The sequence below is a fragment of the Muscardinus avellanarius genome, assembly GCF_963383645.1.
Source record: "Muscardinus avellanarius genome assembly, chromosome: 1".
In the NCBI taxonomy this organism is placed as follows: domain Eukaryota; kingdom Metazoa; phylum Chordata; class Mammalia; order Rodentia; family Gliridae; genus Muscardinus; species Muscardinus avellanarius.
In genome coordinates, this window is record NC_137786.1 from 224,777,363 (window position 1) to 224,921,541 (window position 144,179).

At 37.1% G+C, this 144,179-nt stretch overlaps 5 protein-coding genes and 1 pseudogene across 6 annotated transcripts; 2 read left to right on the forward strand and 4 right to left on the reverse strand.

Annotated features, from left to right (window-relative positions):
• Nucleotides 1-25,127: 25,127 nt before the first annotated feature.
• On the forward strand, nucleotides 25,128-26,072 carry LOC308260216 (olfactory receptor 10Q1-like; the record flags this gene model as incomplete). Its single annotated transcript, XM_080691526.1, has 1 exon — nucleotides 25,128-26,072. One exon carries the CDS (start codon nucleotides 25,128-25,130, stop codon nucleotides 26,070-26,072), a length of 945 nt encoding a protein of 314 aa, XP_080547652.1.
• A 9,156-nt stretch (nucleotides 26,073-35,228) lies between these two features.
• Nucleotides 35,229-36,231, reverse strand: LOC308279699 (S-adenosylmethionine decarboxylase proenzyme-like; annotated as a pseudogene). The gene is made up of 2 exons: nucleotides 36,109-36,231; nucleotides 35,229-35,749 (listed from the first exon to the last, which is right to left on the reverse strand). The product of its transcript is annotated as an S-adenosylmethionine decarboxylase proenzyme-like (transcript).
• Nucleotides 36,232-40,076: 3,845 nt separating this feature from the next.
• On the reverse strand, nucleotides 40,077-49,151 carry LOC308260227 (olfactory receptor 5B12-like; the record flags this gene model as incomplete). Its single annotated transcript, XM_080691537.1, has 2 exons — nucleotides 40,077-40,651; nucleotides 48,782-49,151. 2 exons carry the CDS (start codon nucleotides 49,149-49,151, stop codon nucleotides 40,077-40,079), a joined length of 945 nt encoding a protein of 314 aa, XP_080547663.1.
• Nucleotides 49,152-63,326: 14,175 nt separating this feature from the next.
• Nucleotides 63,327-95,733, reverse strand: LOC308260238 (uncharacterized protein; the record flags this gene model as incomplete). Its single annotated transcript, XM_080691548.1, has 4 exons — nucleotides 63,327-64,303; nucleotides 76,693-76,757; nucleotides 77,421-77,512; nucleotides 94,828-95,733. 4 exons carry the CDS (start codon nucleotides 95,731-95,733, stop codon nucleotides 63,327-63,329), a joined length of 2,040 nt encoding a protein of 679 aa, XP_080547674.1.
• On the forward strand, nucleotides 76,646-77,581 carry LOC308279685 (olfactory receptor 5B2-like; the record flags this gene model as incomplete). The annotated part of the gene is made up of 1 exon (XM_080719803.1): nucleotides 76,646-77,581. One exon carries the CDS (start codon nucleotides 76,646-76,648, stop codon nucleotides 77,579-77,581), a length of 936 nt encoding a protein of 311 aa, XP_080575929.1.
• A 39,486-nt stretch (nucleotides 95,734-135,219) lies between the features above and the next one.
• Nucleotides 135,220-136,143, reverse strand: LOC308279690 (olfactory receptor 5B3-like; the record flags this gene model as incomplete). The annotated part of the gene is made up of 1 exon (XM_080719808.1): nucleotides 135,220-136,143. One exon carries the CDS (start codon nucleotides 136,141-136,143, stop codon nucleotides 135,220-135,222), a length of 924 nt encoding a protein of 307 aa, XP_080575934.1.
• Between the last annotated feature and the right edge of the window lie 8,036 nt (nucleotides 136,144-144,179).

A 144,179-nucleotide genomic window follows, 5' to 3' on the forward strand; every position in this document is an offset into this window, starting at 1 on the left:
TAGTTAAATAATGCTGCATATGTATATAAGATTATCAATACCAATTTCAGTGACATGTAAAGGGAAGGGAGGAAGGGTGGTAGAATCTGGAGAGGGAGTCACCAAGGGTTTTGTACATGTGTAGTCCTATCACTGTATACCTGAGTATAATGTAAAATTACATCAATAAAAGAATTTAAAAGAAAAAAGAAGTAGATATTTCCTAACTTGTGAGTCAAGACTGGAGATGAAAGCGAAACAAGGGACCATGGTCACAGTGGGAATCTAAGGAAATATTACCACAAGGTCCTGACCAGCACCTACCTAATGACCTGGGGGTCCACCCACCAGATCCTGAGTCATGCAGGCACAGAGACAACTGAATCTAGGTCTGTTTAGGTTAGTGGCACTGGGAGTCTGCAGAGAAGAGAATGGCTCTTCCTCCCATTGAACCTGGCAGACCCCAAAACCAGCTGTTCTGAGTTAGAAAACTAGATAGATGTGTTTCAATCAGGATTCTCACTGCTGTGACAAAAAAAAAAAAAAAAAAGAAAAGAAAAAAGCTGGCAACAACTTAGAGGAAAGAAGATGTATTAGCTCACAATTCTGGAGATTTCAGTTCAGTCTATGTTAAGTCAGGTAAAGTCTGTGAAGCTCAGAGAATGGTGTAAGGAGAAGAGATAGAGCACAAAGACTGTTCTCACATCACAGAGGCTGGAAGCAAATAGACAGCTTGTAAAGTGGATCATGGGCATATCTGTTGTCCCCAAGGGCACACCCCAGTAACCCCGCCTCATCAACCATGCCCCATCTCTAACATGGCTGCCTTGTTTATGTAAGGTCTGGATAGATATCTGAATCCAAGCCACAACAGGGTAGGTGTATTTACAGTCAAGAGCATCTTGGAAGGACCACTTCCAAGAACAGTAGATGGAGCGGGGACCTGCAGTGACCGTTCCACCAAGGGTACTTGGTTTCCCCACACTGCAAGTGGAATTCAGAGAAGGCCCTGGAGCCCCAGAAGCCAGAGAGGGTGTTCTAATAACCTCTCCAGAGTATATATCATTCTACAAAGTTTCAAATTTATAATCAAATCTAGACCCCAGTATTGGAACTTCTCTTTCAGAATCCTGTCCTAGCCCTGGCCTAAGTACATCAATATGCTGCTAGCTTCTCCAGGAGAAACTACCTCCCATCCCATCCTACCCTGAACAGGGAAATTGAGAACCATTGCATCTAGTTTTTACTGCAAGTCTTCAACTAGACGCTGTGCAAGAAACACAAAGGGAGGAAGGTTTTAATATCCCCCAGTCCTCACATTCTTTGTGGGGGCCGCAACACAAAGAGAAATATAAAGGACAGATTGACCTGTGGCAGGACCATCCACCCTTACCCACATAGTTGTGCAGCTCCATGGAGATAATTATTTCATTTCTCATTAAATAATTTATTTTATTTTTATTTTCCTTCTCTTGTACATGCGTATTGTCTCTTGTATATACATGTGTATATACACACACATACTGGTTTCTTTATTTCTTTTTTATCATTGATATTTTCTTTTTATTATTCTCTTGTTAGCTGGGATTGTGTTTGGTTTTTGGTCTGTTGGTTTTTGTAACTTGTCTTTGTTCTTGTGTCCCTTGTTACTATTTTTGAAATCTGTTTTTTTCTTTAATAGCCAAATTCTCTTAGATTTGTTTTCTCACACACTATTTTGTTGTGTTTACCTATTTTTTCCATCTTCCTTATGAACTACACTTGCTACCTATCTTCTGCTTTCTTTCTTTTCTTCCCTTGAATATTATAAACTTTATTCCCTCCCTATCCTAGTTCCTTCTTTAATAAATCATATTGTTGCCATCCTTCAGAACAACTGAGTTTATTCAATTTCTTCTCTACCATCAATTTTGTTTTTTGTGGCAGTTAGTACCATGAACATCCTTAAGGACACCTGGTGTTCAACACTATATGTTTACAGACATCTGCTATCACTGTTGTTAGTTGATGACAGCATCACCCTGCTTAGGGGGTTATTAGTATAGTAGAAGGTATAACAGGCACCTAGTATATATTTTAATTCTGTACATTGTTTCTTGTTATAGCTGTTGTTATTTAGTTTCCCTCTTTCTGTGACACACTGGAATCTAAGGTGACAATGCAATTTCATGGGGCAAACTTTAATGCTGAGCTACATGCTAAGTGAGATTATTCAGTCACAGAGAGTTAAGGGTCTCATGTTTTCACTCATATGTTGTCAAAATGGCCATACTACCCTAAGTGACCTGCAAATTCAATGCAATACCTGTCAAAATACAAATGACATTCTTCACATAGCTAGAAAATAATGGTCCTAAAATTCATACAGAATAATAAAAGATCCAGAATGGCCAAAGTAATTCTGAGCAATAAGATTCATCCATACTGAAGGTCTTACAATACCTGACTTCAAGTTATACTACAGAGTTATAGCAATAAAAAACAGCATATTACTGGCACAAAAACAGACACATAGGTGAATAGAATAGAAGACACAGAGACAAATCCTCATACTTATTATGGTTGGATGATATTTTACAATGGAGCCCCAAAAATACACTGAAAAAAGATAACCTTTTCAACAAATAAGGGAAAACTAGATATTCATATGTAGAAGAATAATACTAGACTTCTGTCTCTCACTATACACAAAATTCAACTCAGAATAGATCAAAATCCTAGAAATCATACCAGAAGATTTTTAATTACTAACAGAAAACATGGGTCCAACTCTTCAACCAAAAGCAGAGGCTTTCTCGATAAGAATCCCAAAGTTCAAAAAATAAAATAGTGAATCAATAAATGGGATTAAATAAAATCCAAAAGCTTCTGTGTAGCAATGGGCACTATTTATAGTATAAATCTAAAGCTATATAAATCTAAAGTATCTAATCTTTTAGTATAAATCTTTATAGTGCAGATCTTTAGATTCTAAAGGGAGAGCATACAGAATGGGAGAAAATCTTTACCAGCTACATCTCTAATAGAGGATTGATATGTAGAATATGTTTAAAAAATCAATAAAAATGGAAAATTGAACAGAATAAACACTTCTCAAAAGTAGAATAAAATGCCTAATAAATGTATAAAAATTTTCAACATCATTAGCAATTAGGAAAATGTAAATCAAAACTATACTGAGGTTCCATTTAACTAGATAGAATGGCAATCACCAAAATACAAATAATAACAAATGCTGGCAATGAGGTAGAGAAAGAGGAACTCGGATACACTCTTGGTAGGACTGTAAATTAGTACAACCACTATGGTGTTCAATATGAAGACTCCTCAATAAACTAGAAGTGGAGCCACCATATAACTTAGCTATACCACTCTTCAGTATTTTCCCAAAGGGATTAAAGTTAGAATTCTATAGGGTTACATGCATATCTATGTTTATAGCAGCACAATCTACAATAGTCAAATTATGGAGTCAGCCCAGGTGTCTGTCAACAGATGACTAGATAAAGAAAAGGTGGTATATACACACATTGGAATTTTACTTTAAAGCTAAACAAAATGATCATTTTCAAGAACTAGGGAATATTATGCTAAATAGGATGAACCAATCTTAGAAAGTTAAGGGTTGTATGTTTTATTTCATAAGTGTGAACTAGATAGAAAATAGGAAACCTAAGGGATTTTTAAATAATGTGGAAAGAGACCAGGTAAATAGAGAAAGTGGATTGGATGAGAAATTTGAGGAGAGGAAACATGAAGATTGAGGAAGGAAATTGTTCTAACAATACTATAACAATATGTGAAAGTGTTACTACCAACTTCACTAACATATACAAGGAGAGTGGAAGAGGAATCAGGTTGGGATAAGAGTTATATATGTATATACTGTATCACACTGAAACTTGCTATGATGTATTTTAATGCACTAATTGAAGTATTTTTTAAAAAATAATTTAAGAGGCAAGGAAGACTCATAAGTTATTTAAATATTTAATGCAAATGACACACACCTCTAAAACACAGGTATTGTTCCATATTCAACAAATGTAGTAATAAAATAATATTCCAGATACCAAAAATAAAATAGCAATAAAATATCAGGACTACTATATAATATGAAGAAAGACAAGATAAGAGGAATCGGGAGTGACAGGAGTGTTATTTTTTTTAGAGAGTCACATGGGGAAGCCCTCTTTGATGAGGCAGTATTGATCAGAGACTTGAAAGTATTTCTATAGCAAGATATGTAGACATGTGTCAGAGGAGGATCTCAGGTAGAGTTAAAAGCATGTGCAGATTTTTAAATGTGAGAGTGTCCTTATTAAATTCAATGAGAAGGAAAAGAAGGAGATGAGGAGGTGGAGGAGAAGGAAGAGTCAATAGGAGAAAAAAGATGATGGTGTGGTATCAGATAATGATAATGATTAAGTTCATTGATGATTATGTTTATGATGAGAATTGTGATGATGGTGGCAACATAATGGTGGTCATAACAATAGAGGTGTCGGGAAATGATGGTAATTGTAGCAACGATGATCATGAAGATAATGATGATAGTTAGCACCTCTTGATTGCTCACATGGTTTAATTTATTTTTATCCTTCCCCAAACTTTAGGCATACATACCTTTGTTATCCCGCAATTACAGATAAGGAGACTGATGCACACAGAGATTAGAGAATTATCTCATGAAACAAAATTAGTAAGAGGTATAGCTAGGGATCAAGCCCAGGCAATGTGGTACCTGAGTTCATAAACTGAATTACAAACACTGATCTCTGTTATTCTTCACAGAACAATAAGAAATCTGTGTTGCTTGATGCACCAAAGACAGGTAAAATAGCAGAAGGTAGATGTAAAGATAAAGTCAGAAGGTACACAAAGTCGAGGTCATAGAGGGATTTATAGGACATACTAATGACTTTGATTCTATTCTAAGTATCAAGATGTGAAGCCACTTAAGAGATTTGAGCAGAGGAATTGCATTATTAGCCTTGCATTTTTAATGAATCACTCACTGTGCAGAGTAAAAAAATTATATATATATATATATATATATATACATATAAAAAAAATTATATATATATATATATACAATTCAGAAGAAAAGGGAATTCAGGGAGTTTTAGATATCCATTGTATCAATCTAGGCAAATAATCATATTTATGTATTTTAAAAGTAAAGATAGCAGAATTTTCTATGTACTACAAAAGTAATGAGATACAATTTTCTAAAATGGGAAGTCATGTAAGAAAATCAAATGTAGTAGAGAAAATTAAGAATTCTATTTTTATGTATTGCATTTAAAATATATTTTTGAATATCCAGATCAGAAATTCAGAAGAAATATTATGATTGCAGACATAAAACTAGAAATCACCAGCATATATCTGGCATTTAAACTTCCCTTTCGTATATTTAGTAAACTTGTACTGTATTTGAGATTCTTGCTAAGTGAGTAGATTTTAACTACTCTTGCCAAAATGGGGGAAGGGGAGTAAATATGTGAGATGAGGTAGTATGTTAATTTGCTTTGCTATAGTAGCAATTTCACTGTATATATGTAGTCATCATGTTATATTTTTCACCTCCCTTTCCTCTCTCTCTCTCTCTCTCTCTCTCTCTCTCTCTCATTTTCATCCTGATATTCAAATGTTAATGTGCCTGCCCCAGGGATCTTTGGGCCTTTTCTTCTTCTTTTCTTTACTGACACAGTAAGTAAAGTGATCCCATTTGGGGTCGTGGTTTTTTATGTATTTAAGTTGGTCAAAAGTGCCTGGCATAGATTAATCAGTTGAAAAACATTAGCAATGTTATTTGCCATTATCCTTGCCTGCAATCACTGACCACAGCAGGGCTCATGCTATTAAGCTGGGAACAATCCGCCTTTGCAATTACCATGGCACATGCTTGATTGTTTATTTTGAACTTGCCATGAATAATTTTACTGAACTCATGAAACTGGTGTTTAATCGGAAATCCAGATAAAAGGAAATTAAGTCTGAATATAGTCTCCATATGTACTAAACTACCCTTCGGTACTGTGTGTACTCAGAACCAGCATAGACTCTGGACTGACCATCTCTGTGAATATCAAGGACAAGCTGTATTCACTCACATTGATTTTTGGATATTTGGGGTCTTTATTACGGACACATTGGAATGCTTACTTTGGCTTCAGTAAAGACCTTTTCACATGCATTCTCTCTGCCTTAGAATAGTTCCCTCCCTCTTTGTTTTGGCTGGATTGTCATCTGGCAGGTCTCAGTCTACTGTTCCCTAGAGAGACCTTCCCTGAACACCTTGCTAAAGTAGCTTTCTATATCTGTCCTAGCTGTTATGTCACTCTTGCTATCACCCTTCCTTAATCCCTGTACCCTCTCTCCCTATTTTTCTTAGATCTCACCCCTTGCAGCACACTATTAAATATTCTTGTTCTTCTTTATGGTTTATAATCTGTCTTCATCCCTGAAGAATGTAATCTCTATGACAGAAAAAATCTCTATACACTGTTGTATTTCAAACATTCAGAATAGGACTTGGCTTATACTAAGAATTCAAGAAATATTCTGAACATGGCTGAAAATCATCAACAACAATGGGGAGAAAGAACATCATTTTAACTAATGAGGGATAGAGCAAGGTAGAAATACAGAAATAAAGAAAATTTAGTTAGGCCAATAATTGTGTTATAGCCATCATTATCAGAAGAGAAAATGTTTTAAGAATAATATTTGCAAAGGAAAACTTGATCAAGAAATAAGTGGCTCTGAGAAACCTGGAGACCCATATGTAAAAGAATAATGTTAGATCCCTGTCTATAACCCTGTGTAAAAGTCAACTCAACATGGGTCAATGGCCTAGAAATTAGACCAGAAACTTTACAACTTTTAAAAGAATGCATGACCAACTCTTCAACACATAGGCACAAGCAGAATCCCTCAGTTAGATCTCTAAAGCTCCAGAATTAATAAATGAAATGGCACTGAGTTAAAAAAAATTTGGGCACGGGAAAGCAAACAATCAAGAACTTGTAAGAAAGAGTCTTCAGAATGGAAGAAAATCTTTGCCAGCTACTCCTCTGATAGAGGACTCATATCCAGAATATATGAAGCACAATCAATAGATGAGCAATTGGACTAAATAAACATCTCTCAAAATAAATAAAAATGCCCCCAAAATAAATGAAAAAGTTCCAACATGCTTAGTAATCAGGGAAATGTTAATTGAAACATGCTGAGATTTCATCTTACTCCAGTTAAAATGGTAATCATTAAGAATACAAATAATAGATGCTGGTGAGGCTTTGGGGTGGGGGTAAAGGAACACTGAGATACTGTTGGTGGTACTGTATATTAGTATGATCACTATGGAGATCTGTCTGGATGTTCCTCAAAGACTAGGAGTGCACAAGGCATGTTGACACAAGTCTGTAATCCCAGCAACTTGGGAAGCTGAGGCAGGAGGCCAGCCTCAGCAATTTAGTGAGACCCTATCTCAAAATAAAAAATAAAAAAGGCTGAGGATTTAGCTCAACAGTAAAGGTCCCTGGGCTGGATCCTCAGTACTTTCAAAAAAAGAAAGAAAGAAAGAAATGCATCCACTATATGATCCAGATAGACCATTCCTTGGTATTTTCTCAAAAGAATAAAAGTCAAAATACTTGCAGCAGTACATGTAAACCCATGTTTATAGAAACATAGTTCATAATTGTCAAGTTAGGGAACCAGTCTAAGCATCTGTGAACAAATGACTAGTTAAAGGAAATATAGTATAGATACACTCACACTCAAAGAAGTTTTATTCAGCCATAAAAAAGTATAAAATGATATCATTTTCAGGACAATGGATGGATCTGGACAGGATTATGTTAAGAGAAATAAGCCAGACTCAGAAAGTGAAGGGCAATATGTTTTCTCCAATATGTGAAAGCTGAGGGAAATCAATAGAGCAGAATAAAGGGACCAGGAGAAGGGAAGAGCAGAGGGGAAGGGAAATGGACCAAATTGTTATATGCAAATACAACTATGTCACAATTAGTCTTACTATTTTTTACAACTATAATGCACCAGTAATTTAAAAAAATAGATCTTTTGTTTCCCTCCTCATCCCCCTTTATCTATCTCCTTCCCTATTCTACTGATCAGTCTCCTCCCTCAGTCATCTAGATCCCTTTTCCCCCCTATTTTCTAAGAGTGCTTTCACATATGAGTGAAAAAATTTCACCGTTGACTTTCTGAGCCCGGTTAATCTCACTTAGCATAATATTCTCTAGTTCTATCCATTTCCTGCAAATGACACAAAAATGGAAGAACTGATGAAAGAAACAATTCAAATTATGAATTTGAATTGCCCATGAATGAAGGTATCACTACTACTCTCAGAAAAGGTGGGTAGATAGTTGGGACCTGAAGAAAAACACACCAAGACCTGTGTGCGTTTGTATGACTTTGAACATCACCAAGGTATATAATTATAAACCAATAAGCCAGGCATGATGGCTCACACTTGTAATCCCAGCATTTGAGAGGCTGAGACAGGAGGATTGTGGGTCACAGATAGCCTCAGCTATTAGTGAGGCCCTTTGCAACTCAGTGAGACCCTGTTTCAAAATAAAAAATAAAAAATAGAGCTGGTGTGTAGCTCAGAGGTAGAATGCCCCTGGGTTTCATCCCTAGTACCATCATTAATACTAATACTAATATTAATACTACTACTACTAATAATAATAATAATAGTAATAATAATGTACCAATAAAAATATATAGAAAAACAGAAATAAGTAGTATAAGGAAAAAATAAAGCCAAAGATTAGAAAAAATAATTGTGAGAAAATCATTCATAAATTTTCTGCCTGTCTAGAAAAAGTCATGGCTCATAGCATTTTAGAGCTAGAAGGAACCATAGAGTCCATGTAGTTCAACACCTCCTATCACAGATGAGAAAGCCTGTATAAACGTGTCCCCACTAGCCTGAAGCCAGCAGTTACCACATCTCCAGATGCTTGGGCTTGTGTTGAGTTATGCGCCACATGTGTTGCATGAGCTCACAATGGAATAGACGTCAGCCCTGGGCACCTCCAATTGGGTGTTCTGTGGAATATGACATTTGTGAGTCCCTGTGGGCTGGAAGAAAGGAAAGAGGGTACATGCCTACAATCTCCAGGCAACTACTGTCAACAGTGACCATACAAAAGGGTCGCCTCTTAGCCTTTGCCTTAGTCAATAGGCTCTAGAATTTTTTTTTCAAATATTTCTCTATTTGGGTTCATATTAAGAGAAACCCCTGGGGAAATTCCTCCCCTTTAGGGACCCATTAATTTTAAAAAAGATTTTATAAAGGACAGTAAATAATCTAACTGGATCAGACAAGACTGGACTCTGAGTAAATGTATCAGAATATTTTCTGTTGTTAAGGAGGACACATGTCTTGTCTGTCAGGAGTGAAATCTGGATTGTTTTTGACAGTTTCACTTTTCCTAAAGATGTTCTCACCCTACTTCACCCTGATCACAAATTCCTAAGTATCTCTTCTTCTGAGTATCAACGTACAAAAGACACCCTGCACTGTCATCCTGGATATCATGAAGGTATCTTATACTACCTACTTCTCTTTTCCAGGAGATGCTATTAGCCCAAAGCTCATGAGCTTTTATCACACTTTTCCCTGTAAGAAGATCTGTAAGATCTTTCAGGGGGAGCTCCTCCATCATCTATGGCAGAAAAACTTAACCTCTCAGCAGAAATTTGCACATCAGTGAATTTCCTTAGGTGGCTAATAGAATCAAGCATAAGAAACTTAATTTATTTGACTTATTTTTATTTTCTTTACAAGAATAATAAAAAACAAATTTCTATAATGCTTTATAATTAGAGGAAAATAGTTATAAATATTAATATTGAGTTTTGGATAAAAATGAGTGATTAAAAAAGGTGTTACTCTCCACTTTTAATAGATAAAAAACAAGAAGCTTTGGTAAACAGCTGAATTGTCCAGTATCACATATTGAATACTTGTATAAAGCCTGGACAAAATTCATGTTTCCTGCCTTTTCTTTCAATATTCTTTTTATGGGACCATCCTAAAGAATATGGCATAAAACTCACTTTTCTCAAGTATCAATTGTATGTAATTTAATGGTTCATATGGAAATGATACACTCCATTGTGAAAATAAGTAATTTTAATTACATTTATTGGTACATTATAATTATATACCATATTGAGCTTAATGTGGTTGAAATACCTGTACACAGCAGGGTGTTTGCTTTAGAATCCAACTTCTCTCCCTCTCTCTCGCTGATCATAATATTGAAATTGGTATTGGTAGCTTCACATATGTACATAGAATTGTTTAACATTTGACCTTCATCCAGCTTCCCTTTTCTCCTCCCAGTGGTGCTTTATATAAGGACCTCACAAAATATTATTGCACTAAATGCATTGTGAACTCTGAGGGGGAAAAAGTGTGAATGTTTTCCGATTTGCCACAAACTCATTTTTGTCGCATGATGAAGACTTTCTATTCAAAAAATTGTTTAAAAATTAATTCTCAGGAGATGTTTAAATTCTTTACCTATGTTTCATTCTTGTATGAAGCTGAAATTGGTAGCCGTGCTTTTTAATTCTCTTAAGTCTATCTACATAGCTGAATCCAAGACATGAGCTAGCAGCAGATATTCATTAATCTTTGCTTCATTTATTTATTGAGTTAGAGCTGAGATGAGGAAGGGGTTTTTCTGGAGGTTCATAGAAGGAGCACCCATCACTAGAGTTGAGGAAAGATGAGGATCAAGGTGGATGACACCTGAAATGAGCACTGCAGGAGGAGCAGGATGCGGCTGGGGAGTACAGAGGAGCAAGGTCCCGTAGAGCTGGGCAGACGCAGCAATAAGGAGAATGAGAAAAGACCTACTGTCCCAACGCACCTTACTGGAGTTCTTCACAATAACTCTGAAAGGTAACCCCACTGCACCCTCTGTAGATAAAAATCTGAGATTGGAAGACAGTCATAATTCTTCATGGTTCTAAAAACAGTAAGAAGCATATCCAGAACCCACACTCTTGTTGAGATCAAATGGCTCTTAAAGGTGTCATCACCTGGGGCATGGCACAGGGATCATTGCCACTGAGAAATAATTGGGGCAGACAATGTTTTGAAGAGCTCTCAAATGATTCAGCAAAGGATGCTGTCTCCCTGTGTGCGTAGCATCCTGCTGAGCTTGGGCATTTGTTTCAACCTTACTAATTCATCCTTTCTTGCCTGATTTCTTACACTCTCTTACTAAGTTGTATATCCTTCAATGTAAATACAAAAGAGACTATATTGAAGGCAGTTATTTGTCCTCACTCTTAGTTAGCTAATTTAATTTAATTAGAATGTGGATGGATCCTGGACTCAAGACTTCCATATGTCTTTGGATATGGCTTAGTCCCTGGGGACCTCATTTTTTTTTGCATGTAGGTTATGAAAAGTTAGAGTTAGATGTCTTATATCCCTTTATAGTTCCTAGATGCAGGAACTGGATATATAACTGGAGATATATATATATATATATATATATATATATATATATATATACACACACATACATACACACACATACATACATATACATATATATACAACTGGATACATATATATGTATGTATATATGTATATAATATATATATATATATATATATGTATGTAATATATATGTATATATATATATATATATATATATATTTGACCTATGACTGGACTTTTCCAGTCACCACTCCATGGCTCCCTCACATTTCTAAGAGTACTTTGGTTTTTGCATAGTGTGTTTGTATTCTCAGTATGCATACATTACACATTGCACAGCTCCCCATCAGCCACTGAGGGATAACTGCTACATAGGTGAGTTTTTCAGCATTATCAAACTTACTAGTTCAGCAAATACTTTCATGATTTAATCACTGTGTTTCTCACTGTCCTTTGATCTGCTCAATTCATCTCAACCTGTATTCTCCTTTATTGAATGTGGCAAAGGCATATTAAACAACCTTTAGACAGAGAAAATTCCCAATCTCTGTGGGGCTAATGTGATTATAGCATAACTGGGCTGCAGAAGGAGCCTCTGAACATTGGCTTTGAAAGGAAGCTTAAAGGATGTGAGTTTAACTACAAATTAATTCAAGTTTGTGCAAATCAAATCAATTATTGTGGGGAATGGGAGTAGACAAGACAGACATATTGGCCTTGTGGAGCTTACATAAAATTTGATTGAAATGTTTACCAAACTGGTATTTGCCAGGAGTTAAGTGTTTTAAGATTTATCTCCCCAAGGAAGCTACATGCACACCCAGAAATCAAGTGTATTCTGTGTGTAGTGAGAATGGCAGGGTTGGGAAGATCTCTGAGAACAGATTTTGGGAGAGTAGAATGTTGAGGATGATAAAAAACAGCCTGTAGATGTACATGGACTAACGGTAATAAAAAAGTGAAATTCCAAATGCCTCCCATCTGAGAACACAGCATGGTGTAGATCCAGAGTAGAAAATGTATCTGAGCTGGGTGTGGTATAATCCCAGGGCTTGGGGGCCTGAGACATAAAGATTGTAGGTCCAAGGCCACCCTCTGCAATTTACTGAAGCCCCTAAATACCTAGTGAGACCCTGCTTTAAAATAAAAAGTAAAATATGGCTAAGGGTTTATCTTAGAGATAGAATACCTCTGAGGAGAGGAGAAGAGAGGAGAGAAGAGAATGGACTGGCACCTGGTTCTTATTGACATGAAATAGTTGCTTTGGAACCTATTTCTATGATGAACTTCTAGAGACAATCAGCCTTTTACCTATTGGCCAGATAAAAATATTGAAGAAGTCAGAGAATCCATCTGTGTCAATGGACAGAAGACTTCAAGGCAAGTGGTCAAAAGAGTTGAATTTGAATGGGAATTAATGAATTCCAGTTGAGAACCTCAACAAACGCTTAAGTTTCACAAACGTGGTACCACGCATTCAGGTACATCTGATAAGCCTAATAGCAATGTTATTTTCTACATTTCATAAAAGACTGGAAGGGTGTGTTCTTCCTACACAATAATATTAACCTCATCAATTGCCATGTTGGCCAAATCCTATGGTAGCAAACCTAGCCATCCATTTTGTTCACTGCATTTCATCTCACTGTGGCTCAAATGTGTCTATAAGAAAAAAGGGTAATATGTCATCCTAGTGTGGATAAATGTCACAACTGATCAAATAGATCATGAGAACATAATTCTTAAAGGAGCTTCTGTGATAGTTAATAAACCTTTCAAAGTGACGACTGGAAAGAAAATCACTAATTTATGAATGTAAAGTGTGTTTTTTGTAGATTTTTTTTAAGGCGAGGGCCCGACCTTGATAGCATGTGTTGTTTTTCCTCGCTATCACCCTTTCCTGACTTGTCTTACAGATATGGCGCTCCCCATGCCTGGATCTAGCTTGATCACATGTTAGGTATATTTTGCACCCATTTTGATTGTTTTCAGATAGTGCAATTTGCCCACTTGATGTCATTGTCTTACTAAAATCATTTTTTATGTTTTTCTGCAGTAAGTTCTACCTCATTTGTTCTTGATGCTATGTAATTACAATTGTTTTACTGAAAGTTCTCTTTTGTTTTGTTTTATCTTTCTTCCTTGTCTCCTTTCTCTTTTTCTGATTATTCAAGATTCAACAGAGGAACACCAAGACCTGAGAGTATGCAGCGCTTGAGAAACCTCACTGTCCACTCTAGGAAAGATAAGGATTAAAGAGTAAGTAGCCAAGTGAATGTATCACCAGGACAGAAGAGGAAGAAGGGCAGGTGCGTTCAGTAAACCTCTATGTGTCTCAGAAGCATTATCCATTTGAAGCATTCAAGTTTCATAAATTCCTCATAAAGCTCCATATCCATGTCCCCATTCATACGTTAGAGAATTAAATAATGTTAAGTATGTAAAGAACTAAATTTGCACTTGAGGGGACTGACTAGGCTTCATTCTCAGATCTACCTGACTACAAGATCCTTGTCATCAACACTTCACTATCCTTCCTTCCCACACATTGTTGAAATACCAACAGTAGAGGAATATTTTTAAGTGCCTATGCAACTGCAAGATTATATATGCTCACTGTAAATCTTGTAAGTACAGAAAAGCATAAGCCATAAACAGAGATATTCACAGTCCCACCAAACAAGTAGCACCCATTGTTAATATCTTGAGGCAGGCTCTCACTTTTTATGAACAGAGATCATTCGTTATTAATAGAATCATTATATAATACCATTTTCCTATCTGACTTTTAGTAAGCCATCCCAATCTTATTAAATCTAGCTCTGCAGTGTCATTTTTAAATGACTTCACCGTGTTTCATGATATTGATAGGCCACATTTAATAAGCATTGCTCCATTGTTGGTATTTAGGTTGATTACAGTCTGCACAGTTACACTGAGGACCGTGATAAACATTCCTGTCAAGATTCTATGCACATAGTTTGTTTATAAAAATAAATTCCTGAAAGCAATACTGAAGAATCAAAGCATGTGTATTTCTTCATTTTTTTCATTACATATTATCAAACTGTACTCCATCAATTTTTATATCCATTTATATTCTCTCTAGGATATTTGGACTCTGTCTATCCCTTCAACTTAAACACTAAGAGTTATCTTTTTTCCATTACTGTCAGTTTGTAAACAAAAAGTAGAATCCTATGTTGCTTAATTTATTTGAATACTAAGAGATGTGGATTTTTTGTTCCTTTCCTTTTACAAATTTATCCTTTTGAATTTTCATTTTTCTTTGGTTATTATGAGAGTCTTATTTTTGCTGAATTGTAAAAGTTTTGTTTTTTGTCTATTCAGTTTGTTTATGTGTTTGTGACCCACAGAACTTTTAGATTTTTATTCTGCCAAAATACCAATATTTTTATGGAATCTGCCTGTTGATCATTTTATTGTGTTTATCCATCTCAAAATTTAAAAACTGGTTGTCCTATCTTTTAGTTTTTCCATTTTTAAAATGTTTGAATATTAAGTCTACCAGAAATAAATTTTGAGGTATGTATATTAGGAAATGTAACTTCAAAGATGATTAGTGTGTCAGACTTGGTGACATATGCCTGTAATCCTAATACTTGGGAGGCTGAGACGGAAGAATGCAGGCTTAAGTTTAGCCTCTGCAACTTAATGAGACCCTTCCCAATTCCTTGAGATCCTATTTCAAAATAAAAAATAAAAAGGGCTGGGAGTGTAGCTAGGGTGTAGAATGTCCTTGAGCTAAATGGAAGGAAGGAAGGAAGGAAGCAAGGAAGGAAGGGAGGGAGGGAGGAAGGAAGGAAGAAAGGGTGGGTAGGTTGCATTGTCCCAACACAGTATTAGGAAATGGATCCTTTCTAGCCGATTTGAATGAGTAATGATAGTTAATGTACATTGAGTGTGTACTCTGTCAGGACTGTTCTAAACACTTTCACAAATAGCTCATTCAAGTCTCATGACCACATGAAGAAAGAGATACCTGTATTTTCAGTTATATTTTACAGGTAATGAAATTGGTGTGCATATAGATAGAGAAGATGTAATTAAGTGATTAAGGCAAGAGAGTCAGAGCTAGTTGGCCTCCACTATCCCATTCCATCCCCTACCAGCTCTGTGACCTTGGGCAAGTTACTGAGCCTCTGTGGGCTTCAGTTTCCTCATCTGTGCACAGATGGAAGAGCCTCTCTGTAGAGTACTGTGAAATGAGTCGATAAATGCACAGTGCATAGAATGTCTGACATTTCCTCTTGTGCAGAATCTCTGGGCCTCTACAAATCCTACTTTGATTTATAATTCAACATATTTTATAACTTGTATAATTATCCGTGACATATTTTTATCTCTTATGTTACGGGGTTTGCTCTACTGTAGCTCTCTTTTCTTTTTTACCTTTTTTTCATTTATTTTCCTAGATATTTTGATAGGAATTGCATGGAATCCATGCATCATTTCAGAGTCGATTAACATTAAAACATTGAATTTCCCACCCAGGCACAAATGTGCAAAGCTTGGAAATTTTCTCCAAATAACTCTACTTATTATTTTATTTTTGTCTTATTTTTACTGACATATAATAATTGTATTTCTTATGGTGTACAGTATGATGTTTCAATATGTGTATGATTATTATTAAGTTTATTCACTAATGTGTTACTCGTTTATTCATTCATCTTGGTTGCTTTGGGAAAGGAAAACATGTGACTTTTCAAAGCATATCGTTTTAAATTACAACTTTCCCAATCTTAAATTATGTTTTCTGATTAACCACTCAGGGTTTTGGTTGCAAGGCAGTTGTATTATGTTTGGAATGATATATTTCTTAAGATTTTGTGAATCTGAGAAAGTCTTTCTGTTGCTTTTGGACACAGAATTCTTTCATACCAATATGTTTTTCTGAAAACTTTGTACATACTCTTCTATTATTCTTGGATTTTTTTTTGTTAAAAATAGAGTTATAGGCCGGGCCCGGTAGTACACGCTTGTAATCCCCGCTCTTGGGAGGTGGAGAGAGGAGGATCGCGCAGGTACGAAGACAGCCGCGCTGGCTTAAGAGACCCTGTTTCCATATGAAAAAAAAGGTATAAAAATAGGTCTGGGAGTGTAGCCCGGATATAGAAGGGTTTCCAGGAACCCCAGTACCACCAAAAAAAAAAAAAAATTAGAGAAATAGAGTTATAGACCATTCTGAAAGTGCTTAGTATATAGGTTTTTATATTAAATATACTTAAAAGCTCTTCCTCTCCTAGTTGTTCTAATATGTAATTCAATCCTTGGATTGCACTTTTAGTTTCCTTATTGTCTTGTCTTATCCCAGAGAGTTCCACTTTTATTTTAACTTATCCACTTCCTTTTCTTTTGAATCTGCCCATGTTAAAAAGTTTTAGTTTCTGTTTGGTAATTTTGAGACACTTTCCAAATAAGAGAAAAAATATAAAGAGAATATATCAGAAAAGGTCAGAATAAAGGGTATTTGCCTAGTTTTATATGGAGTCAAGATAACTGGATTAAACTGAACAAGTCATGAATAACCCACAGTGCGGCTGTGCAGGGTTGTGCTGCAGAGAAACGGGGAAAGCGGAGTATGGCTGCACAAAAAAGCAAAAGTAGCTCTTGCAGACATGATGCTAAACCCAATTCATCAGAGTGCAGACCTAACCATTGCACAGGGCGCTGACGCATCCACTCACTCCCAATTCATTCCCTAGTACTGTCGTTAAGCTAACCTACAGTGATCAAAGTCAGGAACCTAGTCACTTCAGTAAGGTTACTGAAAATAGTGTTTCTTAACCTTGGTAGTGGGTTATACTGGTGTATTTACTTGTGCAAAAGTTAAATAAGTCAAGCCGTCTACTTGGGATCTGTGAACTTCTCAGTACGTATATTTCAATGAGAATGCTTACCAAAAATGAAAATGTGAATAATGCATAGACTTATCTAACTATAAAAAATCTAAAATTATAAAACTCTTTAGTTTAATTAAATACAAGCAAAGTATTAGCTCTTATCAATCAGATTTAAAGTACTAGAATTCCATCCGGGACTAAAAACGGACTTAGGACCGCATCTTAAGCAGCGAGCAGCACCCACGTCAGAATTCTGTGTGCCCACCAGCGACCAGATCACAACTGCATAGAGACTCCCACGGACTCCTGCACCAAGTCAGGTACCTGAGGGTGCCCTGGTAAGTTGGGGTCCTAGCATGTGCGCAGCCTCAACCCCCCAGCATGGGCACAAGCCTCAGAACCGAGCACTCTCCTCGTGCACCTTGCTTGCGCCACGGTCCCCTGCTAGTAGTCAGTGCCGGTACCACTGCCACCCCTAAATTGGAGCCTGCTTGTGTGTCTAGCCCCTGACACCTTGCCAGAGCCTGCCTTCCAGGCTGCGAAAGCCCTGTGTGACCCGGAAATCTCCTTGGGGCACCCCCAGCTTCTACGTCCCACGGGAGGCAGAGACAATTGCTGGACACCGCGCACTGGACCCTTGAGCACCTACCCTGCACCCCTGGCCCACCGCTGGGTGTTCCCACCCTCCTGGTAGCCAGATGCTTAGTTCTAAGCGAGAACACAGCTCAATACACCTTGGAAGAGCATACCAGCAGCAATAGACAGCTGCATCCACTCTCACTTGGGTCCAGTATTAGCAGCGCATCCAGCCTGCACTCTCGGAATAAGCAGAGCTCAGGCAGTAAGTGTGGGCATCCAGGAACCTGATATCCATTTGCCCAGGGTACATCTTGGGACCACACCGGCTAGCCCAGCTGGAATTTCCAGAGACACAAGAAAATCCATCGGGCCACAATATCTGCACAGGACCTCAGGGGGAGGTTCCAATTATACTTTGGTCATTCTCCACCCCTGTTGTAGGGAAGCACAGGCTGGAGGCTAGGGTGGTGAGTGCAGAGGTGCTGACCACAGGTTAGAATTTCGCAGAACCTGTGAATTATACAGAATCAAATAACAGTGAAACCAGACATCTGGACACATAAACCTAAAGCAGCTAAAGGAGAGAAAGTTGTCCAAACACCCAGAGTGACCTAAGAAGATAAAAATAGAGTACAAAGAAAACTAAGAGACATTGGAAGGTATTCTGAAAGCTACCAAAGCAATCAGATACGCACATATTATATGGACCTGACCCCATATGCATAAATAAGGAGGACTGTTTGTTTTACTTTTAATGTGGATGTTTCTTTTTATTTTGCTGTTACAGTGCTTTTGTTTTGGTATGGTTATTGCTGTTTTATTATTTTTTTTCTTTTAACCCACACTTTTTTTACTCTAACTTGTTGGTTATATATATATTGGATAGTTTGCCTTATTTTTTATTTCACACAGCTGCTAGTTCCTTTTATTTTATTCTTGTTCTTTTTTCCTCTTTCTTCCTCTTTCCTTCCTTTTTATTTCATTCTCCTCCTTTGATTGGTTTTCCTTCCTTTTTCTTGGATTACATAATAGTCTTGGTATCTTGTGTGGATTCTTTTTTTTTTTTTTTATGTCTGTCTGCTCTTTCCATCATCCATATTTACAAACCTTCCCACACTAACCTACATACTTTTCTCCCCCAAAACTTTTCCCCATAATATACCTCCTGGTTTAATACTCAAAGTATTTCTTATATCCATAATTACTCTACTAACGACAAGAGTCCTAGTAGTTAACTCTCTCTCATTCCTAGCAAGTTATTAGCTTACCATACTTAAAGTCTTTCGCAGCCTAACATATCCTCTACCTAATCTGACTCCTTTACCAATCACCCCAGCTCCTCACACATCACCCGCCCTCAACACTGGAAAGGCTCTGCTGACTAGCCAATACCCCTAAACTCCTAATATTAAGATTTGACTAAGCACATTACTCACAAACGATGGGTAGAAATCAGAAAAACAGGACAAAGAATGCTATAAATATGAGAACCAGGAATTATGAAGAGACAGCAGAAATCACGAATACTGACCTACTAGAAATGCAAGAAGGGGAGTTCAGAATCTTGTTGTTCAATATGATGAAAGGATTTAAAACAAGCATAGAGGAGGTTAAAGGTGAACTAGAAACACTTAAAAAGAATCAGAAAGAGGTCTGGAATGAAATGAAAGAGGCAATAAGTGAATTAAAGACAGCAATAGAAAGAAATTCTGGAAGATTAGATGAAATGGAAAACAGAATATCAATATTAGAAGACAGTACATCCCAAACCGAAAACACAGTCAGCGATATACAGAAATCTTTACAGCAACAAAACCTAAACATCCAGCAATTATGGGATAATATGAAGCACCCTAATTTATGGATAATGGGCATTGAGGAAGGGATAGAGGTACAGACCAAGGGCATCTGTAATATCTTCAAGGAAATAATATCAGAGAATTTTCCAAATATGGAAAGAGACTTGAATCTTCAAGTCCAGGAGGCATACAGAACTCCACTGAGACAGGACCAAAGAAAAACCACTCCACGCCACATAATAACCAAATTAACCAGCATAGAGGCCAAGGAAGGAATCTTAAAAGCAGTGAGAACAAAAGGATGGGTGACATATAGAGGCAAAAGAATAATAATCACCCCAGACTATACAACCCAGGTCAGGAATGCTAGGAGAGACTGGTACGACGTGATTCAGACCCTGGAAGAAAATAACTTCCAACCAAGGCTCATCTATCCAGCAAAACTACTATTCAAGATCAATGGGGAATTCAAAGTCTTTCAAGATAAACAGAATCTCAAAAAATTCATGAATTCAAAGCCAACACTAGAGAAAATTCTTAAAGAAATAAACCATAAGGAAGAAAAAAGAAGCAGACTCCAGAATCAGAGAAGAGAGGAAGTTAATAAATGGGCCATTTAAGTAAAGAAGAAAGATCACACCACACAAGAGTAGACAGAACACAAAATGGCAGAAAACAAAAATCATATTTCAATAATATCTCTTAATGTCAAAGGACTTAACTCACCAATCAAAAGACATAGACTGGCAATGTGGATTAGGAAACATAATCCAAATATATGCTGTCTGCAAGAAACTCACCTCACAGCCAAAGACATTCACTGGCTTAACGTGAAAGAATGGAAAAAGATATACCATGCTATCAGTGACCAAAAAAGAGCAGGGGTAGCAACCCTGATATCCAACAAAACAGACTTTAAACTAAAACACATCAAAAGAGACAAATCAGGGCACTTCCTTTTATTAAAAGGAACAATACACCAAGAAGATATAATGATAGTAAATATTTATGCCCCAAATATGGGTGCAACCACATTTGTAAAACAAACCCTTCTGGAAATAAGATCCCAAGTAGACCCAAATACAATAATTCTGGGAGACTTTAATACGCCTCTCACACCAGTGGATCGATCTTCAAGGCAAAAGATGAGTAAAGACGCTTTAGAACTAAAAGAAACCATAAACCAAATGGACCTAATAGACATTTTCAGAGTATTTCAACCAGGAACTACAGAATACACTTTCTTCTCAGCAGCCCATGGAACCTTCTCCAAAATAGATCACATCCTGGGACACAAAGAAAATACCAGTAAATTCAAAAAATGCAATATAATTCCATGCATCTTTTCAGACCACAATGGAATAAAAGTAGAAATCAACAACAGGAAACTCGAAAGAAAGTATTCAAATTCATGGAGAATGAATGATACACTATTGAATGACGAATGGGTAAGAGCAGAAATTAGGGAAGAAATAAAGAAATTTATGGAAACAAACGAAAACAGAGACACAACCTACCAAAACCTATGGGACACCATGAAGGCAGTACTAAGAGGAAAGTTTATTGCATTGAGTGCCCACATAAAAAGGACGGAGAACCACCAAGTAAAGAACCTAATGACACAACTCAAGGATCTAGAAATTCTGCAACAGTCTATTCCCAAAGCCAGCAGAAGACAAGAAATCATCAAAATTAGAGCAGAAATAAATGAAATAGAGAATAAAAAAACAATTCAAAGAATCAATAAAACAAAAAGTTGGTTCTTTGAAAAGATTAATAGAATTGATAAACCCCTGGCCAACCTAAAGAAAAGAAAAAGAGAATCAACTCAAATTATCAAAATTAGAAATGAAAAAGGAGATATCACCACAGATAGGGAAGAAATTCAAAATATTATCAGAAACTACTTTAAAAATTTATACTCCAATAGATTTGAAAACCTGGATGAAATTGACAGATTTCTAAGCACAGTTAACCTTCCTACACTCAACCAAGAGGACATAGCAAGCCTAAACCAACCAATAACAACCAAAGAAATAGAAATGGCAATAAAAATTCTTCCACCAAAGAAAACCCCAGGCCCAGATGGGTTCCCAGCTGAATTCTACAAAACCTTCAGTGAACAACTAATATCAATACTTCATAACATGTTCCAGGAAATTGAAAGAGATGGAACTCTTCCAAACTCCTTCTATGAGGCCAGTATCACATTAATCCCCAAACCAAATAAAGATACCCCAAGAAAGGAAAACTACAGACCAATATCCTTAATGAACATAGATGCAAAAATTCTAAACAAAATACTAGCTATACGCATTCAAAACTATATCAAGAGAATAATACACCATGACCAAGTCGGTTTCATCCCAGAAAAACAAGGCTGGTTCAACATACGCAAATCAATACATGTTATTCACCACATAAATAGAACCAAGAACAAAAACCACATCATCATAGCAATAGATGCTGAAAAAGCATTTGACAAAATCCAACACCCATTTATGTTAAAAACACTGAAAAAAATTGGGATAGAAGGAAAGTACTTCAACATCATCAAGGCAATATACTGCAAACCCAAAGCCAACATTATAATGAATGGGGAAAAACTGCAAGAATTTCCGCTACAGTCAGGAACAAGATAAGGATGCCCATTATCACCACTCCTTTTCAATATAGTCCTTGAGACTCTTGCTGCAGCAATCAGACAAGAGAAGAAAATCAAAGGAATCCACATAGGAAGAGAGGAAGTAAAATTATCCTTATTCGCAGATGACATGATCCTTTATCTGGAAGACCCAAAGAACTCAACCAAAAGACTTCTGGAGCTGATTGACAAATTCAGCAAAGTTGCAGGTTACAAAATCAACCTAAAGAAATCAGTGGCCTTTCTTTACACCAACAATGAATCCACAATGAAAGAAACAAAGAAAACAATTCCATTCACTATAACCTCAAAACCAATAAAATACCTAGCAATAAACCTAACCAAAGATGTAAAAGACCTCTACAACAAAAACTATAAAACATTAAAGAAAGAAATAAAAGAAGACCTTGGAAGATGGAAAGATCTCCCCTGCTCATGGATAGGCAGAATAAATATCATCAAAATGGCCATTCTGCCAAAACTGATCTATAGGTTCAATGTAATTCCCATTAAAATACCAGTGACATTCTTCAGAGACCTAGAAAAATCAATCATGAACTTCATATGGAGAATGAAAAGACCTAGAATAGCCAAAGCAATTCTCAACAATAAGAAACATGCAGGAGGCTTACAATCTCAGACTTCAAACTATACTATAGAGCAATAGTAGTAAAAAGAGCATGATACTGGCACAAAAGCAGATATACTGACCAGTGGATTAGAATAGAAGATACAGAAACAAACCCACACATCTTTAGTCAATTAATCTTTGGCAAAGGGGCCAAACACATACGCTGGAGAAAAGACAGCCTTTTCAACAAGTGGTGCTGGGAGAACTGGCTAACCATTTGTAAAAAGATGAATCTAAACCCCTATATCTCACCTAACACAGGAATCAATTCAAGATGGATCAAAGACATAGAAATTAGACCTGAGACTGCAAAGTTAGTAGAGGAGAACATAGGTTCAACACTACAACATATTGGCACAGGCAGTAACTTTCTCAACAAAACCTCCAAAGCTCAGGAAATTAAAGCAAGAATAAACAAGTGGGATAATATCAAACTAAAAAGTTTCTTCTCATCAAAGGAAACTATCAATAACATAAAGAGGAAGCTTACAGAATGGGAAAGGATCTTTACCAGCCACCATTCTGATAGGGGGCTAATATCCAGAGTATACAAAGAGCTCAAAAGGCTCTACACTAGCAAAAAAAAAAAAAAACAATCAAGAAATGGGCAAATGAACTAAATAGACACTTCACAAAAGAAGAGATACAAAGGGCCAATAGATACATGAAAAGATGTTCTTCATCACTGGCCATCAGGGAGATGCAAATCAAAACTACACTGAGATTCCATCTAACCCCAGTCAGAGTAGCAAGCATAAAGAAATCAAACAACAACAAATGCTGGCGAGGATGTGGGGAAAGAGGAACTCTTTTACACTGTTGGTGGGAGTGCAAACTAGTTCAGCCACTATGGAGATCTGTGTGGAGATTCCTAAGAAAGGTGGGAATCTTTCCAAAGGGGTTGAATTCAGAGAAATACAGCAACATATGCATACCTACGTTCATAGCAGCACAATTTGTAATAGTCAAAATATGGAACCAACCCAGATCACCATCAACAGATGAATGGATAGCAAAACTGTGGGAAATACACACAATGGAATTCTATTCAGCCATAAAGAAGAACAAAATTATATCATTTGCAAGAAGATGGAAAGCCCTGGAGAGCATCATGTTAAGTGAGATCAGCCAAGCACAGAAGGAGAAGATACACATGTTTCCTCTAATATGCCCAAACTAGAAAACACAAAGGATACCAGTGGGACTTCAGATATTAGGAGGGAAATACTAGCTAAGTTTTAATGGAAAGATAGGAGAGGAGAAAGGCCGATCTTGATTAATGAGGGTCTATACCTGAACATGTATAAAATTATGAATAAGACATGGTTAACCTGGACAACCATTGGTGGGAGGGGGGAAGAGAAAACGGGGGGGGGAGGGCACCAAATATAGTATAAACGTATACTATCTATGTTCAATTAAAAAATTGTTAAAAAAATAAAGTACTAGAATTCTTTCTTTCTTTCTTTCTTTCTTTCTTTCTTTCTTTCTTTCTTTCTTTCTTTCTTTCTCTCTTTTTTTTGGTGGTACTGGGGTTCCTTGAAACCCTTCTACCTCTGGGCTACATTCCCAGACACCTATTTTTTTATATTTTTATTTGGAAACAGGGTCTCTTAAGCCAGAATAAGTACTAGAATTTTAAAAAGAAACATTTCACACATTTTCTCACCAGGATCTTCTACAGATGAGTATCTACCCCATTCATGAATCTCTCCAGGGAAAAATATTCCAGACTCCTTATGGTAAATTCATTCCCTGGTGTTGTGGTTGGAAATGAGATACCAAATAAGTAATTCCAAATCAAAACTCAAAATTTAACACCACCTTTTTATTGATTTTATTTCATTTTGGGGAGTGATCCTGGGAATTGAACCCAGAGGGTACATCTGAGATACACATCCAGCCCTGTTTTACTTTTTTATTTTGAAAACTGAGTCTCACTATAATGCTGAGGCTGGCTTCACACCTGCAATCCTCCTGTCTCGGCCTTTTAAATAATGGGATTACAGCTGTGTGCCTCCACTCCTGGCTTGAAATCCGCACTTTTTACACAGGCCATAAGCACCTCCCGCCAGTGAAGGCTCGCCACTTCCCATTCCTCTATTTTTCAGAAGACACGATGGCCTGGAACCCTGCGCTCAACCAATCGGGCCCCACCGCGTTTGTCTTCCGCGCCTTCACCGCGGTGCCCGGGCTCCAGGCACTCCTCTTCCTCCTCTTCCTCCTGCTCTACCTGGTCATCCTCTGCGGCAACTCGGCCATCATCTGGGTGGTGTGCACGCACAGCTCCCTCCGCACCCCCATGTATTTCTTCCTGTGCAATCTGTCCTTCCTGGAAATCTGCTACACGTCTGCCGTGGTGCCCCTGATACTGGCCAACCTTTTGGGGGGCCAGAAGCCCATCGCGCTGGCCGGCTGCGGGGCCCAGATGTTCTTCTTCGTCACTCTGGGCAGCACCGACTGCTTCCTCCTGGCCGTCATGGCCTACGACCGCTACGTGGCCATCTGCCAGCCGCTGCGCTACGCGCTGCTCATGCCCCCGAGGCTGTGCGTCCAGCTGGTGGCGGGCTCGCTGGGCCTGGCCCTCGGGCTGTCGCTGCAGCTCACCGCCCTCATCTTCACGCTGCCCTTCTGCGGGCGCCGCCGCGAGATCAACCACTTTCTGTGCGACGTGCCTCCGGTCCTGCGCCTGGCCTGCGCGGACACCCGCGTGCACCAGGCCGTGCTCTACGCGGTGGGCGTCCTGGTGCTCACCGTGCCCTTCCTGCTCATCTGCGTGTCCTACGCCTTCATTGCCTCCGCCATCCTGCGCATCCGCTCGGCCGAGGGCCGCCGCCGCGCCTTCTCCACCTGCTCGTCCCACCTCACGGTGGTCCTGCTGCAGTACGGATGCTGCAGCCTGGTCTACCTGCGGCCGCGCTCCAGCACCTCGGAGGACCAGGACCGCCAGATCGCCCTGGTCTACACCTTTGTCACGCCCTTGCTCAACCCGCTCATCTACACCCTGAGGAACCAGGATGTGAAGGGCGCTCTGCGCAGGGCCATCGCCGCCCAAGGGGGCTGAGGGCGGGGCGCGGTGGGTCACCTTTAGAGGACAGACGGGATTGCAAGGCTTCCACAAACTATTTATTTATTTATTTATTTATTTATTTATTTATTTATGCCAGGAGGAAACTTTTAGTAGTGACAATGGCAGCAAAGAATATCTGGGCAGCACAAGCATTGTAGGAGATGATCGTGTCTCCTGTGAGAAACTCCACCATGTCCTTGGGCGTGACAGCCGAGGCATAAACACAGTCTACCATGGAGAGGTGACTGAGAAGAAGTACATGGGAGTATGGAGTCTGGCATCCAACAGAATCAACAGCACCATCCCCAGGTTGCCACCCAGAGCGATCAAGTAAATGATAGTAAAGGTGATAAATAAGGGTATCTGCAGATCCAGGGCATCTGTTAATCCCACAAGAACAAATTCAGTCACCTCTGAAACATTCTCCATCAGAATCATTTGGGAATTATCATGAGGCGCACCTGTGGCAAGATGAGAAAATTATGTTACTCATACATCAACATGAGATTGAGATATAGCCAAGTTCTATTGCGTATGTGGGAGCTGCCTGTCCATTGCAGGATTCTGTGTAAAAGAATCTTGACTGAATGCTGGGTAGGGAGGGAGGAGCAAGGATGTTCATCTAGAAGTGGACATATGTGACCTGGAATGCCTTTGTTGACCACAGCTGCTACAGTAGTCCACAATATGACCTTGGGCTCATTCAAATTTGCATAGTATTTTACTTTCTCTTAAAAACATACTGGTGCATTGTAATTACACATCATAATGAAATTCAAGGTTATTAAACATACATGCAGAGAACTTTGTATATTTCCCTCTATATCCCACTGGTCCCTATCTCTCTCCCTGAACATATTAGTGAGATTTTTAGTAATACCTTGAAATATGGACATAGTATTATTTAAAATTCTTAATGTCATTAGATATGGTATTCTTTAATGCACAGAACAACATAGAATAATTCTTAAGTACCTGAAATATCTTTCAAGTGAACAGAAAGTTTAATTATAAGAAATCCTTATACAGGAACATGTGGTCATCTTTTGGCATATGCTACTGATTAAACCTCTCAAATGCATGTTCCATTTCTAAAAGATATCTCTCCAACATGTTCTTGGTTGCTGAAGATGTGCAGTGATGAGGATGTGCCCTGATCTAGGACACTCACACTCTCATTTCTGAGGAGTTTAATTAGGGGATACCCTTTAAACACTGACCCTATAAAATTTTATAATATGCGTATGTGGTACTGAGGATTGAACTCAGGGTCCTTTTACCTCTGAGATACACCCCAGGTGTCATTTGTTAGGTGATAGCTTACTGTGCTGACTGGTTTAGAGTGTGTGAGTTTTCTCAACCTGAGACACTTCTGACTCTGGGCTTCTGAGTCACAATCATCTTCTCTCTATAACCAAGGCAGATGTGCCGCAGCCCTTGTTTTCAGGAGAGCCAAGGTGAGCATCGCTTCCCTTCTCCCTCATAGGCTTATTTCATAATGGAAAAGAACTTTGAGAATCATAAATAATACTAACAATTTCAAGCAAGGCCATCAGAGATATTGCTTCCACAGCCTACATTGGTTTTTCTTGACTACTGCAGAATATCCAGCCCACAATATTCAATTTTCAAACATTGAATTTCCTAAAGAAAGTAGTCTAATTATTGAGATGAACAAATAGATGTTGGAAGTTTCACAAACCCTAACATTTATAAACATAGCTATAATCTTCCTACTGATATGCCAATAGCATATTCTAAATACAAGAAAATTAGCATCTCCCTTCTGAGCATAGCCATCATGCCAGGCATGTCTGTTTGGCACGGCACTGAGCATGGAGGGCTGGATGCAATACTACAGGACAGTCAGGTGAAATAAACTGGAAATATAAAGTGAAATTATAATTAGATTCTTCGTGTCTGAGTGTATCTGCTTAGCATTTTTGGCCTTTAATTTTTTATGCTTTTATTGGTGCGTTATTGCCTTACATCATAATGTACTTCACAGTGGTGGTGGCATTCATGCATGCAACACTTGGTGGTTAGATACTCTTTCTCTCTTATTCTAACTATTACTGAATGTTCCTATAATACTTACTTTTTTCCTAGGTACAGAAAAATGGGGGCTTGTGGAAGCAGTATGAAAAAACCTTCATGTCCAGACCTTTGTCCCAGAGTTCGTCATGGGTAAAGCATTGTGCTGGAGCTCAGTGTGGTTCAAAAGAAGCTTGGCTGTGGCATCACAGATATGAAGGCAGAAGTTGCAACCTTTCTCCACCAGTCTCAGGGGAGAAGATGCCAAGCGAGTAGTTGTCCCTGGAGCCTGCTGATCCCCCACTGGCCCTCCTCATTTGACCCTGTATGGAGACAACAAAGGATAATGCTTGCATTTTGGCTAAGTGTACTTATGAGGATTCTGAGGAATAAAAACATAGAGGGAAGAGCCTCCAGCCATCAAATAAACTCTGCCTCAGCTCATTCAGGCAACAGAAATAAAAACTTCTCTGAGATTCTGGCTTAGGTGAAGTTAGGATCTTATACAAGCTTTTCCATACCTAGTTTTGTCTTGAAAGTATAATGATCTTCCCATGAGAGTTTTTTTTTATCCATTTATCTTATTTTTTTAAAAAAATGTCCATTTGTATTACAGCTGCAGACCTTATTTGGGGATATTTGTTTCTCTTAAATACCATTAGTGTTTTATCTTTACATAATTATTATAATCATGTCTAGGGTATAATATGCTTCTTCATCTGTATGTATGGTAAAATGATCATTGAATAAATCAGGGTAATTGGCTTATTCTTCACATTAAACGTTTATCTTTTTTCATTGTGTGAACATCAAAATAATTTCTGTTATTTAATTTGTACAGTATATTATCATCAGTTATAGTATACCTACTATGCATAAGAGTTGCAATTAGCTATGAAGATCAAGTTCTTTTTAAAATTAAAGAAATGGATCCATTTTTCTCTGTCTTCACTTTTTATCTCAAATTATTTTTTTTATCACTGCCATCAAGTACATTATATTTTAAAAAATAACAGGAAAATTCAGCCATCAGCTTCAGTGGAATCATGTGGAAAAGTGGCTTGTTGCTCAAGTGGGTGGCTTGTGTGTAGAAGACAGAGTGGTCAAAATCCCAGATTCACTGTAGAACCTAAGACTATGGGTGAGCAATGGCGGGGCAATTGCGGTGGCACAATGAGCAAAAAGGCAGTTGCGCAAGCCAAGGTAGGTCACACCGCTGCAGAGAAAAATGAAGATGACTTAGAATTGCCACCCTCACTGGGAGGCTCCAGCTACTACCAAGATTAGGTAGATGATTTTCATGAGTCAGATCCCCAGCAGACCTGGTTAAGGCCTGGAGTGAAGCCAAGAGTGGGGATGAGGAGGATGAGGATAATGATGAGGAGGTGTTAGCCTTAGATATTGATCATAAAAATGATGATGATGGAGAGGAAGTGGAGGATGAACTGAAAGATATTAATTTCAAAGAAGAATTAATAAATGAATGCCATAACTGGAGAAACAATGATTTTCATTAAACAACTAACACAACTTAGGAAAGAAGATAAAACACTACCTCAAATAAAAGTTACAACTCAAAATGTTAGAAAATAAAAATTAAAAAGAATTAAAAAATCACACTGAATGTCAGTTGCTTAACTCCATAGTAAAAAGATATAAGGTGGAGAAACGGATTAAAAATAATAAGTCATCTACAAATTAGTCTTCAAGCCTAAATTTATCAGAAGAGAAAAAGCAGGTTATTTGTCCTAGTAAAAAAAAACAATCCTGCATAAAGATAGATTCAATGTTTATGCTCCAAACATAGGTACAACCACTTTTGTAAAACAAACTCTTTGAGACATTAAGCCACACATATATCCCAATACAATAATAAAGAGGACTTCAACACTCCTCTCACACTACCAGGTTGATCTTCTAGACAAAAGGTCAGTAAAGATGTCTCAGACCTAAAAAACAATATGAACCAAATGGACTTATTAGACACATACAGAATATTCCACCCAACTACAGCTAAATTTATATATTTTTATTTGTTCATGAAACCTTTTTCATTTGTCCTTGTGGCCCACTTTGTGGTCCAAAATAGACCACAAAGTGAGTGCTAGCAAATTAAAAAAGTGACATAATCTCCTGTGTCTTTTCACACCACAATAAAATGAAACAAGAAATCAACTATAAGAAAACTGAGAGAAACCACATAAACACATGGAAACTGAACATGACACTGCTGAATGAAGCATAGGTCATAGAAGAGATAGGAGAGACATTAAGAAATTCCTAGAAAAAAATGAAAACAGAGACATAACATATCAGAAGTAGAGATAAACATAATATGATCATTTCAATAGATGCTGAAAAAGCATTCAACAAAATCCACCACCTATTTATTCTAAAAGCACTGCAAAGAACTGGACTAGAAGGAACATACATCAACATCCAAAAGGCAATATACAATAGGCCCACAGCCAACATAATATTAAATAGGGAAAAACTACGAGAATTCCCCCTAAAAATAGAAACAAGACAAGAATGTCAACTATCACCACTCCTTTTCAATAGAGTACTTGAGACTCTAGTCAGAGCAATAAAGCAAAAGAAGAAAATAAAAGGAGTACAAATAGAAAAAGAACAACAAAAATGATCTCTATTTACAGAATACATATTATACATAGAAGGCTCAACAAACTCAACCAAAAAGACTCATAGAACTGATGAGCAAATTCAGCAAATTGTCTGGATCCAAAATCAATCTTTAAAAAATCAGTAGCATTCCTGCATGCTAACCATAAATCTAATGAAAAAGAAATCCAGAAAATACTTCCAAACATAATATCGCCACCAAAATAAAATACTTAGAAATAAACCTAACCAAGGAGGTAAAAGGCATCTACAAGAAAAATTATAAAACATTGAAAAAGAATCAAAGAAGACCTTAGAAGATGGAAAGACCTTCCATGCTTTTGGTTTGGAAGAATAAATATAATAAAAATGGTATGCTTCCAAATGTGATCTACAGATTCAATGTAATGCCATTAAATTGAGTGTCCAAAGTAGTTCTCAGCAACAAGAACCATGCAGGAGGCATCACAATACCTGACTTGAAACTATACTACAAAGCCACAGTAATAAAAACAGCATGGTATTTGTACAAAAACAGACACAGACCAATGGAGCAGAATAGAAGACTCAGAAACAAATATGCACACTGACAGCCAATTGATTTTTGACAAAGGGGCCAAAAACATACACTGGGAAAAATATAGCCTCTTCAACAAATGGTGGTGGCAAAACTGGTTAACCATATGTAGAAAAATGGAAACAAACCCCACACTCTGACCCTGTACAAGAGTTAGTTCAGGATGGATCAAAGACATGAAAGTCAGACCACAGAGTTTGCAGCTCCTTGAAGAGGGCATAGGTCTAACACTTCAACACTTAGGTAGAGGTAAAAACTTTCCCAATTAGCCGGGCATGGTGGCACACACTTGTAATTCTCGCTCTTGGGATGCTGAGACAGGAGGATCGTGCAGGTCGAAGCCAGTCGCACTGGCTTAAGAGACCCTGTTTCCAAATTTAAAAAATATATTTATAAAATAGGTCTGGGAGTGTAGGCTGGAGGTAGAAGGGCTTCCAGGAACCCCAGTACCAAAAATAAAATAAAATAAAATAAAAAATAAAAAAGCCTTTCTCAATAAGACTCCAAAGGTACATGAATTTAAAAGGCGGATCAATACATGGGATTGCATGAAACTGAAGAGCTTCTGTACAGCAAAGGAAACTATCAAGAACCTCAACAGAGAGCCAACAGAAGGGGAGATTTTTGCAAGTTACTCCTCCAATAAGGACCTTATACCTAAAATATGCAGAGAACTCCAGAAACTCAGCACTAAGAAAACAAATAACTCAATCAAAAATGGGTAAATGAACTAAATAGGCACTTCAAAAAAGAAGAAATTTAAATGGCCAATAAATGTATGAAAAAATGTTCAACATCATTAGCAATCAGAGAGATGCCAATCAAAATTATCCTAGGATCTCACCTAACTCCAATTAGAATAGCAATCATTAAAAACACAAACAACAGCAAATGCTGTCAAGGGTGTGGAGAAGTGGGAACTCTAGTACATTGTTGGTGGGATTGCAAATTAATGCAACCACTTTGGAAAACAGTATGGAGAATCCTCAGAAGAATGGGAATGAACTTACCATATGATCCAGCAATACCACTTCTGGGTATCTACCCAAAAGAATGAAAACCAAACTACCAAATGAATGCTCATATGTTTATGTTCATAGTCACAAAATTCACAATTGCCAAACTACGAAACCAGCCAAGATATCCATCAACAGACGAATGGATTACAAAACTATGAAATATTACACAGTGGAATTTTACTCAACCATGAGGAACAGAATTAAGTCATTTGCGGGGAAATAGATGGAACTGGAGAACATTATGCTAAGTGAGATTAGTCAGTCACAAAAAGTAAAAAAAAAAAAAAATGGATGCTCTTCCTAATATGTGGATGCTAAGGAAAAAAAGGGTCAAAGGAGGAACTCTAGACAAGGAAGGAGAAACCACAGATGAACAATAAGGTGACCTAATTTAGGGAAATGGGATGTGGGAAGAGGGAAATCCCCTAATGTACTGATGTATGTTCGTAAACATATCAAAGTCAATCACTAATCCAAACATGAGAAGGAAAGATGGGGGAAGAAATGGGGAAGGGCTAAATGTGAGATGTATACATGTATGTTTCTACCATCTTGTACTCCATTATGTTACATAACTACAATGCAGCAGTAAAAAAGTATTGTGTATTGCACTGTGAATTACTTTCTAATTATATGCAATATTGATCTCTTCTTAGTTTGATTTATTGTTTACTGCATTTCTTTGTTCTTTTTCATGGGTAAAAGTCTCCTATATTTAACAATGAAATCTCAATTCAAGGTCTATTTTGTTTTGTCTTTACTGAATAAGCACTATTATTTTTAATTAGGCAAACTTTTATTGAAGCTTTTTAAATTGTGGTACAGAAATACATTTCAACTGATTTAAATCCAACACCAAAGAGAGAAATATGGCACCAAAATATTCCCTCTTCTAGCACACTAGGATAGATTATTATTCAATCTAGTTTTCATTTTTTTCTAGGCTGTGTTCCACGCAAATTTGTGCCAAGTTGGAAACACGAGAATTCGTAAGTCTATTAGGGAGGAGAGGAAAAAACCTCAAGCCAAATTACTGGGATACTGCTTCGAAACAAAATCCATCTTGAATTACAATGCACCAATAAAAATAAATAAAAAAACAAAACAAAAAAACCCAAAATCCATCTTGAGTATAGTCCTTGCAGTCAAGCAAGTCAAAGCATTAGGTGCTCCACTCCTACTCCTTAAGGGTCAAACCAGTCAAGTTGATTGAAAGCTTCCTCAAAGAAGTTGTCTATCAACAGCTTGCTTGAAATAAAAGTTGTGTTCCAACCACCTGATTTCAAACGAAGTAGATCTTGTATTCAGAAACACTAAAAAAGCGTGCTTTCATTTAAAAACATGGGGAAAAAAAGAAGCATCACTGCATCAATCCAAAAACTAGCAAGACAATATTGTGGACAAGACATAGAAAAACTTAATTGCTGTTCTCAGTTGCTTACATCCCACGGTATTAGAAATATAGCTAAAAGACAACCAGTTCTTCAGTCTATATTTCCAGTAGTTTCTCATCAAACGCTTTTTTGAATTTTGTAATGTTATGCTTTATTTATCCATCCACACATTATGCTATATCTGAATGAGCAGTTATTCATTTGGTCCGGTGAATGGCATGGAGAAAGGAAGCTGATATAGGAACAGAGATAATGTCAGAACACTTACATACACCACATAAACACAGAATTTAGGTCTCAAGAAGAAAAAGCCACTGATTCCTCTCTGAACCAAAGTTTACATATACTATTAGTGGAAATTAGTGGCAATGGCTGTGAAAAGTAAAAGTAGGTAGATGATCCAAGCTGAATGAACTTACTGAATCCAGGATAGCCTTTATGCTAAGTCTAATTACCTACCTAGTGATAAAAATCCTCATACCACTATGTAGCAAAAGTTGGTAAAGGCATGGTATTCTATTATATAAGCGAATCTTATTTATTAAAGAGCACAGTATAATATAAGGCTTCCATAGGTTAGCCAGCATATCCTAATCCCAATCTATAATTCACTATGGGTCTTTCATGCTAATAAACATTATTGACATTTAATTTTCTTATTTAGTTTTTGTTACCTATCTTACAAGAGCCCCTGCCAATAAAAAGGAGACCAAATATCCATGTCCTTAAAAGAAAATTAAGCCCAGGCACCCTCACGCCCAACCCATTTGGGTATAAGATTTGTATATAAACCCACAATATAACAGTGTATTGCTTTATTCTGAAGGTTGAAGGGAACACCAAGTTGAGGAAAGAAATCAATTAAAGGACTACATACAAATGCAGAAATAATTATTAAAATAGTAATACACCACAAATGAGTAATCAGAATCATTTTTCTTGAGGACTCAAGTTGTGAAAGAAAAACTTTAATTGCTGTTGCAAAAATCATCCGTATGAAGTAGAAATTGCTTTCAGTAACATTAGTAGAGAATATGTTCTAGAAAGTGGAGGTAACTGGATGTAAAATTCTGGCAGTAATTTAATAAAACAGTCCCAGATGGTTAGGCTGAGGCCACACCTAAGGAGGACGAAAGCCTTGTCTGTGGGGAATTTTAGATGATGCCTGAAGAAATATTACACTGTGCATAAACCAAATTGAATTGTTTTCACAAGTGTTGTGAAGTTTCATATAGTAAAAAGTTTTTTCTACATGCATTTCAATTTCACAACAAGAGTGGCATAGAATACCTAAACACAGAAGAGAGCATTCGTGCAAGATATCTAACTCCTTGATATAATAATGCATACACTTCAAAATGATTACACTATCATTACATCTAGGGCTTTCTGCAACTACATGGTGGTGGTCATGGAAAGCACGGTCCCCAGTATCAACATCTAGAAATCAGCCACCACCATCTATTTGTGTTCTCTTTTTGTGTTTTTTCTTTATTTTTCTTAATCAACTCTGCTGTTGTTGCTGCTTCTTAGCAAAACTGGTAAACACAAAATTGTAATCGTTGAACGTAGCACTCTGGCAATCAAGACGTTTAAAACCTTCAATCTTCTGGGGTGAAGAAAGCACTGTGCGACATTTAGAACTCTGATTAACAAATAAGGTGGTCACAAATTTTCCTGGCTTGAAGACTTCCACAACTTTCCTGATCAGGTCATCATACGAGGTCTGACTTAAGTTTGTTTCAAAGCTAACATAAGAAAATTCTGGTTCTGGAGTGATGTGAATAGTCCAATAAGTTCCATCGGATTTCATCCCATTCCTTGAATACCCACAGGGATTGAACAGTGTGGATCAATGACAGAACCTGGTATCAGGTCACGAATTCCACTCTCACGAGTGACATCCTTTGCAGTGACACCATCTGTCATGTAGAACTGGTCCATAACTACTGGGTCAAGCTCACTCATCAAAATTCCCAGGGTTTGATCTGGCTGACTGATTACCCGACTCTCTGGAAAATCCAGAGTATTACAAATACCAACAGTCAGAATTCATACGTCCCATACAATACGCTGCTCCATTTGGGAAAATTGCATTCAGAAACTCTATTTCTTCCTGGAAATTTCGGTGTGGATACCCTTGGTGAGAAGGCTTCATGAAATTTTACGAGAATATAAGAAGCTTTGAACTGAGTCAAACCCACTGTAATCCCAAGCAAGCTTCAACAGAGGAACCAGTGCTTTCAGCAAGAGGGTGGTACCACATGTCTTCAAAATGAAACGTCTCTTGGAGACAAACATGCTACTCTCACTGAGTACATAAACTTCCTGATTGTCAGTTTTGGTCACACTATGATTGAACATTGCACATCCTTCAAAAGTACATCCCATTCGGATCTTTGGATAGTGCGAAGATCCCCGGATCCTTGGTTTGCGTCGGGTTGCTGCCGGGAGAACCAAACCTCCAGCAGCTTCTCAGTCCCTTCAAAAAAATGTGCAGCTTCCATCACCGTGAGACTAGCGAACAACCACCCCACAGAAAATCAACTGAATTAAATCTCTTCTCCCGCCCCTGTGTTACTAGCCGCTGTGTTCCAGCTGTATTACTAAAGTTCAGGTTCCTTTTTTTTTTGCTAATAATTTTATATTAATTTTTTAAAAATAAAGATTAATAAAATTTTCCCGGCTAGTTTTTTTTTTTTTTTTTTGTGAGCGAAAGTTGAACGTGAGTCTGTTGGAAATAGAGGCAGATACAGTTCAGTCTCTTGTAGTCCGCTGCTTTCCCGTTAGAGAGAGTAGAGCGAGCGCTAGCTAATGTCGCCGGCCATACTGTGTGAGCCAATTAAGCACTATTTATCTATTTGTTTTACAATTTTCATGGCCCAAATTTTTTACTTTCATGGATTTCATACTAAGAAACCAGAAGTTTAGAGGTGGAAGATTGGTCCTACAATTTTGTGAAAAGAATTGCTGTTTTTCTCCTTCACTACAGTCATGATGATGAGTTATGGAAAAAAAAAAAAGAAGGCATGCAAGGTTTTAATTTTGTCTCCAGGCATGGAAAGAAACCACGTGTAGATTTTCTACTATGTTTTAGTGACTCTGTCTCTGATGTTCACTGACCATGGTCACTTTCTATCTTTTCAGGGTTATTACTATAGATTTCCCAACAGTTTGCTGTAGTCTCAGACATCAGTAGGTGACAGGTTAGTCTCTTATCTGATTTGCAGACCATAAGTATTTGTAAATAATTTTTAATCCTGAGTATGCATTTTTATTACCGGGTACAAAATTTCTATATACTTAATTCAATAGAAGACTTTTCTCATGACTCTATTTTAGATACTTGATAGGCATCTTACTGATGAAGATTAATTTACATTATAAGATATTGAAATATCACATAGCAGATTGTTTTGAAGGTATCCTAAGTGCTTCACTCACCATTTTTCAAGGTTCAGAAATGTTTGCCTGTATAATGTAGATAAAAGAAGAAAAATATTACTAATCTTATTTTTTGAATTGGGTTGGTAGGTGTGTGTGTGTGTGTGTGTGCATGCTAAGATTGAACCCAGTGATGTTATACCTCTGAGCTACACCTCCAGTCCATTTGAATTTTTATTTTGAAACAGGATCTTGCTAAGTTGCTGAGACAGGTTTCAAACTTGTGATCCTACTGTCGTAGCCTCCCGGATATACCAGTATTTACCTCCATGCCCACCTTAAAGGTTTATTATTGTTTTTATTTTTGTATTTTAGTAATGATAATGAGAAGGACATGAAAGCCTTTTGTTCTCTTTAGTAAACTAAGAATTATGAAGAATTTATATGCCATATTTCATTAAATGTTACCCAGCCCTATAAATTAGTACTATTATTTTCACAGTTTATGTATTTATGTGGTGTTGGGCATTGAACCCAGAGGCATTCTACCTTTAAGCTATACCCCAACTCTTTTATTTATTTTGTTTTCAAACAGAGTCTTGCTGAGAGTATTGCTGGGTTGCTGAGGCTGTTCTTGAACCTGTTATCCTCAAGTCTCAGACTACCAAGTACTGGAATTATAGGCATTCACCATCACGCCCTTCTATTAGGCACATTTTACAAATGGAGAAATAGAGACACAAGAAATTAATCGAAATCATACATATCCTATCATTTTGGGTATATGGATTTTAATTATTGGATTAGCACAATTTAAAGAGACTGTTTCAAAGAGAAGAATTTATGAGACATTGTTCTTAGGGTTGCAAATCAGATAGTTATTTCTTTTCTAGATATTTGTCTTTATAGTGAGAATTCCTGTGGGAAAAGAAGGTTTATTCTGATGATCTCTTCTGTGCAAGGACTGCCAGCACCATTTTGTGAGATATCTTTGAGGAATAAATATTTCTGTTGTCAGAACATTTACCACACAGTGAGTGCCTTTGATGGAAACTAATTCCAATGCCCTCAATTTACTGTTCTGGACAATTGCCCAATGGAAATTAAAGAATGAAAGTTATTTTTTTCTACTCCATTTTTACCATTATAGGTTTTTCTTTATGGACAGGGCATTCAATCTTTATTAGTCTTGATTAATTTGAATCAAATTGTAAGTTTTCATTTCTTAAAATTGTGATTGTCCAAAAGTCTGTGGAAGTCCAGGTAGACTATATTCATCCTCATATATGAGTTTTGTGTTTAGTTACTGAAAAAAAAAACTAGGTATTCAGTAGGAAAACTATCAGGGGAATGTGCAGGGTAATCTTAGAGATGACCTCAATAGGCACATGAATTTTGAAGCTAATAAATGCTATGATCAGCCACTGGGAATCCAATAGGATGGTGACTTTTATTCAGACTCAGTTCCCTTGCAGTCTTAGTCTCTTTACTCACTCATGTAATTGTCCACTTACACATTTTCTCATTATTAGGTTATTTAATTATTTCAACTTATTTACTTGCACAAGTATTTAATAACTCCCACCAGCAGTTAGAAGTCCAGGGAGCTGATGTGTGACTGGGTGCCTGCCTACAGGAGTGTGTAATTCCCAGCAGATGCCATTTTCCAATATCACTTAAAGCTTATAGAAAACTCCATCTTGGCTGTGTTTTTTATTAACCTGATTGAACCCTTATAACTGACTTACAATGTTATTTAATTCCTTATTTTCCAGTAGAAAGGGCCCTCTCTATTGATCTTGATTTCAGTGTGTTGTTACAAATCAAAGTTATAGTAAGTGTTCTGGGGGATGGATTGAGCTCTTTTTACTCCTAATTCCATTCTCAAAAATATTGCAGATATAAGCTTCCAGTTTTGTAAATTCTTTGATCATTTTTATTAAAAAAGTTATAGAAGCATAAGAATTACAGAAGCTGTTCAAGTTCTTAAGACAGGGTTAAACTATTGTTTAGAAATAGGTAATAAATAGGTACAAACATATTTTGGATAAATTCTTATTCTTTGAACTATTTTTTTGGTCTCTGAAATTCAGAAACTGAATAAACTAGATTTAGGTTATATAGTATCTTTTCATCATTGAAAGTATGAATTCAAATTCTTTCTATATTTAAGATCAATATCTATGCAGATGTTGATAATAAGGAATCATAATATTTATTTCATATTTCACCATAAATACATGAAATTTTATTAGCTTGGGTAAGCTTCTGGAACTCTGCATTTGGACGATCTCTCAAGGTAACTTCTAGGAAGGATAAATGTCTGAGAGCCATGGCTCTATGCAGCATACAACAATCATGGAGTTATTTTGCATTCAAAAAACTGAAAATAGGGCTGGGCATGGTTGTCCATGCTTGTAATCCCAGCATTTGGGAAGCTGAGACCAGAGGATTGTAGTTTGCGGAGAGCCTCAGGTACTTAGCGAGCTCAGTGAGACCTTGTTTCAAAAATAAAAAGACTAAAAAATATGACTGGAGGTGTAGCTCAGAGCAATGCCCCTGGGTTCCATCCCCAGTATCAAAAAAAATTGAAAATATAAGTCTGAATATATATATATACACACACACACACACACACACACACACACACACACACACACACACATATATATATATATATATATATATATATATATATATATATATATATATATATATATATATGAAGTTTACCTATATCACTGGTGTGGTACAATGGGGAATCTTATATTATCTAAGACTTTCATCTTGATCTTTGAAAGGAAGTAATATCCTATTTACAATCCCAAAAGAGGAAGAAAAAAGTTTCATGTGTGAAATAAGTACACAGAGACATTAAAGAACAGACATAATTCTAACTAAAAATATTGTTAGGCACTAGAGGCACTAGAGGTCAATGAACATTTCACATGATTTGCAAGCATCATGATTAGCAAAAAAAACGCAATGAAGGCTTCGTATTTCCAGCCACCTTCTTGAATGCACTCTTGACCTCCTTGTTCCTCAGGCTGTAGACCAGAGGGTTCAGCATGGGGATGACCATGGTGTAGAACACAGATGCCATTTTATCAGTGTCCATGGAGTGACTGGAGCTGGGCTGTAAATACATGAAGATTATTGTTCCATAGAAGATGGACACAGTGGTGAGGTGTGAGGCACAGGTGGAGAAGGCCTTCTTCTTTCCTTCAGCTGAGTGCATCCTCAGGATGGCAATGAAAATGAACACGTAAGAGTTCAAGATAACCAGGAGACTGAAAAATGTATCAAATGCTACCAGTGTGAAGAGCACAATCTCATTGGTGTAGATGTCAGAGCAAGAAAGAGCCAGAAGTGGGGGAATGTCACAGAAAAAGTGATTGATCACATTGGATTGACAGAAGGAGAGACGAAAAGTGATGGCAACAAAAACACAAGACTGCAAAAGCCCGCAGACGTAGGAGGCAGCAGCGAGAAGGATACAGGTGGTGCTTGTCATGGTGGTGGTGTAATGCAAGGGTTTACACACTGCTGCGTGCCGGTCAAAGGCCACTGAGGTCAGGAGGAAACTTTCAGTAGTGGCAAAGGATGCAAAGAACATCTGGGCAGCACAAGCATTGTAGGAGATGATCTTGTCTCCTGTGAGAAACTCCACCATGACCTTGGGAGTGACAGCCGAGGCATAAACACAGTCTACCAGTGAGAGATGACTGAGGAAGAAGTACATGGGAGTGTGGAGTCTGGCATCCAACAGAATCAACAGGACCATCCCCAGGTTGCCACCCAGAGCGATCAAGTAAATGACAGTAAAGATGATAAATAAGGGTATCTGCAGCTCCAGGGCATCTGTTAATCCCACAAGAATAAATTCAGTCACCTCTGAAACATTCTCCATGGGAATTATCATGAGAATAACCTGAGGCAAGATAATATCATCTTAGTCATACGTCAACCTGAGATTGAAGTCTCACCATTTTCTTGCACATGTGGGAGCTCCCAGTCTATTACAGCAATCTGTGTGAAAGAAGATGGACTGAATGCTGGGCATGGGGACAGTCAGGATGTTCATCTGGAGGTGGACAGATTTGACCAGGAATGCTTTTGTTGCCCACAGCTCCCACAAGTAGTGTACATTATGGCTCTGGGGTTCAAAATTTGGGGTGGTCTTCTTTTTCTTTTAAAAAAAAACCTTTTATTGCTGTATTGTAATTACACATCATAGTGAGATTTAAAGTGATCAAACATACATACACACAGAACTTGTTATATTTACCTCTGTATCTTACTAGTCCTTGTCTCTTTATTCTTACACGTTAGTGAGTTAGTGATACCTTAATATATGGACATAGTTATTTGTATTACTTAATATGGTACATCATCAAATAATGCTATTTTAAATACACTGAATCACATAGGACAACTCTTCACTATGTGAAATAATCTCCCAGAGGAACTTGTCTAAAATACATAAAGTTTAATCATCAGAAATTCGGATACAGGAAAATGTGGTCATACTTTAGCATATTCTGCTGATTAAATCTTTCAAATCCATGTTCTATTTCTGATAGATTTCTCACCAGTGTGTTCTTAGTAGCTAAAGATGTTCAGTCATGAGGATATATCCTCTCTTATTTATTAGGAGTTTAATTAGGGGATGTCCTTTAAACACTGACCATATGTGTGCATAGTCCTGGGAATTAAACTCATGGTCATTCTGCCTCTGAGATACACTCCCAGGTGTGACCCCTCCAATGATGGCTTACTCTGCTGACTGAGTTAGAGTGTGCAAAGTACTCTCAACCTGATACATTTTAGACTCTGGGCTTTTATGTCATACTAATCTCCTCTCTATGGTCAAGGCAGCGATGTTGCAACCCTTGTTCTCAGGAGAGCCAAGGAGAGCATCATTTCTCCTCTCCCTCATAGGCATTTATATCACGTGAACTTTGTTTGAGAATCATAAATAACACTAATATTTTTAAGTGAGGCAATCAGAGACATTGCTTTCATAACCTGTCTCAGTTTTTCGTGACTACTATAGAATATTCAACCCACAATATTCAATTTTCAAACTGAATTTCCTAAGGAAAGTAGTCTAATTATTGAAATAGTCAAATAGATGTTGGAGGTTGCACAAAACCTGAAATTTAGAAAAATAGCTATAACCTTTACACTGATAGGTGACTGCATGTTCTGAATACAAGACAATTAGGACCATGGTCTCCCTTCTGAGCATAGCCATCATGCCAGGTGTGCGTGGTTGGCACATACTGAGCATGGACACGGTCAGATGTAGAATGAGCTGTGGATCAGAATTTAAATAACTAGAAGCAGCATGGCTGGGTGTAGCTCTTTAACATTTTTGGGCTTTCATATATTTTTTTTGTTTTTAAAATACTTTTATTTTTATTGTTCACATCATAATGTTATTCACAGTGGTAGTGACATTCATGCACACAACATTTGGTGGTTAGACACTCTTTTACTCTACAATTCTAGCTATTACGGAATGCTTCCACAATACTTACTTTTCCCCTAGAAACAGGCAAAAGAGGGTTCGTGGAGGAAGGATGGAAAATCTTTATGTCCAGATCTTTGCTCCAGAATCCATTGTGGGTAAAGCATCATACTTGAGCTCAAAGTTGTACAAAAGAAGCTGGGCTGTGGTCTCACAAATATGAAGGCAGAGGGTGCAGTCTTTCCAAACCAGTCTCAGGGGAGAAGATGTCAGGCAAGTGGTTGTCTCTGGAGCCTCTTTACTTGACCCTGTTTGGAGACATAAAATGATAATTTTTGCATTTTGGACTGAGAGTGCTTATGAGAACCTTGGGGAATAAAAACACAAACAGAAGAGCCCGCAGCCACAAATCAGCTGTGCCCCAGCTCAATCAGAACAGAAAAAAAAACTCTTTAAGATATCTGGTTTAGATGATGTCAGATCTTATATAAACCCCTCTATACCTAGTTTTTTTTTCTTAAAATTATAGTGATCTTCCCAGGATAGTTTTTTTTTATGTCTTCTTCTTCTTCTTTTTTTTTTTTTAATAATCATTTGACTTACTATTGCAGAATTTAGTTGGGGATATTTGTTTCTCTTAAATCTCCTTAGTGTTTTATCCATGGATAATAATTTTAATCATTTATGGGCTACTGTGTGTTATTTCTTAATATATAAATACAGTAGGATGACCAGTGTATAAATCAGGGCAATTCATTTATCCCTCACCTTAAACATTTGTCTTTTTGTCGTATGAACATTCAAAATCTTTTCTTCTTGTTATTTAATTTGTACAATATATTACCTTGAGCTATAGTATTCCTACTTTGCAAAAGAGTTGCAGTTAGATGTGAAGACCAAGTTCTTCTTTTTAAAATTAAAGAAATGGATCAATTTTTTTTTGCTGTTTTCACCTTTGACCTCAAATTATTATTTTTATCAATGCCATCAAGTATGTAGTATTTAAAAAATTAACAAATTCTTAGATACTGGTCCCTTTATCATTCATGTGTTTTTATGTAACAGCCTTATTGAACTATGACTAATATCTCACAAAATATACCAATTTAAAATATGTATTTAGATTTGTGCAATCAGCACATGACCAGTGCAACAAAATTTATAACAACCGAAGAGCAACTCAAGCTGCTGAGCGGTGATTCTTATTTTCTTCCATTCTTACATATGTCTCCGAATCCCCTCTTATAATCTTTTTTTTGCAGACTATACTATATGGTCATTTCTCAGTGGCTGTATGCAGTTCTCAAAGTTTATCTTTTGTGCTGCATGTATTTTTTAATTTATTTTAGGTTTCCAGTTTAATTGATCTTGCCATTGATTTATTAATTATGGTACTAAAAACACAAAAAACAATAATAGAAACAGGCAAGTGGGACCACTCTATGTAAAACCCAAGAGCTTTTTCACAACAGAAAAACAGTAAACACACAGTTGACAAAGTGGGAGAAAATTTATTAATGGCATATATCTATTGAGGGGTTAATATCTATATTATGCAAGAAACCCCTGTAACTCAATAACAATAATAGGACAGAAACAACAACAACGACAACAAATAAAATTACTCATTTAAAATGTGCAGAGGACTTGAACAGAAATTTCTCCAAAGAAGGCATAAAGTGGCTAACAAATATATGAGAGATAGTATCATTATTAATCATCAGGGAAATACAAATTAAATGTGTACATTCGTGTTTATATCACTTTGAACACCACTGTGATGTACAACTACAAGGCACCAACAACAGTATAAATGTAAATAAATACAAATATAGTTAAATAAATCCCCCACAAAGGAGATACTACCTCACAGCATGGCTATTATGAAAAACAGCAACAAAAGCAAAAAATAACAAGTGTTGACATGAATGTGTAAAAACTGTTTTTTTGTTCCATGTTAGTAAGAATGTAAGTTGTTACAGTCAGGATGGAAACAAGATAAATATTCTTATACTGACAGGAAACTATGTGGTCCGGCATTCCCTCTTTTGGATATATATCCCAAAGAAACATCTCAAGTATCTCAAAGAAATATCTGTATCCTCATGAACATTGCTGGACTATTTAGAAAGCTTAAGTTATGGGAATAGTATCACCATCCATCGACAGATGAGTGGTCAAATATGTTGTCTATACATACAATGGAGTATTGTTCAGTATCATATATGTGACAACATGAATGAGCAGAGAAGATATTGTGTATAGTGAACAAATCCAGGGATCCAGCTATACCACTCCCCGGTATCTTTCCAAAGGGGTTGAAATCAGAGAACTACGGTAATATATGCCTACCCATGTTCATAGCAGCAAAATTAGTAATAGCCAAAATATGGAACCAACCTAGGACTCTATCAACAGATGCATGGATTGCAAAATCATGGGAAATACAATTGAATTCTATTCAGCTATAAAGAAAAACAAAATCATGTAATTCGTAAGAAAATGGAATGATCTGGAGAACATTATGTTAAGTGAGATCAGCCAAGCGCAGAAAGAGAAGGGACATATCTTTTCTCTAATATGCCCAAACTAGGGAGCATTAGGGGTACCAGAGGGACTCCAGATAATAGAGGGGAAAATCTCAGCAAAGCTAGAATGGAAGGATAGGAGAGAAAGAAGGCTGAGGTTGATTAATGGAGGAGCTATATCCGAATATGTGTAAAAGTATGAATTTAGCATGGTTAATCTGGACACTCATTTTGGGAGGGGGGAAGGGTAAGGAGGGGGGAGAGGACACTAAGCACAGTTTAAATATATGCCATTTTCAATATGTTCCATATAAAAATTAAATAGTGACAAAAATAATTACTGGTTCATGGTAGTCATATGTCTTGATAATTTTTAGGGTAGTAGAGGCATCATACATGGACACATTTCATATTTAACCCTTCTTCAATTCCCACCCCATTTTCTCTCTTTTTGTGACTTTGGTAAGTTTGTGAATGTACATCCTGTGTATTAGGGTGTTTCCTTCTCCCTCATTCCATCTCCCTCAGTTAGGTAAATCTTCTATATTCATCTAAAGTTTCTCCTTCTTTTTCTGGATTATCTCCTATGTCCTATTTTCTCCCTACCTTTTGCATGTTAAGGAGAACATCCAAATTTTCACTTTTTTTGATACTGGGGGTGGAATCCAGGGGCTTTTCTACCTCCAGGCTATACTCCAGACCTATTTTATACTTTATTTGAAAACAGGGTCTCACTAAGTTGCCGAGAGCCTCACTAAGTAGCTGAGGCTGGCTTCAAACCTGTGTGATCCTCCTGTCTCAGCCTCCCAAGCGCTGGGATTACAAGCGTGCACCACCACACCCAGCTCCAACTTTTCACTTTTTGCGAATTACTAATCTCACTTCTCATAATGTTCTTCAGCTCCATCCATTTCCCCACAAATGACATAGTTTTGTTTTTCTATATGGTTGAGTAAAATTCCATTGTGTACATATCCCATAGTTTTGTAATCTATTCATCTGTTGATGAACATCTTGGTTGGTTTCATAGTATGAAACCAATGAAGCAGAATAGAAGACTCAGAAATAAATCTGCACATGTATAAACAATTGATTTTTGACAAAGGGGTCAAAACATACAATAGACAAAAGATCACCTCTTCTACAAATGGTGATGGCAAAACTGGTTTGCTATATGCAGAAAAATGGAAATAATCCCCGTTTGCTCACTCTGCACAAGAGTCAATTCAAGATGGATCAAAGACTTTAAAATGAGATCAAAGACCTTGTAGATACTTGAAGAAAGGATAAGTCCAACATTTTAACACATAGCTCCAGGTAAAAACTTTCTCAACAAGACCACAAAGGCACAATAAATTATAAGAAGGATCAATATGTGAGATTGCATTAAACTGAAGAGCTTCTGTGTATCAAAAAAATATCAAGAACCTCAACCAAAAGCCAACAGAATGGGAGATTTTTGCCAGTTTTATTCTTATGATCTGTCCTGTGCAAGGACTTACAGCCCCATTTGTGAAATTTATTTGAGGAAGAAACCCACACAATGTATGCCTTTCATGAAAGTTAGTTCCAATATTCTCAAATTACTTTTCTGAACAAGTCCCCAATGAAGATATAAGAATGGAATCTACTTTTATTCTACTCCATTTTCATTAATATAGTTTTCCTGTATGGATTGGGCATTTGATCTTTATTGTCTTGATGGATTTAATTCAAAGTGTTTTTTTCCATTTTCTGAATTTTGTGATGGTCCAGAAGTCTATGGAGTGTCAGGTGGACTATATTTATCCTCATATATAAATTTTGTGTTAGTTCCCGAAAAGATACATCGTATTTACTTCAAAAAAACAAGGGAAGAGGAACTGTGTAGTGTGATCTCAGTAGAGATAATCTCAACAGGCTTAAATAGGAACAGATGAATCCTGTGACCAGCTACTGGGAATTCATTTTGGGAGATGATTCCTGTTCAAACTCAGTTCCCTTGTTCTTACTCATTTCCTTATTCTCTTACTAATCCATGTAATTGTCCACTCACAATTTTTTCATTATCAAGTTATTTAATATTTTAACTTATTTCATTGAGTAGGCATTTAATAACTTTCATCAACAGGGATAAGACCTGGGGTATGATGTGTGACTGGGTGCCTGCCTGCAGAAGTGTAATTTCCAGTTGATGCCATTTTCAGAGATTATTTAAGGTTTATAGAAACTTCATGTTGGTTGTGTTTTTTATTAAATTGATTGAACTCTCTAATTGACCTTCAATATTATTTAATTTCTCTTTTGCCCAGCAGAAATGACCCTCTCTATTGATCTTGATTTAAGTGTGCTGTTAGAAGTCAAAGTTATAGTTAATGCCTTGAGTTAAGAACTTGAGCTTTTTCCCCCCTTTTTAAAATTATATACCCCAAAATATTGCTTGCATAAGCTTCCACTTTTATAAATCCTTTGGCCCTTTGTATTAGTTATATAATCATATTAGTTACAGAAGCTGTACAAGTTTTCTAGATCAGACTAAACTGTTGTCTAGAAATAGGTAAGACATAGGAATATATTCTGGAAAATTCTTCTCTGAACTCTGTATTTGGTCTCTGAAATTCAGGGACTGAATAGACTAGATTTGGCTATGTGGTATCTTTCATTTCTGGAACTTTGAGTTTGAATTCTTGTTATGTTTAATCTCAGGATCTATGTAAATGTGGATAACAAGGGATCATAATATGTATTTCATATTTTACCATAAATAAATGAAATTTGATTAGCTTGGATGAGCTCCTGGGACTCCACATTTTGACAATCTCTCAAGGTAATTTCTAGAAAACATACATTTCTGAGAACCATCACTCTATCCTCTGGCACAATGTGGGATCCTATATTATTGATGGTTTTATTCTTGACTTTTAAATGGAAATGGTCTCCTACTCCAGGTAATAGACATCCACAATTTCCTCTGACCTATGCTTATTCTCAAACCATGAAGAGAAGAGGTCTCACGTGTGAAAGAAACGCACAAACATTAAAAACAATAAGTAATTATAATTAAAATATTGTTAGACACTAGAAGATCAATTAACATTTCATCTGGTTTACAGCATTATGATTAGCAAAGTAAACCCAAGGAAGTCTTTACTTTTCCGGCCACCTTCTTGAATGCACTCTTGACCTCCTTGTTTCTCAGGCTGTAGACCAGAGGGTTCAGCATGGGGATGACCATGGTGTAGAACACAGATGCCATTTTATCAGTGTCCATGGAGTGACTGGAGCTGGGCTATAAATACATGAAGGCAATCGTTCCAAAGAATATGGAAACAGTGGTGAGGTGGGAGGCACAGGTGGAGAATACTTTCTTCTTTCCCTCCGTTGAGTGCATCCTCAAGATGGCAATGAAAATGAACACGTAAGAGTTCAAGATAACCAGGAGAGTGAAAGAAACATTGAATGCTGCCAATGCAAAGAGCACAATCTCATTGATGTAGATGTCAGAGCAAGAGAGAGCCAGAAGTGGAGGAATGTCACAGAAAAAGTGATTGACCACATTGGAATGACAGAAGGAGAGACGAAAAGTGAAGGCAACAAAAATACAAGACTGCAAAAGCCCGCAGACGTAGGAGGCAGCAGCCAGCAGGACACAGGTGGTGCTTGTCATGGTGGTGGTGTAATGCAGGGGTTTACACACTGCTGCGTGCCGGTCGAAGGCCATTGAGGCCAGGAGGAAACTTTCAATAGTGACGAAGGCAGCAAAGAACATCTGGGCAGCACAAGCATTGTAGGAGATGATCTTGTCTCCTGTGAGAAACCCCACTATGACCTTGGGAGTGACAGCTGAGGCATAAATACAGTCCACCAGTGAGAGGTGACTGAGGAAGAAGTACATGGGAGTGTGGAGTCTGGCATCCAAGACAATCAACAGGACCATCCCCAGGTTGCCACCCAGAGCGATCAAGTAAATGACAGTGAAGATGATAAATAAGGGTATCTGCAGCTCCAGGGCATCTGTTAATCCCACAAGAACAAATTCAGTCACCTCTGAAACATTCTCCATCACAATCACATGGGAATTATCACGAGAAGCACCTATGGCAAGGTGAGTAAATTTTGTTAGGAGCACATCAGCATGAGATTGAAGTCTCATCAAAGTATTTTCCACATGTGTCAGTTTACTCTCAGGAAGTTTTTGTGAAAGAATCAGTACTAAATGATGGACAGAAATGGGAAGATCATGGTTGTGAATCTGGAAGTGGATGGATGTGAACTGTAATGCTTTTGTTGACAATGGCTACAAGTAGTGCACGCCATATCATATATAGGGCTCATTTAAGTTTGCCTGGTATATGATACTCATTCCAAAATATATGGTGCATTGTAATTATAAATAATAGTAAGGTTCAAATGGATACAAATATACATGCACAGAATACTTGTTATATTTCTGTCTGTATCTCTTTTGTTCCCCATCTCTCCCTGTACATGTTAGTAAGAGTGATAGTGATATCTTCATCTATAGTTATAGTATTATTTAAACTGTTTAAAATGGGAAGATATCAAATATGATATTCTTTAATACACTGAACCACATAGGACAACTTTTCACTACTTGAAATATCTTCCAAGTAGACTTGTCTAAAATACTTAGGGAACACATACATAGCTGATACAGCTTTGGTCATGCTTTGTATGCTGATTAAACCTGTGAAATGTATGTTCCACCTCTGATAGATTCTTCAGCAATGTGTTCTTAGTAGCTGAAGATATACAGTGATGAGAATATGCCCTGATCTAGGGATACTTACACTTTCTTTGTTTAGTTAGAGGTACACTTTAAACATTGACCTTATAGAAACTTCATAATATATGTGTGTGTGGTACTGGGAATTGAACTCTGGGGCATTCTACCTCTAAGATAAACCCACCAACCTTTAAAAAAATGTTGGGTCTTGTAACAGTTTTATAGTGTTTAATTAGGTTTCTGAGAATGTCGCTGAGGCTGTCCTTGAAACTGTGATCCTCCTGGGTCAACCTTTCAAGTATTGGGGTTATAGGCATGGGCCACCACTCCAGACTGGAAACATCATAATATATGAAGCACATACTTACTGACATTTCATGTTTCAGGAGCCTTAAAAAACTAAACAGTTTTTCAAAAGGCTGAAGCAGAATTTTAGTCACTCTCTTCTTTATTTTCCAACAGGCTGTTTTCCATTTGCCACTAGCATCTGTGTCTCATAACTGTTTTTGAGGAGGAAGAATATGGAAAGATAGAAGAGTTATTTCATTCTCCCATAAGGACACATTCATTTACCAAGCCACATTTTATAGTGTATCTGGTAGCATCCCCTGAGCAATGTGACAGGGGACAACTCACTGTGCTGCCCTGGATAGAGTGTCTCTCAGCACAAGACACTTCTGACTCTGGGCTTTAGAGTCATACTCATCTCTCCTACACAGCCCTTGTTATCAGGAAACTCAAGGCAAAAATAATTTCTCCTCTCCCTCATAGGCTCTTATGTCATAATGGACATGAAATTTGTTTGAGAATCACATAATAGTAATGGTTTTAAATGAGGCAATCAGAGATAATACTTCCATAGCCTATCTCAGGTTTTTTTTTTTTGGCTACTACAGAATATTCAGCCCACAATACTGAATGTTCAAACTTTAAAGTTTCTAAGGAAAATAGCCTAATCATTGAGATGGTCAAATGTATGTTGAATGTGCCACAGACTCTGAAATTCAGAAAGACAGCTGTACTATTTGCACTGATATACCAATATCACATCCTGGATACAAGAAAATGAGGAGCATGGTATCTCTTCTTAGCATAGCCATCATGCCAGGTGTGTGTGCACAGCACAGTAGTGACCTTGGATGGATGTGGTGCAAGATCACAGTCCATGGAATGAATTGTGGACAATAAGTGAAAACATGACTAGAAGAAGCATATCTGGGTGTAACTGTTTAACATTTTGGGTTTTGTTGTCCCCTTTTCTGACTCTCATTTGTAAAATCACAATGGTTCATCATTTTTTCTGCCTTACAATTCTATCTATTACTGTACATTTCCACAGTACTTACTTTTTCTTAGAAACAGACAAACGAGGATTCATGGAGGGAATGTGGAAAAGCTTCATGTCCAAACCTTTGCCCCAGAGTCCACCTTGAGTAAAGCATCATGCAGGAGCTCTGTGTTGTAGAACAGAAGCAGGGCTGTGGTCTCACAAATATGAAGGCAGAGACCTTTCCACACCAGTCTCAGGGGAGAAGATGCCAAGTGAATAGTTTTCCCAGGAGCCTGCTGATCCTCCCCCCAACTCCCGGCCCTCCTAACTTGACCCTGTTTGTGGACAACAAAGAATAATGTTTGAATTTTGGCTGAGAGTCCTTATGAAGACACAAGGGAATAGAAATATAGATGAAAGAATCAACAATCATCATATCAGCTGTGCCTCACCCCATTCAGAAAACAGAAATAAGAAATTCTGTAAGATCTCTAGATTAGCTGAGGGCAGAATCTCATACAAGCTTCTGTATACCTATCTTTATCTTGAAGGTCTTGTTATATCTCCAGGACAGTTTTTTTAAATTTTCATTTCTCCTATTTTTGAGTAAAATACTCATTTATGTTTACACTGCAGAGGTGATTGAGTAAAATTTGTTTTTCACAAGCATTTTTAGAACTTTATCAATACATAATAGTTATAATCATTTATGGCGTACAGTGTGATTTCCTCATATGTAAATATGGTAGAATGATCAATATACAAATAAGGGAAATTAGATTATCCCTCACCTTAAACACTGCCCTTTTTGTTTTATAAACATTCAAAATCCTATATTTTTGTTATTTCATTTGTATAATGCATTATCTTCAGGTATAGTATTTCTACTTTGCAAGAGAGTTACAGTTAGATGTGAAGACTATGTTCTTCTTTTTAAAATTGAGAGGATGTACCTATTTTCCTCTCTGCCTATTTTCACCTCTGACCTCAAATTATTTATCAATGCTGTCAAGTACATTGTATTTAAAAATTTGAAAATTTTTGGAAGCTGTTGTGGTGGTACGCACTTGTAATCCCAGTCATTGGGAGGCTGAGACAGGAGGATCATAGGTTTGTGTCCAGCATCAGCTACTTAGTGTGGCCCTAGAAACTTAGTGAGACCCTGTTTCAAAATAAATAATAAAAAATAGGGCTTGGGGTATTGCTTAGAGGTAGAATGCCCCTGGGTTCCATCCCCAGTGCCACACACACACAAAAAACAGAACCCTAAACTATCAGTGATTCTCATTTTCTTCCCTTCTTCCCTAAGCCAAAGGGAACCACTCATGTAATCTGTTTCTTTGTAGACTATAATATGTGGAAATTTCTCATTGGCTGTGTCCAATTCTCAAAGTTTATCCTTTGTGTTGCATGTTGTTTCATTTCTCTTAAGTTTCTAAGAAAACTTTATGGAATTGTATTTGCCAGTTATTTATTAATTGTGGCACAAAAAGCACAAGAAACAAGCCTGGCGTGGTGGTACCCACTTGTAATCCCAGCCTTCGGGAGGTGGAGACAGGAGGATCGCGGTTCACGGAGAGCCTCGCTACTTAGGCCCTTCACAATTCAGTGAGACCCTGTTTCAAAATAAAGAATAAAAGATAGGGCTGGGGGTGTAGCTCAGAGGTAGAATGCCCCTGGGTTCAATCCTTAGTACCACGAACATACACACACACACACACACACACACACACACACACACACGCACCACCACCACCAACAACAACAACATTAGACACACACATGCGGGACTGTGCTACATCAAACCCAAAAGCTTCTGCATAACAAAGAAAACAGAGTGAACATGTAGTCTACAGAAAGGAGAAAATATGCCCACAGCAGGTGTCTGTTGAGGAGTTAGTATCCATAATATATAAGGTTCTACTGCAACACAATAACAATAACAGGACAACAACACCAACAACTAAAAATAAAATTACTCATAGAAGGAGTAACCATAGATGAGTAAATAAAATGACATAATTGAGGGGTATGGGAGGGGGAAAGGGAATTTCCCTAATGTACATGAGGTACACTCATAAACATATCGATCACTAAGCCAAACATGAGAAGGAGGGAAGGGGGAGGAAATGAGGTGGGAATTGGGGAAGGGATAAATGAGTGATGTGTGCATGTATGCCTCTACCATCTTGTACCTTATTAAGATGTATGACTACAATGCAAAATAAAAAAATTAAAAAATGTGCAAAGTACTTGAACAGATATTTATCTAAAGAAAGATGACAGTATAGGAAAAGATAGTCAACATTATTAATCATCAGGGAAATGCAAATTAAATGTGTGCATGTATGTTTATATCACTGTGAACTGCACTGTGGTAAACAATTCCAGGGCACCAATACAATATCCATATACATAAATAAATCTAAATGTAGTGAAATAAAAAAAAAACCTACAAATGAGATACTACCTCACAGGATTGCTGTTATCAAAAAAAAAATCAAAGAATAACAAGTGTTGGCAGGCATGTGAAGAAACTGGAACTTTCGTGCACTCATAGTTGGAATGTAAACTGTTATAATCAGGATGGAAAATAATATAGTCTTCTACTTATCAGAAATAGAAGAACTATTTGATCAATCAATCACTTTTTTGGGTATTTAACTCCAAAGAAATAAAGAAATAACTATCCCTCATGCACACTGTAGCACTATTCATAAGCTTAAATTATGGAAATAGTAAAAGTATCAAGCAACAGATGAGTGGTTAAAGACAATGTTATACTTCATACAATGAAATATTGTTCCATCTTTAAAGGGAGAAAATCCTACAAATGTGACAACACAAACTAATCCGGGCACAAAACTACAAGTAGAGCATGAATTCATCTGTAAGAAGTGTTGAAAATAAAGTAAAAAAATCATAGAAACACAGAGTAGGATGGTGGTTATCAGACTGAGGGGGACGATAATAAATTGCTATTGATTTGGTTTAGTTTCAATAATTCAAAATAAGCAAATCCTAGAGAGTCACTGTATAACATTGTGCTTATAGTTAACAATGATGTCTGTGTAACTAACAGCTTGCTTACAGTATAGATCTCATGTTAATCTTCAGGCTACAATTTAAAAATGAGCTTTATTCCCTCCCAAAATAATTCTTTGAAATACAGGAGTATAGATTGAGAAAGTCCTATATTACTGCACGAGTTCCACAAAGAATAGAAAAGGACTGACGTTTTCTGTTTCTTACCTGTTTTTTTTTTTGTTCCTATAAGTTAAACCAACTTTTTATTCTTTTCTTTTTCTAGTGTTTCTAGAGAAATTGAAAATAAATATTCCACTTATTCTAGTACACTGAGAAGATTTCCAAGCATTTACTAGTAGAATGGATTATATTTTCATTATTGAATTCTTATTTTTTCCTGCTTCACTCAGAGAACCAGATCTGGGCCATATAATTGTATAGGATCTGAAATTCCTTCATTTATGGCCCATGATGCACTTTATCCTTTGAAAATGTTCCATGCACCATTGAACAAAGATGGAATTTCCATTAGTGACACTCAAGGTTCTACTTGTATGTAAAGTTGGCTTTGTCTTAATGTTGTTCACATCTTTATATTCTTATTAATGGTTTTCTGTTTCATATTCCAAATTGAGACTAGTTGACTTAATTTTCCTTGTTATTGTAAAATTATTATTCCTTATATCTTTGAACTATATTGTTTTATTTTTGCATCTTTATGACAGTTGTTTTCTCTTAGCAAATGATCTCTTTTCTGATTATTTTTGTCTTTGTGTTCTTTTGAAGTATTAAGAATTTTGTGTGATCAATTTTGCTTTTATTAATTCTCTCAAACAGCAAAATTTTATTTATTAATTTTTTAGTTTTAAGATTATTGCATAATATTTCTGCCAAAAATAAACAGGCATATTCAGATAGAGTTCGTGTATCATACAATTTCCTCAGTGTAAGTTGCAACCCATTGATTCTTACGGTATCCATAGAGTTCTATATCATTCATCACATTCAGTTTTAGGTCATTTTTTCCTTAAAGTGCATGGTACATTGTGGTCATACATCTTAATGGAGTACAGATGATAGAGGCATACACGCACACATCGCTCCTTTAGCCCTTCCTCAATTCCCACCCCATTCTGTCCTTTCTCCTTCTCATGTTTGGCTTAGTGATTGATTTGTTTGTGAATGCACATCATGTACATTAGGAAATTTTCCCTTTACTCCCTCCACTCCCCCTCAGTTAGGCCATCTTATTTACCCATCTATGGTTTCTCCTTCTTTGTCTAGAGTTCCTCCTGTGAGTCCTTTCCCCCCTAGCTTCCATGTATTAGGGAGAGCATCAGCTTATTTACTTTTTGTGATTGACTATTCTCATTTAGCATAATGTTCTCCAGTTCCACTCATTTAGTTGGTTCCATGGTTTGGCAGTTGTTAATTGTGCAGCTATAAACATAGATCTGCATGTGCTACTCTGATAGTTTCCATTCTTTTGGGTATACTCAGGAGTGGCATAGCTGGTCATATGGTAAGTTCATTGCCATTCTTCTGAGGGTTTACCAAGCTATTTTCCAAAGTAGTTGCACTAATTTTCAGTTCTACTAACAATGTATTCGGGTTTCTACTTCTTCACATCCTCACTAGAATTTGTATTTTTTATTTATAATGATTGCCATTCTAATTTTTAATTATAGAAAATGAGGTCAAAACACAGATACAGGAAACATAGAACCCTTGATAGACAAGGTTAGAGAAAAGGTTTACCACACTTAATAATAATCAAGTTGACTAATGTAGAGGCTGAGGAGATTAAGATAATCTTTATTAGCAATAAGTTTTTCATCTTTAGCAAATTTAAAAAAGTGACATAACCTTCAGACTATAATAGAATGAAACTAGAAATCAAGTATAAGAAGACAGAGAGAAACCTCATAAATGCATGGAAACTGAAAACCACACTGATGAATGAGGAATGTGTCATAGGAGAAATTAAGACGTTCCTAGAAACAAATGAAAACAGACACAACATATCAAAATTTCTGAGACACTTTAAAGGCAATATTAAGAGAAAAACTTTATAGCACTGAGGGCTCACATAAGAACAGAAAATCACCACCATGTGAATTATTTTCTGATTACAAACATTATTAATTTTGTCTTATGTTTGATTTATTCTGTTTATTATATTTATGTGCTGTATTTCATGGATAAGATTCTCCTATATTTAATGTAACCCCTTGAGTTCTCAAGTCAAGGTCTATTTTACTTTATTCTTTATTGGATGAGACTTTGGGCTATTAGTTTTACAGTTTTCATGGCCCCAATTTTTTATTTTTACAGATTTTATATTAGTGGGCCAGAGTTTTACAGGGATAGATTGGTCATATAATTTTATGAAAAATGACTGGACTTCTCTCCTTCACTACAGGTATAAAGATGGGCTACAGAGACAAATCAAAAGAGGCGTGAAGGGATTTAATATCGCTTTTAGTCATGGGAAGAAATCACATATAGACTTCCCTCTGATTTTTCTGTGTTTCTTTCTCTGGTGTTCACTGACCATGGTCCTGTTTCTTGAGGGCTATTACTTTCAAGGGCTCAACAGCTGCTTTACTCTCAGTAGATGACAGGCTCATCTCTTATCCACCATTCTGGCTTATTGTGCTTTGTAGACCACAGATATTTATAAATAATTTTTGGGCGTGAATATATATTTCTGTATAAAATGTCTATGTGTAGTACAGTAGAAGATTTTCCATTACTTTATTTCAAACATATAATAGGCATCTTATTGATGAATCTTAATATGCCTCATAAAGTATTGAAATTATTACACTGTAAATAGCTTTCAGTATATTCTAACTGATTTAACTCCCCCATCAATAAGGTTCAGAAAAGTTTGCTTGTATAACGTAGATGTGACAGGTATAACAAGAATATCACTAATCTTGTTATTTGAAAAAGAATTTTTGAGGCTGGGCAAGGAACACAGGGAAATTCTACCTCTGTGCTACACTTCCAATCCTTTTGAATTTTTATGTTGAAACAGGGTCTTGCTAAGTTCCTGAGACTGACATAAAACCTGTGATCCTCCTGTCTTAGCCTCCCCAGTACTGATACTACTATTGTGTGCCATCATGCCAAGCTTGAAGTTTTGTTTTGTTTTTTTTTAGTACTACTGATGAGAAGGGCATGAGAGACTTCTGTTTGCAACAGAAGTCTTTTGTTCTCTATATTAAGCCAATAATTGTAGCAAAAAACCCATACATACTATTTCATTAAATATTTTCTCAACCCTATAGAGTAGGTATAATTATTAGGTATATTTTATTTATTTGGTGTTGGAAACTGAACCCAAAGGATTATACTTTTGAGCTGCACCCCACATCTCTTTTTTATTTTTCTTTTGAAACAGGGTTTCTCTTGATTGCTGAGGCTGACCTTGAACCTGCAATCCTCCTTTCTCATCTTCCCAAGAAATAGAGGTCCATAGAAATTCATAGCGATTGTCCACATAATTTCATTTTGGGAATTTAGATCTTAATTATTGGATTACTACTATATTCAGAGTTCTTCAGAGAGGAGAACTCATGAAACAATTTTATTTTGGTTAAAAGGCAGCTAGTGATCTCTTTTCTAGATGTCTTTCTAGTGAGAATTCCTATGAGGAAACATAGGTTTATCCTTATGATTTGGCCTACACAGATTGACAGCCTGGAGTACTGGGTGGAGCATATCCTCACATGAGTTTTCTGTTTAATTTCTGAAAAGATACAGGGTATTTACTTCAATAGAAGAAAAGGAAGAGGGACTGTGTGATCTTAGAGATTATTTCAATGGGCACATCAATTGAGGGGTCGATGAATCCTGTGACCAGCCAATGGTAACATAGTTGAATGCCGACTCATGTGTCCAGACTTCATTCTCTTTCTCTCCCCCATCTCCTCATTCTCTTACTCACTCATGTAATCGTCCCCACACACATTTTCTCATTATTTAGTTATTTAATAATTTTAATTTATTTATTTGAGTAAGCATTTAATGACTCATATAAACATGCAGCTTGACAGAGAATAAGGGGGCTGGTGCCTGAATTTGTACCTGCCTGTAGAAGTATGTAGTTTCTAGTAGATTGCACTTCCAGAGATCATTTTTAACTTATAGAAAACTCCATCTTTGCTGTGTTTTTGATTAGCCTTTGTCGGGGCCCACTCGGCTGGACCGAGATGGCACCCAGGCTTGTTGCCAGCGTGGACTCAAGATGGCGCCTAGGCTTGCAGCCAAGTCATGAGACTCACAAGATGGACATCTCCTTGAGCATGCGCAGTGTGCCATATTACGTGCCTGCAGAATGATCAGTGACGCAGCACCTCGCGCTACCACCAGCCTGCCTATGAGAGAGTCAGAAATGTGCATGCCCTAGCTGTGGAAAGCTTGGGGTTGGTAGGGAATAGAGGGAGGGATTATGATGCTGATATATATTGTGCTTGCTGTACGCAGTGACAGACATATTGGGAGAGATATTCAGACATATTGAGACATATTGAGAGGAAGAAGAGATATTAGGAGATATATTGAGAGGAAGAAGAGACATATTAAGGATCCATTAAAGAAGAATTCATGTTTCAGCTGAAGAGGTGTCTGTGTCGTTCTCTAAGCCCCTGCAGGTTGGAGTCTTAGGGGACGATAAGCCTCATTGAATCCTTTTAATTGACCACATGTTATTTAATTCCTCTGTTGTCCAGCAAAGAATTTTTTCTCTATATCCATCTTAATTTCAGTGTATTATTATAATTTAAATTGCAGTTAATGCTTTGGGGTGGGGGACTTGAGCTATTTTTTCTCCTTCTCATTCCATGCCTAAAATACTGCACATATAAGTTTCCAGGTTTTTACATTCTTTGGTCATTTTTATTAAAATGTTATAAAAGCACATGTATGACTTAAGATGTAAAAATTTGTTACTGAGGGCAAACTGTAGGTTATGTTTTTCATTTGCAACTAGCATCTGTTTCTTTTCTTTATTTGTGGGGAGGAAGAATACAGGAAGACAAAATAATTACTTTGTTTTCCCCTGTAGACTCTGTGCCTCTACCAAGCCACATTTCATAGCGCACACATTTTAGCACACTGTACTACTCAGAATAGAGTCTCTGAGGGCCTCCCAGCCTGAAACACTTCTGAGTCATGCTCATCTCCCCTCTATGGTCAACGTAGGGATGTTGCAACCCTTGTTCTTAGGAGATCCAATGTGAGCAGCATTTCTCCTCTCCCTCATAGGCTCTTTTGTCATAATGGACATGAAATTTGCTTGAAAATCATAAATAATACCAACCCTTTAAGTGAGGCAATGAAAGATATTACTCAGGTGTGTTTTTTTTTTTTTTTGGTTGTTGCAGAATATTCAGCCCACTGAAGTTCCTAAAGAAAATAGCTTAATCATTGAAATGGTCAAATAGATGTTGAAAGTGCCACAAATCCTGAAATTCAGAAAGGCAGTTATAATCTTTGCAGTGAAATGCCAAAGCATATTCTGAATGAAGAAAATGCAAAGCATGGTCTCCTTTCCAGTATTGTGTGCACAGCACAGTACTGAACATGGAGGCTGGATGCAGTGCAGGAGCACAGTAGGTGGAATGAATTGTAGACCAGGAGTAAGAACATGTCTAGAAGCAGCATATTTTGGGTATAACTGCTTAACCCTTTTGGGTTTTGTTGTCACCATTTATTTTCTTCATTTGTAAAACCAAAATGGTTGGACACTCTTGTGTTTTACAATTCTAGCGGACTATCACTCTATGTTTCCATGATACCTACTTTTCCCTAGGAACAGGCAAATGAGGGTTTGTGGAGGGAATGTGGAAAACCTTCATGTCCAGACCTTTGCCCAAAAGTTCACCAGTGGTCAAGTGTCATGCTGCAGCTCTATGTTTTATCAAAGAAGCCAGGCTGTGGTCTCACAAATATGAAGGCAGAGATCACAACCTTTCTCCACCTGTATTAAGGGGAAAAGTGGAAAATGGGTGGTTGTCCCCAGAACCTGCTGATCCACGATTGGCCCTCCTACTTTGACCCTGCATAGAGATGATAGAGAAAATGTTTGCCTTTTGGCTGGGAGTGCTTATGAAGACATAAGAGAATAGAAGTGTAGAGGGAAGAGCTTCCAGTTATCAAATAAGCATTGTCTCATCCTCTTCAGGTAACAGAAATAAAAATTTCAATAAGATCTCTGGCTTCGGTGATGTCAGGATCTTACACAAGCTTTGTGTATCTAGTTTTATGTTAATGATCTAGCTATCTCGCCAGGACAGTTTTTTCATTCTCCTCTGTTGGCTCCTCCTCCTCCTCCTCCTCCTTCTCCTCCTCCTCCTCCTCCTCCTCCTCCTCCTCCTCCTAAAATATACCCATTTATATTACCACTATATAGATGATTTGGGGATATTTGCTTTCCACAAATCTCTTTAGAATTTTATCAATACACAATAATTATAAACATTAATGTAATACAGTGTGATATTTCTTCAATGAACAAAAGTATGATGATTATTGTGTAAATAAGGATAATTGGCTTATCCTCCACCTTAAATATTTATTTTTGTTCTGCAAGCACTCAAAATCCTCCCTTCTTGTTATTTGAATTGTACAATGAATTATTTTAATCTATCATATCCTTTGCAGTAGTGTTTCAGTTAGATATAAAGATCAATATCATGTTTAAATTAAAGGAATAGATCAATTTTTTCACTTTCTGTTTTCACCAGTGATCTGAAAATACAAGGTAGAATTATGCTTCATCAATGGAGTCAAGTGCATTGTATTTAAAAGAACTAAAAATTCTTGGATACTGGTCTTTTTATCATTTATATGACTTTTATATAACAGCCTTATTGCAATATGATCAATAGACCACAAAATCCACCAATTTAAAAATATTGTACAACTAACATATGATGGATTCATCAAAATTTTCAACACCTAAAGAGAACCCTGAACTGATTAGCAGTGATTTCCATTTTCTTCCATTCCTACCTAAGCCCCAGGAAACCATTCATGTAATTTCTGTCTTTGTAGACTATAATATGTAGTAATTTTTCATTGGATATGTCTAGTTCTCAGATTTTATCTTTTTTGTTGCTGTTGTTGCATGTATCAGTACTTCATTTCTTTTAAGTTTCCAAGAAAACCTCATGGACTTGGTCTTGCCAGTGATTTCTTGATTATGACACCCAAAGTACCAGAAACAAGATTAGAAGTAGACAAGTGGAACTGCATTACATCAACCCCAAAGTTTCTGCACAACAATGATAAACAGAGTGAATATGCGATCTACCAAGTGTGAGAAAATTAGCTCCACAGCAGGTATCTGTTATAGGATTGACATTCATAAAAACTAAGGAACACCTATAACTCAATAACATGACAATAATAATCACAACTAAAAATAAAATTTCTCATTTAAAAAAATTACAAGCATTTCTCCAAAGAAGACATACAAGTGGCTGACAAGTCTATGAAAAGATAGTCAATATTATTAATCATCAGTTGCAAATTAAGTGTGTGTGTACATGTTTATATTACTTTGAACCTCACTGTGATGTACAATTACAAGGCACCAATAAATGTATTAAAATAAGTAAATATAAAAATAGTTAAATAAAAACCCACAACCTTGCAGGATGGCTAAACAAGACACAAAGGACAGCAAGCGTTGGGAGGAATGTGGAGAAATTGGAAAAACTAGAACTTTTGTGCCCTCTTAGTCGGAATATAAATTCTTACAGTCAGGATACATAACTATTTTTCTCCTGGTCAGGAATAGAAGGAATATGTGATATGTATTTCAGTGATATAAAATCAGGATCTCAAAAAAATACCTGTATCCCCATGTACATTATATCACTATTTAGAAAGTTTAAGTGAGGCAAATAGCATAAATGTCCATAAAAAAATGAGTGGTCAAAGAAAATGTTGTATATGCATTCAATGGATTATTGTTCAATCTTTAAAAATGAGGAAATCTTATATATTTTAAAACATGAATATATATATTCATATATATATATACACAAATCAAGGAACAAGAGGACATATAGTATTTTAATTCATATGGAAGAACTGCTAAAATAGTTCAAATCATAGCATCAGAAAATGAGATTGTGGTTACCAGGCTGAGAAAGAGAATGAATGGGGTTGAATAGGTATATAGTTTTGTTTATTCAAAATAAACAAGTCCTATATATTCACTGTATAATATTGTGTCTATGGTTAACAATAGTGTCTTGTACAATTAACAAATTGTTCTCATATCAATCTTCTTACAATTTAAAGATGAGTCTTACCACCCATTGTTTAAAAGACAGGAGGAGATATTGACAATCCCCCTATATATTATTGTATAAGTTCTGCTAAGAATAGAGAGATTCCGTGGCATCACTTATCTATTTCCTTTTCTTACCCATTCTCTTTGTCCTCATAGGTTCAAACATTTTTAAACATGGTTAAAGTGATGCCTAAGATTAGGTAAGGTATTGATAGGAATGTATTTTGGATGAATTCTTGTTCTCTAAATTGTCTTTGATCTCTGAAATTCAGAGACTGGATAGAATACCTTTAGGTTAAATGATATCTTTTGTCATTGGAACTCTAAATTGGAATCTTTCTATATTTAAGTTCAAGGCCCATATACATGTGGATGATAGGGGAACATAGTATAGATTTCTGGATTTCACCATAAACATATGAAATGAGATTAGCTTTGATGAGCTACTGGGACTCTGCATTTTGACAATCTCTCAAGGCAACTTATAGGAAGCATAAATATATGAGAACTATGGCTCTAAAATGTGTACAACAATCATGGAGTTATTTTACATTCTAAAAATTGAAAACAAAAGTCTTTATCATACACACACATTTAAAGTTTATCAGCAAAGCACTGTAAACCAATGATGTGGTACAATGTGAAATCATACATTATCTAAGATTTTCATCTTGATCTTTAAATGGAAATGATACCCTACTTTTGGTAAAAGACACCCCAAATTTCCTCTTACCTAGATGTATTCCCAAAGCATGAAAAAAAGAGGTCTCATGTGTGAAAGAAGTGCACAGAGACATTAAAAACAACACATAATTATAATTAAAATATCTTTAGACACTAGAGGTCAATGAACATTTCGCATGGTTTGCAAGCACTATGATTAGCAAAGTAAATCCAAGGAAGACTTTACTTTTCTGACCACCTTCTTGAATGCACTCTTGACCTCCTTGTTCCTCAGGCTGTAGACCAGAGGGTTCAGCATGGGGATGACCATGGTGTAGAACACAGATGCCATTTTATCAGTGTCCATGGAGTGACTGGAGCTGGGTTGTAAATACATGAAGATGATTGTCCCATAGAAGATGGACACAGTGGTGAGGTGTGAGGCACAGGTGGAGAAGGCCTTCTTCTTTCCTTCAGCTGAGTGCATCCTCAGGATGGCAATGAAAATGAACACATAAGAGTTAAAGATAACCAGGAGAGTGAAAAATATATCAAATGCTGCCAGTGTGAAGAGCACAATCTCATTGATGTAGATGTCAGAGCAAGAAAGAGCCAGAAGTGGGGGAATGTCACAGAAAAAGTGATTGACCACATTGGAATGACAGAAGGAGAGATGAAATGTGAAGGAAATATGGACACAAGACTGCAAAAGCCCACAGACGTAGGAGGCAGCAGCCAGCAGTACACAGGTGGTGCTTGTCATGGTGGTGGTGTAATGCAGGGGTTTACACACTGCTGCATGCCGGTCAAAGGCCATTGAGGCCAGAAAAAAACTTCCAGTAGTGGCAAAGGCTGCAAAGAAGAACATCTGGGCAGCACAAGCATTGTAGGAGATGATCTTGTCTCCTGTGAGAAACCCCACCATGACCTTGGGAGTGACAGCTGAGGCATAAACACAGTCCACCAGTGAGAGGTTACTGAGGAAGAAGTACATGGGAGTGTGGAGTCTGGCATCCAACAGAATCAACAGCACCATCCCCAGGTTGCCAACCAGAGTGATCAAGTAAATGACAGTAAAGATGATAAATAAGGGTATCTGCAGCTCCAGGGCATCTGTTAATCCTACAAGAACAAATTCAGTCACCTCTGAAACATTCTCCATCACAATCACTTGAGAATAATCATGGAAAGTACCTATGGCCAGATGAGAAAATAAAAATTATGTTAGCTGTACAGTAGCATGGAATCAAGGTGTGACTAACAACTCTTGATCATATATCAAGTTCTGGTCTAGTGTAGGAGTCTGTATTTAGAAAGTTGCTCTTGTTTCTGGGTAGGGATGGGTGTAATGAAGTTGATTATCTTTTCATTTGAAATTTGTATGAGGAGGCTCTGGAATGTATTTACTGAATGATTGCTGCTATGGTTGGTTATTATTATAACTGAGGGCTCATTTTAGTCTTCCTGGTGTATCTTTTTCTTCATTACACCAAATCACTACAGACCCAATTTCATTACTTATGGTATTTTATAACACTCTTATCTAAAATATACATAGACAGTTTAAGCAGCATAGCATTCAATACAAAAAATACTTGATCATGTTTTGTTATACAATGCTGTCAAGTAATGTCAAATGTATTTCCCATCTCTGTCTCCTTACCAACTTGTTCGGAGCAGCCAAAGAAATAAAATGGGTTTAAGTCCTGGCTTAGGAACAGTCATCTTTTCTCTTTTATCTTAGTGCCCTTAATTGGAGTCTTCCCTTTGAACATTTGACCATATTGAAACATGTACAACTCAGAGTGCACATTCTTAGAAATATTAATTATCTTTCAGTATCTCAAAAAGTAAAAAAAAACAGATTAAAAAAATTAAAACAAAATATTATTTTATATCTCTTCTTGTCTTGACCTTTATTTTTCCCATAGGGTGATGTTTTTCACTTGGAACCATCACCATATCTTTTTATCTGTGGAGCTTGGAAAGAGGAAGATAGAAGAATTATTTTGTTCTTCCTTACAGGCCCTCTGCCTCTTCCACACCAGCTTTCATAGTGCATCTGGTGCTGGTTACCTCCGATGCTGGCTCAGGTGATAGCTCACTGTGCTGCCAGAACTAGAGTGTGGGGAGTCCTCTCAAGCAAGACACTTCCAACTCTGGAATTCTGAGTCATATTATTTTCTCTTTCATAATGAAGGCAGCAGTGCTGCAGTTCTTGTTCTTCAGAACAACTAAGGTGAACTCTTATGTCAGAACAGACATAAAGTTTGAGAATTGAAAAAGATACTAACATTTTAAACTCAACCAGAGTTTATACTTTACCTAAACACTTTCTGTATCCCATATCATGTCTTCTTGGCTACTGCAGAATATTCAGCTGACTATTGAATGTTCAAACTTTGAAGTTCCTAAAGTAAACTAATCACTGAAATGGCCAAATAGATGCTAGACTTGTCACAACCACTGAAATTCAATAAGAAAGCCATAATAAAATATTCTGCACTGTTCCTTCTATAGTACATTTCAAATATGAAAAAATTAGAACTGTTGTCTCCCTTTGAAGGAGAACTATCAGGACAGACATGCATGCATGGCACAGTACTGAGCCCAGATATCCGGATGGGGTTCAGCAGTGCAGCCAGATAGAACAAGCTGTGGACAGGAGTGAAAACATGACTAGAAGCACTGTGTCTACTTTAACCTTTTTGAGCTTTAATTAATTAACTAATTAATTGGTTTTATTTATAACATCAAAATAGTTGGACAGTCCTTTGCTCCTTATAATTTTATTAATGTATCTTTCCATAATACTTACTTTTCCCCAGGAACAGAGAAATGGGAGTACTTGGAGGGAATATGAAAAACAAAACCTTCATGTCCAGACTTTTGCCTCAGAGTTCACCGTGAGTGGGTAAAATGTCATGATGGAGTTTGATGCTCTACAAAAGAAGCAGGGCCATGGTCTCAAAAATATGAAGGCAGAGGTTGCAACCTTTCCACACTGGTCTCAGTAGACAAGTTGCTAATTGAGTGGTTGTCCCCAGAGTCTGATAATCCCCCATTGGCCCTCCTAACTTGACCCTGCTTAGAGAAAGTAGAGGAAATGTTTGCATTTTGGCCGAGAGTGCTTATGAAGACATGGGGGAATATAAGTGTGGAAGGAAGAGCCTCCAGTCATCAAATCACCTGTATCTCAGCCCATTCAGGCAACAGAAACAAGAACTTGTCTAAGATCTCTGAATTAGGTGAGGTCAGGATCTCATACAACTTTCCTCATATCTAGTTTTCTCTCAAATTTGAGTTACATATCCAGGACAGTTCTTTTCTTTCATTTCTTCAGTATTTAAAAAACAAGTACATAATTGTCTTACCACTGCAGAACTGGTTTGGAAATTCTTTTTCTGTCAGATCTTTTAAAATTTTTGCAAGATAGCCAGGTGTGGTGGCTCATGCTTGTAATCCTTGCACTTGGGAGGCAGAGACAGGAGGATCGTGTAAGATTCGGAGCCAGCCAGGCTGGCTTAAGAGACCCTGTTTCCAAATAAAATATAAAAAAATAGGTCTGGGATTATAGCCTGGAGGTAGAAGGGTTCCATCCTCAATACCACCAAAAAAAATTTTTTGCAACATAAAATAACTGTACCCAGTTATGGAGCACTATATGATGTTTTGATGAAAGTATATATGGACTAAATGATCATTGTGCAAATAAGAATGGTTAGCTTATTCCTCTTCTTAAAGATCATTTTTCTGTTGTAAGAACATTTAAAATCCTCTATTCTTGTTATTTAAAATATACAATGCAATGTTTTTGACTAGAGTATCACCACTTTTCAATTCTATTACAGATAGATGTGAATATTAAGATCTTCTTTTGACAATTAGAGTGGGTCCATTTTTTCTTTGCCTTTTTCATCTGATATAAAAGTTGGAATATTATTTTTAATGTGATGCAAAATGCATTTCATTAAAGAAAATTAACCAATTCATGGGTACTCTTCTCCTTATTTGTTCATTTTTTCATAACAGCCTTCTTGTGATATAGTTAACAGGCCACACAACTTACTAATTTCACATATGGACTCAAAGTTGTGCAATTATCACATAATCAATACATGAACATTTTTATCATTTAAGAGAAACTCTGAACCAATTAGCAGTGATCCACATTTGTTTGAATTCCTACCTAAGCTCTAGGAAACCACACATCTAGTTCCTATCTTTGTAGATTAGAGTGGATACTTCATGAAAAGAATATGTGGTAATTTCTTGTTTTTATTTGGTGCATTATAATTTTACATAATATTGGGGTATAGAGTGTCAGAAAAATACATGCACATGGGTCTTGGTGCTCATGGGTGTTAGTTCTCTCCCCACCAAACCCCTGCACATCCCTCAGCCTCTTCATGAGTATCTCTGAGGTTGGAACTGATAATTTTTTACTACATACATAGAATTATTTTAACTTTAAAGGCAATATCAAATAGATGATCAGAAACTCCAAAGGAATGACTGAGGAGTATTAAAGAAAGGAGGAGGGGGATGAAGTAATAAATCCATAAAATATGTAGTCAAAATCATAAAAATTGAGAGTGGGATGGTAGTTTTCTTGGGCTGAAAAGGAGTTGTTGTCCAATGGGCATAAACTTTCAGTTCTTCAAGATGAACAACTCATAGAATTTTGCCGTATAACCTAGGTCTATAGTTAACAAAAATAAAAACTTGTTAAAAGGTTAGGTTTAATTTTAAGTGACCTTACTACAACTCAAACTCATTCTTCTAAAGAAAGTTATAGTTATGGTGTTTTCCGGCTTTTGTAAGAATGGTGTTTTTAAGGCAACAGAGAACAAAAACAATGCAGGAGGAATCACAATATCTGACTTTAAACTATATTACCAAACCATAGTGACAAAAACAGCATGATACTGGCACAAAGATACATAGACTAATGAACAGAATGGAAGACTCAGAAACAAATACACAAACTTATAGCCAATTGATTTTTGACAAAAGAGACAAAAACATACACTGGAAAAAAGTCTGTTCAACAAATGGTGTCGGCAAATCTGGTTAACCATATGCAGAAAAATGGAAATAAACACCACCTTCTCAGCCTGCACAAGAGTCAATTCAAGATGGATCAAAGACTTGGGAATTCGACCAGAGACCTTGAGGCGCCTTGAAGAGGGCAGAGGTCCAACACTGCAACCCATAGGCACAGATAACAAGACCCCAAAGGCACAAGGACTAAAAAGCAGATTAATCGCATGAAACTGAAGAGCTTCTGTACAGCAAAGAAATTGATCAAGAACCTCAACCAAGACCCAACAGAATGGGAGAAGATTTTTGCCACCTACTCCTCCAGTAGAGGACTAAGATCTAGTATATACAGAGAACTCAGGAAGCTCAACACTAAGAAAACAAATAACCCAATAAAAATGGGAATGTACTAAATAGACACTTCATGAAAGAAGAAATTCAAATGGCCAATAAATGCATGAAAAAAATGCTCAACATCATTAGCAATCAGAAAGATGCAAATCAAAACTACCCTGAGATTTCACCTAACTCCAACTAGAATGGCCATCATTCAAAACACAAACAACAACAAATGCTGGTGAGGGTGCAGAGATTTGGGAACTCTAAAACTTGTTGGTGGGATTGCAAAATAGTGCAACCACTTTGGAAAACAGTATGGAGGATCCTCAAAGGAATGGGAATGAACTTACCATATGATCCAGCAATACCACTTCTGGGTATCTACCCAAAGAATGGAAACCAAACTACCAAACCAATGCATGCATACTTATGTTCATAGCTGCACAATTCACCATAGCCAATCTACGAAACCAGCCAAGATGTCCATCAACAGATGAATGGATTACAAAACTATGGGTTATGTACACAATGGAATTTTACTCAGCCATAAAAAAACAGAATCACATAATTTACAGGGAAATGGATAGAACTGGAGAACATTATGCTAAGTGAGATTAATCAGTCACAAAAAAATAAGAAAATGAATGCTCTTCCTAATATGTGGAAGCTAGGGAGAAAATGGTTCATAGGAGGAGCTCTAGACGAAGAAGGACATACTATAGATGAGCAAATAAGGCGACCTAACTTGTGGTGAGCCGCCATTGAAAGATGGCGCCGGCTTCCTGCCTCTGAGCTTGATTAGGCACATGGCTGTGCAGGAAGCAACTCCATATTTGGAGGCTAGGGTTGCGTAACACATGACGTGGTGGTGACCTGACGAGCGTGAGCCAGTGAGTGAGTGAGATGTGGCAAGAAGTGATTGGGGGAGTTAATGTTTATAATGCCCTGCGCGAGGCAGATCTTCGCCATTCCGCCATTACGAGTATCCTGAATAAACGGCTTGCAAGAAGAGCTTCGTGTCGTGTCTTAATCGCTGGTCGAGGGACGCGACAACTGGTGGCCCGTACGGGGAAAAATTCAGCTCCCGTGCGTGAAGCTCAGAACTTGCTGTCGTCAGGGAAGGTGCACCGGTAAGTCCCCTGGTAAGTTGGGGGGTCCGCGAAAAATGCGGGTAACCGCTCTCACCTGTGGATAAGGGGAGAGCAAATCCAGTAGAGCTGCGATCAAAGCAGACGGGAAAGTGACAGTAGAGCTGCGATCAAAGCAGACGCGGGAAAGTGACAGTAGAGCTGCGATCAAAGCAGACGCGGGAAAGTGGAAGTAGAGCCGCGGTCAAGCAGACGCGGGAAAGTGAAAAGTAGAGCCGCGGTCAAGCAGATGCGGGAAAGTGAAAGTGGAGTTGCGGTTAAAGCAGACGAGAAAAAGTGAAAGTCGAGTTGCGGTCAAGCAGACGCGAAAAAGTGAAAGTGGAATTGCGGTCAAAGCAGACGCGGGAACGCGAAGGTAAAGCCGCGATTAAGGCGGACCATTTTTGAATTTCATTTTGAGCTTAGTTTTGGGATGGGGGCTTTGCAGTCTCATCCAATTTTTTTGGCTCTCCAGGAGCTACTTTATTCTAGAAGTTTAGAATTTAGAGAGTCTACTTTAGAGAAATTTTTAAATGATTGTGACAGCGCCGCTCCATGGTTTGCTGTCTCAGGCAACCTGACAGTTCCTAGTTGGGAAAAGCTTGGTCGAGATCTTGAATATGCCAAGCAACAGGGAAGCCTTAATCCCTGTGTTCTACCTATTTGGAAATTGGTCAGAGGTTGTTTAGAAGATCAAAAATATCACGATGCTATTAAGGAAGGGCAAACCGCCCTTGAATTACTCAAAGAACAGAAATCTGAGGAATCTCGGTTCAGATGGAATGGAGATGGGGGATTCTATCGGCATTTCTGGTAAGAAAATTAATCTACCCTACCTCCCGTTAGAGCTTTTCCTTTTGTAATAGTTTGTGCTGGAATAATAGAGGTTTTTCTCGTGCTATGATTGCTCGAATTCCTCGCTGGGTTCCAGTCCCAGTGGATGCTCCCAATTCCATGGTTTTATTTAGGCCTAAACGAGATTTTGGCATCACAGCTGCCATTGTAGCTGCGATTGCTGCCGCTGCTGCTGCGGGCACTGCAGCTGCAATTGCCTTAACTCAGACAGTACAGACAGCGGAGACTTTAATTAATATGTCCTCCACTGTGGCGCAGGCCTTAGATACTCAAACAACGCTGAATAGTCAACTTAAAGGCGGCCTTATGGTAGTCAATCAGCGCACTGATTTAGTACAAGAACAAATTGAGGTATTATGGCAGCTTGCTCAGCTTGGATGTGAATGGAGATATCCTGGTCTCTGTGTTACCAGCGTTCAATATGAAAACTTTACAAAAGCCACTAACCTATCTCGGTAGTTGTCAATTTATCTTTTAGGCAACTGGACGGGAGAATTTGAAACCCAACTAGAGAGATTACGCACTGCCGTGGTCACCGTCAACTCGACTCGTGTGGACATCAGTTTGGCTGAAGGACTGTCATCTTGGATAACTCGTGCCATGAATCATCTAAAGGAATGGGCTGGATTGGGGGCCTTGATGGGATTATTGGTTGTGGCTGTGTTGTTTTGTGTCTGGTGCATTGCTCGTCTTCGCCAAAGTTTTAATCATAATACAGCCATGTTTATACAGGCCTGTGTGGCTATCGAGGCAGAACAATCACCCCAAGCCTGGCTCGCGGCAGCTAAGGCATAATGGCTCAGGTTGCAAGGCAAAGCACTGCAGCTGAGGGCACAAGTTTGGTCCTCAGGAAGAGTACGCTTGACTGCACACGGGTTAGGCACCCAAATACCCGTCCCTAGAAAAAGGTGCCAGTGATTAATAGGGGTCAAACCTCTGCTCTTACCTGTTGCCTATAAAAACAAAAAGGGGGAATTGTGGTGAGCCGCCATTGAAAGATGGCGCCGGCTTCCTGCCTCTGAGCTTGATTAGGCACATGGCTGTGCAGGAAGCAACTCCATATTTGGAGGCTAGGGTTGCGTAACACATGACGTGGTGGTGACCTGACGAGCGTGAGCCAGTGAGTGAGTGAGATGTGGCAAGAAGTGATTGGGGGAGTTAATGTTTATAATGCCCTGCGCGAGGCAGATCTTCGCCATTCCGCCATTACGAGTATCCTGAATAAACGGCTTGCAAAAAGAGCTTCGTGTCGTGTCTTAATCGCTGGTCGAGGGACGCGACACTAACTGAGGGGACGGGAAGGGGGAAAAGGGAAATTCTCTGAAGTATATGATGTACATTAACAAACATATCAAATCACTCACTAAGCCAAAGATGAGAAGGAGGGAGTGGGAGGGAATAGGATAGGGATTGGGTAAGGGCTAATTGGGTGATGTGTGCATGTATGACTCTATCATCTTGTACTCCATTAAAATGTATGACTAAAATGCACTAATAAAAAAAATTTAAAAATCAATTGACAAAAAATAAAAAATAAAAAAATAAAAATGTTATAAAAGATAGGAAGATAGATTAAGAAACCCTTATGTTATTGTATGAGCTCCTCAAAGAATAGAAAGATGATGAGGAAATAAGTGCCCAAACAGATAAGATGCAATAATTTACTAAATGCAGAAATTACTAAATGTCCTCAGTTTGAAGAGCCTCCAAAAGTTTTGAAAAGAATGCACTTCAAAATTTTTTAATGGATCACATTGCTATGAAATTAGAAAAATAAGGACAAGGAAATGTTTAGATGCTTGAAAGAGAAAAATATAATAATCATCAGTCTTTTCATCAAAATAAGATGGGAGTCTGCAAACGCAAAATTATATCTTAAAAAAGGCTGTGGGGAAATAAATACTAATCTAGACTTCTAAACTGAGATAAACTGCCATTTGAGTGTAAAGGCATAATCAAATATCTTGAGATCTACAAAAATCAAAAGTTAAACCCTACGGGTACAGAAGAACAGTGAAGGTATCTCAGAAAAGGAAAGAAATAAAATTGATCTGATTGGGATATTTGGAAGGAAATGGATATAATGTATGTTTAACTTTTAAGCTTTTCTTCTTGTGGTTTGGTCTTACTTATCTAGAGCAAGGGCATATATGTCCTTATGTCCAGCTCTGTTTATGTGGTAAATTTAAGAGCATAAGATCTACCTGTTTAAAGAAGAGAACTATAATCTTAGGATGTGTATTAAATTAACATTCCTAAAATCAGATCCCAAATCAGTATTTGTATTTATATACTTCGAAGTTGATACAAGAAAGCACTCAGAAAATATTAAGAAAGGGAAGGACAGAAATTCAGGGTTTCATTAGCGAGCCAATTATATATATGAATAATTGGGACTCAAGCATACTTGGAACCCTGGAACCAATAGGAGACTAGAGAAGATATGATTTATAATTGTGCTATCTAAAAGGTGAGGAAAAACCTGTGGCATTCATTACTCTATTTCTGATAGCTGCCACTAAAATAACTGAAGATTCTGTTAATAGGCTGGATATGCTCTTGCATCAAAAGAAACTGCCCATCTAAAGGATGCAGATTTTTTTTCCATAATAAGCACTGGTCAGCACCGGGACAATGAGTTCCAAAGGAATATAGATGAAGCAACACTGTCTGATACAGGATGATAATTTCTTCCCCCCTAGAGAAGAAAAGAAGCTGACATGCCTACATATCTAAATAAAATGTTCAATTAATTTTTATCAAGACTTCATCTTAGTCTCTGTGATACATAATATTTGTCAGTTGATATCGAAAAGAGGAAACAGGACTACCATTGGTTAATTAGGTAAAAATTCCAGTAGCCAACATTTAGTTATTAGAACTAATCAATAGAAATGAAAAAAAGAAGAGAGAGAGAGCTGGGCATAGTGGAACATGCTTGTAATCCCAATACTCGGGAGGCCGAGACAGGAGGATCCAGGTTTGCAGTCAGCCTAAGCTACCTAGTGAGGCCCCCCACAACTTAGTATGGCCCTGTTTCAAAATAAAGAATAAAAAATAGAGCTGGGGGTGTAGCTTGGAGGTAGAATGCCCTTGAGTTCAATTCCCAATAAAAAAAAAGAAAAAAGTAAATGAAGTAAAATGGCAGAAAAAATAAGCTTTTAGAAGTATGCTACAAAAATCAGTAGTCACAATAATTTTGAATGAATTAAATTTTTGTTCATTATGTAAATGATAGATTAATAAAATAATGGGGGTGCATGCAGTAGGAGAGTTATGATAGAAAGTACCAAAAAGGATTCCTGTACTATTAAATGTTTCAAACTTAACAAACATATCAAAGTCAATCACTAGGCCAAGCATGGGAAGGAAGGATGGGAGGGTAAGGGTGGGGTTTGGGTAAGGACTAATTGGGCCATGTGTACATGTATGTCTATACAATTTTTTTTATCCCACTAAGATGTATGACTACAATGCACCAATAAAAAAATTACAAAAACAACTATGTTTCTGGACACAGTTCAATTGCTTCCTCACCAGATAAGTGGATAAAGAGAAATGATTGCCCAAGAGACTTCCTGCCCCCTTGGGAGCTCCAAACAGCATAATTTTCTCCTGGTTCCTATATATTGAACCCTACTATCTTGTTCCATGATGATGCTATAATCCCATCATGACATTATTTCAAAGGAGCCAGAGTCTGAGATTTCCATTTGATCACCACTTATTTAAGTGAATGACAATACTTTTTAGCCCATATAGCAAGCTTTCTCCAAACTGAGTATTTTCAATGAGTCTGAAGCTATGGCTAGTTAAACACTCAAGGTAAAATTTATGTTAATTCATGTAGATAGGATAGCCACTTAGTAAAATTTTTTTAAGTAGTTCTACTCTCACTGTTCACAGGCATTATTCCATGAAATATGCAAGAAGCATAATTTTATCATATCTCTTCCACAAATGAGGAAACCCAGCCTGGTCACAGTTAAATAACTCTTCCAATTACACAGAAAAAATATGATATTTGTGAAACTTAAAACCAGGCATCTTGTCTGCATGTTAATAATCTTATCTGCTTCAGATACTCTGGAACTTTTGACTAATGCCTGAGAAAGATTTTCTTCAGTATCATTTATACATTCTTCCAAGAATGGATTTCTGGTACCAGACCCAAAATTCAGGATCATCTTTTCCTTCTTATCAAGGGGTAAGGTAAGCCTCTACAGCCAATAAGCAATTCAGTATAAAATGTAATTGATGCAGAAACAATTATATATATATATATATATATGTGTGTGTGTGTGTGTGTGTGTGTGTGTGTGTGTGTGTGTGTGTTCTAAGAATTTTGGGGCTCTGTTATGATGGTTTGAATTTTTATTTGTTTTTATACTTTTATGGGTGCATTCTGATTATACATCATAGTGAAATTCAAAGCAGTACATTCATGCATGGAATATTTGAACTCTTAAATTTTGAAATGGTTCTAAAATTCAAATACAAGCATTCTTTAATCCTCATAGTATATGGTACCAGTTATAAAGTGGCGTGCTGCTCTTCTTAAAAGGAAGAGCAAAAAGCCAAACATTCACACTGTAGATGAGTAAATGAATAGGTCACCACAACAGGGTGAGATGGCACATCTTCAAACTCCAGAAGAGGCATGAAATCACCAAGACGCTTCCTCCACTCCCACTTTTCTTTCACCATGATCTAACCCTTTTATTAATTACTTATTTAGAAATTCTAATGATCCAGGTATGGTGACGCACACTTGTAATCCCAGTACTTGGGAGGCTGAGACAAGAGGATCTGGGTTTGTGCACAGCCTCAGCTACTTTGTGAGACTTTGTTTCAAAATAAAGAATAGAAAATAGGGCTGGGGGTGTATCTTGGAGGTAGAATTCTCCTTTTATCCCCACTACCCTAAAAAAAAAGAAGTTCTGATAATGCAATAACAAAAGGAAAAGTTATTTGGATCAGTTAGACATGGATTTGAATCTTAAGTGTGTCTTCTAATATATGTAGAATATGAGGAAGTCACATAATTTCTTGAATTTTCCATCTTCTTAATTATAAACAAGATTTCAAGTAGGTGAGTGTATGAATTGATAAGTGATATATGCTCTATCTCTCCCATTACCCTCCCTATTATTCTTTCTATTTCTGACACAGACCAGTAAGCACTAAGTAAAAGCTATATCTGCCTCTAAGGATGCATCTATCCCACTACATCTACTATGTATATATTTGTGAATTATTCTACCATACAATTTCAAGCATAAGCTTTGTATAATGGATACAATGATTAAATATAAATTGAATAAACTTAAAACCCTTTCTTCTTCCTCTCCTCCTCCTCCTCTCTCTCCCCTTCTCCTTTTCCTCCTCCTCTTTCTTCTTTTTCTCTTATTGATATTGGGAATTGAACTCAAGTATATTCTATCTCCAAGCCACACCCCTAGCCATAGTTATTTTTTATTTTAAAACAGTCTTGCTAAATTGCTTAGAGGATCAGTAAGTTGCTAAGGCTGACCTGAAGCCTTTCGATCCTCCTGTCTCAGACTCTCAGGTACTTGGATTACAGGGGTGAGACACCATGCCTGGCAATTTCATAAATATTGCTTAGGTTGAAAGCAACTGTTCACTAGGCTAAAGCTTTGTTCTTTTAGCTAATAACTCTACAAACTTAAGTAAATTACTCAAACTTTTGTTTGCTGTTACCTCACATATAGATGGGCATCATAACTAATCAACTCCCTGGTGCTGAAGATAGGTTTAAATGTATATATACATAACATGTGCTCGCATGTGCGCACCATATATGCGAAAGCTATGAGTGGTCTACGAGATATTATTTGGGAGATTAATCATTCCAGACATGTGATCTTGGACAATTCATTATTATCCCCTGCAATTCGGTTTACAAATATATGAAATTAAGTATTTGGAAAGGTGATCGGTGAAGACGCTCTATGTTTGATATGTATGGATAAAGTTATCCACGGAATTGTGTTCTCATATTATTGCTTTAGATTTGGAGGATGCTGAAGAACAAATTATGCAATAGCAAAAGAATGCTTACACATATCATTTTCTGCCAACTCTTTTCATTCTTAATCACTCTGTTCCTTTATCTTGTCATAGAGCATCTCATGATTCTAAAATAGCATCTATGAAGAATGGTACAGAGGTGAATGAATTCATCCTGCTGGGACTCACCGTAGCCCCAGAACTTCAGGCTCCCCTCTTTGCAATCTTCACCCTTATCTATCTCATCACTCTGACTGGGAACCTGGGAATGGTCATGTTAATCCAGCTGGACTCTCGGCTCCACACTCCCATGTATTTTTTCCTCAGTAACTTGTCTTTGGTGGACTTTGGTTCCTCCTCAGCTGTCACTCCTAAGGTCATGGCTGGATTCCTCATGAGAAACAATGTAATTTCCTACAACGCTTGTGTTCTTCAGATGTTCTTTTTCATACTCTTTGCCACTGTAGACAGTTACCTCTTGGCTTCAATGGCATATGACCGCTACGCAGCAGTGTGTAAGCCCCTCCATTACCCCACCATCATGACCAAAAGTGTGTCTGCTTGTCTGGCCATGGGCTCCTATGTCATTGGTATTTTTAACGCTTCTCTACAAGTTGGAGACGTATTTCGCTTCTCTTTCTGTATGTCCAACGTGGTGCATCATTTCTTCTGTGATATTCCAGCAGTGAGGATTCTGGCTTGCTCTAATAAGCATATTAGTGAGCTGATTCTTTCTCTTCTGTCAAGCTTCCACATTGCTTTTGCACTTATCATTATCTTGATTTCCTACATGTTCATATTTATCACCATTTTGAAGATGCGCTCACGTGGGGGATACCAGAAGGCTCTGACCACCTGTGCTTCTCATCTCATTGCAGTTTCTACATTTTATGGGACTGTCATCATCATGTACTTACAGCCACATTCCAGTCATTCCATGGACACAGACAAATTCACATCTGTGTTTTATACTATGATCATCCCCATGCTCAACCCTGTGGTCTACAGCCTGAGAAACAAAGAAGTTAAGAATGCACTGAAAAGGGTTGTTAAGAAAGAAAAATCATGTCTAGGTTAATCCTTTAATTATGTATGTTCACACAATATGATTTCATTTCTTTTTAATCTACTTCTACTACTCAAATGTTAGTGATCATATGGGGCATTTAAACCCAAATTATGTCTAATACTACTTATTTGTTTACTTAAAAATAGACCTAAGCATCCTGAAATCATAAGAATTTGATACAACTTTAATGACGTTTATTTAATGATGTGTGTATTTTGTTGGTATATATTATTTAGATGTAAACAAGACCTCAAAGCATAAAGAAGAGAAGAAAAAAAGATAAGTTACTTTAGTGAAACATGCATACCCATGTTTATAACAGCACAATTCACAATAGTCAAGTTATAGAATCAGCTTAGACATTCTTTAATAGATGATTAACGAAGAAAAAAAATATATATATATGAGTTTTATTCGACATAAACATTTATGTAATTTGCAGAAAAGTGGATGGAACTAGAGAGGATTATGTTAAGCAAAATAAGCCAGACCCAGAAACATAAGCACCTACTTTTCTAGTATGTGGAAGCAGGAGAGGAATAGAGAAGAAATAGATCTAATGAAAACTACAAGGGAGACCATTGAAGCAAAGGAAGGGGGTCAGGGGGAGGAAGTAATGGAAGGCAAATTTGAGAAGTGAAATTGATCAGATTACAGCATGTGTATATATGAATGTGCCACAATGAACCCCATCCATCATTCTAATTAATATGTACTTATAAACTAAAATTAAAAAGCAAAAATGATTAAAGTAAGTGGTTAATCATCACTAATATGAAATAAATATAAAACAAACAAATTTTAAAAATAAAAGTAGACATTAACAACCATTTTACAAAATATTTTGATTAATGGGATAAAATTAGACAAAACCAAATTTATAATGTTTCTAGCATTTAGAACTTAAAGATGTTTAAAATACCGTTTAATGGAGAGATACTGAAGACAAGAGAAGAATTTAAGACAGAGACAGAAGGAAGTGATGTCAACAAATTGGTGAAGTAGGAAGACCCCACACGCTTCTTCACAGAAACGTCAATCTAACAACAATATACCCATCAAAGTAACATTAGAAGCCAAATTAAGTAATTAAGTAGTTCTAGTTAATTAGTTGCAGTACCTAGAATAGCACAAAATAAAAAGCAGCCACAATCAAATAAAAAGAGAAATTTCATTTTACTCAAATCAGCCCCTCTCTCAAGCAGCCATAAGTACCAAGTAAGAGTACTTCAGTGTACAGTCCCTTTCAGAGGTGCAACCTCTGGCTCCTTCAGCATGCTTCTCAAGGGGCCAATTTCTATAGAATTTATCTCCATGATGTAGCAATGCAAATTAGGTATATCATATATTTAACAGAATGAAAGATCAGGTCACATGATCATCTCCATAGATGCAGAAAAGGCAACTAATAAAATTAAACATTATTTCATGATTTTAAAAAATCAACAAACTAGGTAGAGAAAAAAGTACCTCAATGCTAAAAAATCAAATATAAAACCCCCACAATTGACATATTCAACATATTATTATTTTGGGTAGTCATTTTGCATTTTTTTTGAACTGGTGGGCATTTAATATAGACAATTGTGACATTAAATTGCACTTATAGGTTGACAGTTTCACCCTTTAAATAATGTCCTAACTCCTACCAACAGTATCTAGATTATCTAATGGGAATTTGTCTATACTAATTAGCATAAGTTATTATAGCTACTATATAAGCACATTTAAAAATTGCAGGGACATAACCATAGAAGTTTTTCTTACTCATGTATTGTTCAATTACTTGTTTAATGGGAATCCATACAGTGACTTAGTGACCCAGGCTTTTCTCAGAGATCTGTCATCTTTCGTGGCCTGAATCTCTGGTTAACTGGAGACAGAAAGAGAGAGAAACTGAAGATGACCACATAAGGGGATTCACAGGCCAGTCTTGAATTGCATATATGACTTTTGAGCATATTTCATTGACAGGAACACAAGCACAAGCCCAGAATGACCAGCATGGAGACTGAGAAATGGAGCCTACCTATGTTCTCAGGAGTAAAAAGGATGTCATTTAATGGATCTTTGGCATTACTTAGGATCATCAAATATCTATCTGACACTTCCCCCCAAACATAAAATAAATTATCCACCTACACCAGGGAGAATACCTACTAATTCCAAACTAATTACTACAGAAGGTTAATGTTCAGGTTATTGACGAGTTTGGTTCACACTCTCCATGCAGTTCAGAGAAGTCTCCCTGTGGTCTGGTAACATAGACCCCCCCCAATTTAGTTAATTCAACATTTACATCTAGTACACAATGTTGAACCACAGTATAAAGATAACTAGGAAAAACTTGCTTTCATAAAAGGCAATAATAAAAGGTGCCTTGGTCAGGTTTGAGATGTCAGTTTCACATTAGGAAGCCCCCTCATCCTAAGCAGTGAAACATATTTCATTATGAGACATCATTTTCCATTGTTTTTCTTGGATCCTGCTTGAACTCCTTAAATGATTATTTGGGGCCTATTATTGCTGATTACCATTTCTGATGCATATCAAAGGCAAAACTATGTCCAAAACAAAATTAACAAAAGAGTTTATTCATGATTTTGAAACCAGGGAAACCATCTTGCATCACTTCTCTTTTTTCCATCACTTCTCTTCAGCAGGAGTTCAAGGATGTCAGAAAGGAGTATACGTTTATTGGGTAAAAATAATTAACAATGAGCCAGTGAATCACTGACAAGGATTTTCATTTATTTATTTTTATTTAAATTTTAGTTTGATGAAAGGGTTTTACTTTTATAAATAAATTTTTATTGGTGCATTGTAGTAATACATCTTAATGGGATAAAAACCTTGTGAAGATATACATGCATACATCACCCAGTCAGCCCTTACCCCATCCTTCATCCCTTCCCACCCCTTCCCTCCTTCCCATGCTTGGTTTCCTGATATGTTTAAGTACATCATAACTTTGATATGTTTAAGTACATCATGTGCTTTAAAGAGTTTCCCTCTTCTCCCTCCCATCCCCTCAGATAGGTCACTTTAATTGCTCCTTTATAGTATCCCCTCTGTGTCTAGAGTTCCTCCTGTTACCCATTTCTCCCTAGTTTTCATACATTAGAAAATGCCATAATTTCATTCTCCCCTCTGGCTGGGAAATCCCAAAATTCCATTCTGTACACATCCCATAGTTTTGTAATCTGCTTATGCATTGAAGGACATCTTGGCTGGTTCCACAGTTTGGCAATGGTGAACTGTGTATCTATGAACATGGTTGCTATGCATTAGTTTGGTATTTTGGGTTCATTCTTTCTGGTAGATACCCAGAGGTGATATTGCTAGATCAAATGGTAAGTTCATTTTCCTTCTTCTGGGGATCTTCCTTACTGTTTTCCAAAGTGGTTGCACCAACTTGCAATCCCACCAACAATGTATTAGAGCTTCTATTTCTCCACTTCCAAACAATTTCATTTCTACGTTTCTTGGAAGTCCTTCTTTTAATTTCCACACTTATTCCCACTTGCTGAGATCCTGAAAGCCAGAAGGTGAGTAACTTTGACAAGATGATCCACTCACATCCAATTTTTTAAAAATAGAGATCACTTGGATCTGGGAATCTGCTGAGAAATGAGGTGAGGCAGTGGCAGCTTCTGGTGCTTCCTGGCCTCACAGTTTCAGGGACCTGCTGGCCCTTTGCTGTGGAGCAGGCCCCAGTCCCATCCCTGCCAGGTGACAGGCTCTGGGACTGGCTTTGCTGGCTCCAGACCTGGCCTCACCATGCGGCAGTCTCCGGGCCCAGCCTCACTGGCTCCAGACCCGGCCTTATCACATGGCAGGCTCTGGGCTTGGCCATGCTGGCTCCAGACCCGGTCCCGGTGTGTGGCAGGCTCCGGTCCCCATCACCATGTGCAGGACATCTACGGAGGTTTCCATTTTTTCCATATATATATATAATTTAGTAGGAGAAAGCAGCATGTGTCATTTGCAGAAGCTGGGAGCCCAAATCCCTAGCAGCAATGGATTTTGTCTCCTCACCTAAAGTGGAGGGCCACAGCCTACCACTGAGAGTGGGATTTGCTGCTCCAAGCACACTTCTGCCCCCAGTGCAGTGCAGAGGAGCTCGGCAGTCTACTTTCGGGGAGATTTCTTCAAAAGTTCAGGGTGGATTGGATCAAATCTGTATGCCTCTCTGGAATACTGGCCCTCTCCACTGCCACCAGTGCTGCCACCACACCATCTTGATCCGTCTCTTCTCTCTTATATTTTAGATAGGAAGTCACAACTGGAAATGTCTCTGTATGTCGTCCCAATCAGATTTTAAGCCAAAACCTGTTGTCTGGGGTTTCTCAGAGGAATACATGTCCTATTCGGCCTCTGCCAGCTGTCGCCACTGCGGCCACAGCCGCCGCCATCTTCCACACACTCCCCCCTTGCAAGGATTTTTATTATGATGTGACATTTGGAAATGGAGAGATGTCCTAATTGGTCTTCAGGTACATTTCCAGTCCTTGATCAACTGTAAGTTGCCAAGCAAAGCAAACAATATGAAGAATTTCAAAAGAAATAGACTGTTCAATGTTACAGATGGAGTGTTTTTGATGCCGCCAGTTTTCCTGGAATAAATTGTTCTTAGTAAAAGAATTTTTTAAATTGAGGCTTGTTGCTCAATAAGTAAACCAAACTGTAAAAACCTGGAGGTTTCCCAAATTCTTAAGATGAATCTGATATGCTAGTCACTACCCATCAAATCCTTCACAGATAACTCTCTAGCACAATTTATGAACATGCCTATTACTCCCATGGCTTCTATGGTAGCAGTTATAGCAGTAGATACATGTTGCTGTTAAAAATCCATTCAAAGTGATTGCACAAGATAATAACCAATACTTTAATTATCCTGTGTGCATAGTAGGATAGAAAGTGAAAATTTTTGGAAAAAAATGGTGATATTTGAATAAGGTCTGGAGTTAGTGAATAATAATATTTCAAGGTTAGCATCATTGGAATTGTACCATATTAATGTAAGATGATAGTGTTATGATAAACCAAGTGAAAGAAATACACAAATGTTTTACAATATTTTTGAAACATTTCTGCAAATATTTTTTCAGTGGTTGTTTAAAAAATTATTTGTGCATTTTAGTCATACATCCCAATGGGGTACAAGATGGTAGAGGCAAAAAAGCACACATCACTCATTTAGCCCTTCCCCAGTTCACACCCCATTCTACCCTCCATCCTGCTTTGTATACTTCGCTTACTGACTAATATGTTTGTGAGAGGAAATTTTGCTCTTCCCCCTTCTCATCACCCTTAGTCCCTTTACTTGCTCATCTGTGGTTACTCCTTCTTCTAGAATTTCTCCTATGACCTTTTTTCTCCCTAGCTTCATATTCATTTCTCCCTGCATATTAAGGAGAGTATCTGATTTTTTTTTACTTTTTGTGACTGACTAATCTCACATAGCATAATTCTCCAGTTTCATTCATTTGCCTGTAAATGACATAATTTTGTTCTTCATATGGCTGAGTAGAATTCCATTGTGTACATATCCCATAGTTTTGTAATCCATTCATTTATTGATGAACAGCTTTTCTGGTTCCATAGTTTGGCAATTGTGAATTGTGTGACTATGAATGTAGATATGCATGCATTAGTTTGATAGTTTAAAATTATTCCAGAATGAGAAAATTTAAATGATATGGAAAAATAGTTCCATTTGGAAATATCACTTTCTCTTTTTAATTTATCTTTTTCATTAAAATTTTAAAGGCTAAAAATTGATGATCTTAGCCAGGTGTGGTGGTGCACACTTGTAATTCCAACATTCGGGAGGCTGAGACCGGAGGATCGCGGTTCGCGGACAGCCTCAGCTACCTAGTGAGGCCCTCTGCAACTCAGTGAGACCCGGTTTCAAAATAAAGAATAAAAAATAGGGCAGGAGGTGTAGCTCAGAGGACGAATATCCTTGGGTTCCACCCCCAGACCCACAAAAAAAAAATCTTATTTTCAAGAAATTGTTTACTGATGTATTTTAATTGCACATGATGGTAAGATTTATAGTGACACATTCATATGTGCACATAACATTATTTGGTATCTTTCCTTCCCCATACCTCCCCTTTCCCTTCCCTTCTTCCTCCCCCAATCCCTTTCCACTACTTTATTGATGTCTTCCCCATTTTTATGAGGTCTTTTTTCCCCCATTTTTTCTCTCTAGCTTCCACATATGTGGGAAAATATACGGCCCTTGGTGTTCTGATTCTGACTGATCTCACTCAGTATGATGTTCTCCACAGTTCTATAGATAAGAAGCACATGACTTTCACCAAAGACTCTGGGCAAAAAAGATTACTTGTATCGCACCCCAGTCCTTCAGTAGTAGTAACATAACCCTCTTAGTACATTTAAGCAGTTTTATAAATCTTGAGATGTTGGATGATTCTAATTTTCTAGAACTTAACTAGCTTATTTGTAAGTGAATTTAATATTTTTGGAGAATCTCCAAGAGACAGGTGTTCTGTTAAGTACTAAGGATACAGCTGAGAACAAAGCCAACAAAGTTACTGCCTTCAGGGAGTTTCTATTCAAACTGAGGAAGATAGATGAAAGAACAAATTCATAGAAGAGATGAATATTGATAAGTAGTGTGGAGAATAAATTAGGCAAGAAAAGAAGCTTCATATGAGATGAGTATTTTCTAAAGTAGTTCAGGATGTCTCACAGACATGTACCCTGAGTAGCTATCATTTAGGCACCAGATTGAACAGAAAGTGGGAGTTATTCTGGGCAGAGGTAAAAAAAAAATACAATAATTCTGATTCAGGGGACTGTTTTGGAGTTGACCAGAATTTACAAGTGGTCAAAAACTGAAGTGGCTGAATGGGTGGGAGAGAACTGAGAGATTATATATGTCAGCTCAAATGTCAGCGATTGAAAAGCATTAATCATCTCAAGGCATTTACCAAAAAATAAAAGAGAACTATTGTTATTTTCAGTGGAGTGTTTTTTTGGGGGGATCATATGGAAAGGGCTTGCATAAGTTTAAGGTTAAAAAAATGAGTGAATCCTCTAACCCCTTTTTCTTTCCTTCTTTTCCCATGGGGATTTGGATCATAGCTAAGCAGGGTCTCTACCACACTGCTATATCCCCTGCTCTTCCCTTTCCTTATAATACAGATAGTTACCTTCTGAAAATTGTCCTGTGAACATTCTTTTTCTCACCAAATAATTCAGCAACAAGTAACACTTTGATTTAAAAAAAAAACAATCTAAAAACTACAAGCAGTTACAGAACCATCCTAGGTGTCCAACAGAGAAGTTGATGACAAAACTGTGACATACACACAGTATGATCCAGATTTTATAAAGAACAATATCATGGTATTTGCAAGAAAAGCCAATGGAACTGGAGAACACATTGCCAGTCTATGTCTTTTGATTGGTAAGTCCTTTGACATTAAGAGATATTATTGAAATATGATTTTTGTTTTCTGCCATTTTGTGTTCTGTCTACTCTTGGGTGGTGTGATCTTTCTTCTTTACTTAAATGGCCCACTTATTAACTTCCTCTCTTCTCTGATTCTGAAGTCTGCTTCTTTTTTCTTCCTTATGGTTTATTTCTTTAAGAATTTTCTCTAGTGTTGTCTTTGAATTCATGAATTTTTTGAGATTCTGTTTATCCTGAAAGACTTTGGTTTCACCATTGATCTTGAATAGTAGTTTTGCTGGATAAATTAGTTTGGGCTGGAAGTTATTTTCTTCCAGAGTCTGAATCACGTCGTACCAGTCTCTCCTAGCATTCATGACCTGGGTTGTATAGTCTGGGGTGATTCTTATTGTTTTGCCTCTGTATGTCACCCATCCTTTTGTTCTCACTGCTTTTAAGATTCCTTCCTTGGCCTCTATGCTGGTCATTTTGGTTATTATGTGGCGTGGAGTGGTCTTTCTTTGGTCCTGTCTTAGTGGAGTTCTGTATGCCTCCTGGACTTGAAGGTCCAAGTCTCTTTCCATATTTGGGAATTCTCTGAGATTATTTCCTTGAAGATATTACAGATGCCCTTGGTCTGTACCTCTATCCCTTCCTCAATGCCTATTATCCGTAAATTAGGACGCTTCATATTATCCCATAATTGCTGGATGTTTAGGTTTTGTTGCTGTAAAGATTTCTGCATATCACTGACTGTGTTTTCGGTTTGGGATGTACTGTCTTCTAATATTGATATTCTGTTTTCCATTTCATCTAATCTTCCAGAATTTCTTTCTATTGGTGTTTTCATTTCACTTATTGCCTCTTTCATTTCATTCCAGACCTCTTTCTGATTCTTTTTTAGTGTTTCTAACTCACCTTTAACCTCCTCTATATTTGTTTTAAATCCCTTCATCATGTTGTAAATCAAGATTCTGAAATCCCCTTCTTGCATTTCTAGTAGGTCAGTATTCGTGATTTCTGCTGTCTCTTCATAATTCCTGGTTCTCATATTTATAGCATTCTCTGTCCTGTTTTTCTGATTTCTACCCATCGTTCGTGAGTATTATGCTTAGACCAATCTTAATATTAGGAATTTAGGGGTATCGGCAAGTCAGCAGAGCCTTTCCAGTGGTGAGGGTGGGTGTTGTGGGAGGAGCTGGGTGGTGGGTAAAGGAGTCGGATTGGGTAGAGGATATGTTTAAGTTGAGATTATTTTAAATGGATTTTTTTTTATCTTAAGATATTCTTTCTATGCCCAATTTTCTGGTTTTTTTTTTCATGAAGAAATGCCAAATCTTATCAAAGTTTCTGAGTTGATAATCTAGTTTTTCCTTTATTTTGTTGATGTGGTGTATTGAACAAACCTATTCTTCTGAAACAATTCCACATGGCAATGCTAAATTAAACATAAGACAAGAAACTAATAGAAGAAAACATAGAGCAAATGGTGCAAGAATTTATTTGGACAAACACTGGAAACAACTTCACTGTAAGAGCCTGAGTGTTATGTTTGCCAACCTTAACAAAAATGATAATTTTGGTATAAGTTCTGTTCTACAATCACCAGTGATGGCTTATATAGAAATGAGTATGTGTGTATTAGTTATTAAATATTACCATTAAGGCAATTGAAAACCATAAAGTTTTGTGTTGCTCTACTCTTTTACATCTTTTTTTTTTTGAGGAAGATTCAAGACTTAAGCCCAGTTTGGGCCTAATCAGCAGCCTGTGTTTTTATTCACACCAATGTTGATATGTATGCATGTACTGGAAAAAATCATGAAGTTATGATGATAATATTAGAATAAAATTTAGAACTTGCTAATTCTCTAAATTTTAATAGGGACCATTCCACTCCTCTGCTTTGTCTTTGGTTTAAAATATAGTTCAACTAGTATATAGTGAAGAAGATAAAATTAGCACCTCACTAGCCAGAGCCCTATCAAGGCTATTGTTTTTGAATGATATTTTTAGGTGAACAAAATCATGTTTCCTAAGTGTCGCCAAACTCTCTATTATGGAATTTTGACAGTTATCTCCCAGACTAATGTAAGCTTTAAAGCAAAATATTCAAAGCATGTATTTATGTGCTCCAGAAATCACAGTAAGTCTGGCTTTCTCAACCTTTTGTATGATTTACAGTTTTCTCTAAAAGTGTATATTGAATACAGTAGCTTACCTTGTTCCTTGAAAACATGCAGGAGTCATAAAGAGTAAACTTGAAATCAGAAGTCCCACCAGAGATTAAATGCATCATTTATGTTAGAAAAACTCTCTCATATAGTGGGTAGTCATTGTATGGTCTTTAGTTGGGAAGGAAATAATGGGAGCTGAATCTACCATTTATTTTTTTTATAGGTCCTTGGAGTAGTTCCTTGCCTCTTCCTTAGTTATAAAATAAACATAATAAAATTACCTCTTATGCAAAGTACACATAACTTTGTACATATCAAATAAAAAAGGTCTATAAAATAATTTCCTCAGAAATTATCATTATCAAGTCACCCTAGGTAATTTTTATTTTGAGATTTGTTTTAGTCCTGTTGCAGGATCATAGAAAATTCTAAAATCAAGAGAAGCTCTATGCATAAAAATCTATAAAATTCAGATGAATAGAATTTATTCAATGGGACTTGGATTAAAGTTTAGTTTCTTTAAAATAAAGTAAGTAGGCATCAAGTTGCATTTTAGAAACTAATGTTTAGGGGCCTGGCGTAAGTTATGAAGACTCAGAGTTCTCAGGGGAGGTTTCCCATGGGATCATCTAAGTTTTCTTCCTTCTTTCCTAGAGAAGAGACAAATTGCCTGTGGGGACTAATTTGGGCATTTTGTGTATGCACATATGACTTGTAATACTTTTTAATGTTTAAATCGCAAGTAATAATATGAACATTTCTTTGTGTACAGTTCTAAGAATTTCTGTTAAATATACAGCTGTGTAATCACTACCCAAATAATCTAGTTTTCCAATCTGAGAGCCTCACTAAGTAGCTGAGGCTAGCTTCGAACCTGCATGATCCTCCTGTCTTAGCCTCCCAACCGTGTGCCACCACTCCATGCCCCAGCTAGAACCAATTTTTTTTTAAATTTCAGTGTTTGGTGTTTTGAAATAACATTGATGTAAACATCGATTAACTTTTTTGAGTGTGCTAACATACGGGTTTTTTTTTTTCTTAAATTTGAGTAAATATCTCGGAATTAGAATGCTTGGTCTTATGGCAAATATGTTAATTGAAAATAATACTTCCAATATTTTATAGAAGTGACTTTATCATTTTTATTCCCCCAAATAATCCATTCTAGTTTCTTCATATCCTTAGGAAGTTTATTTTGCATTGCTTTTTTTACTTTAATTTTTGCTGTTTCTCAAAATTGGTGCAAGTTTTCCCAATGAAGTCTTAGTCTTTATTAATATAAAGACAGATATAAAGACAGATATATTAATATAAAGTCAGATATCACTAGACTAGCAGAACTTACAAGATGTGTATGTGGTAAATGGGAATCTATCAAATCAGTTAACAGTCCAAGCAGTGAGTCCCCTGTGGCTGTTTGTGCTTGCATGCAGAGTTGGAAGAACCAGGAGCTGGTCAAGCTGTCCAAGAGCTGGAGTCTCAGAACCAGAATGACTGATAATGCAGTCCCAGTCCAGGGCCAGAAAACTTTCTGAAGAAATGATGATGAATATCCAGTGTGGAGAGCTGATGGATGATAATCCAGGCAAGAGCAGATGTACTTCTCTTAGGATGAACCACACACAATTCAGGAAGTTTTCTTCTTTTTATCTGGTCCTGCATCTCTCAGAACAGTGCGTTCCACATTCATGGCAGGAATTTCCCTTCAACCTTCCATCACATAAGCCAATCAACACACCTCAAATCACGGAATCTTAGGATTTTCAAAATTCAGTCAAATTGACAATGCAGATTAACCATCACATGCTTATATTACTTATTTATCATTTGATTTTATATTTTATATTTATATGGGATATAGAGTAATATTTTAGTGCATTTATATAAGTGTATCAAACTTAGGACACCTCCACCATATCAAGCATTTATCACATCCATCATCTTAAGCATTTATAATTTCTTGATTAGGAGAATATTCAAAGTCTTCTATTTTAAATCATATAAGACAATATTGCTAACTACTATCACCCTCTGGACAAAGCATTTTTTCTTTTTACAAAAATTATTTAAGAGTATTATTAGAAAAAATATTTTCTTTTAAGAAATACCTGACTTTATCATTATGTTAAAGGTGTGCACATTTTTTTTCCTAGAAAAGAAACTAATCGATACTCTTCACCACATAATCTGTTTTGAGCCCCTTTTCACTAGCAGACCTGTCATACCTCTCTCATGCAGGCATGCATAACGGTTATAAATTTGTTCTGTGTTCTAGGGTGGCATGGCCTCAAAAGGTAATTTAGGTTTATAAAGTTATAATTTGTAATACGTAAAGAAAATTAAAATGATATAAATCTTTCCTTAAGACCTTCTTGCACGTTTGGATTCTCATAAAGTTAAATATTAATATTTTGTGTAAATATTGATGTCATCTGACTACAAGAGCAATAGTGCTCAGGCCTTGGACTTCCTTTAGTATGTGTCCTGCCTTATTGCACCTAGTCTGAGACAGGTACTAGTTATAGAAAATGGACTGTAGGTAGAGGGTATACACACACCATACATGGCCAAATTATCCCACTGTCTTACAGTTAAGTCCGTAAGCCATTTTGAGTTGATTTTTGTAACTGGCGAGAGATAGGGATCTAGTTTCATTCTTCTGCATCTGAATATCCAATTTTCCTAGCACCATTTATTAAAAACACTGTATTTTATCCAATACATGTTTTAGTACCATTGTTATGAGTTGGCTGTAGATGTGTGGGCTTTATTTCTAGTTTTTTTTTTTTCAGTTTAGTTTATCTATGTGTCTGCATTTAGGCCAATACCATACTGTTTTGTGACAATAACTTGTAGGATGTTTTGAGATCAGGTAGTGTAATGTCTCCTGCTTTGTTTGTTTGTTTGTTTATTTGTTTGTTTTTTGCAGTGCTGGGGTGTAACTCAGGGGCATTCTACTTCCAAGCTACAACTCCAGCCCTATTATTTTTATTCTGACATAGAATCTCACTGAGTTGTAGAGGGCCTCACTAAATAGCTGAGGCTGTCCATGAACCGAGAGCCTCTTGTCTCAGCCTCCCGAATGATGGGATTACAAGTGTACACCACCATGCCTGGCTTGCTTTATTCTTTTTGATCATGTGATTTTGGCTACTTGGTTTCCCCCCCCCCCTGTGGTCCCATACACATTATAAAATTGGATTCTTTTTCTAGTGTTTTTAAAGAATGTTTTAGGTATTTTGATAAGGATTATACTGAATATGTAGGCTGCTTTTGGTATATGAACATGCTGACCATAATGATTCTTTCAATCCATGAACATGAGACTTCTTTTCATTATTTTTGTCTTCAATTTCTTTCATAAATATTTTATAATTTTCATCATAGAGATATTTCATCTCCTTGGCTAAATTTATTCTTAAGTATATTTTTAGCCATGAATGGGGTTTCTTTATTTCTATCTAAGATAATTTGGCTTTGGCATGTATCAGTTCTATTGATTGTTGTGTATTGGTTACAAATTTTGTTACTTTGCTTAATTTGTCAGTTCTAACAGTTTTTTAGGGGGAGGTGAGTCTTCGATGTTTTCTACACAGACGTCATTTCATCTGCGACAATGAATGGCTGTATTCCTTTCTCTGTACTCATTACTCTGGCTGGGATTTCTAGCACCATATCTAATAAAAATGGTGGACATGGGTATCCTTGTTTTACTCTACATCAGAGTGTGAAAATTTTAAGCATCTTTGCATTCAGCAAAATGTTTATTGAAAATGTATTTTACTATGTGGTACAATTTTTTCTATATCCAATATCTTCAAGAAGACATGCTAAGTTTTATTATTTTTACTGAGGCGATAATCTGTATTTTGTCCTTTATTTTGTTGATGTGGTATATAACATCTATTGATTTGTATTTGTAGAACAGTCCTTGAATTCCTGGAACAAATTCCTATTGATAATGATAAATAAAATGTAAGACATGAAACTGAAAATACTCAAAGAAATTATAGGGTAAATGATTTGGGATGTTGATTCATTTGGATAAGATATCAAAAGTGCTGGAAATAAAGGTAAAAATAGAGAAGTGGGATTCCATCAACTAAACTTGTGCATAGCCAAGAAACCATCAACCAGTTAGAGATGATCTATAGCATAGAAAATAATATTTAGAAAATTATATATATGACAAGACATTGATACATAAGAAACTCTAAAAACCCAATAGCAAAGAGTCAAATGAACAAACTAAAACAAGAATAACATAATTTAAAAACGGGCAATAGCTCTAAATAGATATCTCTCAAAAGAAGATCTACAAATAAACAGCAGGTATATAAAATTTTTCAACACTTTCAATCATCAGAAAAATGCAAATTAAAACCAAAATGAGATGTCATCTCATCCAGGAATAATGGCTGATTACTATGAAAATAGTAAAGATAACAAATGTTGGCAAAGATGTGGAGAAAAAGGAGCCCCGCACAATGCCCATTGGTGGGAATTCAAGTTTGTAGAGCCATTGTGGGAAAATAGTATGAAAGTTTCTTACAAAATAAAAAGAAACTGTCATATGACCCTGCAATCCAACTATTGAGTATATATCTAAAGAAAATGAAATAAGTATACTGAAGAAACAATCTACCCTCTCATATCCATTACAGCACGATTCACAGTGGCCAAGAAATAGAAATGACCAACGTGTGCATCAGCTAATGAATGGATAAGGAAAACATTTGCAGATACTGCTCAGCTGTTAAAAGGCTGAATTTCTCTCATTGACAACAATATGGATCTAATTGGAATTCATTGTGTTAATTGAAATGAGCCAGGCACAGAGAACAACCACATGATCTCACTCATATGTGGAACCTAAAAAGCTGATCTCCAAGAGTTGAGAGTGGAATGGTCATTACCAGAGGCGGGTAGAGCTGGGAACAGGAAAGGATGTTGAAGCTTGATCAGTGGGTCCTCAACTGCAGTTAGCAAGAAGCAAGAAGCTCTGAAGTGCTTTTATTGCACAGTATGACTGCTGATAACAATATTTTACTTCACAGTAGAAGAAAGACATTTTATTTTTATTTTTATTTTATTTTTGCGGTTCTGGGGATGGAACCCAGAAGTATTCTACCTCTGAGCTATATCCCCTGCTCTATTTTTTTTTGTTGTTCTTTATTTTGAAACCGGGTCTCACTGAGTTGCAGAGGGCCTCACTAAGTAGCTGAGGCTGTCCTCGAACCGTGATCTTCCGGTCTCAGCCTCCCGAATGCTGGGATTACAAGCGTGCGCCACCGCGCCCGGCTAGAAGACATTTTAAAGATTTCAGTACACATAAATGAACTGAGCCAGCAATCCTGGTGCACGTCTATAATTCCAGTCCTTTTGAGCCTGAGACAGGAGGAGCAGGGTTGAAGCCAGCCTCAGAAATTTAGTGAGGTTTTCTGCAACCTTTCAAGTCACTGTTTCCAAAGGAAAAGATATTTAAAAATATGGCTGGCTGTGTAGCTGTTAGGTAGAATGTTCCTGCATTCGACCCTCCACACTCAGAAACAAATTGATCAAATTATGTTATGTGCATATGTGAACATACTACAGTGATACTCACTTTCTTTATAATTCATATGTACTTATAAAGAAGAAATGATAAATTTAAGAGATTAATTTATTTTTAACCTTATACAACATATATATGTATATATGTATATATATATATACATATATATATATGTTTAGATGTAGGTACTCACATGTATGTATGCATTTATGTAAATATATGTGTATGTATATGCATATATATCAATGCTTCACATTATATTATTAACAGATATTAATTTTGTTTTACCCCATAAATGTATACAGTTAAAATAGCACTTAGTAAAGTGTAAATATTTCCTAGTTGAGAAAAATAATCACAGAGATAAAAGCAAATATTTGTGTTATATCACACTGTCTAAAAGTACCAATATTGGCCGGGCGTGGTGGCGCACGCTTGTAATCCCCGCACTTGGGAGGCAGAGACAGGAGGATCGCGCAGGTTTGAAGCCAGCCTCGCGGGCTGGCTTAGGAGACCCTGTTTCCAAATAAAAATGTAAAAATAGGTCTGGGAGTGTAGCCCAGAGGTAAAAGGGCTTCCAGGAACCCCAGTACCACCAGAAAAAAAATAATAAAAAAAAAAGTACCAATATTATAATTTTTGCACATTCAAGTATACTCTTACAAATACTGAGATGTGGAAAGGAAATTATGCATGTAGAGAATGCAAATTAGACATGGATACACATTCCTGTGGGTAAGTTTTGTACTACAGAGAGCTTATATGAGACAGTTTCAGATGATGAACCTGGCAGTGAGATTCAGGAAAACATTGTGCCCATAGTGAGAAATGCTGGAGGTGAAATTCAGATAAAAATATTTCAGCAAAGCCAGGCATTTTGGGTATAATTCCACTCCTTGGGAGGCTGTGACAGGAGGATCAAAGGTGTGAAGCTAGCCTTAGCAATTTACAGAAATCCTCATAAACTTTGTGAGGCCTTGTTTCACAATAAAAAATAAAAAGGGTAAGGGGTAGCTAAATGCTATAATGTCTTGGGTTCAATTCCCAGTACCAAATAAAAAAAATTGTCAAAGCAAAAACATTAATGAGTCTTTTGAAAATGTATACCAGTATATCTAAATTATTTAATTATAAGCGATACATTATAGTTATTGATGTTTCAAATATTTAATATATTGATACAATTAGACTCAAAACTTGCTTATTTTATTTATTCAAAAAATAATTGTTGAGAATCTACTGTGAAACAGACACTTGAATAGATATTGTGAATTCTGCAGACAAATTAGATAACATCACTGCACTCATAGAGTTGGGAGAAACAGATAAATGAACACATAAATAGATTCAAGAGGGGAGGGATGAGCAGGCTATGGAGATGTATATAACAGGAAAAGAGAGTTTACCTGGTGAGGAGAATAATGACTTCGTAAAAATAACACCAGGTCAATGCATATGCGCTATAAAAACTGGTCTGAAATAGCATGGTTCTGCCATGATCCCTCCTGTATTCCATTCTTAAGCTCCTGTCCCTCTGTAAATATTTACATCCCAGATCAACAGATTGAGTGCTCTCTCTTCTCTCTCTCTTTCTCTGAAGACTGACCACATTCTCCATTTAATGTTTATCTGCTTTTCTAAATAAATGTGTTCCTGGAAAAAAAAATAGCTGTATTCTACTTATGTCTTCCTACCTTGTTTAAATAGACTCACATTGGCATGTCCATAAGCTTGTTTATGTGCACATGGCATGTCCTTGTTTTACATGTGTGTTTCTCCTGGTGTGTGGCAGAGGAAATGCACTAGAACAAGTGAACTAATGAAAGATCTTTAATGAGTTTTTTGATAGGCAAGAAAAAAAATGTAACTTATGATTCACCTTGGCCTTCTTGTTTAGATACTTTATTTCTGGACATATTACCTTGTTATTACACAATAAACTGACTTTTGAAGAGATGAAGTTATTACATTAGGAACTTAACGTATATATGGGCCTTTACAATGTGATTCAGTCTATGGAAAAAATCTGAGAGGCATGGAACAAGGTCACCGTGCATTTTACAATGGTAGAATCAAAAGCTTAATGACAGACTATGCTTTGGAATGCGCTCTTGACCTCCTTGTTCCTCAGGCTGTAGACCACAGGGTTGAGCATGGGGATGACCATGGTGTAGAACACAGAGGCAATTTTGTCAGTGTCCATGGAGTGACTGGAGCTGGGCTGTAAGTACATGAAGATAACAGTCCCATAAAATATGGAGACTGCAGTGAAGTGGGAGGCACAGGTGGACAAAGCCTTCTGGTATCCTGCAGCCGAGCGCATCTTGAGAACTGTGATAAATATGAATACATAGGATACCGAGATAACCAAGAGGGCAAAGACAACCTGGAAGGTGGCTACATAAACAAGAACCAGCTCATTCACATGTCTATCAGAGGAAGAGAGAGCCATGACTGCTGGAACATCACAAAAAAAGTGATGCACCACATTGGACAGATGGAAGGAGAGACTGAATGTTTCTCCAGTATGGATGGAGGCGTTCATAAAACCACAGACATAGCAGCCTATGGTCAGACATGCACACACACTAGTCGTCATGGTGGTGGTGTAATGCAGGGGCTTGCACACTGCTATGAAACGGTCATAAGCCATTGATGCCAACAAGAGGTTTTCTACCGTGGCAAAGCCTGCAAAAAAGAACATCTGAGCAGCACAGGCATTGTAGGAGATGACCTGGTTTCCTAGGAGGAGCCCCGCCATGACTGTGGGAATGACAGCGGAAGAGTACCCAATGTCCACCAGAGACAAATTACTGAGGAAAAGGTACATGGGAGTGTGGAGCCGAGAATCTACAAGAATCAAAACAATCATGCCCAGGTTTCCAGCTACATTAATGAGGTAGATGAGAGTGAGCAGGATAAAGAGGGGGACTTGTAGTTCTAGGGCATCGGTGAGTCCTAGGAGGATGAACTCTGTTACCTCTGTTCTGTTCTCCATCAGTGTTATTGAGAATAAGACACCCTGTATCAAGGAGAAATAAAGGACAAGAGTGTTAATAGATGTCCTGGAACAGACAATGCTCGGAGATTGAAATGTTGATATGCCATGTGCTCCTTTATTAGAACAATAATGCATATTTTAAATTTCACTGCAAGGAAACATCCACTTAAACACATAATTAAGCAAACTGATTATAGATTTGTAAACTATTTCTGCACAGTTTTTATATTTCATATAATTGTAAAGTAATATTTGGTAAGTTTTATCCAACATTACTTGTCAGATATTATGTACATATGTAACAATTATTTGCTAATTTTATTTTCATATTCTAGAAAAAATTTATACTGTTATGATTCTCACCTGACAGGATTCCTTCAGATACTTAACACTGATTTCTCTCAACAAGTTTATTTAGTTGTTAATTTCATTTAAATTATGAGACCTAAGATGTCTAATTTTTTATCTTTATTCAAGAGGTAACGGCAGGCCAAGTTTCAAGTTCAAGCAGAGCGATTCCAAGTAAAAATGACATAATAACATACAAACTCAATTATTTTTAACTCAGTTTATAGTTATTCATTGTCTGCATTGATCCCAACTGAGTATTTGGTTTTTATAGAGAAGTAACTGAGTGATAAATACATAGTAGATGTCTTAAGATCACTGAGGAGGTTGGGACCTGTACAATCAGAAGAGGCAAATAAGAGAGAGAAAAAGAATGAGAGAGGGAGAGAAAAAGAGACAGATACAGAGAGACAGAGAGGAAAGCTCTTCTGTTGCAGAGCTTGAGTTCTTCACACAGCTGCAAAGCAGCTCTACCACTTACCACCTATGAGTTACTGTTTCTAACCTACATTTGTTGAACCTCATTTTCTCAATCTGAAAAATGAAGAAACTAATGATATAATTCAAGATACTACCGTGGGGATGGAGTGTGAGATGTATTAGATGTTTCTGTGCAGCATATCATCCTCATATGTTTCTGCTGCTTTGATATTATTAGGATGGAATGATGGACTGTCTGTCAGCTTAGGATAGGGGTTGAATGTGCAGGGCTTCTTGGGTAAATGCACTTTAAGTGCCTGTACTTACTTTTTTTTTGCTCTTTATTATACTGGGATTTTTTGTATCCTCTAGAATCTGTCTGTACACAAACGTGCATCAATTAAAACAAAATTTAAAAAATTTAAAAAATTTTATTCTGTAGGAGAATTATGTTATTTTATCTTACTTGATTAGGAAGTCATTAGTTATCTGTCCATTGGTAACTATTATTCTACACCATCTTTCTACATAACCTTTGTTAACTTCCCCATATAAGACATTATGTTTGTCAACCTTAACAAATATGACCACTTGGAACATATTTTCTTTTTTGCAATCAATAGTGAAGGCTTCATATAAAAGTGTGTGTGTGTGTGTGTGTGTGTGTGTGTGTGTGTGTGTATTTGTGCTGTATATGTTCTACATGTCTAAGTATTTTTAGTTTTAAATTTTATCATCAATCAGATGCATATTCATTAAGTTTTGTTTTGTTCCACTATTTTGCATCTAAGATTAAGAGGATTCAAGACTTAAACCCAGTTGGGACCTAATCAAGAACCTATGGGTTTAGCCACATCCATGTGGATTTGTATGAGTAATGGCAACATTATGAAGAAATTATTTAAATAAAAATCAGAATTTGCTCATTCTATATGTTTTTTTTTTTTGCGTGTTAAATAGGAGCCACTTCAATCCTCTGCTTTGTATTTTTTAACATGTAGTTAAACAAAAATTTAGTGAAGAATATGAAATTATGACCTCATTGGCCAGAAAACATTTTATGCTATAGTTTTTATACTTTTGGGGTGAAAAAAAATCACCAAACTCTCTACTGATGGAATTTTTGTTATTTATACCCCAGGTTCAGCTCAGTTTCAAAGAAAAAATATTCAAAACACATCTATGTGTTCCATAAAATCATAGTAGGTATGGATATTCTATGTTTTTCATGAATTATAGTTTTTGCTAAAAGTATATATTCAATATAGAAGCTTACCTTTCTCCTTGAAAACCTGCAACCATCTTGAAGAGTGAGCTCAAAATCAGAAGTTCCATCAGAGGTTAATGCACCAAATATGTTAGAGAAGTTTATATTTAGAGTCTTCATGCTCTCTAATTGAAAGGAAAATATGGAAGATGAGGTACTAACATGATTCTAGTCCTGAATTTACCATGCATTTCCTTCTAAGTCCTTGGAGGACTCGCCTACCTGCTCCTGAATAATAAAACAAGCATAATAAAATTACAACTTTTGCAAAGTATACAGAATCCTGTTCCTAAATCTCAAATAAAGGAATATCCATAAAAGTATTTGCTCAGGGGCCAGTCATCATTTTCAAATCACTCAAGGTAATTTTTTTTGAAGTGTTCCATTAGCCATGTTGCAGGATCATAGAAAATTCTAAAATCAGAAGACCTGTGTGCAGGGACAAGTTTGGCATTCATATGAATAGCAGGTGGTTAAAAAAAAACCAGGATAGAAACTAAAATATGAAGTCACCATAAGTCATTTTGAATTTCAGAAGTCAATGCATAGGAAGCAGGCATAAGTTATGAAGGGATAGAGCTCTCATGGGATGTCTTCCTGGAGAGCATCTCTAAGTCCTCTTCCCTCTCTCCTAGGGATGAAACAAACTGCCTCTGGAGACCAATTTGTATAGTTTGAATGAATATGCACGTGTTTTGTACTACTTTTTAGTATATATATCACAAATAGTAATATACACATTTTAGTGTATGGTTCTATGAATTTTTATTATATATATGGCTATATGACCATGAACTCATCACTTAAATTAATTGTTCAAGCTTCTATCTGGCCTACCCCTTCTCTCACTCAGTGCTTTACCAACAACTGAATAATTTATTCATGTAATTTTACCTTTGCAAGAATTTCCTTAAATGGAATCCTAGAATGTGTTTTTTTAAAAATTATGGTGCCTCTTATATAATATAAATTCACTTAGGGTCAATATATTTTGTTTTCTTGTATTTTACTGGAACATTTAAAATTATTAACTATAGTCCATAATATCAACTTTACACATTGCTTTTTTTTCATTTGTCTGATACCAAGCTTTTGATGACTTAAAGATAACATTTCAATATTTCTTTTTGCTTTCTTTCTTACCAGAGAATCTATTTTTTCTATTTTTTAGGTGAAACTATCATATATTTATATATTTATTTTTCAGAAAAAAAATCTATCCTAATATGGAATATGGACTCTAGGTACCCACAACGATCTTGAAAAAGAACAAAGCTAGAAGATGTATATTTTCTGATTTCAAACCATATAAAGCTACAATAATTGAAACAGTGTAGTACTATTCTAAAGGCAGATATATAAACCATTGGAGTTAAATAAAAGCCTAGAGCTAAATTCTTCCCTATATTGTCAAGTTATTTTTGACAAGGTTTCCACGAACATTTGGTGGTAGGAATAATAATCTTTTAACTAAATATTGTTGAAAAATAATAATTACATGGAAAAGAATAAAATTGGACCCTTACCTAATACCATAGACAAATATTAACTCAAAATAGATAAAAGACCTAAGTAAAAATCTTAAGACTATAAACTTTTAGGAGAAAATCTGGGTCATAAAACCTCACAACATTGAAATTGGCAGTGATTTCTTGGTTATGATTTCAATGGCACAGGCAACAGAAGAGTATACAAACTCCCTAAAAAATAAAAAAAATTGTATATCCAAAGACAATGTAAACAGAGTTAACAGTTACTAATAGAATGGGATAAAATATTTCCAAATGCTATATCTGAAGGTATATTAATATTCCAACCAGAAATCCTAAAAATTAACAACAATAAAGGCAAACAATACCCTTTACAGATAGGTAAAAGACTAACATAAATAATGAATCTCCACAGATAACCAATCTTAGTTGTCTGTTGGATGGAAAATCTTGTTTCTCTAGTTCTGATGTGTGTTACCTATTTCTTCTTTGTAGTTAATCTCTTTGAGTATTTTCTCTAGTGCTGGTTTTGAAGACATAAATTCCTTCAGTTTCTGTTTGTCATGGAAGCTTCTTATTTCTCCATCTAATTTGATAGAAAGTTTTGCTGGGTAGGAAATTTTTGGCTGGAAGTTGTTTTCTTTCAAAATTGGGAATATGTTACTCCAAGCCCTTCTGGCTCTCATGACTTGGTTTGGGAAGTCTGGAGTGATTCTAATTGGTTTGCCTCTGAATGCCACTTGGCCCTTTGCTTTTGTTGCCTTTAAGATTCTCTGCTTGGCTTCCACATTGGTCATTTTGACAATTATGTGGTGTGGGGATCCACTTCTCCGATCCTGTCTAAAGGGAGTTCTATACGTTTCCTGGACCTGTGTATCGACCTCTTGATCTATGTCTGGAAAATTTTCTGCTATTACTTCCTTGAAGAGATTGTTGATCCCTTTGGTTTCACTTTCTTTTCCCTCCTCTATTCCAATTATTCTTAGGTTAGCTCTCTTAAAATGGGCCCATATTTCTTCAATATCAGATTCCTGCTGTCGGATATTTTTTCCTAGATTAGAAACTATGTGTTCATTTTTGGAATGATCATCTTCTAAGAGCGAGATTCTGTTCTCCATGTGTTCTAATCGGTTGTTTGTGCTTTGAATTGAGGCCTTTACTTCATTAATTGCATCCTTTATCTCTTTTTGGCTCTCTCTGAGTTCTTTGCGAAGCACCTCTATTATTTCTACAGTTATTTTCCTGATTTGATCTTCTAGAAATCTCTGATTTTCTGTTTTATCGGGTTCTGATGTTGTGGGGTTGTGAGCATTCATTGCTCCAGTATTATTCCTCTTTCCCATGATTTTGGAAGTTTGTGCCTTCTCTGGGTTCTTCCCTTGGGTCACTATGACTTCACTTAAGGTGCTCTGGATCTCGAGTCAGTAGTATCTCAGACCCCACTACTCCTTTACTGGGTTGTATCACAGAGTCTCCGACCCAGAGAGTCAATAGAGGCTGCTTTAGACTGTGGGGGGTGCCAGGTTGCACGTTCTCCTATGGTGTGATATCACTGCCACCGCCCCTCTCCCACTGGGTCAAGTCCCAGTGAGTACAGTACTGGGATTTCTCCTCTGTGACCCACAATTTGACTCACTGTTCTTGAGTACGCAGATGTAGGTGTACTGGCCTCGCTGAATTCGCTGCTGCTGCCGCCGGTGGCAATATGGCGCTGCTGCTACGCCCTTGGCTATGGGGCTGGCTTTTTTTTTTTCTTGGTTTTGATTTCCACTCTGAATCCCTGCAGCGTGTGCTGAACTCAGCCACTGGGAGCTTTAGATGCCCTCTGCGCCGAGAAATCCCGCCTGGCTGTTCCGCAGCGGCTCCCCTCGGCTTGCTGTGGCCGTCCCCGGTGCCGCCGGCAGTATGGCGCTGCTGCCGCGTCCTCGGGCGTTAAGCTGCGTCCTCGGGCGTGAGGATCTCCTCTGTGGCTCTGTTCTCAGTCCACTTTCTCTCTGGAGCCTGGTGATTTTTTTTGTTTCTCTGGTGATGTTGTTTTCTGGCTTTGAAAGGTGCTGATTTTGTGGTAATGGAGATTTGTTGTTAGCGGGGCTCTTAAGCCCCGCTTTTCTCGGTCGCCATCTTCCCGGAAGTCTACACATTGCTTTTTAAATTCCCTGATTCAAGACATTTTTTTTTATTCCATTGTTTGGTGATTATGGATAATGTTATTTTAAACCTTGGCCAGGAGGATTCAAAATGGCGACTGAGGGACATAGCACTTCTCAGTAGCGGAAACAAATAAAGTTCAACTACTTAGAAAGCAATGTCTTAATCAACAAAATAAATACATCCCAGGAACCAAAACAGATCCAGGTTTCCTCGGCGGAAACCCTGAACTTGAAGAAGAAGAACAAAGATCGGGCATCAGACCTGCTGCAGATACAACTGGGCTGCCCACCTGACTAGTCCTGACTGATACCACCGTGGCAAAATAACCTGAGACTGAAAATGGTCATCTTAAGCAGCGAGCAGCACCCATGTCAGAATCCTGTGCGCTCACCAGAGACGGGACCACAGCAGCACAGGGACTCCCACAGATGCCTGGACCAAGGAAGCCAGGTACCTGAGTGCGTCCAGGGAAACTGCGGGTCCTAGCGTGTGCCCCAGGCCCAGCACTGGCCCTGGGCATCTGTCCCATGCCTCAGAACCCAGCATTGTCCTCGTGGACCCTGTCTGCGCCCCAGACCCCCGCTAGTAGCCTGTGCCTGTGCCATCCCCACCCCTAAACTCAGAGCTCACTTTGTGTGGCTAGTCCCTGCTCCCCACTGGAGCCCAGGCACCTACCTTGCCGGCGGCCTGCTTTCCAGGCGGCAAAAACTCTGTGCGCCCATGAGATCTCCTCGGGCGCCCAGCTTCTACACCCCCCCCAGAGGCAGAGACCATTGCTGGACACCGCACAACACCTGCACCCATGGACCCGTGTGCACCTATCCGGTACCCCTGGCCCACCAATGGGAGTCCCCACCTGCCCAGCAGCCTGAGACTCAGTTCTAGTCTAGACCACAGCCCAGTGCACCCTGGTGGAACATAGGCCCAGGCACTAGGCATCTGCACCCACTCACACCAGGTTCCAGTGATAGCAGTGCACCCAGCCTGCATTCTCGGAACTGGCAGTGCTCTGGCAGTAAGTGTGTGCATCCAGGGACCAGCAACCTTTTGCCCAGGGTACATCTTGGGACCACACCGGCTAGCACAGAATTTTCAGAGACACAGGAAAATTCATAGAGACAGAATATCTGCACAGGAACTCAGGGGGAGATTCCAAGTCTACTTTGACATCCTCCACCCCTGCTGTAGGGAAGCACAGGCCTGAGTCTAGGGTGGTGAGTGCAAAGGTGCTGACTACAGGTTGGAATTATGCAGAACCTGGAATTGTACAGAATCTAATAACAGTGACACCAGACATCCTGACACATAAACCCAAAGCAGTTAAAGGAAAGAAAGGTGCCCAAACACCCAGAGTGACTTAGGAACATGAAAATAGAGTACAGAGAAAATTAAGAGACATTGGATTATATTCTGAAAGCTATCAAAGCAATCAGACATTCAAATATTATATGGACCTGACTCCGTATTTGTAAATAAGTAGGACTGTTTTTTTTACTTTTACTGTTGATATTTTGTTTTGTTTTGCTTTTATATTGCTTTTATTTTGTTATGGTTGTTGCTGTTTTATTTTTTTCCCCATCCTTCTTTTACTTTAACTTGTTGTTTTTTTATATATATTTGATAGTTTGCTTTGTTTTCTGGTTTCACACAGCTGCTAGTTCCTTTTATTTTATTCTTGTCCTTTTTTCCTCTTTCTTCCTCTTTCTTTCCTTTTTTCTTTTTCCTCTTTTGGTTGTTTTTTCTTTTTCTTTAATTATATAATAGTTAATCTTGGTATCTTGTGTGGATTTTTTTTTATGTTTGTCTGCTCCTTCCTTCACCCCTCTTACAAACTTCCCCACACTAACCTATATACTTTTTGCCCCAAAACTTTTCCCCATAATATACCTCCTTGTTTAATACTCAAAGTATTTCATATCTCCATACTTACTCTACTAACTACAAGAGTCCTACTAGTTAACTCTCTCTCATTCTCAGCAAGATATTACCTTATCATACTTAAAGTCTTTCTCAACCTAAACATATCCTCTACCTAAACCGACTCCTTTACCCATCACCCCAGCAACTCCCACATCACCCACCCTCAACATTGGAAAAGCTCTGCTGACGTGCCAATACCTCTAAACTCCTAATACTAAGATTGGACTAAACATAACACTCACAAATGATGCTTAGAAATCAGAAAAACAGGACAAAGAACACTATAAATACGAGAACCGGGAATAATGAAGAGACAACAGAAATCACTAATACTGACCTACAAGAAATGCAAGGAGGGGAGTTCAGAATCTTGATTTACATTATGATGAAAGAATTTAAAACAAGTCTAAAGGAGATTAAAAATGAGTTAGAAACACTAAGAAAGAATCAGAAAGAGATCTGAAATGAAATGAAAGAGTCAATAAGTGAAATGAAGACACCAATAGAAAGAAATTCTGGAAGATTAGATAAAATGGAAAACAGAATATCAATATTAGAAGACAGTACATCCAAAACTGAAAATACAGTCAGCGATATACAGAAATCTTTACAGCAACAAAACCTAAACATCCAGCAAATATGGGATAATATGAAGTGTCCTAATTTACAGATAATAGGCATTGAGGAAGGGATAGAGGTACAGACCAAGGGCATCCATAATCTCTTCAAAGAAATAATCTCAGAGAATTTTTCAAATGTGGAAAGAGACTTAGATCTTCATGTCCAGGAGGCATACAGAACTCCATTGAGACAGGACCAAAGAAGGACCACCACATGCCACATAATAACCAAAATGACCAACATAGAGGCCAAGGAAGAAATCTTAAAAGCAGTGAGAACAAAAGGATGGTTGAAATATAGAGGCAAGAGAATAAGAAACACCTCAGAATATATGACCCAGGTCATGAATGCTAGGAGTAGGAGAGACTGGTACAATGTGATTCAGACCCTAGAAGAAAATAACTTCCAACCAAAACTAATCTATGCAGCAAAACTATTATTCAAAATCATTGGGGAAACAAAAGTGTTTCAGGATAAACAGAATCTTAAAAAATTCATGAATTCAAAGCCTACACTAGAAAAAATTCTTTAAGAAATAAACTATAAAGAAGAAAAAAGAAGCAAACTTCAGAATCAGAGAAGAGAGGAAGTTAATAAGTGGGCCATTTAAAGAAAGAAGAAAGACCAAACCACGCAAGAGTAGACAGAGCACAAAATGGCAGAAAACAAAAATCATATTTCAATAATATCTCTTAATGTCAAAGGACTTAACTCACCAATCAGAAGACATAGACTGGCAATCTGAATTAAAAAACAAAATCCAAATATATGCTGTCTGCAAGAAACTCACCTTACAACCAAGGGCATTCACAGACTGAAAGAGAAAGGAAGGAAAAAGATATACTATACTATTGGTGACCCAAAAAGAACAGGAGTAGCAACCCTGATATCCAACAAAACAGACTGTAAACTAAAACACATCAAAAGAGACAAATCAGGGCACTTCCTTTTATTAAAAGGAACAATACACCAAGAAGATATAATGATAGTAAATATTTATGCCCCAAACCTGGGTGCAACCACATTTGTAAAACAAACCCTTCTGGACATCAGATCCCAAATAGACCCAAATACAATAATTCTGGGAGACTTTAATATGCCTCTCACACCATTGGATCGATCTTCAAGGCAAAAGATGAGTAAAGACTCTTTAGAACTAAAGGAAACTATAAATCAAATGAACCTAATAGACATTTTCAGAATATTTCAACCAGGAACTATAGAATACACATTCTTCTCAGCAGCCCATGGAACCTTCTCCAAAATAGACCGCATCCTGGGACACAAAGAAAATGCCAGAAAATTCAAAAGATGTAATATAATTCCTTTGCATCTTTTCAGACCACAATGGAATAAAAGTAGAAATCAACAACAGGAAACTCAAAAAAAAGTATTCAAATACATGGAGATTGAATGATACACTATTGAATGATGAATGGGTAAGAACAGAAATTAGGGAAGAAATAAAGAAATTTATGGAAACAAATGAAAACAGAGACACAACCTACCAAAATCTATAGGACACTATGAAGGCAGTATTAAGAGAAAAGTTTATTGCATTGAGTGCCCATATAAGAAGGACAGAGAATCACCAAGTAAAGAACCTAATGACACAACTCAAGGACCTAGAAATTCTGCAACAGTCTATTCCCAAAGCCAGCAGAAGGCAAGAAATCATTAAAATTAGAGCAGAAATAAATGAAATAGAGGACAAAAAAAAAAACAATTCAAAGAATCAATAAAACAAAAAGTTGGTTCTTTGAAAAGATTAATAGAATTGATAAACCCCTGGCCAACCTAACCAGAAGAAAAAGAGAATCAACTCAAATTATCAAAATTAGAAATAAAAAAGGAGATATAACCACAGATAGTGAAGAAATTCAAAAGATTATCAGAAACTACTTTAAAAATTTATACTCAAATGGACTTGAAAACATGAAAGAAATTGATAGATTTCTAAGCACAGTTAACTTTTCTACACTCAGCCAGGAGCATATAGCAAGCCTAAACCAACCAATAGCAACCAAAGAATTATAAAAGGCAATAAAATTCTTCCATCAAAGAAAAGCCCAGGCTCAGATGTGTTTCCAGCTGAATTCTACAAAATCTTCAGTGAACAACTAATACCAATACTTCATAACATGTTCCAGGAAATTGAAAGAGATGAAACTCTCCCAAATTCCTTCTATGAAGCCAGTATCACATTAATCCCCAAACCAAATAAAGATACCTCAAGAAAGGAAAACTACAAACCAATATCCTTAATGAACATAGATGAAACAATTCTAAACAAAATACTAGCTATATGCATTCAAAACTATATCAAGAGAATAATACCTCATGACCAAGTTGGTTTCATCCCAGAAAAAGAAGGATGGTTCAACATACACAAATCAATACATGTTATTCACCACACAAATAGAACCAAGAACAAAAACCACATCATCATAGCAATAGATGCTGAAAAAGCATTCAACAAAATCCAACACCCATTTATGTTAAAAACACTGCAGAAAATTGGGATAGAAGGAATGTACTTCAACATCATTAAGGCAATATACTGTAAACCCAAAGCCAACATTTTATTGAAGGGAAAAACTGCAAGAATTTCCTCTAAAGTCAGGAGCAAAACAAGGATGCCCACTATCACCACTCCTTTTCAATATAGTCCTTGAGACTCTTGCTGCAGCAATAAGACAAGAGAAGGAAATCAAAGGAATTCACATAGGAAGAGAGGAATTAAAATTATCCTTATTTGCAGATGACATGATCCTTTATCTGGAAGACCCAAAGAACTCAACCAAAAGACTTCTGGAGCTGATTGACAAATTCAGCAAAGTCGCAGGTTACAAAATCAACCTAAAGAAATAAGTGGTTTTTCTTTACACCAACAATGAATCCACAATGAAAGAAACAAAGAAAACAATTACATTCACTATAACCTCAAAACCAATAAAATACCTAGGAATAAACCTAATCCAAGATGTAAAAGACCTCTACAACAAAAACTATAAAACATTAAAGAAAGAAATTGAAGACCTTGGAAGATGGAAAGATCTCCCGTGCTCATAGATAGGCAGAATAAATATCATCAAAATGGCCATTCTGCCAAAACTGATCTATAGATTCAATGCAATTCCCATTAAAATACCAGCAAGATTCTTCAGAGACCTAGAAAAATCAATCATGAACTTTATATGGAGAAAGAAAAAACCCAGAATAGCCAAAGCAATTCTCAGCAATAAGAAACATGCAGGAGGCATCACAATCCCAGACTTCAAACTATACTATAGAGCAATAGTAGTAAAAACAGCATGGTACTGGCACAATAACAGATATACTGACCAGTGGATTAGAATAGAAGATACAGAAACAAACCCACACATCTTTAGTCAATTAATCTTTGACAAAGGGGCCAAACTCATACGCTGGAGAAAAGACAGCCTTTTCAACAAATGGTTCTGGGAGAACTGGCTAACTATTTGTAAAAAGATGAATCTAAATCCCTATATCTCACCATGCACAGGAATCAACTCAAGATGGATCAAAGACTTAGAAATTAGACATGAGACTGTGAAGTTAGTAGAGGAGAGCATAGGTTCAACACAACAACATATTGGCACAGGCAGTAACTTTCTCAACAAAACCCCCAAAGCTCAGGAAATTAAAGCAAGAATAAACAAGTGGGATAACATCAAACTAAAAAGTTTCTTCTCATCAAAGGAAATCAATAACCTAAAGAGGAAGCCTACAGAATGGGAAAAGATCTTTACCAGCCACCATTCTGATAGGGGGCTAATATCCAGAATATACAAAGAGCTCAAAAGACTCTACACTAGCAAAACAAACAACCCAATCAAGAAATGGGCAAATGAACAAAATAGACACTTCACAAAAGAAGAGATACAAAGGGCCAATAGATACATGAAAAGATGTTCTACGTCACTGGCCATCAGGGAGATGCAAATCAAAATTACACTGAGATTCCATCTAACCCCAGTCAGAGTGGCAAGCATAAAGAAATCAAATAACAACAAATGCTGGTGAGGATGTGGGGAAAGACGAACTCTTTTACACTGTTGGTGGGAATGCAAACTAGTTCAACCACTATGGAGATCTGTGTGGAGATTCCTAAGAAAAGTGGGAATAGATCCATCATATGATCCAGCTATACCACTCCTGGGTATCTTTCCAAAGGGGTTGAATTCAGAGAAATACAGCAACATATGCATACCTATGTTCATAGCAGCACAATTTGTAATAGCCAAACTATGGAACCAACCCAGACCACCATCAACAGATGAATGGATAGCAAACCTATGGGAAATACACACAATGGAATTCTATTCAGCCATAAAGAAGAACAAAATTATATCATTTGCAAGAAGATGGAAAGCCCTGGAGAACATTATGTTAAGTGAGATCAGCCAAGCACAGAAGGAGAAGGTACATATATTTCCTCTAATATGCCCAAACTAGGAAACACAGAGGATACCAGTGGAACTCCAGATAATGGAGGGGAAATATCAGCAAAGTTTGAATGGAAAGATAGGAGAGGAGGAAGGCTGATCTTGATTAATGAGGGTCTGCAGATACCAGCAAAAGCCACGCCCTCTCGGCATCTGCATTATTGCAGTTCATAGGCAGAATCTCAAAGTGAGAAATAAGCCCTGATAGAAGGTTTGTTTGCTGGCCAAAAGCATTTCCCACTTTTAGATATTCTTGCATAACTATTATTCTTCTAGTATTCTTTTAACTCTCTATACGAATTGCTCCGATGATGTGAGATCAGGACTATAAAAGAAATTGAGTCCGTGGAAATAAATTCCCTAAAAAATTTGTCTAAACGTCCTTGGCTCTGCTCAATAATAATGAAAAACTGGCCAGAACTCAGATGCTGTGATAAGCATTCCAGCTGCAGCAATCACAAATGGTCTCCGACCCTCATTCCTATCACTAACTTAGGTTAAGGCATTAACTCCGGTAAGGTAGCTCAGTTTAAGGTAACTCTGTTTACCCTTGAGATCCTGCCTAGAGACAGAGAAGATAAAACTTTGTGTGTGCCTTCAAAGCAATTTAGTTGATGAACAACTTAGTTGCCCAAATACAATAGAGCCAAGGATAAAGATTGTTGACTTTTACGCCCAGTATGAGCATTCCCGGAGACAGAGAGACTGGCCGCATGGTTAGGAATGAATATGACAAAATAAAGGACAGACATTCTAAATATATATGTATGAAGGAAAGGAAATACCATAAGAGTAAGAAAAGCATTTTTGCATGAAGAAGAGCTTATCATAAGAATGTCCCAACTGGGAAAGAAAGGAATTAGAAGGTTAGAAGCAGGTTGCAGAGGGTTTGTGACAGGGAAATGGATTATTAAAGATGAATAGGCTTTTAATAGGCTTGTTGTCTAAAGAAGAATGTTCAGCAGTTAAGGAAATACATCGGACAATTAAAACCAAGAACTTTGTGGTGTTGTTTGTGGTATTTTGTCTGCCAAACTGTGTTGTGAGTTTGCTTAAGCTTTCAGATTTAGAAGGTAAGATGCCAACACCTGAAGAAACCCTATCACATTCACCTGAATCACCACATCTCCCCACACTTGCTATATGAACTTAGCCCAAAAGATGGAAAGTTCCAAAAAATTTAAAGAAGATTCCCCGAGAAGCCTCCAAGCCTTGGGCATGCCTGTTTCTTCTGGGAGGTCGCCCTTTGGAACTGCTTATCTGTAAGACCTGGGAAAGAATCTGGAGTTAATCTCTCGAAGGCCAACAGCCAGCTGAAGGACTAGTTTTATTACCTTTGTTTACATGTCATTCACTATTATTTCACAGTGATTGCATTTACTCCCTTTTCTCTTATTATTAACTTTACTGGTGAAGGGTATAAATTTTGGGGGGTTTTTGTAATAAAGTGTCATTGGCTCAAGAAGCCTTTGTCCATGTCAGATTCTTTCTAGAGAGCGCCGTCACTAGGAACTCTTAGTTCCCAGAAGGGAAAGAATCGCTGCAGATAAGAGGCTGCAGTACTTCACTCTAATCCTTCCCCATCTTTGCTGAGGTTTTCGACTGCGAGTGGACTCGCGCCCCAACAGGACTGAGCCGGTCTGCGACAAGGGTCTACATCTGAGTATGTGTAAAATTATGAATATGACATGGCTAACCTGTACAACCACTGGTGGGAGGGGGGGAAGGGAAGGCGGGGGAGGGGGGGAGAGGGTACCAAATATAGTTTAAAGTATACCATTTATGTTCAATAAAAAATTTTGTTTAAAAAAATAAACCTTGGCCAGTATTTTTGTGTGTACATACATTTTTATTTTCTTTGAGTAAATACCTTGGAATTGGATTGATTAGTGTTATGTTTAATGGAAAATAAACTTCCAAACCTGCATAAAAGTGGCTCTATTATTTTTAAGTCCCAAGAGCAATGCATTTCCACTCTTCATATCTTTAAGATTTTTACATTTAATTTAATTTAAATTTTTATATTTTTATGCTTTCATTGGAACATTATAGTCTCACATCATACTACAAATCATGTTGACAATGACATACAGGCACAGGTGACAGACCTGCCCACCTCCCCACTTCCCCCTTGCACAATACCAAATACCCAGATTGACAGTGATATATTCCCATGGATACACATAATCAATGGTAGTACTTCTGTCAACCAATCTGTCTTCCTCCTCCCCTACCTTTCTCCCTGGCTCCACTGAGGTTTCTCCTTCATTATCTGGAGTCCCTCTGTTATCACAAATAATCCCTAGCTCAAGCATATTAGAGCTTGTCATAAGCTCTATAAATAATAAAGTGAAGGGTCATCCTTCACTTTATGTGATTGGCTAAATTCACTTAACATAATGTTCTCCAGGTCCTTCCAATTTCTTGCAAATGGTGTAATTTTGTTCTTCCTTACTGCTAAGTATAATTCCATTGTGTGTATTTCCCATAATTTTGCAATCCATTTATCTGTTGATGAAGACCTAGGTTGATTCCATGTTTTGACTCTTGCTATGAACATGGGTATTCATATGTTACTGTAGTTCTCTGATTTCAACCCCTTTGGACAGATACCCAGGAGTGGTATAAATGGATCATATGGTGGACCTATTCCCAGTTTTCTAAGGAATCTCCACGTGTGGTTGTGGCCAAGTGGTTAAGGCAATGGACTAGATTTTCTGCTTTTTTTGAAGATTTTTCTTTTTTGTGGTACTGGATATTGACCCCAGGGTCATTTCATATCTCAAGTACATTTCAGATCTATTTTATTTTGAATTTTGAGTCAAGGTTGCATTAAGTTGCAGAGGGATTCACTGAATTGCTGAGGCTGGCCTTGAACCTGTGATCTTCCTGTTTTGCCCTCCCAAGTACTTGGATTATAGGCCTGTGACACCACATTTAGCTTCATTTTTCCTCACATGAAGGGTCACTGGGATTTTCTGTTCCTCCCCAGGACCTATTGTTTTTCCACTCGTACAATAAGCTATTTTATTTCTGCAAGGCAACTACTTTTTGTTTGTGTATTTAAAATCCATATTTTAGCACACATTGAGTCTCCATTTCTTATAGTAATTCTCTCAGTAGTGTATTCCCATCTTTGAGACACTGAGATTAAGGTTTAAATGTTCCTAGTTTCTGACTTGACTATTGCCTGTAGATCTTTTATTTGGGACAAACTTCATGTTCAAATCATATATTATAAATTATGACATTTTATGTACCCCACTATATGTGTATATATATATTCACACATATATCATATCAAAAATTAAAAATTAAAAAATTCCATTGTGTAGGAACTGTATTTTAGGTCCTTTTGAGTATCAAGTCTTTAGAAGTTATTTATCCAAAGGTAACTACTATTCTGTACCATCTTTGTCCTTAACCTGTGGCAACTGCACAGTATTAGCCAATACCTTCAATTCTGTGTGTTTGTCAATATTTACAAACATGACCACTTTTGGCAAATACTCTGCCCTCCAGTAAAATTATGAGAGCTTCATAAAGAAGTGTGTATATAAGTATTCATGTTGTGCTTATGTGAATATTATTATTATTATTTTAATTTTATCATTCAGGTAAATAAATATTGATCAATTTTGTGTTCTTCTACTATTTCACATCTAGGCTGAGGAAGATTCAAGACTTAAACTCAGTTTAGAAATAATCAGCAGCCTATTCCACATCAATGTCAATGTTCATTGGTGGGCTAGAAATAATGACAAAGTTATGGAAAAAATAATGAAATTCAGAAATTCTTATATGCTATGGTTTTTTCAGAAGCTTAAATAGGGGCCATTTTACTCCTTTGTTTCATATTTGCTTAAAATATAGTTAATAAAAGTAATCTTATCAACAAGTCCATCATCTAGGATACTGCTTTTGACTGATTTTTTTTTTTTAGCAAAATCATGAAGTTTTCTATGTATTGCCAGTCTCCCTCCTGATGGCATTTTTGATATTTACACTCATGATTCATCTTGGTGTTAAGGAAATATATTCAAAATATATCTCTGTGCTCTATAAATCTTAGTAACTTGGCTTTCTCATTGCTTTGCATGATTTATAGTTATTTCTAAAAGTTTATTTTGAATATAGATGCTTAACTTGCTCTTTGAAAATATGTAACAATTTTGACTAGCAAGCTTGAAATCAGAAGTTCTTTTATAGATTACTACATCCATCTATATTGCAGAAATTCTCTTTAATAGTTCCACAGTATCTAAGGTGGGAAGAACTAAATGGAAGAAAAGTTATTGATATGATTCCATTTCTGAATATACTATGCCCTTTTCTTCTAGGTCATTGGAGAATCTCCTTGCCCCTTCCTTAATTATAACGTAAGCATAATAAAATTACCTTTTCTACAAAATACACAGAATTGTGTTAGTAAATATCAAATAAGGGCAGGTATGTGAACAAATTTGTTCAGGGGATATCATTTTAAAGTCACTCTGGGTAATTTTCATCTCAAAGTATTTCAGTAGCCATGTTGCAGGCACACAGAAAATTCTAAAACCAGGAAAAGGCCTATGCAACAACCATAGATCTGATATAAAGAGAAGGGGGTCAGTGGGACTGGGATTGAGATTTAGTTCCTCTAAAGTGAAGTCATCAGGAATCATGCTGCATTTTAGAAGCCAATGCATAGAAATTCAGTGTAAGTTATGGAGATCCAGAGCTCTTAGGGGACATTCCCCATGAGAATATCTAAGTTTTCTTCCCTCTTTCCCATGGAAGAAAAAATCGTCTGTGGTGGCCAATTTGGATACTTTGAGTATGCATATATGTATTGTAGTACTTTCTAATGTTTAAATCACAGAGCCCGGTGTGGTGGCACACGCTTGTAATCCCCGCGCTTGGGAGGTGGAGACAGGAGGATTGCGCAGGTTGGAAGCCAGCCGCGCTGGCTTAAGAGACCCTGTTTTCAAATTTATAAACGTATAAAATAGGTCTGGGAGTGTAGTCCGGTGGTAGAAGGGCTTCCAAGAACCCCAGTACCACCAAAAAAAAAAAAAAAATCACAAACAGTAACATGCACATTTTTCAGTGTAGAGCTTTAAGAATTTCTTTTAAATATCTAGGTATGTGACCACTACCCAGATTACAGAAACTACTTTCCCACGCCTCTTTTCAGCCAGTCCCTTCTCTTACCTAGTGCCATGGAAATCACTAAATGATTTCTTCAGGTCATTTTGCCTTTGTAGACTAAACTCCTCAACCAGATTTCTGAAACATGCTATTTTTTATTATAATTTTTTTTTTTTTTGGTGGTACTGGCGTTCCTGGAAGCCCTTATACCTCTGGGCTACACTCCCAGACCTATTTTATATTTTTTTATTTGGAAACAGGGTCTCTTAAGCCAGCAAGGCTAGCTTCGAACCTGCACAATGCTCCTGTCTCCCCCTCCCAAGCGCGGGGATTACAAGTGTGTGCCACCACGCCCGGCTATTTATAATGTATTTAACTTAATATAAGTTCATTTGGGGTTTATCCATTTTGTTAACCTTTATCTGTAGTGGACCTTTTTCAATTATTGACTTGTAGTTCATAATATCAACTTTATACATTGCTTTTTAAAGTCCTGGTTCAGGATCCTTTTGGTTGATTTCTGTGCTTATTAATTAGAAATAAAGTTGATATGAACACTGGGTGATAATTTTTTTGTGTGTGTATCAGTGGGGATTCAACCCAGGGGTGTTCTGCCTCTGATCTACATCCCAGGCACTATTTTATTTTTAGTTTAAAACAGTTTCTCACTAGGTTGCTGAGGTTGGCTTTGAACCTCTTGTCTCAGCCTACCAAGTGCTGGTATTACAGGTGTGTGTCATCATGCCTGGCTCCTAAGTAACACGTGTGTGTGTGTGTGTGTGTGTGTGTGTGTGTGTATGTGTGTGTGTGTGCATAGGTTTTTATTTCATGTAAGTAAATTTTTAGGAATTAGATTGTTCATATGGCAAACAAGTTTAATTGAAAATAAATTCTCAAACTCTTTATGGAAGTGATCTATTATTTCTCACTTACAAAAGCAATGTATTGCAACTTGTTCATATCATTAATATTTTTGTATTTAATTTAATTTTTATTTACCTCATTTTTTTCTGGTTTGCAAAGATGGTACAATTGTTTCCAGAAAATACTTATCTCATATTATTTATTTAATGTTATTTTCTATATCTCTATCGAGTACATATTGATGTTTTGGTACATTTATACATTATGTATTGACCTTAGGACACTTCAGTTATCCATCACCTCAAATAGTTATAATTTCTTCATAATAAGAATATTCAAAAATATTTAAAAAAGAATATTCAAAAGCTTCTCTTCAAGTGATTTTGAGTCATATAATACAATATTGTTAACTACAATCTCCTTCTGAACAACACATTTTTGTTTCACAAAGATGTCTCAAAGTTTTCTCTGCAAAACTCCATTTTCCTTGGATATTGGTAAATCTCTTAATTTTTTCTTGTCCATTATTTTCCATTGTCACTTCCATAGTGTACCAGGGACAGAAGACTGCCCAATGCAAAGTTAAAATGATAATTTACTCATAAATAAGAAAAATATGACTTGCAGCAAATAAACTATCTTTCATTACTTATCTTTAGTAAGAATTCAAAGGTTAAATTCATTTAGTAAATTCATTTAATAAAATGAATAAATACTGAGACAGCATTAAAGGTAGAAGTCATTTTATTAAAATATAAGTTTTAAGTCAGGCATGGTAGTGCACTTCTGTAATCTTAGTACTTAGGAGACTGAGATAGGGGGATCACAATTTGGGAACAGCCTCAGCAACTTAGCAAGTTTTCCAACAAACTAGTAACACTTTGTAGAAAAGCTAATCCTCATACTCCTCAATTTATTTCATAAGATAGAAAGAAATAGGACTCTTCTAAATACATTCTGTGATCCCAACATCACATTAATACCAAAACCAAATAAAGACAGCTCAAGGAAGAAAAGCTACAGGCCTATATCTTTGATGAACTTGAATGCAAAACTGCTAAACTAAATATTAGCAACACACATTCAAAATCACATCAAGAAAATCATACACCATGACCAAGTAGGGTTCAACAAAGGGATTAAAAAGCTGGTTCAAACTATGAAAATCAATCTATGCAATCCATCACATAAACTGAATTAAAGACAAAAATCACATGATCATTTCAATAGATGCAAAAAAAGCATTTGAAAAAAAAAACCCAACATCCATTTATGCTAAAAGCACTGCAGAGAATCGGAATAAAAGGAACATACCTCAACATCATAAAGGCAATCTACAATAGGCCTGCCGGGGTCCAGCCCTAGCAAGAGTCGAGGTTCATGTGTTGGTGAGAGGAGAGCCAAGGTCGAATGAGAGAAAAGCTGTCACACGAGACCAGGTTCAAACTTCTCCGCTTTATTCAGGATTTGTTAAAATTTTTATATTTTCTTTTTTGGCAGAAAAGCAAGGGCACTGTCTATGGCCATACCACCCTGAACGTGCCCGATCTCATCTGATCTCAGAAGCTAAGCAGGGTCGGGCCTGGTTAGTACTTGGATGGGAGAAAAGCAAGGGCAGAGCCATGCAGGCAGGAACTCCAAGGACAGGAAAAGTTTTATTTTTACAGAGTTCAGGGCAGGGTGTCAGACATTTAAATAATCAGAGTATGCTTTGTCTCACTTCACAAGGCTGACTTAAACTTAATCTTATACACTGGCCCAAACTAAGGTCAGTTTGAACTTAATGTTTGGCCCAAACTTTATCCTTGGGAAAAAATCTTTGCTGCCTGAGTCTCTCACAAGCCTCTGCCCATCAGTTTTAGTTATAATGCTTATACATGAAATTCCAGTTATACATATTGATTCAAATAATCCTAAAATAATTTTTTGAAGAAGGAAATGCTAAACATACTTCATGGGGGGTCTACGCCTTTGTGGGTCCCCTGATTGAGCTTTCTCAAGATCTGCATGAGATGCTGTAGCATAGGCCCGCATCCAACATCATATTAAATGGGGAAAAACTGTGAGAATTTCCTGTAAAAACAGAAACAAAACAAAGATGTCAATTATCATCATTTCTTTTCGTTATAGTACTATAGGCTCTAGTCAGATCAATAAGGCAAAAAAGGAAATCAAAGGAGTACAAATAGGAAAGAAGAACTCACTTTCAAATTTTGCAGATGACATGATACTGTACTCAGAAGATGCAACAAACTCAACCAAGAGCCAGACATGGTGGCGCACGCTTGTAATCCCAGCATTCGTGAGTCTGAGACCTGGAGGATCACGGTTCGCGGACAGCCTCAGCTACTTAGTGAGGCCCTCTGTAACTCAGTGAGACCTGGTTTCAAAATAAAGAATAAAAAAAAATAGGGCAGGGGGTGTAGCTTGGAGGTCGAATGCCCCTGGGTTCCATCCCCAGACCCGCAAAAAAAAAAAAAAAAAAAAAAAAAAACTCACCCAAGAGGCTATAGAACTGATCAACAAATTCAGCAAAATGTCTGGATACAAAAATCAATTGTAAAAAATCAGAAGCTTTGCCGGGCATGGTGGCTCACGCTTGTAATCCCTGCACTTGGAAGGCGGAGACAGGAGGATCGCACTGGTTCAAAGCCAGTCTCGCTTGCTTAAAAGACCCTGTTTCCAAATAAAAATATAAAATAGGTCTGGGAGTGTAGCCTTGAGGTAGAAGGGTTTCTAGGAACCCCAGTACCACCAAAAAAAAAAAAAAAAATAGAAGCTTTTCTGTATACCGTCCATAAATCCACTGAAAAATAAATCCAGTAAATATTTAACCAAGGAGGTAAAAGACCTTAACAAAGAAAATTATAAAACACAGAAAAAAGAAACCAAAAAAGACCTAAGAATTTGGAAAGATCTTCCATGTTCATGGATAGACAGAATAAATATCATCAAAATGGCCATACTTTCAAAAGTGATCTACAGGTTCAAGGCAATATCCATTAAATTACCAAGGTCATTCCTTACAGACATAGAAAAGTAGGTCCTTAAATTCATTTGGAATAACAAAAAACCTAGAATAGCTAAAGTTATTCTCAGCAACAAAAACCATGTGGGAGGAATCACAAGACCTGACTTCAAAGTATACTACAAAGCCACAGTAATAGAACAGCATGGTACTGGCACAAAAACAGATACATAGACCAATGAAGCAGAATAGAAGACTCAGAAACAAATCCGTACTTACATCCACTTACTTTGATTTTTGACAAAAGGGCCAAAAACACACACTGGAAAAAGAATGGCCTGTACAACAAATGGTGTTGGCAAAACTGGTTAACTATATGCAGAAAACTGGAAATAAATCCCACTTTCTCACCCTGCATAAGAGTCAATTCAGGATGGATCAAAGACTTGGAAATTAAACTAGAGACTTTGAGGCTCCTTGAAGAGGACATAGGTCCAACACTGCAACACATAGGCACAGGTAAAGGACTTTCTCAACAAGACCCCAAAGGCACAAGAAACTAAAAGGTGGACCAATATGTGGGACTACATGAAACTGAAGAACTTCTGTATAGCAAAGGAAACTATCAAGAACCTCAACCAAGAGCCAACAGAATGGGAGAAGATTTTTTCCACCTATTCTTCTGATAGAGCACTAATATCTGGACTTTACAGAAAACTCAAGAAACTCAGCACTAAGAAAATAAATAACCCAATCAAAAAATGGGCAAGTGAACTAAATAGACACTTCATGAAAGAAGGCATTCAAATGGCAAAAAATGCATGAAAAGATGCTCAACATCATTAGCAATCAGAGAGATGCAAATCAAAACTACCCTGAGATTTCAACTAACTCCAACTAGAGTGGCAATTATTCAAAAGAAAAACAACAAATGCTGGTGAAGATGTGGAGAAGTGGGAACTCTAATACATTGTTGGTGAGATTGCAAATTAGCGCAACCACTTTGAAAAACTGTATAGAGGATCCTCAGAAAAATAGGATAGAACTTTTCATATGATTCAGCAATACCACTTCTGGGTATCAACCCAAAAGAATGGAAACCAAACTACCAAATCAATGCATGCATTATTATGTTCATAGATGCTCAATTCACCATTGTCAAACTATGAAACCAGCCAAGATGTTCATCCACAGATGAATGGATTACAAAACTATTGTTTATGTACACAATGGAAATTTACTCAGGCATAAAGAAAAACACAATGATGTCATTTACAGGGAAATGGATGGTAATTTTTCACAATGTCAAGAAATATAAATAAGATCATATGAATACAATGCATTGTAGGAGATGACCTTGTCCTTTATAAGCAACCCAGCAAAAACCTTTGGGGGTGACTTTGAAGAGTAACCAAAGTCTATCAGACAGGTTACTGAGGACAAAGTATGTGGGGGTGTGGGGCTGGGAGTCCAGCAGGATCATCACAATCACCCCCAGGTACCCAGTCAGAGTGATGAGATAGATGAGGGTGAACATTATGAAGAGAGGAGCCTGAAGTTCCGGGGCACTGGTGAGTCTCAGCAGAACAAATTCACTCACGTCTGTATTATTCTCCATGGATAGATAGTATTTTACAATTATAAGACGCTCTGCAGCAAAAACACGAATGGGAACAGAATGATGAACAAAGAAAAATGTTGTGTGCAAACTGAAGTGGATATGTATTATTTTATCATAACAATAACTTGTTTCTCAATATTCTTCAATTCTAAAGCATGGAATAACAATGCCATTTAGTGGACAACTAATCTATACAGTTACAGAATTTTGAGGAAGCAGTATCATCATGGGTCTTTCTCCCTCCTTCCAGATTCTTCATTTTGTGTTTGAGTAAGTTGCAGGAAAAGATACTGAATTATCCAAGGTCACATGTTATAATAAATCTATCTCCTACTTAAGATCTTTTTAGACTAATGCACTACACTTCTAAAGATCTCACATAAGAAACAGTGTGTGTGTGTGTGTGTGTGTGTGTGTGTGTGTGTGTGTGCACCTTGTCCTCTCAGGTATGCCATTAGATTGATGAGTTATGCCTATTTATATCTGAAGCGACAAAGACACTGTATAATTTATTCATAATTACACAGGCATTAAAGGACAGATTCAAGTTTTACACCCAGTGAGCATGGTTTCTAATCTATATGATATTAGTGAATGTGAATTCATTTTTATAATTTAATGTTTAACCTATACATAAAAACACAAAGATTTTTACATATTAATGGAGCATTGTGATACATTGTATAATGTGTATATCAAACCAAACATATCTTTTTAAATATCTACCATTTCTTTCAAGTGAATTAATTTTAATTTTATTTAATTTGCATTTTGTCATTATCTCCACTGTACTAAGTCTAATTTTTGCACAGTAGAGCAATTTATAAGCTCAGTCCTTTACACCAAGGGAGACATTGGTATGAAATTAAGTTGTGTGAGCCTCATTTTATCCTCATTATTATAAGAATTAAATGAAATAATGCATTAAAGTGGCTCAAAAAAGTGTTAAGCACAATCCTAGTGAGTGAAAACTACTCGAATATTATGATGGTATAAAATGGCATTTTTCATGAGTTCAGAAAAGGTGTGTGTGTGTGTGTGTGTGTGTGTGTGTGTGTGTGTGATGTCTGGTGGCCTCACTCTTTGATTCACATTTTTCTATATATTATACTCTCCAATCTTTTATTCTCCTCCAATGCTTTCAGAATCCACCCTCTTCTCCCATGTGAATACATATGACAATTCTCTTGCATGGTAACCCAGCAATCTTCACGACCTTTTGTTTAATTTTTTCTTGGGATCCACATTTTGGTGCAGGACCTGTTTGTTTCATACCTTCCTTGAGGTCCACATTTGTGCTGTGTTAAGAGGCTCCCTGTAGATCTGTTCTCACTGTCATTGCTAGCAGTACTCAACTGAGTGAAAGCTCCGGGAGGCTGCAAACCCATGGTTTGGGAGTTGACACTAATCATCAGATCAGTTCATGAGTGAGCATAGTATCTGAAATATTTTATTTGTATTTTGAGTTTTGAGGATATTTATTCCTTAGTAGCTACTGTTTATTGTATTCCTGCTGGTCCCTAAGCACATTATTTGTGTTTGTCAGTGACACAATTGTGTTTTTGTCCACACAACTATGCAAGGTACAATTATTACCTTATACATATGTATGTGTATGTATGTATGTTTGAGTGTATATATACATATACATGTTCTATCTATTATTATTAATGTGTTCTCACTGGACCAAACTGCAGTCTACAGAAGCTTATAAACTTAAACATAGCACTTAATCACCTGTAAAGTGCCTTTTGCCATGTAAGGCAACATATTCCTACATTCCAGTGATTACAGTGTTTTTTTGTTTTTTTTTGTTTTTTTGATGGTCATTATTCAGGCTAACACAGTGGGTATGAAAGCAACATATAGTTGGTAGATTATAATATAAAACACAGATATCAGGCAAATTATCTCAGCATTAAATAATGTAGAAGCTGAGGCATCTTCAAAAATCACATGGTCAGTTTCTTAATTGCTTATTTGTAAAAGAGTTGCAGAAAGAGGTCTAAACATGTCTCAGCTCACATAGCTGAAATGAATCCATTTCCCAAGTCAAGTCTTCCTTAACAGATCAAAATAAATTGTGTATGTGCAATTTGTCTCATAGGTAGAGACAAGATACTGTACAATAAGAAGATAAATGATAATAAGTAGCAGTGGAGGTGGAAATAGAGTGTGTACGTACATAGTCTAAATTGCATATGAATCTGAGCTCACTTACAGTTAAGGAAAATGGAAGGTAAGAGTGGTTTTGTGCTCTCTATAATTCCACAGCTTGAACAAGATATTTAAGAGACAAACCAATGTCTAACTGATTCCATTGAATCTAACATTATCACTATATGTCAGATTTTCTATACAAACAAGTAACAAAAGGGTAAGATTTGGGAAATTAAAATGAAAAGGAGCATGGATCTTGGAAGTTTCTTATGAATGTCCTGGAGTCTAACAATGTGCCATTTTACTTGTTCTGGGAAACTATCCCTCTGATGATAGAACAATATAGTTAAATGAGTTGAATTCACCACTCATTTAAACAGAGCATCATCTATCTTAAAACTTGCTCTTCCTGTTAAGATAACATGCCATTTTATATCACTCATATTATCTGTTGAATAAAATATTATTTTTTTAATTCTAGACTTATGTCAAGGTTTGAGAGAAAGGGTTCAGCTAGATCTGAACTCAAAAACCTGTTTAAGATGTAGCTGTGCATTGTTTCTGTATTAATTTACATCTTCACTAAAGATGTTTATCAAATATAGGGTCTTACTTTGAACTTTGAAAAGAAGGGAAAGGTAATCTTGTACCTTTCAGCTTTTCACCACTAACCTACATCTTCAAATTTCTTCCCTTTCCCCACTACCCCTGGTAATCACTGTTTTATTCTCTGTTTGACTCTTTCCACATATAAGTTAGATCTTGAAGTATTTGACCTCTTGTGCCTTTTTAAAAACTTAACATAATATTTCCCAGACTCATTCACACTTGAACAAAAATCCCTTTTTTAGAATTGAAAAACATTCATTTATATGTGATGTACATAATATATATGAATATTTTTATTATCTCTTAACAGTCTATAACTCCTGAACTGAAGATTTAATTTGCTGCAAGAACATGATTTGGATGATAAATGGTTTTGTTGTCCATGTATCCACTGATAGACATTAGCTGCCTTCATATCTTAGATGCTGGGCCTACCAGTGCTGTAAACATGGCAGTACAATTATCTCAATAAGATGGCGAATTAATTTTGGGAGGGGGCATGTACTCACGAGATTGCTGAGTATTACGTCGGGTCTATTTTTAGCTTCTTTAGGAGCCTCCATAGTGTTTTCCACAATGGCTACATCAATCTACATTCCCACTGACAATATATGAGGTGTTCTGGTTTGAATGAATGCCTCCCACCCAAAAAGATTCCTATGTGTTAAAGGTTCGGTCCCCAGAGTAACAATATTGACAGATGTTGTAGGCTTTTATTAAGTAGAGGCTTTGGGAGGTCCTTAGGTTACTGGGGCATAACCTCAGAAGGGACTTTGGGACCCCATTTCTGTTTCTCCCTTCCTGACTCAAGATTTGAGCACTCACTCTGACAGGCACGTCCTCCTTGGTGTGCTACCCTCACCAGAGGCTCAAACCGATGGAAGAGTCTGATTTGGGGCTTTAACCTCCAGAAATGTGAGAAAAATAAAACTAACTTAACTTCATAAGAAAACTTCACCAACTAAGTCAGTTGAATCAACACAAAGCTGATTAATATTTGAGTTCCCCTTTTCTCCATACATCTAACCAACATTTGTGTTTTTTGTGCCTTCTCTCTCCTCTCTCTCTTCCCCTCTCTCTTTCTTTGATAATAGTCACCCTAATGGATATGAGGTGACATTACATTGTAGTGAGGTGATCTGACATTGTGGTATTAATTTGCACTTCTCTGATGATTGGTGATATTAAATACTTTTTATATAACTGTTAGCCATTTTTTTTCATATATTTGACATTTATTAATTTACAATATTTTTGTAGACAGTTTCCTACACTCATTTTATACAAATAAATTATGTGCAATACAATCAGAGTTATTCATATTTCAAGGTTTGCTAAATTGGGTCTCAAAAATATATTACAAACTAAATATTAAATTGTTTTATAGCCTGGGATGGTAGTACACTTCTGTAATCCTAGTACTCAGGAAGCTTGAGTCAGCAGGATCTCAGAACAGTCTCAGCAATTTAGCAAAACCTTTCCAAATAAACAAAAGTAAAATAGGGTTGGGATATAGCTCATAGGTAGAATGTCCCTGGGTTCAATCCCTAGCACCAAACACACACACACAAAAGACAGATTTTTATAAATAAAAATATAAACAAGAGATTTAACCTACCTCCTCAATAAGGGAGGAATGACACAGGTAGTTTCTAAAAATGAATATTCTTTTCAATAATGTTATGAAATTTTTCTTTGTTTCCCCAAGTTCTGGTTGTAGACACTTATGATTTAATTGATGTCAGTTTCATTAAGCATGAGATAAACCATATCTTTTTAACAGGTTCAACCATTCCTTGGAAACTTATAACATGAAATTATAATTCATAACACAAAAATTAATTTAATTCTAGCAATTCAGCATTTGATAACATCATCAGTACCTCATTAGACTTTAATAATTTTAAATTTTTATTTAGCAAATACACTGTTAGCCATTTTTAAAATCTTTGAAAAAAAATCTATTCATACCCTTCTGCCAGCTTTAGAGTGAATACTGGGATTGATCCCAGGGACATTCTAGCTGTGTGCTATACCCTCAAAACTTATTATTTTTATTTAGAAGCAGAGTCTCACTAAGTTGCTGGGGCTTACCTTGAACCAGTGATCCTTTTGTCTCACCAGTCAAACTACTGGGATTCCAGGCATGTTTCCTGTACCTGGCCCTTTTTGCAATTTTTAAAAACAATGTGATTTACTTTTTAGCTATTCAGTTTTGTAAATTTTCAAAATATTTTATATTATTCTCTCATCAGATATATGGTTTATAAATATTTTCAGTCTATATACTTCCTTTGCTGTGATGAAGCTTTATAGTTTGATTTAGTCTTTCCTGATTGCTTTTGTATTTGTAGCTTGGGCTTTTGGCATGCTTTTAAGAAACCATTACTAATAATTGTGCCAAGTAGCTATCATCATGAAAACATATAAAGGTATAAAACTCATTAGAGGAGCATATATACAAAAAGAAAATGAAAAATATCAACCTTAGCAATACAGGAAACTACTGAATATTGGAATCAAGATAGTGGCTGAGATCTCCAGTGAGTCGCTCCCTATAAGGAAATCAATTTGAATAGCTATTAATGTACTAAACTAATCTCACAAGAGCTAAGGAAGTCAGGGAAGGGACCACAGTGCTTGGGTTTAGTATAATAATAAAAAGCACAATGAAGAAAGCAAAAAGGAAACTTGTCTGTGTAACCACTTCCCCAACTCTAACCAGTAAAATGTAGAAAGAGATGCCTCCAACTTGCGGGGGAATAAAAGAAGAAAGTCCAGACTCTAAACCTGAATATAGTACCCTGACTACCACAGTCAGTGCTGGGCAGAGCTTCACAGGCCCTTCCCAAGGCCAATATATGGAGACTGAAACTCTGGATATCCTCCTGCTCCTTCTCCTTTATAATTTTTTTTTTTGCCGAAATGTAATTTTACATCATAATGAGATTCAAAGTAATATACCCATACATGTGCACATCACTTGGTATATTTGAGTCACTAAGTAATCACTTCTATCTCTACAGCCCAGTCTCAGGTGGCAGAATGAGATGTGAGACTCTGCCTGCTAGGGAGTAAGGTAAGAAAGTCTTCATAGGATTCTGCCTTGGAACTGTGGCAGGCCCAGCACAGTTAGAGCCAGCATCAGATAGAAAATAAAGGCCTCTATTACCATGCCAGTGCTCATAGATGGAGCCTGTAGACCTCCTCCAGCACCAGACAGAGACCTGTATTCTGGAGACATGGCCTCATGTTTTGGTCTGCTTCGCCGCCAGCCATGGCACTGGTCTGGTACATGTCTCTGAAACTGCAGAGTTTCCTGTCTGTGAAACTCAAGTGCTAAGTTGGTGCCAGCCTACATGGCCAATCTTCCAATTTCTCCCAGAAAGGTAAAAAGCAGGAAAAATGGGCATAGGCTGTGTCTTGAAACTTGGTGTTGAGCAATAAAATATATAATATGAGACAGGTCTTCCTAATTATCCCTTTTCCCAGGGCAGTACCAATACAAGAAGAATTTCTAGAATCAACCCAATGCCAGGTAGAGACCTATGACCCTACTCTATTGATTTTCTATTCCATTCAGTATCACATGTGACTGATTGTAGTATTCCATGTTTCACATAAGTCAAACACAGCATTTTGGTACTGTCCCTGTGCTGCACTGGCCTCAATGGGCTGTGGGCTCCAGGTGTGAATCTACGTTGTGCCATTGGTGGCTGGGAGACTGCCCACCCTATTTCCTATATAACTCTATGTAGTATGACATGAAAAGAGTAGTTTTATGCTAGGAGGAAGAAAAGAGATGTAGATACCAAGTCCTTTCCTAAGAGCCTGGGTTCAGCCCCTCCATGTTGAGACCTAGAGCTGGTTACAATCCTGAAGTGCCTGTTCCTGTGGATGAGACACCAGGTCAAGATAGAAACTTTTATGAACTGAGTGACCATTATTGGCAATCACGCATTTTATTCTGAATTATACTAATTAAAGATTTGGAACAAACATGGACTTAGGACACCTTCCAGTGCTAAAACAGTGAAGACATATGAGCCATAAAAGCAAGGCAAATCTGGATTTAGAGCATTATCTAGTGCTGAAATAGTGACGTGCACACTGTCTCTCATAAAATAAACAGACTATTTACAATTTCTGGAAGGACAGGCACAATTAAAGCCAGATTATAAAGTCTGGAATAAATATTTAGTCATTCAATGAAAAGACAACATTGTGTGCCAATGTGTATTAAGAACATTTAGGGAATCATGACTTAATAGATAAAATGAGATGCTACAAACCAACCATATGACAACTAAAATCTGTGAACTCTGTGGTGAAGAATTAAAAATAGCTGTTTTAAGGAAACTCAATGGGATTTCAAGAAAATGCAAAAACTGAACCAACTCTAATAGACAAAGTTAACAGATATTTAGGTAACATTATAAAACCAAATAGAAATCCTTGAGAGGGTCAGTATAGTAAGCAAAATAAAAACTCCCATAGAAAGCATCAATAAAATAATATAGCAGAGAGAAGAAAAAAATTAGTGGGCTTAAAGACAGACTATGTGAAAGCATGGGAACATTGAGACAACTTTATACAAATATTCAGGTTGTTGAGATCCTAGAAGGACTTGAGAATGCCAAAGGTGTAGAAAGTTTATTCAACAGAGAAACACACAAACTATTCAGGTAAAAGAAGATAAAAGTTCACTATCAGCTGTAACTAAAAAAAGTCAGCTACAAGATATAATCAATCTCTAAAAAATTGAAGAGAGGGTTCTTAAAATTGCAAGAGAAAAGAAACACAGGACACAAAAAGACATCCAAATTGCCTGAGAGCAGACTTCTCAGAAGAAACTTTATAGTCCAGAAGAGAATGGCATTATATTTTCATAGTACTGAAGAAAAAAACTATCATCTAAAAATATTGCAGCAAACAAATCATTTTGGTGTAGAGAAAGACATTCCCCAGTAGTAAAGAAAGAATTTATTACTACCAGATCTGTGCTACCAGAAATGTTAAAAGGAGTTCTTCCACATCAAATGAAATAGATGTTATCAAGTAAGAAGAAAATCCACCAAGTAAGAACATAGGCAGATTCAGATAATCTAATAGTTTAAACATGGTGCATAAAGCTTGACGTGTTGGCATATACTTTTCATCCCAGTACTTGTGAGGCTGAGACAGGAGCATTACAGGTTTATAGCCAGTCTCAGCTACTTAGTGAGGCCTTTTGCAACTTAGAATGTTTCAAACTAAAGAATAAAAAAATCAGGCTTTGGATGGAGCTCAGGGATAGAATACTCCTGGGTTAAATCTCCAGCACCAAATAAATAAATAAATAAATAAACAAATAAAGTACATAAACCATATCTTTAGTGTGACGGAAAAATACAAAATTGTTAAAATAAAATAACTACTATAATATGTTAGCAGACAACATAGAAGAATATGAATTGGGACATGAGGCCTAGGGTCACAGGACTCTGGGCTCCGGGCTGGACCGCGCGGAGCACACCAGACCCCTGGAGAAACTGGGCCTGGTCATAAGACCCTGGGTCCTGGGCAGGGGTCAGGCAGGGCACACCGGACCCCAGAACAGCCGGGGCCCAGGTTGCAGGACTCTGGGCCCCTGGCCGGACCACGTGGAGGACTCCAGACTCCTGGAGAAACTGGGCCTGGTCCTAAGACCCTGGGTCATGGGCAGGGGTTGGGCGGGGCACGCCAGACCCCGGAACAGCCGGGGCCCAGGTCGTAGGACTCTGGGCCCCAGGCGGAGTAGTGCGGAGCATGCTGGACCCATGGGGAAACCGGGCCAGGTCACAGTGCTACTGAGTGCCTGATCCCACTACCTCCTCAAACCACACATATTGTCTTCTCCTATTGGAAAAAAAAAAAAGGAAAAGAAAAAGAAAAAATAAAAATATTGGAGAGGGGTTAAGAAGGCCGTGACAGATGCCAGGATACTGGAGATGCAGACAAAAGTTATCCAAATGAACTGGAACTTATGAAAAAATTCCCCGTGAAGGAGGACTGCTGCTTCTCTACATTGTTAAGAATCTTGGACATAACCTGTAAGGAGAGAGTTTAGCGGAGACCAAGAAGAAAGGCGGTGTTGAAAGCTGTCTCCACGATGGTGGTGGAGACTTGTATTCAGGAGAAGCAGAAATCGGAGCCTACCAACCTTATTTTTTTGGAGAAATCACACCAAATATCGAATGCTACCATCGTGCATGCTTAGGAACACTGGACAACATTCAGAGTGGAAAAAGAGCTTGGGAAAGATTTGAAATGGTGGAGGCAGTGGCAATGGCAGTGGCCAGTACTCAGGGGAGGCAGAGATCTGATGCATTACACCTGGAACCTTTGAAGTAATAACCCCAGGGCGAAGAGGGTGTTCGGATTGGAGCCTGCTGAGGGGTGAGGCCGACGACGGAAACAGCAAAGCTGGGATTGGAGTCTGCTGTGAGGCAAGGTTGGTTCTGGAGCCTCCGAGGCCGGGATCGGAGCCTGCTGAGGGGTTAGGCCAGTGCTGGGGCCAGTGAGGCCTGATCGGAGCCTGCCATGAGGCAAGGCTGGTGTTGGGGCCTTTGAGGCTGGGATTGGAGCCTGCTGAGGGGTTAGGCTGGGCCCAGGGCCAGCAAGGCTGGGATCAGAGCCTGCCATGAGGCAAGGCTGGTGCTGGGGCCTCCAAGGCTGGGACTGGAGCCTGCCGAGGGGTTAGGCCGATGCTGGGGCCAGTGAGGCTGGGATCAGAGCCTGCCGTGAGGCAAGGCCAGTGCTGGGGCCTTCGAGGCTGGGATCGGAGCCTTCTGAGGGGTTAGGCCGGTGCTGGGGCCAGCAAGGCCAGGATTGGAGCTTACCATGAGACAAGGCCGGTGCTGGGGCCTCCGAGGCCGGTTTCGGAGCCTGCCGAGGGGTTAGGCCGGTGCCGGGGCTAGCGGTCGGCATTGGAGCCTTCTGTGAGGCAAGACTGCTACTGGGGCCTCCGAGGCCGGGATCGGAGCCTGCCGAGGGGTAAGGCCAGTGCCGGGGCCAGCGAGGCCGGGATTGAAGCCTGCCATGAGGCAAGACCGGTGCTGGGGCCTCCGAGGTTGGGATAAGAGCCTGCCGAGGGGTTAGTCCGGTGCCGGGGCCACAGCCAGCATCGGAGCCTGCCGTGAGGCAAGGCCGGTTCTGGGGCCTCCGAGGCCGGGATCGAAGCCTGCCAAGGGGTTAGGCCGATGCTGGGGCCAGCGGCTGGCATCGGAGCCTTCTGTGAGTCAAGGCCACTACTGAGGCCTCCGAGGCCAGAATTTGAGCCTGCCGAGGGGTTAGGCCAGTGCTGGGGCCAGTGAGGCTGGCATCGGAGCCTGCCGTGAGGCCAGGCTGGTGCTGGGGCCTCCGAGGCCGGGATCTGAGCCTGCCGAAGGGTTAGGTCGGTGCCGGGGCCAATGGCCGGCATCGAAGTCTGCCGTGAGGCAAGGCCGCTACTGGGGCCTTCAAGGCCGGGATCGGAGCCTGCCAAGGGGTTAGGCCAATGCTGGGGCCAGTGGCTGGCATCGGAGCCTGCCGTGAGGCAAGGCTGCTACTGAGGTATCCGAGGCCAGTATCGGAGCCTGCCTTGAGTCTAGGCCGTTGCTGGCGCTACTGAGGCTGGGATTGGAGCCAGCTGAGGGGTTAAGCCAGTGTTGGAGCCAGCGAGGCCAGAATCGGGGCCTCCCATGAGGCAAGGCCGCTGCTTGAGCCAGCGAGGTGTGGATCAGTCCACCAGGTAACCAGGCCACTACTGGGGCCATCAAGAGTGGGATCGGTACTTGCAATGCGGCATGCACAGAGAAATATTGCAGAAAATAAAAACCAGATGCTTCCCCTAATCAGCAATAACTAGGAGGAAAGGGGCAACAGGAAGAGGTCGAGCTATAGAAAGGGCCCTATAGTGAAGCAACTAAGGTGACCAATCAGAGGGTATGGATAGGGGAGGATGCAGCCTCTTTAAAACGCAGGAGGTACATAAACATATGTATCAAAGTTAATCACCAAACAAGCATGGGATGGAGGGAGGGAGAGGGAATGGGATGGGGGCTGGATGAGGGCTAATTGGATGATGTGTGTTTGGATATCCTCTCAAGTCTTTTATTCCAATGTGATATATGATTACAATGCACCAATAAAAAATTGGGACATGAAATTATGGTGAGGATGAAATGTAGCCATTATGGAGATTTTTAAAAAAATAAAATAAATCTCTCATATCATCCAGCTATCCCATTTTTATGTATATATCCAAAAAATTAAAGCAGAGTATCAAAGAGATATTTTCTCTTCATGTTTATTGTAGCAATACTTACAATAGCACAAGATATAGAATTCAACTCAGGTACCCGTCCGTGGATGAATAAATGAAGAAAAATTGTTATTTGTACCCAAAATAATATTATTCAGCCACAAAAGAATTACATCTTATAATCTGAAACAAAATGGAGAAAACTAAAAGTTGCCACATTAAATAAAATAAGATGTACTGAAAAATACCACATGTTCTCTGTTATCTTTGGAAGCTAATCTAGATAATTTGAGCATAAATCAGTAATTTCAAAAGGCAAGGAAAGGGTGAGTGTCTCAGTCCTCATTATCACTGTTGTAATACAAAACAACTAACTACACAACTTGGAAGAAGGAAGACTTACTCGCTCACAGTTTTTTGGAAATTCCAGAGTTCAGTTTATATCAGGTCAGATCTGAGGAGCTAAGGGAATGACAGTGGGAAACAGACAGAGTGGGGGAGCAAGGGCTGTACTCTGACATCATGGAGGCCTTAAGCAAGAAAGCCAGCAAGCAAGAGGATTAAAAGACAAAAGTATAGTCCTTATGGTCACATACTCAGGGACCCCCTTTCTCCAGCCATAACCTACCTGCCTAGGTTACACCCAGAACACCCATTACAATGGATGTATCCATTGGTAAGATTACAATCTCATGCCTACATCAACTATGAACATTAATAATGAGCTCTTTAGAAGACATTTAATAGTGGGACAGAGGGAGATTGGAAAATTAGTACCAGAACAGAGTTAGATGGAGGAATGAGTTCTAGTGCCCTACAGCACAGTGAGTTAACAATAATATGAAGCACTAGAAGAGAGGAGCTCAAAGGCTTCAAACAAAAAGAAGAAATAAAGTTATGGGACTGATTGTTGCTCTGATTTGTTCAGTACACATTGTATACATCTATTAAAATATCATACTGTAGATTATAAATTTGTATAATTATCCTATACTAATTAAAATAAAATTATGTGGGCAGCATGTCAGCCTCATAGTACACAGAATTTTTATTTTGTATATCTGATAATGTTTTGATTTCACCATCACACTGAAATAGTAGTTTATCTGAGTATAGAAATATGTTCGCTATTTAGTTGCCCTCAGTGTTTTGAAGATGACAGTCTAATTTCTGCTTACTTCATTTTTATAAGTAGAAGACATGTTATTTGATTAATATGACAATATATGTTTACTTTTCTGATGTTAAAAATTTTGTAGTTGATGTTGGCTTTGAATCTTCATTATAATGAAGTCCAAAAGAAAAAATTAAATGAGTTTCTAATAACATAGTGTGATTCTCTGAATCTGAACTTCTTTGATTTGGCAATTTTCAGCCATTTTATATTTGAAGATTTGTTTTTGCTCCATCTTTACATATTTTTCTCTATGGAGTTCATATAACAGCAGGGTGGAATTTTTTAATCTATCTTATCTCAAATTTATTTTAATGTTTTCCAATCTTTTCTGTCGGTGGTATTTTCAATATATTTTTAATTTAAAAATTTATGAAGAAAACTATACTTTTATGGTGCATTGTAATTATGCATTATAGTTAGATTCAAAGTGATGCTTTCATTCACGTACACATCACTTGGTGTATTCCCTCTGCATTTCACTCCGCTTCCCCTCATCCTTCCCTGTACATGTAAGATTGGTAGTGATGTCTTTGTAAATGAACATAACATTGTTTGAACTGTTTCCTGCTGAAAGTATTGTTTTTCCTCTCCCTACCACCCTATTCCAGTCCTTGTCCCCTAGTCGACTGGTCTCTAGTTTCATCTATCTGAAATCCTTTTTGTTTCCTAACTTCTCTCAGGCTTCCACAGTTGAGAAACAAAAACAAAAACATGGGACCCTTAACTCTCTGGGATTGGTGATCTTACTTAGCATAATATCTCCAATTCCATCCATTTAGCTTACAAATGACATAGTAATTTTGTTCTTCTTTAAGACTGAGTTAAATTCCATTGTGTGTTTATATCACATTTTTCTTATCCATTCATTTGTTGGAAGATACCTAGTTTGAGTCTATAAATTTTCTAATGTGAATCGTGTTGCCATAAACATGGGAATTAATATAAACATGTGAATTAATACATCACAGTATTTCAAAATTTCAAATTCTACATTCTAATTTTAATTCTGATTCAATTTTGACTTATCTAATATTTAACCCATTTAAAGGACTTTGCAATTTATTACTACATCTTTTATTTTTATGACTTCTTGGTGGTTTTCTTTTTATATTTTGCACTATTAATTAATGAGAACTTATTTTTCTTTCATTTACTTCCAGATTTTAAGAGTTCATTAGTTCATAATAATGGTACATATTCATGGGGTACAGAATGATGTTCCAGTATATGCATACATTGTGTAATGATCAAATCAGGGTATTTAGCTTATCCATTATCTTAAACATTTATTATTTTCTTGTAGTGAAAACATTCAAGATATTCTCTTCTAGATATTTTAAAAATATAAGATACAACATTGATAAGTACAATCACCATTCTGTGTAATAGTACATCAGAACATATTCCTCCTATCTAGCTGTCACTTTGTACTCATTGGCTAGTCTCTCCCTTCCTTCTAGTCTCTCTAACTTCTGATAAGCAGTATTTTACTATATATGTCTAGGAGATCAGTGTTTTTAAAGAAATCAATATTTGAGTGAAATCTTCTTGTGTTGGTCTTTATGTTTATACCTGACTTATTTTATTTAGTTTTATATCCTCCAGGCTCATTCTTGTTCCTAAAAATGGCAGTGTTTCATTCTTTTTCATGTTGAATAGTATTATTTTGTGTATATATGGTCATGATCTGCATAATGACACTTTAGACACTAGAGATTAATTATATAATGGTGTGTTCATGAAATTATAATGAATATAAAAAATTCTTACTGCCTGGTGATATAGCTTTCATGATATTGTAGCACAATATATTACTTATATGTTCATGGTGATGCTGGTATAAGAAAACATACTGTGGCTCAAGTCATACAAAAGTAGAGTATATACAATAATGTACAGAACATAATACGTGATAATGATAATAAACTACCATGTCACTAGTTTACATATTTACTATACTGTATTTTAATCGATCATGTGTACTTTTTCAAATTATTATAAAATTACTTAGCTGTAAAAGTTTGCCATGTATGCCAAAAGCATACATTTCATGTTTACTGTGTTATCTCTTGAGCATATAGAGAGGCCTCATGTAGTGTTTCATTATATCACCTAAGTTTTTGTAAGTGCACTCTATGATATTCACACAACGTTGAAATGACCTAATGCCATATTACCCATAATGCTTCCTCCTCCTTAATTGATACATGACTGTATATAATGTTTTTAATCTATTTAAAGATACAACCCATAGAATTTGTAGAAAATAAATGTAATATTTCTGATAAGGTAGCTATTACCCAGAATATACAAGGAATTCAAACATCTTAATAACAACAATAAAAAACAATCTAATCTTTTAAAAGGGCCAAAGATATGAGTAGATACCTCTCAGAAGAAGACATATAAAGAGCCAATGAGCTTGTTAATAAAAATCACAATAAACTATCACCTTAAGAACTGCCATATAAAAAGACTAACTATAAATAGTGTTGATGAGGATAAAAAGAACAGGAAACTCTGCACACTGTCTGTGGGGATGAAAATTAGTATGTCCATTATGAAGAAAAATATAGAAGTTCTTAAAAAATAAAACTACCAGCAATCCTATTCCTGGGTATATAGCTGAAGCTATAAAATCAATATGAAGAGATATGTCCACTCCCATGTTTATTACAACACTCTTTCCAACTCTTAAATGAGAGTAGAAATTATGAAGAATGGCATAAAACCCACAATATGAACCATTCTTCCAGATATTGTAGGACAAATTAATTTTTCTGTGTGCTGACTTCCTCTTCATATCATAACATTAATAAGTAAAATAGAAAGCCCAATCAAAAACTGATTTAAGAGGCTGCTGCAGGATTATGAGAACTTGAGTGAGAAAATTAAAGGCTAATAGAATTAGAAAGCAAAGGTCTCAGGTTATACATATCATGTAACAATTTAGATGAAGACTCCCTGGAGATTATGCACAGTATGTTTATGACCTGGACATGTTTATCTAGTAACCTTCCTGGGTAGAGAAGATAAGTTTAACTGATTAGCAACTATAATGCATCTAGCCTCAAGAAGATCATTGCCGTTCTGTGAATCCAGTTGTGTGCTATGAAACCCCAAGTTATATAATGCCCAGAGTTCTTATTTCAAAGATCTGTAATATTTACATTTAAACACATATAGAATAACATTAACAAAGTTTGAGAACTAATGAGGAATATCTTTAGCACCTGTTTTCCTGCTATTCTTGCACTCCTACTGGACATGGCACATGTGTCAAGCTTTATAACTAACAATCACTTTATGGCAAATTTGTGATATAGATGTACTCAGCATAAAAACATAAAATTTGCTTAATTCTAACCTACCTCAATCTAATATACTCATCTCAATAATTCTGAAGAAATTCTCTCTTCAGAGAATTGTGTTAGTTACTATTATTACAAAGTAAGTGATCTCTTAGTCATTACATGGGTACAGCCAGTAACTCTAGAAATCAGTACTCAAGTAGTAAGTGCTATTGTCAAAATAAATGTAAACAGTTGTTAAATCACCAAGAAAATGTTCAAGATGTATCGGAAGATCCTCAGGATAGTGAAATTTCTTCTTGTGAATTGCCCATTAATGCCGAACACATAAACATGTAGATATCTGATTGGAGCTATTTTTTAAAGTTAATTTATGTGTTTAGCTGATACAAGAGTAGTTAATTTGAATGTTAGTTGTTCATAAAACAATTATTGATGTGAAAGATATTCACATCAATATTCTTCACAAGGATTATGGCGAGCAGCCCTCAAGATATCTTAGACATTCCCTAACTGTAATATCTTTTAGCACACAGTGTTTCCCTTTTGCTGTACAACAGACTTTCCAAACTGAAGATATAGCTTCAGGTACTTAACTTCAATGTGCACTGTAAAATAAAAGTTCCTGAAGAAGATCTGGGAGGAAAGAATTCAGGTATTGTCCATGCTATATTATCAAATAAAATTCTAAAATTCATTTTGCCTCCAACAAAATCTTTGTGAATGTGCTCTTGACCTCCTTGTTCCGCAGGCTGTAGACCAGAGGGTTCAGCATGGGGATGACTATAGCATAGAACACAGAGGCAATTTTGTCAGTGTCCATGGAGTGACTGGAGCTGGGCTGTAAATACATGAAGATAAGAGTCCCATAGAAAATGGAGACTGTGGTGAAGTGGGAGGCACAGGTAGACATGGCCTTTCGATGCCCTGCACCTGAGCGCATCTTTAGGATGGTGGCAAAAATAAATGTATAGGATATCCAGATGACTAGGAGAGCAAAAAAGATGCAGAAACTCACGACATAAATAAGAACCAACTCACTGACATGTCTATCAGAGCAAGAGAGAACCATGACTGCTAGAACATCACAGAAAAAATGATGGACCACATTGGATTTACAGAAGGAAAGACTTAAAGTATCCCCAAGGTGTATGGAGGCATTCAGGAATCCAAAGGCATAGGAACCTACGGTGAGACACACACACACATTTGTTGTCATGGTGGTGACATAATGTAGGGGCTTACACACTGCTGCATAGCGATCATAGGCCATCGAGGCCAATAGGTAATTTTCCACAGTAGCAAAGGCTCCAAAGAAGAACATCTGAGCAGCACAGGCATTGTAGGAAATGATCTTGTCTCCTATAAGGAGCCCAGACATGACCTTGGGGGTGACAGCTGTAGAGTAACAGAAATCCACCAGAGACAGGTTCCCCAGGAAAAAGTACATGGGAGTGTGGAGCCGAGAGTCCAAGAGAATCAACAGGATCATTCCTAGGTTCCCGACCAGTGTGATGATGTAGATGAGGAGGAAGGTTATGAAGAGGGGGACCTGTAGCCCTGGGTCATTGGTGAGTCCTAGCAGGACAAACTCTGTCACTTCTGTCCTATTCTCCATCAATATCTTCAGAGTCACTAGATGCTCCATAGCCATGAGAATAAAAGGACAACACACTAAATACATTTAATAAAAATTGGAAAGTATAATTACAATATTTATTGTTTTATTGTAGTAACACCTGTCTTTCAGTTCTCTAGGAAAATCATAAGCTTGAAAACCAAATTGGGTACATTAAATACATATAGGACTATACACTGTTAAATTTACAGAATGTTAATGGATTGTCTACCCAAGTTACAAATTTTATAATTTATAAAGTAAGGTGTAGAGAATTTAACAACTTAATGAAAATGACTTATGTGGATGAATCTATCTGCCAGCTCATTTCTGAGCTCCATGAAAGCCAACACTTCCACACGTCTCATCTGCCAAAAACTGCTTTAGACACTGCGGATGTAAATTTCTGATTACTTCTCACTACTGTGAGTTTGGTTGGTTGTTACATTCATGTTAATTATGAAGCAAGAAGGTTGAGCAATTTATTCTCATTGGCACTTATATGAATGGGTGGTAATTGGTTATCTCTGCTTTGGATCGTGGCCAAACTTAAGCCCATACTGAGCAGTTCAAGTCTAAGAGTCAAAACTGAATTTAAATCAAATTGAAATAAACTCCATCATTTACCATTTTTTACTTGTCTCCTTCAGTTCCAATTCAATGTTTGGGTTTTCATAGGAAACTGAATGATTAGATGGTAATTTTATCTTATTCACTCTATTTCCCTGTCATTGGGCCAAACAAATGAATAAGCAAAAAACCAGAAGAGTGAAATACATGATCTTTTAAACTACACAAAGGGATCATAATGAATTAATGGGCCCTGAGTTGTATTTTAAACTTTCCCACACAATCACATGCTTATTATCACCAGCACATCTGTGCATGTTGACAAGGATGTGGCTGAAGTCATAATTTTTGATTAGGTTGAGGACTTAATTCTTGAGTCTCCATGCATAGTGGATGTGGTTGTATACCTGGGGTGGTAGGACCTTGTCACCTGCAGAGGCAATTCTGACAGGTGTCACGTTATTAGACATGGCAGACAGAGCAAAGGTCCGTGGAAGAAATGCATATGAGCTCTATGTTTACCACCAGGGAGTCACTGGTCCTAACCTCACTGTCCTGAACATATATTTCCATCTGAAAAAGGAAGACAGTAATGAGACCTGCTTTCAGGTATCATTTTGAGAGTTAAATAACATCATACATAAAAGACAATAAAATTCTGGGTGTTAGCCTCCAGCTGATGAGTGTAGGTACCATGTTATGGTTGGGATGGTGGGATAATGGTCTTTATGATGGCTTGGTCTATATGAATACTGACATGCAGGGCTTCAGTTGTGGGTGAGCTTATTTTGGGGACTTTTCCCCTTCATTTTCCTCTTCTCTCACAAATTTTGCCCACTGAGAATTTCTTTGCTCTCCAGATTTTTCTCTCCATATCCTTGTTTCAAGTATATGATTGCTTGCCCTGCTGTTCCATATGAGTCCATCTTTTATACATTTTCTTTCTTAAAATGAATATATTAGTTTGGGTAAAAGAATCCATTTTTCTTTCTTTTTCTATCTGCCCACATTTCATGAATGACTATACTTTTTCAATGGTATTATTCAAAATGACTACAAGCTGAAACAATATTGTCTGACCATTCAAACATTTTAGTTCTATAAAATAATGTTCTATTTAAAAAATAAAGAATTTATCCATTATATTGTAAAATGTTCTACATATCCCTTACAATTGTGTCTGCATCAGACTGAGGGTACTTAGTTTTTATCATGATTGCTGCTGGCCCAGAAAATATCAGCCAAATCACAGTGACCAAGATTTAAAAGTTCCCAACATATGGGTAGTCTTTGCCTTACAGATTTGCTTTAGTGGCATGATCCATCTTGTAATATATCTCATTATACATTGTTGTGTGATAGTAATATTTAAAATGCTATTTTGTTTCTTTGCTTTGTTTTGAGTTTGAGTCTTGTTATGTTGTCTAACCTGGCCTGAAACTGCTAGACTCAAATGACCCTCTTGCCTCTGTTTCCCAAGTATCTGGGGCCACAAGCATGTGCCACTGCATGCATCTAAATATTTTTTTATTTAAATTAATGTTTTGGTAAATAATATTATGAGTCTTTTCCATGAAGACATTATTTTGGTCAACCTTTTAAATTTTTTATACTGGGGATTGAAACCAAGGGCATTCTACCTACAACCTTTAGCCCCAGGCCCTTTTATTTTGAAAAAGGGTTTCACTAGGTTTCTGAGGGTCTTACTAAGTTGCTAACACTGGTCTTGAACCTGCAATATTTCTGTCTCTGCATCCCAAGTGCTGGATTACAGACTTGTCCATCACCCCACCTACCTGTTGTCCAAATTGTAACATTCAAGTTCACTAATACAACTATGTGTTCTACAAGCAATGATAAGAATATTACACATCTGTGTATGTGTGTGTGTAGGTGTGTGTGGGGTTAAGTAGCATTATTATTCTTACTTTATTAATAAAATTGAGGATTTTAGAAGTCAGTTTCTCTAAAATTATATAATTAAGACTTCTGAGAAAGGCTCACGTCAAGATCAAAATCTATCTTTAATATAATAAAAAATGTATCTTTTGCCAAAAGAATGGTCAACATGTATACACATAGTAGTAAAATTTTCTATGAGATTATGGGGAGAAGTTAAACTGCAGTTCAGAACTTGTTAATTTTTTAGAACTCTTTCATAGTTTATAAAGCAATCACTTAATTTGTATGGATTTTTTTTTTATTTTTACCTCCAATTGTAGGTAAATATACAGTAAAAAGGCAAAAAAATCCCCACTTAATCAGAATGTCATGCATCTTACTTTTTGTTTATATATTGCAGAAAATATGTTTGCATGTTATGTCATGAGAATTCTTAAGCTCCCTATAATGGAAATTCTGACATTCACATAACAGGCTCACCTCAGTTCTTCATAAAGTTGTTGAAAACATATCTATTGTTTTCAAAAGCTCTCAGTAAGATGTGTGCTCCTGCTTTGCATGAATTATACTTTTCACTAGCAATGTGCACGCAACGTAGAAGCTTACCTCTTTTCTGGAAGATAAAGGATATTCAATTCAGAATAGTTGGTTTCATATCATAGAATCATCCATGGAATAGTGAATACATTCTGCTAGAGAAGTTCTCTCTCAGCCTGTGGTCAAAAGACTCCAAGTAATCTATGACATAGAAAAATGGGGGGGTAGTACGTTAACATAAACCAGGGTACACATCTGCCCTTAATTCATTCTGCTTCATTGAAGAGCCTTGCATCTTCTCCTTATTTGCAAAATAATCATGATAAGAAAACATCTTTCACATAATTCTTGGAATGTGTCTGCAAATAGCAAATACTAGAAGTCTGGAAAAGAGCTCATGAAGATGTTATTATTTAAAAGTCAACAAATGAGATTGTTATCTTTGACTCTTTCCCTGACTCTGGTTGAAGGCTCACAGCAAATCCTTCAGTTAGAAGGAGGCCCTTATGTAGTAACTGAGATTATCATTCAGATGAATACATGATATCCAGTGGGACATGGCGTGCAGGTACCTCTTCAGAATGGCACGATGTTGAATCATGTTGCTGTTTCAGAGGTGAATTATGTGGAAACCTGTAGAGAATTGTACTCACTGCAAGTTCTCTGAAGATTTCCCAGTGAGATGATCTGCAGTGTCTGATCCTGCTTTGCTAGGGATGGCAATTAAACAGTCTGTGGGAATCCAGCAAGTTATTTTAATTGTACACACAGTTCTTGTATTACTTGTTATTTCTGACTATTTAAAGATTTTAAAATGAAATCTTAACTTACATATAGTAATATCTACATTTCTTAAGTGTATGGGCCTAACGGTATTTTAAAACGTATGGTCATGTAATCAACACCACAATTACCAAAACCAATTCATCTGAGTTTCTTTTTAATGACTTTTCTCCCTTCTGCTCCTTGGCATCAAGTGAACTATATTTATCCAAGAAATTTTTCCTTTCTTAGAATGTCCTCAGCTATAATTCTAGACCATGTTCTTTTTAATTCTCAGATCCTTATAATCCTAGAAAAAGGGGTCCTCTACCACTATTCTGCTGGTCTCCACATTTTTGTGAAGTCTCTTTCCTTATCTAGTTCTCTCTTTAGCTTTAATATAGAAAAGAAAATATGCAACTTTTGATTTTCTGAGACTGGCTGAGTTTTCCAGGTCCATTCATTTTCCTGCAAATGATATAATTTTCTTCTTTGTGGATGAATAAAACTTTCATTTTGTGTTTATATCATGTTTTCTTTATCCATTCTTCTATTGACAGACACCTAGGTTTCTTTCATAACTTGGCTATTATGAATTGAGATGCTATGAACATGGATATTCATGTGTCACTATAATATGGGTCGTATGGTGGTTCCATTCTTATTTTTTTCAGGAACCTTCATTCTGATTTCCATAGTGGTTGTACTGATTACAATTCTACCAAGAGTACATAAGTGCTCCCTTTTCTGCATTTCCTCACTAGCATTCTTTTTTTTTTGGGGGGGGGGGTCTGGGGATGGAACCCAGGGGTATTTGAAGTCTGAGCTACATACACCCCCTGCCCTATTTTTTATTCTTTATTTTGAATTCTTATTTTTACATTTTATGATTGCCATTCTAACTGGAATGAAATAAAATCTCAGTGTAGTTTTGGTTTGCATTTTCATAATGGTTAATAATGTTGAGCATTTTAAATATTTTTTGGATGTTTTGTTTCTTCCCTTGAGAATTGTCCATTTTCTATTTGTTTATTTATTAATTTATATATTTATTTATTTTTGCATGTTGTGGTATTGGGGATGAAACCCAGGAAAATTCTACTCTGAGTCACATCGATCAGTCCTATTTTATTATTTTATTTTGAAACTGTCTCACCAAGTTGCAGAGGACCTCAATAAATTGCTGAGGCTGGCTGCAAACCTGCAAACCTCCTGTCTCAGCCTGTTCTGGAATTACAAGCATGTGCCACCGTACTCAGCTAATGTTCTTATTTAAATTCTTCATATATCAACCAGAATAATTCTAGAGCTAATAAACAAATTTAGCAAAATAGCCAGATACAAAATCAACTTACAAAAATCAATGGTTTGTCTATAATCAAATAAAATATTCACCAAAAAAGAAATTAAAAAAACAATGTATTTACAATGCCTAATAAAAGGAATACACCTAACAAGAAGGTAAAATTCTTCTAAAATGATAAAATACTGAAAAAAGAAGAATATATAAGAGGATGGAAAGACCTCTCATGTTTTTGGATAGGCAAAATATAAATATGGTCAAAATGGCTATACTATCAATAATGATTTACAGATTCAATGCAATCTCTATCAAAATTCTAACATTATTCTTCATACAAATGAGGAGGTTCCAAAAATTTTTATAGAAAAAAAAGAGCCAGACTAGCCAAAGCAATTCTGAGCAATATGAAGCATCCTTGAGGCATCATATATTGATCTAAAATATATTACAGAGCTAAAGTAAAAAACAAACAAACAAAGCACAGTGTTGGCATAAAAACAGACGAAAACAGACATGTAGCCAATAGAATAGAATAAAAGACATGAAGACAAATATACAGAGATACAGCCAGCTGATTTTTGACAAAGGTGCCAAAACATACTTCGAAGAAAAGAAAACCTTTCAACAAATGATTCTGGAAAAATTAGATATCCATTTGTACAATAATGAGAGGAGACCTCTATCTCTCACCCAGTACAAAAATACACTCAAACTGGATCAAAACCTTATATATTAGACCACATACATTGAAATTATTATTAGAAAACATAAAACCAACTTTCTAACATACAGACACTGGCAGAATCTTTCTCAGTAAGACCCCTAAAAGCCTGGTGTAGTGGTGCATGCTTGTAGTCCCATTACTTGGGAGGCTGAGATAGGAGTGTGGGTTCATGGATAGCCTTAGTTACTTAGTGAGGCCCTCTGCAACTTAGTGAGACACCATTTCAAAATGAAGAATAAAAAATATAACTGGGGGTGTGGCTTAGAAGTAGACTGCCCCTGGATCCAATCTCCAGTAAAATAAACATGAAAAAGACCCTTAAAGCTCAGGAAATAAAACCAAGAATCAAAATGGAAAGCCACCAAACTACAAAGCTTTTGCACAGCAAAGGAAATATTGAAGAGTTTCAAGAGAGAGAGCCTATGGGTGGAAGAAAGTCTTTGCCAGATAATCCTGTGGTAGAGCAATCAAATTTTATTTTGTAATTATTGTTTTTATTTTACTTTTATTGTAAGTCAATCTTTAACACATCTCAAGATATTTCCCAACTACAACTTTGGTTTTTTTTTTCTTCAATACCAACCTATGTTATCATCATCAATTTTGGCCTAGGATATTTTTTTCTTTCCAACAAAAGAAATAGATTTATATTTTCATTTACACAGATACCTGTCGACCCACACTCCCAAGCTGACAAGTGTCACAATCTGCCTTCTGGGTCTTGTGCATGAATTGTCCACCTTCATATTAGAACTTCTCAGCTTTCTTAATCATATAACCTCATTTCTTATAGAGTATATAAACATTTCATCCCTATACAATTATATATTTTAATTTTATAAATAAAATTATATCTACAAATTTATTGTGGCTTATATTTTTAAATATTTTGACATGCATAATAAAACTAATAGTACTATTATAAATTATTATATATGATTGTCTGGAGAACACCAAAATATCAAAAATAATAATAGTGTTATTTTGTTAAGGATTGCATTAAATTGTCTAGGGAACAGAGTCTTAAGAATGTGGGGATTTTATACTTTTATTGGCTCGTTATAATTTCACATTATAGTATATTTAATTGATCCTCTCTTCTCCTACAGTCCCCCTGGACCACATCCCTGGATCCACTGGAGTTTTTCCTCCATCATTGGAAGTCCCTCTGGTATCTGGATTACTCTCTAGCTTCCTCATATGAGAAAACATATGATATTTCACTTTGGGTGACTGGATGTTCTCACTTAACATAATGTTCTCCAAGTTTATCCACTTTCCTGAAAATGACATTATTTTGTTCTTTAATGCTGAGTAGAATTCCATTAGATAAGAAATAGAAAAAGACCTTACAAGATGAAAAAATCTTCCATGTTCATGGATAGACAGAATAAATATCATCAAAATGGACATACTTACAAAAGTGATCTATAGATTCAATGCAATACCCAGTAAGTTACCAAGATCATTCCTTACAGACATGAAAAAAATCAGTCCTTAAATTCATTTGGAACAACAAAAAACCCAGAATAGCCAAAGTAGTTCACAGCAACAAAAACTATGCAGGAGGAATCACAATACCTGACTTTATACCATAAAGCCATAGTAATAAAAACGGCATGGTAGTGGCACAAAAACAGATACATAGACCAGTGGAGCAGAATAGAAGACTCAGAAACAAATCTACACACTTTCAGCCAATTGATTTTTGACAAAGAGGCCAAAAACACACACTGGAAAAAAGCCTGTTCAACAAATGGTGTTGGCAAAATGGTTAACCATATGCAGAAAAATGGAAATAAACCCCACTCTTTCACTCTGCACAAGAGTCAATTCAAGATGGACCAAAGACTTCAAAATTAGACCAGAGACCTTGAGGCTCCTTGAAGAGGGCATAGGTCCAACACTGCAACACATTGGCACAGGTAAAAACTTTCTCAACAAGACCCCAAAGGCACAAGAACTAAAAGGCAAACCAATATGTGGGACTGCATAAAACTGAAGAGCTTCTATACATTCTAAACTATCAAGAACCTCAATTGAGAGCCAACAGAATGTGAGAAGATTTTTGCAACCCACTTCTCCAATAGAGGATTAATATCTAGAATATACAGAGAACTCAAGAAAGTCAACACTAAGAAAACAAATAACCCAATCAAAAAATGGGCAAGTGAGCTAAATAGACACTTCATGAAAAAAGAAATTCAAATGGCCAGTAAATGCATGAAAAAAAATGCT